At 44.3% G+C, this 144,179-nt stretch overlaps 1 protein-coding gene across 1 annotated transcript; it reads right to left on the bottom strand.

Moving 5' to 3' along the window:
- Positions 1–67,639: 67,639 nt before the first annotated feature.
- Positions 67,640–111,554, bottom strand: LOC144752434 (olfactory protein-like). Its single transcript, XM_078640365.1, has 6 exons — positions 111,456–111,554; positions 106,501–106,640; positions 85,777–85,844; positions 82,924–83,037; positions 79,093–79,161; positions 67,640–67,743 (listed from the first exon to the last, which is right to left on the bottom strand). Exons 1-6 carry the CDS (start codon positions 111,552–111,554, stop codon positions 67,640–67,642), a joined length of 594 nt encoding a protein of 197 aa, XP_078496491.1.
- Between the last annotated feature and the right edge of the window lie 32,625 nt (positions 111,555–144,179).

The following is a 144,179-nucleotide window of genomic DNA, read 5'->3' as shown; positions in this document are numbered from 1 at the left end:
CTCAGAATACCTACCGGAGCTACCGGAGGTAGCTCACTGGAAACAAAAAGGGGAGAAACACCAAGGAGCCATAATTAATTACAGCAGGCTAGAGGAGAGCAGGGATGAAGCTGCCACATATCTCATCCTGCCCACCAGTCACCACTCCTTCCATGGCCCCATGCGCGCAGGCCCCTGTGCCTTGTCTGCCTCCGACTGAAATAGCAGCTCTACCAAAACAAGGCAAGAAAGAAAAAGAATGGAGGTGCTGTTAATTAAATAAATATAAGTGCGTGGCAAGCGCTGCTTGGTACTGTTAGTGAGGTGGGAGGGGTGTTCTTTGCAGGTAAGGTAAGAAATAAAAATCATAAGGGTACTGTTAATAAATAAATAAAGGCGCATGAGTAGCATTGCTGGTTGCTCTGTTGGAAGTGGGAGGGGTGTGCTTTGAGGCAAGACATAAAAAAAGCACACCTGCGCCATATTAAATAAATACAAATAGGCCATGGCTGTATTAAATAAATACATAAAGGCCACGGTGATTGCTGCTCAATGCTGTTTGGGAGGTGGGAGAGGTTCTTTGTAGGCAAGCAAAGAAAAAAGTAAATCATATGGCCATTGTTAATAAATTAAAAAAGATAGATAAGAGCAAGAGTTACAGCTCCGTTCACAACAGAGCTCTGTAAACCACAAGCACTGGTCCAAAGTGCTCCAGCTTAGAGAAGAAAATAGTGCCCACAAACTGAGTAACAATACATGTAGCAAGGGCAGTCCTTGAAACAGCATGTTTTGCAAACACAGCACAAGCACTGCCTAGACGAGACCTAAAAATACAGGACTAGATAAGCTTCAGTTGGTGGAGAGATGCATGTGGTAATAAGGAGTTCTACGAGCAGGCGGGTTATCCAATGAATGTTATTTATCCCTCATTGAAACTTGAAGTGACCTATGAAAGGAGGCAACAGAGAAGGTGCCTCTTTCAAGAAGAGAACTTCTATCTTTGGTGTGAAGAAAGGGTTGCTGAGAATGCGAGCTACCTGCTTTAGGTCCAAGAGTGAATGGATGCCCAGATTAAGGGTTGGGGTAGTGCTCTCTGGGTATCTTGGTGCCCTGCTTACACTTTTCTGAGGAATACCCCTAATTGGATGCACGATGGGATAAAAAAGGTGTGGACCACTCCAGAGTCGGGTATGCTTCCCTCATTTGGTTTTGTATCTACAGAGAACACGACGCGTTTTGACCGGAACGTAAGCATGTAATAGTCATGTAAGCACTCACCCACTCTGTCGAAAACTGGGACATGTATTTACTGAGTCGAAAAGTGCCAGGATGCGGGGCGTGGCTTCGCTGGCGAAGATGGTGGTCGTGGCTTAATCGCGGTCCGACCAGCCTGATAATATCCTGAACATTTATCCTGCCTAGAGATACTAGTTTTGTTGAGCCCTACGCCGGGGAACCCTAGAGCGTCTCAGCGGCTCTCCGACGAGTGCGGGGGAACTGAAGGAGGCGCGGAGGTGGCGGCCGGAGAACTGCGTGCGGCAGTGGCCTAGCGGAGTGACGACCCGGGTGGAGCCATGGGCTCCCGTGTTCTGCCCGCCCAGATAAGAGGCCTGGAGGATGGCGCGGCAGGTGGGAGTGCCATGGGAGGATCGGAGCCCAGATTCCTGCTTTGGCGTTGGATCCCCCAGGGGTTGCAACGCTGAGAGAAGCTGGGGCAGGGCGGCCAGCGGGGGAAGGAGGTGAGCCCCGGACAGTAGCTGCGGAGTCCCCGAGTGTAGGAGGTGAAGGGGAGATGGCTCTGGGGCAGCCGTGGGCGGCCTAGCAGACCCTGGGGCTTTGTCGGAGGCACCGTGGGCACCTGCATAACTTTCCTCACAGCATTCTTGCTTGCCCCTGTGGATATCCTGTGCCCGATGGCCGCGTTGGGCTGTAGCGATTGTGGTGGGGGAAGGGTGGTGCCCCGAGGCCCTTGTTTGCTCTGACGCCCGCTCTGGGATATCGGGAGTCCGGGGGCCGCCTGGTGACAGTGGTGCATACTGCCCCGAACGAGCCGGCCGGGGGAGCCTTTGAAGCAGTTGAGGACGATGTGGCGCGGCCCCAGTTGGAGGTACGCTTGGGCATTACCTGAAAAGTGGCTTTGGCGGTCCTCCGGGGGTTGCGGAGGTCAGTGGTGGCAGTCGGTGGTCGGATCAGGCCATAGCTGAGAAGCCCTCTGTGGTGGGGCATGGGTGAACAGCCGGCCTTCTTGTGTGGCCTCGTGGTGGTCACAACCTGCTGAGATTGTCTTGGAGTCACGATTCCTGGATACCAGGCTGTTTTTCACGATCTGCCCCCGGAGTGGCCGCCCTTGACTGCTTAGGAGAAGCACCTGATCTGCCACCATGAAACGCGATAAGGGCGGAGGGGGCCACACCAAGCAGGGCACCATTGACAAATTCACTGGGGCAGGTGCTGCGACTGGGGCTGTGGGGACCCAGGGCCAGGTACCGGACAATGAGGCACTCTTGGCGGCCATTGCCCAGTCCAGAGATATGCTTGACGCCAAGATCGGGGCAGTGGGCTCGGATGTCATGCTTCTGAGGCAGGACCTGCGGAACGCTGTGGAGCGTATTACATCGTCCGAGACCCGCATATCGGAGGTGGAGGACGCCGTCACGACCTTAAAGAAAAAAGTGGCCGCCATGGAGAAGGTCTAGAAAGGTCTGGCGATGCAGGCTGGGGATGCTGAAGGGCAGGCCCGGCGAAACAACCTTCGCTTCGTGGGATTTCCAGAGGGCTGTGAGGGAGATAGCGTGTAGCGATTTCTGACACGGTGGCTGGAGGGCTGGCTCCCCCCAGATGTCCTCTCACGCTGCTTCGTGGTGGAGCGGGCGCTTAGGGTTCTAATTCAGAAACCTCCGCAGGCCAAGTTCCTAAATTATATGGACCGTGACACTATCCTGAAGCAGGCCAGAGTTAAGGACTCCCTCACCTGTGATAACGCACGCATCCTCATATTCCCGGACTACACGCGTCAGGTGCAGCAGCAGCGACAACCCTTCCTGGCGGCCAAAGCTCGCCTCCGGGTCCTTAAGCTCCAGTAGGCACTGCTGTTTCCTGCCCGCCTGAGAGTAATTTACCAATCCCGCACGCATTTCTTTGACTCTCCAGAGAAAGTCTTTAAATGGACTGACATGACTGTGCGGATGCGAGTTCATACGCCACCAGGCAGGGAATCGGACTCATCGTCGAGCGAAGTGGCCCCAGGGGCCTCCGAGGTCAGAGAAGGGGTAATAGGAGATCGAGGTCCAGGCGTCGTTCGCTGTCCAGCGCCGCCCTCAGACAGAGGGATTTGACAACTGAGAGACAGGCCTCGGCGGACTGATCCGGGGATCTGGCGGGGGCTGAGAATCTGGAGACTGTGGTTTGATGTCCAGTTAGGCACAATGTTTTGGGCGGGGCACCTGGTCACGCAGTGTTGGGCGGGACGGGGTGAGGCCCGAGCGCTAAGGGTGGCTAGTTGGGGCTCCATTGGGAGGTATTGCTCATGTCCCCCGGTTGGGGACTAGGTTCCTATCAGACTCCGACAAGATACTTCCATGTTTGTGAGGTATGGTGGGGAGTTGTTGGAGTGGGGGGTTTGTTTTACTTGTTTGATTGCGCGTCCAGGTTGGCAGCTTACAGCTCATCGCACGCACTGGGGAACACATGCACAGGACACAAGAGTATAAGTCAATTGGAATGTCTGGTGCACAGAAGGGAAGGCAGTTAGTCCCTGGAGGAGTGTGAATGCCGCCGGGGTGGGTGGACCCCCCCACCAAATTACACTCTCTGGTGACGGGGCTAGATTGGGCGGATGCATGGAGACACCTACATGACCTTAGCCGGGCCTACACATACATCTCTACAACACATAATTCCTTCTCGAGGTTAGATTACATATTTGTTCCCAGGGGGCTTTTACACAGTGTGTTATCAGCTGATATTATGCCCAGAGGCCTGTCAGACCACTCGCCTCCTGCCCTTACATTTCAAATTGGCCTGGGGAGGCAGCCACTTAGGTGGCGTATGTCAGGGTGGCAGCTGCAGAAGGAGGACTACAGGGAACATTTGACCAAGGAAATAGATCATTATCTGGTGGCGAATGTGGGATCGGTCGAATCGCCAGCGTTGCTTTGGGAGGCATTGAAACCCATGCTGCGGGGAGAAGATATCTCATGGTGTGTGGCTGCTCAGCGGGAGCGACAGCGGGAACTGGTGCATCGAGAGGCGGAAGTGGAGGTACTGGAACTTAGGGGTAGAGAGGCAGACGGTGGCCCGGCCAGACGGCAACTTGTGTTGGCCCAGCAACAATATGCAGCCCTACTGATGGATGAGGCCTGTCAGGCTTGAATGGCAACGCGTAGTAAGGTTTATCAATGGGGGGATAAATCAAGCAGGATGCTCCACCGCCTCTGTCAGGGCACCCTTCACGCCCAGCCCCTGCCGCGTGTCTGTGATCCTCTGGGAGCGCCGATTCTCGAGCCCTCAGCTATTGTAGAAAGCTTTGCAGCATATTATGAGGCTCTGTACGCGCCAAAAGAATGTCTTGCACCGGCGGTCATTACGAAATTTATAGATGACCTTCCCCCTAAGACCGACGCGGATAAGGTGCGGGACCAACTTGATAGGCCCCTGTCGGAGACGAGTTGGGCACGGCCTTGGGGGAGTTGAATCCCGGGAAGGATCCGGGCCTAGCGGCTTTCCCAGTGAGTTTTTTAAATGTTTTTTTGTTCAGCTGGCCCCACATTTTAGGCCGGTGGTGGAGGAGGCACTGGAGCGCGGCTTGCTTCTCCCAGATTGGAGATACACGGTGGTGTTATTCCTCAAGCCGGGTGTACCTCCGGAGCAGCACACTTCGTACCGCCCGATCTCCCTCCTCAATGTAGAGGCAAAGGTTTTGGCCAAGACATTGCCGAATAGGCTCAAGCCGCATCTCACCGCGCTGGTACACCCGGACCAGGCCCGGTTTATGCCTCAGAGGGCGACTCGTCATAATATTAGGTGCGCACATGTCATGTCATGTCATGTCAAATGTTTTTATAGAGCGCAGCTTATCACTGTGAGGTCTCAAGGCGCTTGCAGCAGAAAAACAGTTGACGACGTCGGGAGCCTTCTCCTGAGACAGCGGAAGTTATTTGGGGAACAGCCAAGTTTTGAGACATTTACGGAAGAGTTTGTGTTGAGTGATGGATAGGAGATGGGGAGGCAGTTTATTCCAAAGCAAAGGGGCAATACAGGAAAAGGTATTTTAGGTATATACCAGTTGAGTTTCTTTAGGAGGTATTTAGGGCCGGTATTATAAATGATATTGTGTGTCATACTCAAAATCTTAAAATGGCTTCTCTGACGAACGGAAAGCCAGTGGAGTTTTTTCAGACAGGAGGCAGAAGGTGCTCTGGGGGGAATATTCAAGATCAGTCTGGCTGCCACATTCTGAAGGGTCTGCAGCTTAGAGAGGAGGTCCACGTTGAGTGCTGCAAACAGGACATTGCCATAATCAAGATGGCTAATGACCAAGCCCTGCACCAGAGGTTTCCTGGCTTCAGTGGGGAGCCACTTAAATATCTTCCGGAGATTGCGCATGATCCCATAACAGACGCCTATTACCTGGTTAACATAATTTTTCATGGACAAGGCACGATCTATTGTTATTCCCAGGTTACATACTGCTAATTTTGGGGAGGGACATGTTCCCAATTCCAGAGGCCACCAATCTTGTGACCAGAATTCCTCTGCCTTGCCGAACAGGATGAAATCAGTTTTACTACCATTCATTTGGAGTTTGTTATTACTCATCCAGTTGCTTATATCAGTCATGCAGTTTTTAAAACGGGAACAGGTAACAGAATAGTCAGTACCGCATGTGATAAGCAATTGGGTGTCATCAGCATATGATACGATTTCAAAGCTGTATGAATTGATAATATTAGCCAACGGGGTTAGTTGCAAATTGAACAGCAAGGGACTTAGGATTGATCCTTGGGGTACCCCCACAGTGACTGGACGACTACTAGAAGCCAAAGTGTCCACTTGAACAGTGGTAAAGCGGCCAGTGAGATAGTTTTCAAGTCAGTCGAGGGCCTTTCCTCTGATACCTATTTCCCACAAACGATGTTTCAAAATGTTGTGGGAGATGGTATCAAATGTTGAGGAAAGGTCCAAAAGGATGAGAATTGCTGATTCACCTCTATCCAACGCGAGCCTGATATTATCTACAATCTCTATGACCACTGTTTCTGTACCATGAGCGGCACGGAAACCGGATTGTGTGACTCTATAAATGCTGTAAGCCACTTATTAACTAAATATTCCAATACTTTCCCAAAATAGGGCAGTAAGGAAATAGGCCGGTAATGGACCGGTAGGGTAGGGTCATTTGAGTTTTTTTTTAAAATAGGCTTAACTTGCACATGTTTCCATTTGGTCGGTACAATGGCTTGCTCTAGTGAGGTGTTGAAAATTTTCATAAGAGAGTTAGCCGGTAGTGGCGTAATTTTGGTGCAGAGACAAGGAGGGAAATGGTCCATAGGGGAGCCTGATTTTATTTTGTTTAGGCCCGCGAGTACTTCAGTGACAGTTATAGGGTCAAATTCGATTAAGCAGGGAGTATCCTTAAGATCAGCCAGAAGAGGTTTCACCAGTAAGTTATTATTTTGCTGGTGTTGACATGGGTCAGTGTTCGGGAAGGAGGAATAAATTGATTTAATTTTATTGTCAAAGAAAACAGACATAGATTCAACCCATTCTTGAGTGGGGATGAAAAGAGACTGTTCGGCCTGAGGCGAAGTGAATTCTTTTAATATTTTATATATTTCTTTACTTGAATGGGCTGCATTGTTTCTCCGCAAAGTTAGATAGGTCTTTGTGGCCATTTTGATATTTTTGACATAAAGTGAATGCAGTAATTTATAATTCTTTTGGTCCTCTTCCTTTTTAGTTTTTTGCCATTGACGTTCGGCTGCTCGACTAGATTGCTAATCAATTTTTAGAGCAGCGGTGTACCATGGAGATGCAGTGGTTTTCACATTACCGTTCGTTTTAGGAATAACCTCATCCAGGGTTTGTAGCATAAAGGTTTCTAAGGTAATTACCATTTGTTCCACTGAAATCACCTGATCTGTTGTGGGTTTAAAATGGGTTAGAAAAACTTCTGAAGTCAGTTTGTGCCATGGTCGTATGAGTACTCTTTTATTGCTTTCTGATTTGACCAAGGCATGTCTAGGGAGACTGAACTTTAAAAGATAATGGTCCGTCCATATCATGGGGAGCGGAGTCTCATTGCTCATTTTAGATGCATTAGTGAAGATTAGATCTAATGTATGACCAGCTCAATGCGTTGAGCCAATTACCCTTTGGGTCAAACCTAATGTTTCCATTGTTCCATTTAAATGGCTTGTTTCGGGGTCAGACAGAAGTTCGGCATGATAGTTGAAATCCCCTAGCAAAATAAAATGTTCAGTTGCTAATACATGAGAAACCATTACTTATAAAAGATGGTTGACAAATTTGGATTTCGGACCAGGTGGTCTGTAAACTAAGGCACCTCGCCATGTTTCATTACTGGAAGTTTTGATATTGCCAAACATGATTTCAGCAATTGAGTTGGAGAAAGATTCCAGCAACTTAATCTCTATGGGGGCTTTGGCCACACTTGCTATGCCTCCGCCTCTGCTCACGTCTCTGTCCAACCTAATTAAATAGTACTCTCGGGGGAAAGCGGTTGCTATGTCCGATGAGGTCTGACAATGGAACCAAGTCTCGGTGAAGAAACAAATGTCAGATTTTTCGGCATCTAAAAAACTCCATAACTCAAGAGCGTGTTTGGGTATGGATCGTGTATTAGGATATACCGCAGTGAATGGTTTGTCATTCTCCTTCCTTTCAACGGCCAGTGTATTGATAGTCTCCAGCTTAGAGGCAGTGATCAAGTTGTCATTAGAAGAGGTTACATGGCAGTGTTTTAAGGACTCATTCTGGGGATCATAAGACGGTGGTCAGAGGACTGAATCATCTGGGCATCCATCCCCATGTAAGGTGTCTTTGAGGTGTTCAAATATTTTAGTTTATCACTGGTGTAACACAGCATTGTTATGAAGGACAACTTACCCTAATATTTTTAGAACATTTTTGCAGGGGTCTGGGAGGCAGGCGGCGTCCAGGCGTGGACGGGTGCAGACGGGCTTGCCTTTGGCGCGCCGCTGCGCGCGTCCGCGCTGAGGGGAGATTTAAATGGGGAAGGAGGCAGGTCAGGTCTAATGACGGTGGCCAATCAGATGGTCGATTGACTTCAACTGGCTTCCTGTCCCTCCGCTCAACCGGCACAGGCCGTGACGGACCGGGGACCAGTACCAGAACGATGAACAGTGTGCAAAATGCAAGTCAACACAGTCACAGTTAAAAACTAGAAAAGCAATAGTTTATAAAAACACACTGACTCTAAAAATTCCTTAGTCAGCTCAGTACAATTCTATTCGGTACCCCAAGCACTAGCGCTGCAGTTTTAAAAGACAATCGTGTTGCAGAGATTCGCTGCGCGTGTCCGCGTTGAGGGGGGATTTAAATGGGGAAGGAGGCGGGTCAGCTCTAATGACGCTGGCCAATCGGATGGTCGATTGACTTCAACTGGCTTCCTGGCACATGTTGCTGTATCGGCCAATGGCCGGCTTGGGGTGCCAGCAGTGTTACTGCTGGCCAACATGGATAGAGCCTTCGATTCCCTGAGCTGGGTGTACTTGTTTGCTCTGTTGAAGAAACTTAATCTCCGCCCGCCCTTTCTGGCCTATTTGCAGCTGCTCTACACTGATCTAACGGCTTCGGTGCGGGTGGAAGGGGCGATTTCTCGCTCGTTCTCCATCCGGCGGGGCACGTGCCAGGGCTGGCCCCTCTCCCCTTATCTTTTTGCATTAGCCATGGAGACGCTGGCGGCCTGGGTGCGCATTGATGCCCAACTTCGGGGGTTTGAGTGGGCGCCGTGCGTCACGGATAAATTAGTACTTTACGCAGATGATGTCTTGTTCTTTTTTACTGCGCTGGACAGGTCGAGGCCGCGGATGCTGCGTATCCTACAGATCTGGATTGTACATGAATCTATGCAAGTCCACGCTGTGGGTTCTGGGGGGTGCATCGAGGGTGGGAGCATGGGCATCATACCTTCAACTGGCGACGGGGGGGTGAGGTATTTTTTCTTTTTTGTCAGACGTACCGGCAGTATCCCGGGAACGCAATCTGGTCCCGGTGTGGGATCGAATGCAGGAAGACCTTAAGGTGTGGTCCCGCATGCCCTTGACTATATACGGTAGGTCGGCCATCTTCAAGATGGTGGCGCTTCTCCATCTCCTATATCAATTACGGAATCATCCCATTCAGATTTCACCTCGATGTTTCCGGCAGGTGAACTCAACACTGGGAGGGTTCTTGTGGGAAGGGGGCGCGGTTCGGGTGGCCCTATGTAGCTGTTTTGTATCTTCCTGCACCGGTGGTCTTGCTACCTCGGATGTTCTCTCCAATTACCAAGCTGCACATTTGTTGGTCCTCAATGAGTGGTGGTACAGGGACAGGGGGGATCCAGCCTACGCGGTTGAACGGCAGCTTATGGGCACCAACTCTCTGCACACGCTATTATATTCGGCACTGCTTCGGAAGCTTCTGCCCCCGGCCACACGAGTGGTGTTCCATATCTGGAGGCAGGTCCAGGGCAGGATGGGGTGGTGGAATGTCTTGACCCAGGAGACTCCTCTTTGGGGAAACGGGCATTAGCCCCAGTTGGCAGCCCTGCAGGGCTTCCGGGGATGGGACTCTATAGATATTTCGGTCCTGGAGGACGTTATGACAGACCTGACACTTAAATCGTTCCAGGAGTTGCAGGACGAATATGGGATGCCACGTTCCCAGTTCTTCCGCTACTTGCAATTCCAACATGCTCTGGCACCCAGTCTGGTGGGTCTGGAGTCTCTCCCTGATTTTAGCTCCATAGAAGCGAAGGTCTTTATGGGGGAACTACCGGACCGCAAGTTATCTCGCATATACCAGACATTGGTAATTCACTGCTCCACGAATCTGCAGAGGCTAAAGACAGCATGGGAGGAGGATGTAGGTGAACTGGAGGAGGAGGACTGGGCAGAGGCTTTAGCAAGCCCGCAGGGGCGGCAATAGCCACGCGCCCGGCGGTTGATACAATTCAAATATCTGCACATAGTGTATTTCACCAGAGTACGGTTGTGGAAGGCAGGAATGATCGGATCACCCGAGTGTCTCCGCTGTCGGCGGGAGGAGGGTGCACTTTTGCATACAGTCTGGAGTTGCCCTTCACTGTCTCGCTTCTGGAGGGGGGTGTTCTCCTGCTTGTCTGAGGTATTGGGCTGGGAGCTTCCCTACACGCCGCACCTGGCCCTGCTACATGTTCAAGAGGGAGTTGGGGGCAATAGGTATAAGCGTCACCTCCTGTTACTAGGTCTCATGTCGGCAAAGAGGGATATTGCCAGGGTTTGGAAGGCGCCCCGGGCCCCGTCACTGGCTCCCTGGAGAAACGGGATTGATTTTTGTATGGGGCTCAAGCAGCCGGTCTTCATTGCTAGGGTGCCCCCGCAAGCACTATAGAATTTGGAAAAGGTGGGCAGACTACCGGGGACTAGATTTAGATCCTTTGCCGGAGGAGGATGTTCACTTGCCAGATTGATGGATGTGTGAACTCTGGACTATGTTGGGTGGCTGATGGGCTTGTTGTATTGCTCCTGAGGTATTCTACTTTTCTCTGGTGACGTGAGCGCAATCGGGGGGGGGTTTGGGGAGGGGGTTTTGTTCTAATGTGGTTCATTCATTCTCAGAAATGTCAATGTCACTCTTTTTTGCATAATTGATGTGTGCAGTATTCTCCGGGATGCGGAGCTATGCAGTTTATGTGAACCATGAAATTAAAACCTGTTTAAAAAAAAACAAATGCCAGGATGCCATTACAAAAGAAAAGTGAGTCAGTGCCTACTAACACATCCCTTCTATACAACTGGGCGTCACATTATCGACCATCCAGTCTAAACAGGAGCATTCTGGGCTGTTAGGGAGCAATGACAATAACAGCCTCGAAGAGCAAAAGGAGGAGTGCCAGGGCCCAAGGAAGGAGCAGGATGGAACAGAGCGAGTCAGGAGCTTCCAAGAAAGGCATAATGGCAGCCTCCATGGGTGGCGAGGATGCTAGATTCAGAATGCACAGCTGTCTAGTGGGCTGACATTATCTGACATACAGTCAACCTGTCTCAATTTTAAGACAATCGCAAACTGCAGTTCCAGACATGCATTTTCGCTTTTATACTTGTAAGCCGGGACTCAAAATATCCCATCATGCAAAGTGCTGGAGACTAAAATGTCAGGAATTGCATTAGGTGCTTGTGAGGTTCAACATGGAGGGTGTGTGCCAGCGAGAGGGGAGACATGTGCTTAAAGTGTCATTTAGCATGAGGACGATGTTTTTACGAAGACCTCCATCTAAAGCAAACAGCAAAAGCATAACATGACTCAACAAAGGTAAAGATGAGGTAAAACATAAGCCGCAAACAAAACAGACTTATCAGGGCAACTACAGAACACAGTCGAGGACTTGTGACACCCAAAAAAACAAGTGAAACGAAACGTACATACATACCAACTAAACCATGCACCGAAACACATGCATTGAACAAGCACAGAAAGGCACACGCACAGAACCATGCCTTTGCTAGAAGAGATAATCACCACACATAGGCACACTAACAAGCAAACAGATAAGCATGTGCACACAACAAATACGCACATGCTTGCATACACACAATGACATGCACTACTCACAGAGAGCCACACATAACAATCAGCACATGTATGTAGACACAGACATGCTTGCTTAGGTATACACGCCCACTGATAGAAAGAACACATACAGATACACACATCAAAAATACCCCACACGGGGGTCGTGGCTAATCGCCAACGGGAATGGCTGCTCGGTAGCTCTGCTCCGGAGTGCCACTCCCAAACTATCAGCATAAGTCAGTGTCTCCCGGCCGGATCCTCGCCCCGAGGGACCCCCAGGGGTGGCCCCATGCTGTATTGAGCATTAATGACCTCTGGCGGTTCGGATAATCTCTATACACCATACCACACACCTTGTAGTTGTTCCCAAACTAGGAGTCACAATTCATTCCTTTTTCTCTGGATATTCTCATCCCCGCAAAATATTATTAACACGTTATACCTGAAGCTAAAATAGAGGGATTTTTCCAAAATAATAATAATCACTTGCGATGTTTGTAAATGCTTGAAGACCTTTAAAATTAACCTTCCATTCTAAATAACATGTGGGAAAGGAAGCCTTCAGAGAGCAATGAAGCGAGGGTAAGTAGGGTTCACACACAGCTCTTAAAGTGATCATGGTTAAAAGGGTGATTTCAATTATTTTTTTACAATGATGCCCACAGCAACTCACTGATGCCCTGTTACACTGGGGCCTTTGTCAACTGACCTGGTCCTACTACACACACACATTTCTTTGAAGTTCATAATAGAGTAGAAAATATGTTACATTTGAGCAGTAATTAATATGCAAAACAATGAGTGAGGGTACCTCCGGTTCAGAGGGTCAGGCTAGGGACCGATTCTTTTTGCCAATTTGCGGCTAAGACATAGAATTCCCTCCCAAAGCACCTGAGAGTCAAACCAGTGGAAAAGACTTTTCATAGAGGACGTAAAACATGTTTGTTTAAGTCAGCTGAAACAGTCTAGTAGTGTGATTCCCCTTTTTTCCCTCCTTTTCTTGTCAGGTTAGGTCTCCAGTGGGGGGAGAAGTCAGATTGGGAAGACGCTCATCTTGGAAGAAGGGGGATATGTCCACCACAGGAAGTCATGCTCTATGAGGTGGAAGGAGGATCAATAGATATTTTTCAGCCTTTGGTAAACAAGACATTAGTGCTAAGAGAATTGGTGGGTGAAATAGGATATGCTAGCTTTTTTGAAATTGCATTGCTAGTCTTAGACTTTGAACGAGTCAGTGAGAGGTCTGATATGGTGTCGTAGTAGCCTCTACAAAAATTGTTACAGTTACATCAATAATAATTTCCTACTTTAATTTTAATGTCCGACACAGCATTCAGAAGGATCAACTTGGAGGAAAGCAAGTAGTTACTATACTATGTCACCAAAAGAATTTCCACCCCAGCAAGTTTCCTAATTGACAAACACAGTGAGGAGGCATTAATGACAACCTACAATCAGAAAAAGAATAGCTTAATTCAAAGTGAAAGAACGCAAGTGGCAGAATGGCAGAAATTCATTGTGCAGCTGAAGGGGAAACCCTGGAGGGAAATCATTGATTGACAGGCAGACATTGTAAGCGTTTATGGTCGTGGTAGACCATCCAGGGAGGAGGCTCTAGGTATTCTTTCATTGGGCTAGCATCCAAGACACAGATGTATAACATATGTAGTGGGGCAATGTCCGGTGTGACAAATGTGAGTGTGACTCATGAGATGCTGATGAGTTAGTTCACCTCTAGTTACAATGCTGTGGGTAAAAAAGGATAGAAAAAGTTAAATGTGCTCATTATCAGCTTCTTGTCGTTCAAGTAGGCAAGAAGAAATAAAGAATATTCTCCTTGCCTTACAATCAATTGCAGTGTCATCTCAGGCAGCTTCTTAATGTTCTGTTGCAGGCTTATTGATGGAAGAGGTGCATACACTCCAAGGTAGTCATGGATGGTTGAACGCACTATGGAGTTGTTGTGAAGGCGCACTGGCAACTTCCATGACAAACCAGTTGGGGCTATAATAAATAAAACTCAATCAAAACATAATCTCTTAGCGGGCTTGTTCCATCCTGTGTGCTTGAGATGGAGTTCCTTTTTGGCAAAGTTGTCCCACAAATTCTTTAACTTCTTTTGACACAATTGTTACACAGTTAAACAATCAGTTGAACTGTGTTTTACCTGTTCTTGAAATGCTTTGCAAAAGTTCTTTTTGGGGTTTTCAAATCCATTTCATCTAAAATTGAAATTTATATCTTCAGTTGGCTTTTCAGGTAAGCCAATAAATAAATAGTTTATTTGTAATTTCCATGAAACATACATTCTAAAACCATTTCTAAACAAATATTTAGCATATGTATAAAAAAAAACAAATCAGTACATTTTTTTATTTTGATCCATACCTCAACTGAGATCAACAAATACAGAATTAAAATTATTAATAATCTTAAAATGATTAAGATGAAAAACTTGCTTTTAAAACACACTATAAGATGGTACAGTAGCAATATTCTATCACCTACCCATACAACATTCAATAAAGATAAGATAAAATCTTCTGATTTTAACATAGAACAGCTTCAGAAAGCTTTTTAAAATCTTAAACAAGTTATAGCAAACACATTCATTAACAGGAGAGTTGCACAACGTAATTAGATATTGGGCCAAGAATGCATTATACTTTAATTGGATTGGAATTATATAACGTTGTCGTGCCGCTACTATACTCACATTGGGACATATTAGTGAAACGTGAAGCAAATCTTGTTGGCCACCTTTGCATAATTCACATAAGCCTTTGGGGTTATTTGTACCTTCCCAGCTAGCTAAAAATATTGCTAAAGGGAGTATACCCAAACGTAAGAGTAGGATACAGCGCCTTACTCCGATGAAAACGCAAATAGGGAGCATAGGTTTTAAATTCTATTTGTTCTGAAAACACTTTAGAATGCTTCAATTGAATGCAATGTTCTTTATTAGATTCATAACTCATTCTAGGGGCCAGATGTTTTAAAAACAATTTCAAGTGTGCTGGGGACCACTCCTATAAAAGTGCAACAGTGCATTGAGAAACCTCAAAGGCTTTTACCATATTCCTTTTAAAAGTATATCCAGACGTTTCCTTTCTAAAAGTCTCCAATTTTAACAGATGTCTTAAGATTTATGGCGCTGCATGTAATAAATTGTACGCCCACCTAATAATATTTGAAATTACTCTGGCTGAGATTCCCGTTACCGATAGCTCAAGACGTAGGGCTTGAACTGATACCGACTGTGACACTTTTAATATTTTTTGGAGTATGGGCCCTTCCTTTGCCTTTATAGATTGTCATGTTTTTTTTGTGTGTATTCCATGGCATATGATAAAATCGGAGGGATTTTCACGCCATAAACCTCCAACATTGCTGTAAAGTGTCTATTTCCCGTGGAGAGGTACAGTCTCTGGAAAGCCCCAACGTAAGATTCTGCCTTCCGACTCAGGTGTTGGAGGTGAGCTGTATCTTGTAGATTAGAAGTAAAAATACAACCCAAATAAACATACTCTCTAACTGTCTCTATCAGTTTGCCTCCTAAAGACCAAATAAAGGCTTCCTTCTGCCACTGAAGGGGAGTGCTTTAGTTTTAGTAATATTTGGCACCAGAAAATTTTCAGTTGCATAAAGATTTAATTAATTCAGGGTTCTTTGCAGGCCTATCAGGTCTGATTGAGTATGACAATATTATTGGCATACGTCAAATAGAGTATATCAACTTGAGCTAATTTAGGAGGGTAATATTTAATTTGAGAAAGACACGACGGGAGATCGCTCATGTAGATGGAGAATAATAGGGGAGCTAATAAGCATCCTTGTTTCCACCAGTTCTGCGAAGGGATAGGTTTGGTTAGGCCTTTTTCTCTCCCCATTTGGACTCTGCACCATGTTGATGTGTTAATAGGAGATTAATATTGTTAAGAGATCTTTGGGAATCCCCATATTAGCCAATTTTCTCCATAGTGTCAATCTGTCTACACTATCGAGCGCCGTTTAAAAATCAGTAAAAAGCACAATATAAAATTTAAGCATATAACTTAACAAACTTATCAAGCACTGTTTGGAACACAGCATTATTGTCCAATGTAGAATGCTTTGGGCAAAACCCAGCCTGATGCATGGGGATCACTTTTCTTGAAAAAGCCCAGTCTTTTAAGTGTTCCAAAACGCAAGCAGCAAAGATCTTAACAGTGGCGTCAACAAGAGCTATTTGTCTATAAATTGCAGGATTCATTCTTGGGCCTTTTTTTAAGAGGGGAACCACCGCACTCCCTCGTCAAGATTCTGGAATTTCCTCGCTTTTCAGGCAATGTTGGAAGAGTGGAAAATGAAAATGGAAAATGAAAAATATACTGAGTTGTAATATTCTGGAGCAAGGTGTTGTTCTACGATTTATATTTTCTAACTTTGTGTCCCTGATTACGGACAGACCTGGAATCCAGTGAAGATAATGTCCTTTATATGAATTCTGAGATGTGTATCCAAAATGCACACATTTATTTGTGTGTCAGATTCTGTTGCCAAATAGAGGGGTCCTCCGAACACTGCAATCGCCACATGAGTATATTTTTAGCTCTGAACATCAGGCAAGAAGTGCCTTACAGCCATCAGCATCAAAAAGGATCGCATTAATCACCAAATTATTAGATACAAGAAACCAACCTTGATCTACTGTGGCCCATTATCCTGACGGAGGCACAGCTCAGTGCCGAAACACACATAAAGTACAAGAGATTATTACAAGTGTGCCACGCTGCCTTTTCCTCATTAAAATTTGAAATTATTATCATTGCAATTATTTGAAATGTAGAAAAGTTGCAAATCTTCATGTACACTAGTTTCATTGTCGTATGCATGAAGATGAATGATTGAGTTTGTATTGGACCCTGTCTTATTAATTAAATGATTTTTCTCATATTATCATCAATAAAAATTATGTCTATTTTGTAAAATATATCCAGTTACAGTTGATTCTCCTTTCATCTATGTTGGTATGTTATCAATTGTTGAAATCATAGTAGTTTATAATTTTGTTGCCTTAATTCTGTACACAAGATTGATAGTCCCTGTCTTAAGGAACAATACCTTTCTAGTAGGTGGGCTTCTCTCTTTACAATATGCAATGTTAGAAAGATTACATGGAATTAGATGTGAAAAGTATTTGACCATTAAGTCATTTGTAATGCGTAACCATCTCTCTGCAATGCATTGCCTAATATGCATCAAATATACACAAATAATCTCTTTAATAGTATCCAGATTCTGACAATACGATTTGCAAAACTAAACAAACTTAGAAAATGTCAGTAAACTGACAATAGTTTAATGTCTTGTCCTCAGTCTAACCTTGCACTTTTCTAGGAAATTCTGAGCCAGTATTCACTTGAGCCAATCAGCTTACTCCAGTGTCCTTGCATATTTTTTTTCTCGCAAAGCAATAATGGCAGGCAGTATTTTCTTGAGCTAAACAACCTACTCCCCTATACCCCTCATGAAATAAGTTTTGTTCCTTTCCACTAGGGGTGTGCGGGGTTGCGTATTTTTTCCTCAGTAAAACCACTTGGAGTAGCGTTTTCTTTGTGCAGGGGTGCATCTACTTGAAAGTTGCCTCTTTTGCAAATAGTTGGAATGGAAGTGTAATTTATCTTGAGTTACTCACTAGGAAAAACTAAGCATGGAACCCACTAGTGTGCAAATACTCTTGAGATACCAACGCAAAATAGTTTCTGAGGAAAAGTATGCTCATTCACATACAAAAAGCCTGTGAGACACTAGTGCCAACAAACACTTGTGAGAGAAAACTATGGGCATAGGTGGAGGACAAGCAGGAGAATGTGGCAGCTTTATTATACATCGAATGAAATGTAGGTGTGTTTCAAACTTCACAAAATTAAAATGTTGCAAGCAACATGTAATCTGTAAAATATTTAGATGGCCAATCACCTTTATTATAGCCTGTGCTTCCTTCAACACCCACATTTTAATTAGGTACTTCTTACATTGAAAACCATTTCTGATTTGTGACTAGCTCAAGGCTGAGCCAGTTTCAATTATGAACTCTGCAGCTTAATTGTAATGCATTGTGATTGGCTACCAGGGTGAGTTGGTTTTCAGCATGTGTGAAACACACAATTTGCTGTGTCCGTAGACCTTCCATTCAGAGTCTTATACATTTCAGGGTGGGTCTGATTCACCTTGTCGTGGTTCATATCCATTCACTGTACTCACCTTGATACACATTTCAAGGAGTGTGCTATTCCCCTTGATTATGCTTTTATAAATGCTTTGTACTTTAAGCAAGTAGAAGGATTTGAGGTATTGCAAAGTGAAGGTAGTGACCACTGGTCCCCACAAATATTAATTAATATCAAACAAGAGTCGGAAAGAGAAAGAGTGGTCTCTTTACAGATAGTAATGAACAAGATTTTTACTTTCTGTGTTGTTCAATTATGGTGTGATTGATCACAACAATATACAATAAACCATTGGAAATCTTGTTATAGAAATACATATGTCTCAACACGTGGAATCAAATCCTTCCATTATTTTATTTTAAAAAACATGATTTGATTTGGATATAGTCCAAAACATTTTACTTGGTGCAATTAAAAACATCAACATGTATATACTATTCCAAAAGTAAACATTTTTACATGAAAATATTTCATATAAGTGAAACACAGCTAGTATCTTCTTTTCCAAAATACATCAAATAATGTTTGTTTCACAAACTCCTTGATAACATAATTATTACATTTCAAATAAATCAAATACAATCACAGCAATATAAAAACTTGGATCTTATGTTGACGCGTTTCGGTGTCTTTTTCTTATGTACAAACACCTTCCTCAGGACAGAACAATAAAAACATCGAATCTTCATGAAATAAATCTAAAAATAAATACATACAATTAATCTCATATAGCTCACGTGTGTTCATATAATTACATATGTATTTAATATTATCCTAGATTCTCTATATTTACTCCAATGGTTGTACCGGACTTTGAATTTATTATTAAAAAAACGGTGTTTAATGGAAATACCTCAAATTATGCAAGCCTATCTACAACATGACACCAGCTTTCTTACTTGGTGTTACACTACCCTTATTTAAAAAAATATATATTCAGTGTCCAGGCAATTCCTCACTATTGTTCCATTAATCTTATGTTTTTACAAAACCCAAAATCGTATATTCTTCTGGGTAGGTGTGTCAATCGCTTACCCTCTTTCAGTAATTCACTAGAGGATCAGAGTATTTACTATTGGATGGTACTTCAAACTTAAATCTATGTGTAGATGAGTCAATTCATTTCGGTTGAAGGATATTAGTGTTAATAATCCATTGCTTCCTCACATTCAGATACCTAAAAGACAACAAAAAGTCATTACAGTGTGAATCACTATCCAGTAGAAGAGATATCGAGTTTTAGAGACTTCGGTAATTATTAAAGAATTGGTTTGTATGATAGTAAAAGGCGCGATAATATCAACAAGATATAAATAATGTGTCTATTCGCATTAAATAGAGACATTTAAAACTCCTAATTTACGAGAGTGGAGTGATATACATAAAGACTACAAGTATGGTGGCCGGTTGCATGTATTTGTTATCACGCACATTGGTAACTGCCCCGAGTTCCGGTAATAAGAAAAATATCGCAAGAGTTCTGTGTACCACTCGCTTTCCTTGCCCGAAATAAGAGAGGGTGGGTTAGTAGAACTACTAATATGGCAATACAGCCGGCCGGAAGTAGTTTCACTTTAGACCTTAATGGTTTTAAATATTCAATTTAGGATGGGGGGAAACAATATAAATAGGCCGATTTGGGAACGTGTTTCCGTATCCCTTCCGACCGAGAAACCCCGAGACGGCAGACGAACGTATACAAGGAGGTAAGGAGAGGCTTAGCACTAGCGGCGGTATTCGAGCAATTCTCTAGTCTGCATAGGTGTGGTACAGTTCTTGTTATTCTAATGCCGCCCGTTTGGTGCATACTGCAAGAAACAGAAAGGGATTTTTGAGAAATGAGGGACGAGTATAATATAATACCGTCATGTGTCATTTTAATCTGAACGTGGAGACACATGTCTGTTAGGACTGTATGAATAGTCCCAGTAGTAATAATGAAGTGCAGGTGGTGATTTGGTGATTAGCCATAACACGAGCATTTGAATGTGCTGAGGTATTTGTTAAACTAGAAATTGCTGCCAGTATGTTGGCAGTGTTAAGAGAACCACGGTGCGACACAGTCGATCAATGTGAAGTACATCTGATAGACCGATAAGAAGTAAGATTAAGGGCTGTGAGTTAGGTTTTCCATTTAAAGCAATGAGGCCAACAGTACTCACGTTCAATATGTATATTTAGACCAGTTTTTCATTTTTCAGGTCCGAATCTCGCCCCACAGCATTTATGAGTGGCGCCAGAAGGGTTACTTGGGCAAATTAAAAAGTACCCTAGCAGTCTCCTTTCAACAAAGCTACTGAAAGGCTTGAACAGTACCCTCATGAAAGGGTAAGTGTTGTATTAGAAACATGCAGGTGGTTTTACAATGGCATGTATTTAGTGGGTTAATACTTGGTCTCTGTAAACCCTTGTTACAGGAATTAGCCAAGTGGCGGTTTTTGAAGAGATAAAAATTGATTTTGAAGATAGCAACCATTCCTAGTGGGCAGCTAAACAAAGGCCCTCCATGTGAGTATGTATAATTAGAATAAGAACATGTGTACTTGAGGAAGTAATGGATTATTAATACTTATATCCTTCAATTGAAATGGATTGACTCATCTACACATAGATGGAAGTTTGAAGTACCATCCAATAGTAAATACTCTGATCTTCTAGTGAATTACTGAAAGAGGGTAACCGATTGACATACATACCCAGAAGAATATACGATTTTGGGTTTTGTAAAAACATAAGAGTAATGGAACAATAGTGAGGAATTGCCTGGACCCTGAATATATGTTTTTTAAAATAAGGGTAGTGTAACACCATATAAGAAAGCTGGTGTCATGTTGTAGATAGGCTTGCCTAATTTGAGGTATTTCCATTAAACACAGTTTTTTAATAATAAATTCAAAGTCCTGTACAACCATTGGAGTAAATATATAGAATCTAGGATAATATTAAATACATATGTAATTATATGAACACACGTGAGCTATATGAGATTAATTGTATGTATTTATTTTTAGATTTATTTTATGAAGATTCAATGTTTTTATTGTAGTGTCCTGAGGAAGGTCTTTGCAAATAAGAAAAAGACCCCGAAACGCGTCGACATAAGGACCAAGTTTTTATATTGCTGTGAATGTATTTGATTTATTTGAACTGTAATAATTATGTTATCTAGGAGTTTGTGAAACGAACATTATTTGATGCATTTTGGAAAAGAAGATACTAGCTGTGTTTCACTTATATGAAATATTTTCATGTAAAAAATGTTACTTTTGGAATAGTATGTACTTGTTGATGTTTTTAATTGCACCAAGTAAAATGTTTTGGACTATATCCAAATCAAATCATGTTTTTTAAAATAAAATAATGGAAGGATATGATTCCACATGTTGAGACATATGTATTTCTATAACTAGATTTCCAATGGTTTATTGTATATTGTTGTGATCAATCACACCATAATTGAACAACACAGAAAGGAAAAATGTTGTTTATTACTTTGCATTACCCGGTCCTTTCTGGTTCACTTGGGAAACTCTCTTTTTTGGAGGCCCTTTACAGATAGAACACACCACAAGCATAACTACCCGTATAAACGATGACAGTCTGAAACTGGTCAATAACCTGATAATTGACTATAATTTGAAGCAAAGAGATAAAATACTAACATGGTACAACCAGGTTATTGAGCAGGTGGTACACTGTTTAAGGATACAGGTAAAATCAGGGCCCGGACCCAAGCAAAATGAGAGAATAAATGGTTGGTTTTATACTGAGTTTAGGAATTTAAAATTGATGGTACGAAAATGGGAAAGACAGTTAAGAAAAAGACAGGATAAGGTTACAATGAATAGCCTTTGTGTGGCAAAACTTGTGTATAAAAATAAGTTGAGATAAAGGAAAATAGAATATATGTCCAAAAATTGGCAAACAATGTGAGAAGTGAAAAACACAAATAATATAAGATTATGCTGGTGATTGATAAAAGAGGAAAATGTACAAGGGGAAATGAAGTGCTTAGTGGGAGAAGACGATTGGGTTAATCAGCTGAGTAACTTGTATAATGGGAAAAGGCTGAAGAAGACCCCAGTAATAAGGTCAAAGGAGGTAGAACAATAAATTCTGTACTTCTCTTTTCAATATATGAAAGAAAACATCGGATCTTTAAAACTAACTAAAGCCGCAGGGTCAGATAACCTACCAGTAATTATATTAAAAAAGAATACTGACTGATGGGCAAGCTTTCTAAATGTGACCTTCCAAAATATTTTATCCTCTGGGATTTTCCAAGAAAGTTGCAAAGGGCCATTGTCTGACCAATATATAAAACGGAGTATGCCAAATTGCCCCAGAACTATCGCCTTATAAGCCTGCTAGATGTGGGGGACAAAGTATTCTGTAAGATATTGTTTGGCGTATTGAAGACCTGGGCAGAACAGCACAATATGATACCAATAGAGCAAGGTGGGTACAAAGAGGGCCACTCAATTATAGACCATTGCCTTAGTTTATGGGCAATAACAAAAAATGCACTGGAAGTGCGAGGAAATTTGTTCTGCTGTTTTGTTGATTCCCGAGCCGCCTTCAACTCAGTAGACCGTAGTCTACTGTGGATTGTACTGGCAAAGCTTGGAATCAACACAACAATACTTTCATTAATTCAGGAAATGCACTCTTGAATTGGGCCAGCGTAATCCTAGATACCCTTGGAACTTTATCTAAGAAAATTCAGGTAAAGAATGGATTGCGTCAGGGCTGTGTTTTGGCTCCACTGTTATTTTCTTTGTTCCTTATTGACTTACCAAATATACTGAGTAAGGAAGGCAGATTAAGCCCTAAGATGGGTGGGACCCATATATCATGTCTGGTATACACTGAGGATAACAGACATGATAGAGCGGGGTTTGCAAAAAACGAAAATAATGGTGCTGGGTAAAAGAAAGAACTCTTTTTACCCGAAGCTGGGTGAGGTTAAAGTTGAAGAAGTGGACACATATAAATATTTGGGTATGTGGTTCAATAGCAAGTTAAATTGGAGGGACCAATACAGTCTTTAAAATCAAAGATTCTGGGGGAGGAGCTTCGGGCGATTCCAAGATGGACGCGTGAGCTAAGGGCTCCCGAGACCCCTTCCGCCTCCCGCGACTATCCTGTGCATGATCCTGACTATGACGACGGGTACTTTTTATTGATGCCCTGCTGATGCCAGCGTTCCTTTCAAAAATCGATTTGGCCGTCGGATACTGGTCTTGCTGTGCCCTGAACTTTTAGGCCTACATCGTATGCCGGCCGGGGGCTTGGGTCCCCGAGGTACCCAGGTGGCAATCGAACAACAACGGCTAATAAGCCACGCCCTCTGCCCCTGGTGTACTTTCGGTTTCGTTTTTGCTCCTTGTTGAGAACGCCCAATTCCCGAACAGAGTTCCGATTCTGCTATTGCTGCCATTTTACTAGCGCTGTGTCCCTGTCTACTCGCAGTTCCGATCCTGCCACGACGAAGGTCGTTTTGACTGGATTCTACAATTCCCGTTGGGGCTCCTTTCACGTCATGACGGGCAGAACAGTTGTTGAGAGATGCGGCGCTAGAGGTTCGTCCCGAGGGGGGGTCACCCAATCCCAGACTATCGATCGATTTACTCGACCAAGGGGCTCCCCGAGCGGATCGAGTGGTGCCCTGGAGGAAGCTGGGGACGGTTTTCCTGATGACGAGGAGCCAACATTGAAAGACATTATGGGCGCTATTGCGAGTGTCCGTTCTACCATGGGCCAGCAATATGAAACTCTGGCGGCTAAGATAGACACGGTGGCGATTGATATCACCCTCATCAGATCAGACCTTGGGAAAACCAACGAGCGTGTCAAATCTCTTGACCTCAAGACTGCTGGTTTGACCACGGATGTCTCGGACCTCCAGACCACGGTCCGCCATCTTAGGACTACTTGTGACCTATTTGCCAATCGGTTGGAAGATTTTGAGGGCCGGGCCGGGCGCAACAACGTCCGCATTGTGGGTGTCCCGGAGAATTCTGCCGGCGTGCCGGTTGATATCCTGGTGGAGGACCTTGTGCTGAAACATCTGGTACCGATAGGCCTAAGTAAATTCTTCACTGTGGAACGGGCCACCGTGTCCCGGGTGGCAAGCCAAAGACGGGAGCCGCTCCGCGGCCCATAATTGCTAGACTCTTCAACTTTCGTGATAGAGACGCTATCCTGCAAGTTTCGCGGACCAATGGGCCTACCAAATTTGAGAACGTTTCAATTCGTTTTTACCCGGACTTCACTCAGGCAGTGCAGAAACAAAGGATGGGCTTTGCGGGTGTGGAAAGGCGCCTCAGGGACCTGGGACTAAAATATGCTATGCTTTTCCCGGCCCGTCTGAGAGTCGAGCATGCTAATCGTGCGCTTTTCTTTGACCGTCCTGAGGTGATTAGTGACTGGTTGGACACTTTACCGTCACGACGTGAGGACCCGGAGGACTCGAGAGGCACTGAGGGAGGCGTGGAGGACCAGGAGCTGTGAGTCTACATCGACGAGCCAGAATCCGTTGCAGTGGTTTAGAGACTATGTTTCAAGCATGATGTGAATGCCCGGGGGTGGGGGGGGGTTCAGGAGATCTTCCTCCTCTGGGGACTTTTCTCTCTTTCTGTAGGTTAGTTTAATGGGGCGACAGGCAAACTGCAAGTTGGGGTGGCTTCTAGGTCTACCGCAGGGGTGCAGGGAGGGGGGTTTGCATTTGATGGGTTCAGTGGGGGTGGTGGGGGGGTTCTTTTCTCTTTGTTTGATTCGAGGCTGTGCTTTGCTTTACTTTTGCTGTCATGTGACTGTTTCGAGATGGGGAGGGCGGTCTGTCTCCTTACGGGATGGGGGGTAGGGGACTCAGGGTTTTGAGCTGGAATGTTAACGGTCTTGGGGACAGGATAAAACGTGGGATTGTGCTACAATACTTGAAGAGATGTTCCCTGGATGTGGTCTTGCTTCAGGAGACCCATTTGGTGGGCAATACATGTCACGCATTGAACAGGAGAGGCTATCTTTTGGTGGCACATTCCGGCTTCACTTCGGGATCGAGAGGGGCTGGTGTCCTGGTCAGGAATTCCCTTCCCCTGGAGATAGATAGCACAGTGTTGGATGACAGAGGCCGCTACGCTGGCATTACGGGGAGATGGGAAGGGAAGTTGATTTCCATACTGTCTATCTATGTTCCGCCTGGGCTGCAATCTACCACATTCGCCGATTTGGGTGAGGTCATTCTGGGTTTGCCTGATGGCTTGCTGGTGTTGGGTGGTGACTTTAACTCTGTGGCGAATGGAGAGAGTGATCGTAGCCCCCCCAGGCTCCTCCCTGCCTCGCAGTTATGGTTGGGGAAATTCTTGGATGCCTTTGGGTTGGCTGACTGTTGGAGACAACTGCACCCTGGCCGGCTTCAATATACTTTCCACTCAGGAGCCCATGGAAGTCTCTCGAGGCTTGACTATATCCTCGTGCCGATGGTGCAGTTGATCTCTGTGCGTGAAATTAAACACCTGGCTAGGGGTATCTCAGACCATTCCCCGATATGGCTCCACTTAGATATCTGTTTGGGGACTGGGGGCCGAATTGCCCCAATCAATCCATGGCACTTTCAGAATCCCAAAATCAGATCTGAGGTGGTCAAATGCATGAATTTCTATTTTGCCGAAAATGAGGGATCGGTGTCTTCCCCGGTCTCCCTCTGGGAGGCTTATAAGACTGTGATCCGTGGACAGACTCTGTCCCTGGTGGCTGATGAGAAGCGGCGTAAACAAGAAGAGGTAGTGAGCTTGGAGTCTGAAATTACTGAATTGGAGGAACGGTTGGAGGCTGGGGTTACGCCTGAGACATTGCATGTTTTGGCTCTTAAGCAATCTGATTACAGGGCTTTGGTGACTGCCTCGGCTGAGGCAATGTATCGTATGCAGCAGGGGCGTCTTTATGATGTGGGTGATAAAGCGGGGAAGTTGATTGCTTGGCTGGATAGGCGAGATAGATTGCATCGTGTTGTGCCTGTGGTTGAGAGAGCTGATGGAGCACGAGTCGTGGACCCGGTTGAGATAGTTGAGGTGTTTGCCCAGCACTTTCGAGTCGTATACGCGCCGATTTCGGGTTTGCCGGAGGAGGACTCGCGCTTGCTACTTCGTGATCTTGAGTTGCCCGGTCTCTCGGAGTCAGACGGGGCGTTAATGGAGACTGATTTCTCCATTGATGAGGTTGCGCTCGCTATTCGCTCTCTTCGCTCGGGGAAGGCTACGGGCCCCAACGGTATACCAGTTGAGCTGTATAAGCTATGCCCAGAAAAAATGGCGTCGTATCTGCTGAGTATGTTTGTGGCGTCGCGAGACCTTGGCTCTCTTCCCAGAGACCAGAGGCTGGCTTCTATTGTAGTCGTTTATAAGGACGGCAAGCCCCGCGAGCGCTGCTCATCATATCATCCGATTTCACTTTTAAACGCTGAACCCAAGATATTGGCGAAAATACTGGCAAACCGATTGGCCACGGTGATTAGCGGACTGGTCCACCCTGATCAGTCCGGTTTTATCCCCCAGCGCAATACTGCACTCAACCTTCGTCGTCTGCATGGCGTCATAGCGAGGGCGGGATCCCTTAGTGAGCCGGCCATCTTGGTTTCTCTTGATGCCTCAATGGCCTTTGATACGATCGAGTGGCCATATTTGTGGGCCACTCTCGCCAAGTTCGGCTTTGGTCCAAAATTCATTTCATGGGTTAAACTCCTGTATGAACAGCCGTTGGCGCAAGTGGTGGTTAATGGTAGAGCTTCGGAGCCCTTCGCTCTGGGGCGTGGCACGAGGCAGGGATGTCCTCTGTCGCCGCTGTTGTTCGCACTTGCGCTCGAGCCGCTGGCCACCTGGCTCCGGTGGGAACCTTCCCTAAAGGGTATTCGGTGGTCCCCTGACTTTGAGGACCGTGTATCATTATATGCTGATGACATCTTGTTGTATTTGACGTCCCCCCGTAAGTCACTGGGAGTTCTCTTTGATGTTCTGCGCTCCTTTGGTCGTAACTCCGGGTTGGTTATTAATTGGTCCAAGTCCTGTATTTTCCCGCTCACCGGTGACCCTCTTTCTTTGCCCCGAGTATGCCCGATCCCGGTTCGTACTGATGGCTTTAAGTATTTGGGGATTTATATTTCACTTGACCCTGTTTTACGATATGACCAGAATTTGTTGCCTCCGCTCACCCGGCTTCGGTCGGATGTCGCGGCCTGGTGTAATTTGCCCTTATCTCCCTTGGGACGGGCAGCCTTGTTTAAAATGATGTCTCTTCCCCGATTCTTGTATGCTGTGCAAAATACACTTGATCTAGTACCGGCTGGCTACTTTCGCGAAATTGAGTGCCTTCAGAGGAAGCTAGTGTGGGCTGGCCGACCCCGTATTGCGTTGGCTAAGCTTACGTTACCTTGGTACGATGGGGGCATTGCGTTGCCTGATATACGACGGTATTACTGGGCATCTCAATTGAGTGCCGTAAACCATGCTATGTATGGTCCAGTTCCGAATCCGGCTTTTGAAATGGACCGGTGGCTTTTACCCGGTGGAGATTATTACAGGGCATTTTATTCTCGAGGTGCTAGGAAGAATTTGACGGGTCCCACTGGAGTGGCGGTGCGGGTGTGGGGCAGCGCGACCGCGGCTACTGGATGGACGGATAGGCTGACCAGAGCGACCCCTCTGTTTGCTGCGGAGAGGCTGGGTGAACTATGGACTTCCAAAGGGTTTGATAGATGGGACCTCATCGGGATCAGTAAGTTGGGTGACCTCTGGGTTAAGGATAGAGTTAAGACCTTTGCTGAACTGCAGCAGGAGTATGGTTTGAATACTTCGGAATTCTTTCGATACCTTCAGGTTCGTCATGCCATTGGATCGGTCTTCCCGGCCGGTTCCGATATCCCGGAGAGCTCCCCCCTGGAAGACAGGGTGCTGGACGGTCATGTTCCGGACAGCACCATCTCACTTATTTATAAGAAACTTATTAATACTCGGTCGGACTTATTTGTTCACCTACGTAGTACCTGGACTAACGATGGGCTGGAACTTGATGATGAGGATTGGCAGGCCGCGATATCCTCTCCTAAAGAGGTTGCGATATCGGCGCGTCTGCGACTCGTTCAGCTGAAAATCCTGCACCGGGTCTATGTCACGGGTCCTCGATTGATGCATATGGGTTTCTCTGAGGATGGACTGTGTCGGCGGGGCTGTGGTATGCTTGCTACTTTCCTCCACATTGTATGGGAATGCCCGGAGGTTGTGTCTTTTTGGAATGGAGTACATGCGGTGATGAGTGAGGTTACGAATGTTCAACTGCTACCTGAAGCCAGGCGCTGTCTATTGAATGTATGGGAGCCGAATGATTGCAATGTTGCTCAGACTCTATGGGTGACTCTGGGGAACATGGTTGCGAAGAGGGACATTGCACAATTGTGGGGATCTCAGAGGGCCCCGTCGGTCTCCAGGTGGGAGGACAATATGGACTGGTGCATGTTCAGGGAGAAGGTTGTTTATATCTCCCGTGGCAGACCCCAAAAATGGGGTAGGGTATGGGACCAGTGGAACTCATTCCGTGGGGATATATGCGATCCCCCTCTCATTGATCCCGCTGACACTCCTTGCTCCCCTTGACTACACGTTTCGGCTCCCTTCTGTACCGTGTTATCGATAGATCACTGGCTCTGGGTCCCCCTTCTCCCCCCCCCTTTTTTGTTCTCCTGAAGGTTCTCCTGTTTCTTTATATTGTTTTTTGGACTGTCTCTCCCCGCAACGTATGGAACGGACGAAATACCTATGGCATAGCCTTGTTTTTTCTCTTTCTTGTGTTTTCTTTGTTTGGTTGTTTAAAAATGAAACCTTTTCATATCCTGTCGTTTTGGAACTGACCGATAATATGCGCCATTGCTGCCGGACCCCTGGTTGTCGGCTGATGAGCTGTGTAACTTTACGTTGTCTTGCTATATTGCACTAGCCGGCCCAGTGGGTTGTAGGCATGTATCTGTATTTTATCTCTTGCTAATAAAGGTTTTAAAAAAAAAATAAAAAAAAAATCAAAGGTTCTCTCTTCAGTATGGGGCCTTAAACAATTTAAGCAGAAGTATGGTGGCCCCTCCAAGCGGCCAATTTTATCAGCTTTTAATGGAATGGTTCACCCATAATTCCAATACAGTGTTGAGGTTTGATCCTTAGATGGAAAATTGGATTGGAATTTGGAGGAGGGTAAATGTGTGAAACAGCTCCTTGCTCTTCCTCCATCAAGCATGATACAGGCTTTGAGAATGGAATGTTATCTCACAGCCTGGATTTTGGGGGGAATGTAAGCATCATTGAATTTCTGGCAGAGATTAAATAGAGAAGGCCCCCCCCAAATAGCAAATCTTTGTAAAAAAGGAAATAGAGGAAAGTGAACTTAACTGGGAGTCCCAAGTTAGACATAAGTTAGATAAGTTATGCATTAAACTAGTAAAATGCAGTGTCCCACATATTTTGCTGGATTGTCTGTGGTTCCGGAAATAACTTTTAAAACCTCTTGTTATTGCCTATAAAACTGATAGTGGGGATCAAGCACTTAGCCTATTGACAAATATGAGATTTCTAAATGTGACATGTGCAATAGGAAGATTTTTAATTGCAATACAGGAATCGCTGAATGAATTGGTAATATAATCTGAATTGGACTCTGGTTGTAATATGATTTTACCGATGACTTTCTGATCGTTGGGAGCCCATATGTGTGTAGGAGTGCATATTTAACTTACAGGTGACCCTTTTTCGGCGATGAAGTTAGAGATTTTTATAGAGTGGCACAGCTTCCTTTGCATATTTTATGAGGATTTTATTTAGTTTTATACAGCTTTTATGGATGTACTGTTTGTACAATTCGTATTTTAACAGTATGTTGGAGTGTGACATCTTTTTTTTATGGCTATATGCCGAATAAAAAATATTATTAACAAAAAATGTGTATGGGGTCATTAGATTATAGCTGATGCAGATGAACCAAATACCACACGTACAGTTTACCCACCCTATTTAGGGCTGGTGAGATTGCAGGGTTTTCAATAGTGCAGTCTCCGCTGTCTCTGCCATGAGAAACCACAGGGCCATCATGTTATAGTGCCTCTCTTGCTACCTCACAAAATATCCTTGCCAGAGATATGGGACCTAGAGCATGACCTGTTTTTCTTCACCAAAACATGACTGAACCCAACCTCTGCCTTACGCATTGTTTCATCCATTCATGCCCGGTGCAAATTCGCCAGACAAGATCATCAGCCTTAGCCCAAAGGCAGAGTCGCCATCTTATTCAAGTATACCTATGCCGCTCCATCTTCACGGACACCACCACTAGTTACATGGAACACCTCACCTTCAAGGTACACATCACAGCCGATTTAACCCTGTGCCGAACCCTGGGCATAGATTTCATTGCACCCCTTGTTATCTACTCCAGCACCTTTATTCTTCTTGGAAACTTCAATTTCCACCCAGAAGAACATGCTAACACAACCTTTCCAGACCTCATAGAGAACATCGGAAACCTAGGCATTACCCAGCACAATATTGGATCCAATCACGCTGTAAAACTCTCTTTGGGCTCAAATTTTAAAATCCTTCAATAATGTCAAAGTCGTTACCAAAACAATGGACACAATAGGAACCCCCTCAATGCGAGAACCACCAAGCAACTTACCAAAAGACTACAAACCATCCAGAACTTAGCAGTTAGACTCACACTCAACCTTCACCACAGGACTCATATCACACCACACCACACCTCAGTGAGCTCCACTGTCTCCCTATACATTATCATACCCAGTTCAAACTCATCAAGCACATATTGAAGGCAGTACACAACATAGGCCCCCCATACCTGAACCTGTGAATCACATTCCTCCAACCACGCTGCCAACTCTGTTCTGCCAGACTACTACTCGCACACCTCCTACGCATACACAGAAACAGATATGAAGGTCAAGCCTTTTTGTACACCTCTCTTAAATCATGGAAATAACTCTATCTTAAATTTCCTCTGTCTCACTTATTAAATTCCGAAAGAAACTGAAGACCTGGCACTTTGATTAACCACCTACACCTGGCACCCTAAGTAGTCTAAGGACGTGCACATGCTCAAAGCTAAGATACCCAATGGCAGTACTGGAAATGGAAATCTATTAAGAGCCCTGGAGAGAGTAAAAAAAAAGAAAACCTGCCTTGTGAAATTGGTTTTTGGAAAAAAAACATTTTACCAAGATGGCAAAGTTAGGAATGGCAGGCACATTGAGGTGTCTAAATTAGGTTGGGTCATCCGCTAGGAGAGTGGAGTTTATTTATTGTCTGGTTGGCGGTACAGCTGCCTGACTTTAACTGACCCCCTGATGTCCAATTCTAAACCCTGTCACCATGTATAGATTTCTTACCTAGTCTCAACCAGTCTCCATTATTGCTTAAGTTAAATCATTAATTTTAACTTTGGTAAGTGCTATTGCTATACATCAGTGGGTGTGTGGTGAGAATTAAAATATTGTTATTGGTCATTATTCCTATTGTCTTTAGTTTTTTTTGGAGAGGGTTGAGTAATTGTTTTCGAGTTATGTTTGGCGGAAACTGCCCTCGTATTAGCCTTCAGTTGCTTTTTATTGGATGAGCTTGTTTGTGCTTTTCTAAAATTCTAGCCTACTATTTTATGATGATGGCTGCCCATGTTTACTGATTTGCAAATGCTTCTGATACATATTATTTTGACAGTTCAATCATATATTGACATATATATCCCTGATCTTTGATACATTGTAAGTATGGCATGTACTCCCAAATCAGCATGATTTAAGACTTTGATTTAGTGAAACCAGTAAAAGTAATTTTCTTAATTTTTGGGTAACTTTTATTCATGCTGACATGACCGTGGACAATTGTATACCCTATTTACTTTTCTTGATGGGACCCAATTTAGTTCAAGAAAATTGGAGATTTTTTTATTTTTGACATCTGAAATTATTTGGATCCATCCAGCTGTAGAGACTGGTGGAGGCAAATGTGTATACATTTTAATATTACCGGATTTGTAGTTCATTGAAAATCACCTTGTCAAAATATAATTGCAACTGCTCCATTACTGTATGTATTGTTTTTGGGGAGGACAACAGTATGAAACATGGCTACAAGCCATTACTCAGGACAACCCAATTCCTCTTCTATGTAAATGGGAGACTCTGGGTGCAAAAGAAATCATTTCCTTTGATTCGACCAGGCTTAGTTTTATTTAATCCGTCTCAGGCAAGTGCCCTAGGTGTATTTTGGCTGTGTTAGAACAGTCAGCCTTAGGTGGTCTTCCCCCAAACCTGTGCTAAAGTTCTTGTGTTCACTCCCCTAAACGTGGTTTGATTGTCATATACATATATGTCATATTTAATTTACTTATAAAACCCATGTAGGATGGTATACAATACACACCAAGTCTTGTAAATTAAATGCTAACTGTGGGCCTGTAGCACCTATTGTACCACCCACTAACGTAGCAATTTAAACATGTCATGTCCCAGGTCTGCTATTGCAGCCTGAATGTAGCATTAAACTGTTATTTCGATTGGCATTAAAACTCCCTTCCCAAGCCTTGAACTCCCCTTTTCTCACATATACGTTGCCCCAAAGGTAGGCACTAGGTAGCTCAAAGGGCTGAGTGCTGTATAATTAAAAGGTTGAAAAAGTACTTTGGAGTTATATAAGTCCTGGTAATGATAAAACCCTACATTTGTTTTTCACTACTGTGAGGCCTACCCCTCCTATAGGAGAGCATTGGGGATTCCTTATTACATTTAATAAGCTGCAAATCCAAATTTGGAGCAGGTAGAAATATTATATTTGGTTTCTATGAAATTGTAATAATAAACCCTGTTTCAATGTACGATTTTGGAAATGCCACTTTTAGAAAGTGGGTATTTTTCTTCCTTTATGCTATTTTATGCCTGCAGCCTGGCTTGGGTCACATGACTGGGTGTTGCTGACAGATGTTATGAATTCCTCTCAGACAGTCACAAAATAGAGGGATTAGGTGTGCCACAATGGGCCATCTGCTGGCAGGATGGGGGGCAGAGGTGAGCACAGCCGACTTGCAATTGAATAGGGTGTGCTCTGCCATCACACAAAGGGCCTAATGTCCCCACATTGTCACTGCAGCTAGGTTGTAGCCAGGGCACGAGAGTCAGGAAATTCTATGCACTTCAAAGAACATTTCTGGAAGCTTCTCGCGCCTTCCAAAAGAAGAGCAGCAGGGTACTAAAAAATAGGTCCATCAGACCTACTCTTCAGTTCAGTAATGGACTCTGTATGACTGCTGCTGCACCTGGAATGACTGCTTTGCTGTCTGGATCATGCCTTGACCCCTCATAGGCCAGCCCTTGCTGTTGAGCCCTGCATCTTCACTTGCAGGCAGGACTACCAGAGCGGCTCCAAGGGCTACTTTTCTGGCCCCCCGTCAAGAGCCACATGGACACAAGAGGCTCCTGCTATCTTTAACCCACACCTGGACCCACTCTGAGTTAGTCCTGAACCCCCAAAAGGTGTGCCACCAGTCCTGGGACCTTGATTGTGGTACTCAATCTGCCCAGATGGCTAACCCCCAAAACTGAAGACTTTGAAATATTTTGCCCAAAAACTGCTCTTAGAACCAGATGGAAACCTTGACCAACCTGCTTGCCTATTTGCAAGAGGTGCATCACTGGTCAGAATGACTTGGCAGCTTCCTCTTCTACGTTATCCGCAGCAACAAATTATTTTCATCGGTCCTTCACCAAAGGGGTATCTGGCCTCATAGAACTGTCTCGGCTACAGCCCTCTGCCTCGTCCAGCTGGAGGCTATCGTCGGAACATAAAGATTTCCACCACGGCTTTGACCCAAGGCTATCTTAGGATGGTACTCACTCCTCGGACACCAGCTACCAACTTGCTACACTGAACTTTACCTTTTTTTGTTTTGTAAATATATTTTTATTGCAGAGTTAGAAACAAGACCGCAAAATAGACCAACCAGTACACTTGCGGCATCCCGACAGTTAACATGATAGAAATACACTACACAGCCAGTCAGCCCACATCCCGGAGGCTGGGCGGCGCGCCAAACTTCCGTTCCCCGTCAGATGCCTCAGTGTGTGCTCTTCTCGGGTGGCAGGTCAGTTATACCGTGTAGTATCTGCTTTTACCCCTCGAAAACCCGCCCCCCTCCTGCACCATCAAGCCCTAGACTGCATCCTTGTTCATGTCCAACAATTCTTGCCCACCACCTTCCTGGCCCATCTGGATCTAACAGACTGCTTTGCGGTGCTGAACCACCTACCCCATGAACACCCCCCCTTCCCTCCCCCCCCACAACTGCTGCTAATGCGGGCACCCATAATCCTTCCAAGCGCTGAGGCACGTCACCCATCAGGATCCACAGTCAAACATTCGATCCACATGGAATGCTATCCTATCGCTACTCTCCCTCTGCATCGTCCGTCATATAATCCCGCAGCGCTTGAACCACTATCTCCCAGGACCTCGCCAGCTCCAGGCATTTCTCATTGCCAGTCCTAGTTGCCTGTCGCATCCTGATCACACTCTCGCATCCCGACCACTTCAACAGCTCATTCCGCCATCTCCTCACTGACGGGCCTTCTTTAGACTTCCAATGCCAAGTTATTTCTCGCTGTGCCAGCATGATCCCCAAATCAATAAATGTACTCGTTATTTTGGTCTTCCTAGTATGCGGGAACCAGAGGAGCAGGCACGCCGCCATATCAAAGTCTACCTCCCTATCCGTGACAGCATTCAGAAGTTCCCCCACTTCCGGCCAGTACTCCCCCAACTTCGGACATCCCCTCAGCAGATGGTCCAGATCCACCTCTGGCGGCAAACATCTCGGGCACACGGCATCAAGCACCTGGAGGTGCCGTCGTAACCTCTCCGGGGTCAGGTACGCCCTATGGACAATGAAAAAATGCACCTGCTGAAATCTTGCGTTCCTCGTTCCCTTCCAAGTCCGACGCAACACCTGGCTCCAGATGGTATCCGGTATGGGTTTGCCTATGCTGACCTCCCATCGTGACTTTAGTGCCAACAAGGGCGCCAGTCCTTCATTCAGCATTCTGGTATGGAGGCAAGTCACTGCTTTGACGGTGCCCGCTGCCATCACCACATATTGGCATGCCATGGTCACCTCCGGCTCCGTCAGCCCACCCCCCCAATATCGCTGCATCGCTGCCCCCACCGCCGCGTGCAGTAGGAAGGTTCCGTCCGGCAAGCCAAATTGCTCCTGTAACGTCTGATACGGGACTAACGTCCCATCAGTATATAAATCTCCCACCACCTGCAAGCCCAGCTCCTCCCACATCAACAATTGGGACCAATCGCCCCATGTGGTAGCGCGGTCAACATTCCCAGCGGTATCTCCGGTGCATACGGCCGGTCCCTTTTTGCTCTCTTTAAGCTCCTATTCCAACACAATTTAAGCGTCCTTTCCTCTATCGTAAGCTCCTTCACATCCAGTTTCTGTTGCATTATGATATAAGACAAAACATATCTCTGGATGCCAATCCCCCGTTCATGGTCAGGACCCCTGAATTCTCTGGCCACATTCTGTGTTAATACCTGGAGTTGTGCCGCCAGATAATATAACTCAAAGACGGGGACGGCCATCCCCCCTTCGGTCTTGGGCCTAGTCAGAGTATTCAGTGCTACCCTGCGCCGTCCGTGGCCCCAGAGGAAGCCGGTCACCAACGTCTTCAACTCTTTAAAGATCCTCTGCGGGATCCGCACCGGTAGTGTTAGAAAATAATAGAGTAGTCGCGGGAGTGCCACCATCTCAACAGCGCCACCCGACCCAACACAGATAGAGGGAGGGAGGCCCAGAAGTCCATGCAACCCTTCAGCGCGCGAATACAGCGCTCCACGCTCCCCTCCAAGAGGTCCACTGCCTCATGATAGATGCGCACCCCTAAGTAGGTGAAACAGGAGGGTTCCCACACCACCTCTCTTGTAAGCTGTGGGCAGAGCGTACTCTTCCGCAATGGGAATATACAGGTCTTAGTCCAGTTCACCCTGAGGCCTGACAGCCGCCCGAATCTGCCCAGCATGTCCACTGCACCCTCTAGTAATCGTCCAGGATCTGCCAGATACAATAACAGATCATCAGCGTACAGTGATATGTAGTGCGACTCAGGCCCTTGCGCTATCCCTTCATACAGGGCACCCGATCGTGCCTGTGCTGCCAACGGCTCCATCGCCAAAGCAAATAGCAGAGGAGACAGCGAACAGCCCTGTCGCGTTCCCCTGCAAACCGGATAGGCCGACGATACTATAGGCCCCAGTCGTACTCGCGCCTTCGCCGACGAATAAAGCACCCTCGTCCAACTCCGAAATCCCTCCCCAACCCCAAACTTCAGCAGCACTCCATCCAGGTATTCCCATTCGAGGCTATCGAACGCCTTTTCGATATCAACTGCCAATACCACGGGATCCAGGGCTGATGCTTCAGCGCCATCTATGACTCGGATCAAACGTCGAATGTTCATCGAAGTGCTCCTGGTCGGGATGAATCCCGCTTGATCTCTATGCACCAGGGTGGTCATGTGCGGCAGGAGCCTGGTAGCCAGGATGCGACTCAAGATCTTATAGTCCACCGTTAGCATAGACAACGGGCGGTAAGAGGTCACGTCTAACGCGTCCCTGCCCGGTTTCAGCAGCGGCACCACTAGTGCCTCCCTCATGGACTCAGGTAAACACCCCACCTGCTTCGCTTCCGTATATACCGCCAATAGTCTGGGCGCCAGTATATCCACGAATTTGGCGTAGAATTCTATCGGTAACCCGTCTACCCCTGGGGTTTTGTTCCGTGCCATGTGTTTAATTGCCCCCCTTATCTCTGCTAAAGCGATGGGCCCCCCCAGTTCCTTTGCTTCATCGTTATCCATCATCGGTAAGGGGATCGGATCCAGGTATTCACCTATCTCCGAGGCCTCGGCCTCCAGGTGGCATTCGTACAGTCCCGTATAGTATGACTGGAAGCGCGCCAGTACTGCCGATTGAGAATATACTACCTCTCCATCCTCGCGTCTTATACTCATGACCGGGCACCCCCTAGGTCCTGGATCAGCTAGCTTGGCAAGGAGCGTGCCCACTTTATCCCGCTCCTCATGCACCTTAACAACATACAACTTGTAATCATAGCACCGCAGTCTTTCCGTTTCAGTCGCCACCACCTCTTTAGCCTGCATCAGTCGGTCCTGTAACTCCGGTCGCTCGGGCCTTCGCTGCTCTAACCCCCGCAACGCCTCTTCCGCTTTCGCAAGGTCACTCAAAACAGTCTTTCTCACATTCGAAAACCTACCCATGCATACCCCTCTCACCACTACTTTCATCGCATCCCATTCAATCGACCTTGTCGTAGCTGAGCCTCCATTTTCTTCAAAGTAGCAGTCAATTCCCTGTCGAATCATGTCACTAACCACCAGATCTTCCAGTGTATCCGGGCGCAGTCGCCATGATGGAACCGCCGATCTCACCTGCAGCCACTGCATTGAGATCAACAGGGGATTATGATCCGAAATGGTCCTAGTCAAATACTCAGAATGAGTCACCACATTCGCCAAGGGGCCACCACACAACACCGAGTCTAGTCTAACATGTAGGTCGTGCAGCGTGGAAAAATAAGAATAATCCCTGATCTCAGGATGCTGTGCCCTCCACACATCCACCAATCCCCACCTCTCCTGCCATTCCCTCCTGTGGGTTGCCAGCCTGCGTACCGGGGAATCTACCAGTGGTGGGTGCGACCTATCCAGCTGCACATCAGAGATCGAATTAAAATCTCCCGCCAATAAGATAGGGCCCGCTAAGAAATAGGCCAGCGAGCGCGATAAACCCTCAAAGAAATGAGCTTGATCGGAGTTGGGGGCATATATATTACACAGCACCACCTCCCTACCACAGAGACGCCCCTCAACCGCTACATATCTACCCTCGGGATCCACCCGCTGACTCGTAACTTGAAATGGCGTACCCGCCCTTATCCATATTAGCACCCCTCTGGCGAATGCTGAGTATGTCGTGCCAAACACCTGACCCCGCCACCTCTTCTGTAAAGCCCCGCAATCTTTCTTGGTCAGGTGAGTTTCCTGAAGCATTGCGATCTGAACGCCCCTCCTCACTAAGTAGGCATGCACCTTATGACGTTTCACCATCGTACGAATACCGCGGACATTCCATGTAACGCATTTCAAGTTAGGTAACGTCCCCATGAAGTACTTTTCTGCACAGTGGCACTAGCCAACAAATGACCCCCGCATTGCAGCAATTGTACACCCCCTTCAAAACATTCCCCACAACTCCCCAAACCCCCCTCCCCAGGACAGGACCTAATAACCCAGCTTCAGCCCTGTTCCAAACCTTCAACACCCCACACATTATTCTAACCTGTGGTCGTCACCACAGAAGGCCTTAAGGGCCTCAAGAGGTCGATGGAGCGCCGAACCAGGGTGGCAGAGCTACCACCCCGCGCCCGCAGTCCCAAACTGCTCATACAGCCCCATACCTGGTAGTCCAATAAAGATCTGGAGAGTCCGTGCTTACAGGCACCCCGGAATTGCTCATTATTCTCAGGCCTCACTCATTAAACAAGCCATCCGCAGTTTGTGGCGTGACTGCCGGCCCCCTCGCACCCCCCACATCCGAGTCGTCCCCTCCGGATTTCTCTCCCTCCTCCTCCGATTCCGATCCTCCAGATGTTTTCTCCTGCTGCGACCCTGTGATGGTCGCCGTAGCAGCCAGCGCACCCCTCTTGTCAGCCGGCATTTGTGCGTCTTGCTCGGCCCTTTTGAGCTTATTCCGGGAGCGGATGCGCTGTGACTTTCTGATCCTGACCGGCTTCTGCCGATCCCTGCCGCCTTTGTGCGCACGATCCGTCCCTGCACGATGCAGTTCAAGCCACGACCATGCCTCGTCAGGAGTTTGAAAGAAGTGGGTCCTGTCATCAAGGATCACTCTCAGTTTGGCAGGAAAAAGCAAGGAATATTGGATCCCCTCCTCTCTTGGTTCCTTCTTCACTGATAAAAAGGATGCTCTGCTTTTCTGAACGTCCTGCGTGTAATCCGTGAAGATAGTGACTCTGCTATTGTCCACCTGGAAGGGACCCTGGGATCGTGCCCTCTGTATCAACAGATCATGGTCCTTATAGTGCAGCAATTTGACCACCATCGGCCGAGGCGGTCGGCCCTCCAGGGGCGGCTTGGCAGGGACCCTATGCGCTCTCTCCAGGGAGAAGAAGGGAGACAGACCCTCCGGCGCCACAACTGTCCTAAACCAGTTCTCCATGTAGGACACCGCATCACCTTTCTCAATTTTCTCTGGAAGCCCCACTACCCTCACGTTGTTCCTCCGGTTACGACTTTCCGCATCTTCCGCTCAACGCTCCAGGATCGCCAGACGGCCGAGGATATCCGTCAGTTTATGTTCTGCGGTGACCACCGCCGGTTTCAGATCTTGAAGCAGTTGTTCGTTCGATTTCACCCTATCAGAGAGCTTGGCGTGGTCTGCCCTCAGTAGGCCTAGCCCCGTCGCCACCTGCGCAATGTCCTGATGCAGCGATTCCTTTGTAGCAGCGATCGCCTCCAGGATAGCGTCAAGGCGCTGGTTCAGCCTCTGTTCTTGCGGCGAGGCCTCCAATGGGGGTGGAGCACCGCCATCTTGGGCCAAGGCAATCGCACCCTCTTGCCCCTGTGGCGCAGTGAAGCCAGCATCCAGAGCGGCCATCTTGATTGTAAAATATGCGCCACTCGGGCTGTTTCCACTGATCACAGTTCACCGCGGGTACCCCTCTGTCTCCTCGGTTCCAGGCACCTCCCGGCGTTGCTCAGTGGTGGATTACAATAGGGTCAGCAAGCACTGCCACGGATCCAGTCTGCCCTTATAATACCCTCAGGCCTCCTCCTGTACACAGCCGCCTACCTCCGACCCACGGCCGCGCGCTGCACAATGCCACCATCACTCCCACAGCCCCCCTAGGAGCCGCAAGGTCCAAGGCAGCAAGCCCACTGCACACCTCCAAAAAGGGCAGGCAGATGTAGTCCAGGGCCAATCGCTCCCACTGCTCAAACCAGCACCACGCAGTGTATGTAGCAGCCTGTCCTGCTCTCTATCATCTATTCTACCAGCTCAATGCCTCACGATCTCCAGTTGGGCCGCCCCCACCGCTGTTTGCGAGGCACACCGAGCAATCCCAGCTCCAATTGCTCCCCGGGGCATGTAGGATCCGGGGGGGGGATCGGGCCCGAGTCTAATTCCGCGGCTGCCTCGCAGTCCGTTGCCTTCCCTCAGCGCTCCCCATCTGGGCGATCGAGCCCCTCTGTTACCGCTGGCCCCGCCAGCAAAGCCGCAGCAGCTCCGCCGGCGAGCGGTCACCGCAGACTATCAGCGCTTCCGCCCGGGGGCAGTCAGTCATACACCAGGCCCTCTCGCCGGGGATCGGGGAACCGGGAGGGGGAAGGGCGCCGCTCTCACCGGACCGCAGTTGTGCAGTGCCACCGCTGCTCCAGACCGGCTCCAATGGTCTCCGCCTCGGGTCTCCGCCCCACTCGCTCTGCCCAGCAGCCTCCAGTACGCCCGTTTTGTCCGGGTGCGCAGCCTCTAGAGCTTCCGAGCTGCAAGCGCCGCCATATTCCCTTTGTTCGCCGACCGGCTCCTTCCAGGCTCCAAGGTTCGGCAATGTGCGTCTCCCGGGGTCCTGACGGGATCCAGACTCTCCCCTCCGGGTCAGCGACCCCTCATGCAGCCGATTCGCACCTCCAGGGGCACCGAGGGCAAGATTTGCAGGATGATAGCGGGACTCGGCGCGGAGCTACACGCTCACACAGCCATCCCGGTCGGCGCCTAAGCCACGCCTCTCCTACACTGAACTTTACCTTCTCAGAACATTTTTCTCAGAAGGTAAAAGCTAACTGGGCTCAAGACACCTCTCATATCCGAATGGCACTCCATCGCGGCCGGCGTTATTTTTTTACTGTGCCTGGTTTCGCCTGGCTTGATGTCCATGGTTGGAACTTTGATCTTTTAGGTGCTAGTTTTCCCTAAAAACTGTAAAATAAACCATCCAGTTCTACTAATTGGATATTTTTTGTTTTGGTGTCAAATCATTTATCAAAATGAACACATTGCCTCTAAGTTAAATGTGTCTGATTTTGTGTCGAGCTATCCAGGGGTAGCATAGGTTAATTTAGTTACTTTTTGTGGTTAACCCTGCAAGGGATTGTGGTTGTCGTTTGACCAGAGTTAACCTCCTAGTCAACCAACAACACAGTTTCTCACCGTCACCATTTGCAGACTTTATGCAATCTTTGTACTGCTCTGCAATAGTTGTCAGCAAACAATCCCATTAAATATAAAACCCTAAATATTATCTCCGTATTTTCTGCCTATGTATCACTCACTGCATTTCATATATTCATTTATTTGAGTGTACATTTCTTAATTATAAATAACTGCTGTATTTAGAATTCTTTGGCTAAGTATAACATATCCTTTCTTCTAGCTTTATAATGTATCAGTTATTCATATATATCTTTACATGATTTATAATGTTTTATGTTAATGAGTGAAGGTGCAACAAGATTAATATGTTAATTGCGGCTTTTCACATCACTCAATGTGAGCCCGGCTTTTTTCAAAATAATTAGAAAAGTGAATTTAAGCTGGGTAGAGACCAGTGTAATGCAGTGAGGAAATCTACAACTACCTGGGGGACTCAGTTTAAACAAACAGAGAATGCAAACATCCTTCATGAAGCCCAGAGACAGGCAACTCAGAGCAATACCATTCTGAACACAGCTACACAGTTCGACCATATGAATACAAAACAAAGATACCTGTTTTTCTGTTAAGGTGTGCAGGTGGGAGACCACCTTCGAAGCTGGTACAGGCTCTTTTGTTGCGAAGACAGATTAGCAAGAGGCAAGAATGGGGGAGTTTGAAACTCGGGACTGGTTCAATATTCCCATACAAAGAAATCCAGAAGTACTGTTAAAATATTACAATTTGTTTACTAATCTGTTTATTAACCCTTTCGTTATAATGATATACGTCATATGCACTAGGATAAGACATTGATCTTTAAAAAAGTAAAACAATATGTATCTAGAGTGTATTCTTGACTGTGCCTAATCATATTGAAAAGAGATTTGGAACTTAATAATAGCAAACACATCTATGAGTCTCACAGGATTGATCATTACCCAGAACGCACCATTCTCATATAATATGCAAGTGGTTTGTGGGAGGCAGTAAACCAGGTTAACTGACTCAAGAAGGTAACCTGGTATTGAGCTTAAATTTTTGCCAGAGGGTCTAGAAAAATTTATCTCGGGCCACATTTTGTATGAAAATTTGCAAAAATATTTATCACTGGCTTGGTGACTTTGGGATTCCATTGTTATGTTTCCATTAAATGGCAGAGTCCTAAAGTTATTTATAATAGCTCTGTTAGGTACCCACTCACAAATGGTGACTAACTGGATGTCAGCCAGCTGGGTGTTGAAGATGAAATAGAATATTGGACATTAGAATACCACTACGTAAAACACTGATTTTTGCTTAGGTATAGCGAAACCAAGATTTTGAAGATCATTTGGTAGTCGACACATAGGAAATCATCTGTAAAACGATTAATTGAATTGAATCATAGGTAATCATTGATAGATAAATTGTGTTTATGTTTAGATTCCTTAAGAAACGCATTTCAAATTTGGCAAAATTATTGACATATGTTGTACTTTCTTTATGTACATATCCTTACATCATTTTGTTTCTACAGTTCTGATTGAAGATTATGAAAATCAAACATTTGCCATGGTTATGCTTAGAAAACAGTTCAGAAAAACTGAACTACATGCCCTTCCTTGTTCAAATGAACATTGCAATATAGATAAAACAATTGTATTGACAAGAAGCTGGACGTCTACACCCAAGATGCATTGCCTTCCATTCTCTGGAAACAGACAACAAAGCAGTCAGAACTATTTTCGATGTTGCTAACCACGTATCCAGAAAGTGCTTCCACTCATGATCAGACTGTTACCAAAGAAAGCATTCTAATTCATAGTTGGAAATGCTTGAACATACCATCTATATGAGGTGGCTTGGAAAATCTGACAATTTACAAAAACTAATTTACAGACAATTATCAAGGTCTTGACATCAATTGTCTTCTTGGCAGAAGCAGTTCATCCAAAATATACCATTTCACAGTAAAAACATATCTTTGTTGCTTTCTTCTATGAAACATAAGCCCACCCCCACATCTCTTAATACTAACCTCTCGCCACTCTTGACATGGTGGAGTCTGACACCATAACTGTGCTTTGTGGCTGATCCAGAGCCACCACGTGTATCTAATGAAACATTGACAATTTTACCTGCACCAGATGACAATTCCCCTTCTCCATATTGATCATCCAGTAGAGCAATAAAGCACAACCCCCCCCCCCCCTCAGTCATAAATCGTTCTGAGGGGTCCCATTACGGTTGGAGCACAAACAGTTAAGAGTAGTCTGACTTGGGTTACAAATGCTTACCCCTGATAATGGGGAAGGATGATCGGTCAATGTAACCTACTACATATACCATAAAAGCATAACTAGACCAAAGACCTTCAATCAACTACCTCCTTTTTGGTGTCGTCCTCTCTCGGTTCCTTCTTCACTGATAAAAAGGATGCTCTGCTTTTCTGAACGTCCTGCGTGTAATCCGGGAAGATCGTGACTCTGCTATTGTCCACCTGGAAGGGACCCTGGGATCGTGCCCTCTGTATCAACAGATCATGGTCCTTATAGTGCAGCAATTTGACCACCATCGGCCGAGGCGGTCGGCCCTCCAGGGGCGGCTTGGCAGGGACCCTATGCGCTCTCTCCAGGGAGAAGAAGGGAGACAGACCCTCCGGCGCCACAACTGTCCTAAACCAGTTCTCCATGTAGGACACCGCATCACCTTTCTCAATTTTCTCTGGAAGCCCCACTACCCTCACGTTGTTCCTCCGGTTACGACTTTCCGCATCTTCCGCTCAACGCTCCAGGATCACCAGACGGCCGAGGATATCCGTCAGTTTATGTTCTGCGATGACCACCGCCGGTTTCAGATCTTGAAGCAGTTGTTCGTTCGATTTCACCCTATCAGAGAGCTTGGCGTGGTCTGCCCTCAGTAGGCCTAGCCCCGTCGCCACCTGCGCAATGTCCTGATGCAGCGATTCCTTTGTAGCAGTGATCGCCTCCAGGATAGCGTCAAGGCGCTGGTTCAGCCTCTGTTCTTGCGGCGAGGCCTCCAATGGGGGTGGAGCACCGCCATCTTGGGCCAAGGCAATCGCACCCTCTTGCCCCTGTGGCGCAGTGAAGCCAGCATCCAGAGCGGCCATCTTGATTGTAACATATGCGCCACTCGGGCTGTTTCCACTGATCACAGTTCACCGCGGGTACCCCTCTGTCTCCTCGGTTCCAGGCACCTCCCGGCGTTGCTCAGTGGTGGATTACAATAGGGTCAGCAAGCACTGCCACGGATCCAGTCTGCCCTTATAATACCCTCAGGCCTCCTCCTGTACACAGCCGCCTACCTCCGACCCACGGCCGCGCGCTGCACAATGCCACCATCACTCCCACAGCCCCCCTAGGAGCCGCAAGGTCCAAGGCAGCAAGCCCACTGCACACCTCCAAAAAGGGCAGGCAGATGTAGTCCAGGGCCAATCGCTCCCACTGCTCAAACCAGCACCACGCAGTGTATGTAGCAGCCTGTCCTGCTCTCTATCATCTATTCCACCAGCTCAATGCCTCACGATCTCCAGTTGGGCCGCCCCCACCGCTGTTTGCGAGGCACACCGAGCAATCCCAGCTCCAATTGCTCCCCGGGGCATGTAGGATCCGGGGGGGGTCGGGTCCGAGTCTAATTCCGCGGCTGCCTCGCAGTCCGTTGCCTTCCCTCAGCGCTCCCCATCTGGGCGATCGAGCCCCTCTGTTACCGCTGGCCCCGCCAGCAAAGCCGCAGCAGCTCCGCCGGCGAGCGGTCACCGCAGACTATCAGCGCTTCCGCCCGGGGGCAGTCAGTCATACACCAGGCCCTCTCGCCGGGGATCGGGGAACCGGGAGGGGGAAGGGCGCCGCTCTCACCGGACCGCAGTTGTGCAGTGCCACCGCTGCTCCAGACCGGCTCCAATGGTCTCCGCCTCGGGTCTCCGCCCCACTCGCTCTGCCCAGCAGCCTCCAGTACGCCCGTTTTGTCCGGGTGCGCAGCCTCTAGAGCTCCCGAGCTGCAAGCGCCGCCATATTCCCTTTGTTCGCCGACCGGCTCCTTCCAGGCTCCAAGGTTCGGCAATGTGCGTCTCCCGGGGTCCTGACGGGATCCAGACTCTCCCCTCCGGGTCAGCGACCCCTCATGCAGCCGATTCGCACCTCCAGGGGCACCGAGGGCAAGATTTGCAGGATGATAGCGGGACTCGGCGCGGAGCTACACGCTCACACAGCCATCCCGGTCGGCGCCTAAGCCACGCCTCTCCTACACTGAACTTTACCATGTCCGTACATTTTTCTTAGAAGGTAAAAGCTAACTTGGCTCAAGACACCTCTCATATCCGAATGGCACTCCATCGCGGCCGGCGTTATTTTTTTTACTGTGCCTGGTTTCGCCTGGCTTGATGTCCATGGTTGGAACTTTGATCTTTTAGGTGCTAGTTTTCCCTAAAAACTGTAAAATAAACCATCCAGTTCTACTAATTGGATATTTTTTGTTTTGGTGTCAAATCATTTATCAAAATGAACACATTGCCTCTAAGTTAAATGTGTCTGATTTTGTGTCGAGCTATCCAGGGGTAGCATAGGTTAATTTAGTTACTTTTTGTGGTTAACCCTGCAAGGGATTGTGGTTGTCGTTTGACCAGAGTTAACCTCCTAGTCAACCAACAACACAGTTTCTCACCGTCACCATTTGCAGACTTTATGCAATCTTTGTACTGCTCTGCAATAGTTGTCAGCAAACAATCCCATTAAATATAAAACCCTAAATATTATCTCCGTATTTTCTGCCTATGTATCACTCACTGCATTTCATATATTCATTTATTTGAGTGTACATTTCTTAATTATAAATAACTGCTGTATTTAGAATTCTTTGGCTAAGTATAACATATCCTTTCTTCTAGCTTTATAATGTATCAGTTATTCATATATATCTTTACATGATTTATAATGTTTTATGTTAATGAGTGAAGGTGCAACAAGATTAATATGTTAATTGCGGCTTTTCACATCACTCAATGTGAGCCCGGCTTTTTTCAAAATAATTAGAAAAGTGAATTTAAGCTGGGTAGAGACCAGTGTAATGCAGTGAGGAAATCTACAACTACCTGGGGGACTCAGTTTAAACAAACAGAGAATGCAAACATCCTTCATGAAGCCCAGAGACAGGCAACTCAGAGCAATACCATTCTGAACACAGCTACACAGTTCGACCATATGAATACAAAACAAAGATACCTGTTTTGTTGTTAAGGTGTGCAGGTGGGAGACCACCTTCGAAGCTGGTACAGGCTCTTTTGTTGCGAAGACAGATTAGCAAGAGGCAAGAATGGGGGAGTTTGAAACTCGGGACTGGTTCAATATTCCCATACAAAGAAATCCAGAAGTACTGTTAAAATATTACAATTTGTTTACTAATCTGTTTATTAACCCTTTCGTTATAATGATATACGTCATATGCACTAGGATAAGACATTGATCTTTAAAAAAGTAAAACAATATGTATCTAGAGTGTATTCTTGACTGTGCCTAATCATATTGAAAAGAGATTTGGAACTTAATAATAGCAAACACATCTATGAGTCTCACAGGATTGATCATTACCCAGAACGCACCATTCTCATATAATATGCAAGTGGTTTGTGGGAGGCAGTAAACCAGGTTAACTGACTCAAGAAGGTAACCTGGTATTGAGCTTAAATTTTTGCCAGAGGGTCTAGAAAAATTTATCTCGGGCCACATTTTGTATGAAAATTTGCAAAAATATTTATCACTGGCTTGGTGACTTTGGGATTCCATTGTTATGTTTCCATTAAATGGCAGAGTCCTAAAGTTATTTATAATAGCTCTGTTAGGTACCCACTCACAAATGGTGACTAACTGGATGTCAGCCAGCTGGGTGTTGAAGATGAAATAGAATATTGGACATTAGAATACCACTACGTAAAACACTGATTTTTGCTTAGGTATAGCGAAACCAAGATTTTGAAGATCATTTGGTAGTCGACACATAGGAAATCATCTGTAAAACGATTAATTGAATTGAATCATAGGTAATCATTGATAGATAAATTGTGTTTATGTTTAGATTCCTTAAGAAACGCATTTCAAATTTGGCAAAATTATTGACATATGTTGTACTTTTTTTATGTACATATCCTTACTTCATTTTGTTTCTACAGTTCTGATTGAAGATTATGAAAATCAAACATTTGCCATGGTTATGCTTAGAAAACAGTTCAGAAAAACTGAACTACATGCCCTTCCTTGTTCAAATGAACATTGCAATATAGATAAAACAATTGTATTGACAAGAAGCTGGACGTCTACACCCAAGATGCATTGCCTTCCATTCTCTGGAAACAGACAACAAAGCAGTCAGAACTATTTTCGATGTTGCTAACCACGTATCCAGAAAGTGCTTCCACTCATGATCAGACTGTTACCAAAGAAAGCATTCTAATTCATAGTTGGAAATGCTTGAACATACCATCTATATGAGGTGGCTTGGAAAATCTGACAATTTACAAAAACTAATTTACAGACAATTATCAAGGTCTTGACATCAATTGTCTTCTTGGCAGAAGCAGTTCATCCAAAATATACCATTTCACAGTAAAAACATATCTTTGTTGCTTTCTTCTATGAAACATAAGCCCACCCCCACATCTCTTAATACTAACCTCTCGCCACTCTTGACATGGTGGAGTCTGACACCATAACTGTGCTTTGTGGCTGATCCAGAGCCACCACGTGTATCTAATGAAACATTGACAATTTTACCTGCACCAGATGACAATTCCCCTTCTCCATATTGATCATCCAGTAGAGCAATAAAGCACAACCCCCCCCCCCCCATCAGTCATAAATCGTTCTGAGGGGTCCCATTACGGTTGGAGCACAAACAGTTAAGAGTAGTCTGACTTGGGTTACAAATGCTTACCCCTGATAATGGGGAAGGATGATCGGTCAATGTAACCTACTACATATACCATAAAAGCATAACTAGACCAAAGACCTTCAATCAACTACCTCCTTTTTGGTGTCGTCCTCTCTCGGTTCCTTCTTCACTGATAAAAAGGATGCTCTGCTTTTCTGAACGTCCTGCGTGTAATCCGGGAAGATCGTGACTCTGCTATTGTCCACCTGGAAGGGACCCTGGGATCGTGCCCTCTGTATCAACAGATCATGGTCCTTATAGTGCAGCAATTTGACCACCATCGGCCGAGGCGGTCGGCCCTCCAGGGGCGGCTTGGCAGGGACCCTATGCGCTCTCTCCAGGGAGAAGAAGGGAGACAGACCCTCCGGCGCCACAACTGTCCTAAACCAGTTCTCCATGTAGGACACCGCATCACCTTTCTCAATTTTCTCTGGAAGCCCCACTACCCTCACGTTGTTCCTCCGGTTACGACTTTCCGCATCTTCCGCTCAACGCTCCAGGATCGCCAGACGGCCGAGGATATCCGTCAGTTTATGTTCTGCGATGACCACCGCCGGTTTCAGATCTTGAAGCAGTTGTTCGTTCGATTTCACCCTATCAGAGAGCTTGGCGTGGTCTGCCCTCAGTAGGCCTAGCCCCGTCGCCACCTGCGCAATGTCCTGATGCAGCGATTCCTTTGTAGCAGCGATCGCCTCCAGGATAGCGTCAAGGCGCTGGTTCAGCCTCTGTTCTTGCGGCGAGGCCTCCAATGGGGGTGGAGCACCGCCATCTTGGGCCAAGGCAATCGCACCCTCTTGCCCCTGTGGCGCAGTGAAGCCAGCATCCAGAGCGGCCATCTTGATTGTAAAATATGCGCCACTCGGGCTGTTTCCACTGATCACAGTTCACCGCGGGTACCCCTCTGTCTCCTCGGTTCCAGGCACCTCCCGGCGTTGCTCAGTGGTGGATTACAATAGGGTCAGCAAGCACTGCCACGGATCCAGTCTGCCCTTATAATACCCTCAGGCCTCCTCCTGTACACAGCCGCCTACCTCCGACCCACGGCCGCGCGCTGCACAATGCCACCATCACTCCCACAGCCCCCCTAGGAGCCGCAAGGTCCAAGGCAGCAAGCCCACTGCACACCTCCAAAAAGGGCAGGCAGATGTAGTCCAGGGCCAATCGCTCCCACTGCTCAAACCAGCACCACGCAGTGTATGTAGCAGCCTGTCCTGCTCTCTATCATCTATTCCACCAGCTCAATGCCTCACGATCTCCAGTTGGGCCGCCCCCACCGCTGTTTGCGAGGCACACCGAGCAATCCCAGCTCCAATTGCTCCCCGGGGCATGTAGGATCCGGGGGGGGTCGGGTCCGAGTCTAATTCCGCGGCTGCCTCGCAGTCCGTTGCCTTCCCTCAGCGCTCCCCATCTGGGCGATCGAGCCCCTCTGTTACCGCTGGCCCCGCCAGCAAAGCCGCAGCAGCTCCGCCGGCGAGCGGTCACCGCAGACTATCAGCGCTTCCGCCCGGGGGCAGTCAGTCATACACCAGGCCCTCTCGCCGGGGATCGGGGAACCGGGAGGGGGAAGGGCGCCGCTCTCACCGGACCGCAGTTGTGCAGTGCCACCGCTGCTCCAGACCGGCTCCAATGGTCTCCGCCTCGGGTCTCCGCCCCACTCGCTCTGCCCAGCAGCCTCCAGTACGCCCGTTTTGTCCGGGTGCGCAGCCTCTAGAGCTCCCGAGCTGCAAGCGCCGCCATATTCCCTTTGTTCGCCGACCGGCTCCTTCCAGGCTCCAAGGTTCGGCAATGTGCGTCTCCCGGGGTCCTGACGGGATCCAGACTCTCCCCTCCGGGTCAGCGACCCCTCATGCAGCCGATTCGCACCTCCAGGGGCACCGAGGGCAAGATTTGCAGGATGATAGCGGGACTCGGCGCGGAGCTACACGCTCACACAGCCATCCCGGTCGGCGCCTAAGCCACGCCTCTCCTACACTGAACTTTACCTTCTCAGAACATTTTTCTCAGAAGGTAAAAGCTAACTGGGCTCAAGACACCTCTCATATCCGAATGGCACTCCATCGCGGCCGGCGTTATTTTTTTTACTGTGCCTGGTTTCGCCTGGCTTGATGTCCATGGTTGGAACTTTGATCTTTTAGGTGCTAGTTTTCCCTAAAAACTGTAAAATAAACCATCCAGTTCTACTAATTGGATATTTTTTGTTTTGGTGTCAAATCATTTATCAAAATGAACACATTGCCTCTAAGTTAAATGTGTCTGATTTTGTGTCGAGTTATCCAGGGGTAGCATAGGTTAATTTAGTTACTTTTTGTGGTTAACCCTGCAAGGGATTGTGGTTGTCGTTTGACCAGAGTTAACCTCCTAGTCAACCAACAACACAGTTTCTCACCGTCACCATTTGCAGACTTTATGCAATCTTTGTACTGCTCTGCAATAGTTGTCAGCAAACAATCCCATTAAATATAAAACCCTAAATATTATCTCCGTATTTTCTGCCTATGTATCACTCACTGCATTTCATATATTCATTTATTTGAGTGTACATTTCTTAATTATAAATAACTGCTGTATTTAGAATTCTTTGGCTAAGTATAACATATCCTTTCTTCTAGCTTTATAATGTATCAGTTATTCATATATATCTTTACATGATTTATAATGTTTTATGTTAATGAGTGAAGGTGCAACAAGATTAATATGTTAATTGCGGCTTTTCACATCACTCAATGTGAGCCCGGCTTTTTTCAAAATAATTAGAAAAGTGAATTTAAGCTGGGTAGAGACCAGTGTAATGCAGTGAGGAAATCTACAACTACCTGGGGGACTCAGTTTAAACAAACAGAGAATGCAAACATCCTTCATGAAGCCCAGAGACAGGCAACTCAGAGCAATACCATTCTGAACACAGCTACACAGTTCGACCATATGAATACAAAACAAAGATACCTGTTTTTCTGTTAAGGTGTGCAGGTGGGAGACCACCTTCGAAGCTGGTACAGGCTCTTTTGTTGCGAAGACAGATTAGCAAGAGGCAAGAATGGGGGAGTTTGAAACTCGGGACTGGTTCAATATTCCCATACAAAGAAATCCAGAAGTACTGTTAAAATATTACACTTTGTTTACTAATCTGTTTATTAACCCTTTCGTTATAATGATATACGTCATATGCACTAGGATAAGACATTGATCTTTAAAAAAGTAAAACAATATGTATCTAGAGTGTATTCTTGACTGTGCCTAATCATATTGAAAAGAGATTTGGAACTTAATAATAGCAAACACATCTATGAGTCTCACAGGATTGATCATTACCCAGAACGCACCATTCTCATATAATATGCAAGTGGTTTGTGGGAGGCAGTAAACCAGGTTAACTGACTCAAGAAGGTAACCTGGTATTGAGCTTAAATTTTTGCCAGAGGGTCTAGAAAAATTTATCTCGGGCCACATTTTGTATGAAAATTTGCAAAAATATTTATCACTGGCTTGGTGACTTTGGGATTCCATTGTTATGTTTCCATTAAATGGCAGAGTCCTAAAGTTATTTATAATAGCTCTGTTAGGTACCCACTCACAAATGGTGACTAACTGGATGTCAGCCAGCTGGGTGTTGAAGATGAAATAGAATATTGGACATTAGAATACCACTACGTAAAACACTGATTTTTGCTTAGGTATAGCGAAACCAAGATTTTGAAGATCATTTGGTAGTCGACACATAGGAAATCATCTGTAAAACGATTAATTGAATTGAATCATAGGTAATCATTGATAGATAAATTGTGTTTATGTTTAGATTCCTTAAGAAACGCATTTCAAATTTGGCAAAATTATTGACATATGTTGTACTTTTTTTATGTACATATCCTTACTTCATTTTGTTTCTACAGTTCTGATTGAAGATTATGAAAATCAAACATTTGCCATGGTTATGCTTAGAAAACAGTTCAGAAAAACTGAACTACATGCCCTTCCTTGTTCAAATGAACATTGCAATATAGATAAAACAATTGTATTGACAAGAAGCTGGACGTCTACACCCAAGATGCATTGCCTTCCATTCTCTGGAAACAGACAACAAAGCAGTCAGAACTATTTTCGATGTTGCTAACCACGTATCCAGAAAGTGCTTCCACTCATGATCAGACTGTTACCAAAGAAAGCATTCTAATTCATAGTTGGAAATGCTTGAACATACCATCTATATGAGGTGGCTTGGAAAATCTGACAATTTACAAAAACTAATTTACAGACAATTATCAAGGTCTTGACATCAATTGTCTTCTTGGCAGAAGCAGTTCATCCAAAATATACCATTTCACAGTAAAAACATATCTTTGTTGCTTTCTTCTATGAAACATAAGCCCACCCCCACATCTCTTAATACTAACCTCTCGCCACTCTTGACATGGTGGAGTCTGACACCATAACTGTGCTTTGTGGCTGATCCAGAGCCACCACGTGTATCTAATGAAACATTGACAATTTTACCTGCACCAGATGACAATTCCCCTTCTCCATATTGATCATCCAGTAGAGCAATAAAGCACAACCCCCCCCCCCCCATCAGTCATAAATCGTTCTGAGGGGTCCCATTACGGTTGGAGCACAAACAGTTAAGAGTAGTCTGACTTGGGTTACAAATGCTTACCCCTGATAATGGGGAAGGATGATCGGTCAATGTAACCTACTACATATACCATAAAAGCATAACTAGACCAAAGACCTTCAATCAACTACCTCCTTTTTGGTGTCGTCCTCTCTCGGTTCCTTCTTCACTGATAAAAAGGATGCTCTGCTTTTCTGAACGTCCTGCGTGTAATCCGGGAAGATCGTGACTCTGCTATTGTCCACCTGGAAGGGACCCTGGGATCGTGCCCTCTGTATCAACAGATCATGGTCCTTATAGTGCAGCAATTTGACCACCATCGGCCGAGGCGGTCGGCCCTCCAGGGGCGGCTTGGCAGGGACCCTATGCGCTCTCTCCAGGGAGAAGAAGGGAGACAGACCCTCCGGCGCCACAACTGTCCTAAACCAGTTCTCCATGTAGGACACCGCATCACCTTTCTCAATTTTCTCTGGAAGCCCCACTACCCTCACGTTGTTCCTCCGGTTACGACTTTCCGCATCTTCCGCTCAACGCTCCAGGATCGCCAGACGGCCGAGGATATCCGTCAGTTTATGTTCTGCGATGACCACCGCCGGTTTCAGATCTTGAAGCAGTTGTTCGTTCGATTTCACCCTATCAGAGAGCTTGGCGTGGTCTGCCCTCAGTAGGCCTAGCCCCGTCGCCACCTGCGCAATGTCCTGATGCAGCGATTCCTTTGTAGCAGCGATCGCCTCCAGGATAGCGTCAAGGCGCTGGTTCAGCCTCTGTTCTTGCGGCGAGGCCTCCAATGGGGGTGGAGCACCGCCATCTTGGGCCAAGGCAATCGCACCCTCTTGCCCCTGTGGCGCAGTGAAGCCAGCATCCAGAGCGGCCATCTTGATTGTAAAATATGCGCCACTCGGGCTGTTTCCACTGATCACAGTTCACCGCGGGTACCCCTCTGTCTCCTCGGTTCCAGGCACCTCCCGGCGTTGCTCAGTGGTGGATTACAATAGGGTCAGCAAGCACTGCCACGGATCCAGTCTGCCCTTATAATACCCTCAGGCCTCCTCCTGTACACAGCCGCCTACCTCCGACCCACGGCCGCGCGCTGCACAATGCCACCATCACTCCCACAGCCCCCCTAGGAGCCGCAAGGTCCAAGGCAGCAAGCCCACTGCACACCTCCAAAAAGGGCAGGCAGATGTAGTCCAGGGCCAATCGCTCCCACTGCTCAAACCAGCACCACGCAGTGTATGTAGCAGCCTGTCCTGCTCTCTATCATCTATTCCACCAGCTCAATGCCTCACGATCTCCAGTTGGGCCGCCCCCACCGCTGTTTGCGAGGCACACCGAGCAATCCCAGCTCCAATTGCTCCCCGGGGCATGTAGGATCCGGGGGGGGTCGGGTCCGAGTCTAATTCCGCGGCTGCCTCGCAGTCCGTTGCCTTCCCTCAGCGCTCCCCATCTGGGCGATCGAGCCCCTCTGTTACCGCTGGCCCCGCCAGCAAAGCCGCAGCAGCTCCGCCGGCGAGCGGTCACCGCAGACTATCAGCGCTTCCGCCCGGGGGCAGTCAGTCATACACCAGGCCCTCTCGCCGGGGATCGGGGAACCGGGAGGGGGAAGGGCGCCGCTCTCACCGGACCGCAGTTGTGCAGTGCCACCGCTGCTCCAGACCGGCTCCAATGGTCTCCGCCTCGGGTCTCCACCCCACTCGCTCTGCCCAGCAGCCTCCAGTACGCCCGTTTTGTCCGGGTGCGCAGCCTCTAGAGCTCCCGAGCTGCAAGCGCCGCCATATTCCCTTTGTTCGCCGACCGGCTCCTTCCAGGCTCCAAGATTCGGCAATGTGCGTCTCCAGGGGTCCTGACGGGATCCAGACTCTCCCCTCCGGGTCAGCGACCCCTCATGCAGCCGATTCGCACCTCCAGGGGCACCGAGGGCAAGATTTGCAGGATGATAGCGGGACTCGGCGCGGAGCTACACGCTCACACAGCCATCCCGGTCGGCGCCTAAGCCACGCCTCTCCTACACTGAACTTTACCTTCTCAGAACATTTTTCTCAGAAGGTAAAAGCTAACTGGGCTCAAGACACCTCTCATATCCGAATGGCACTCCATCGCGGCCGGCGTTATTTTTTTTACTGTGCCTGGTTTCGCCTGGCTTGATGTCCATGGTTGGAACTTTGATCTTTTAGGTGCTAGTTTTCCCTAAAAACTGTAAAATAAACCATCCAGTTCTACTAATTGGATATTTTTTGTTTTGGTGTCAAATCATTTATCAAAATGAACACATTGCCTCTAAGTTAAATGTGTCTGATTTTGTGTCGAGCTATCCAGGGGTAGCATAGGTTAATTTAGTTACTTTTTGTGGTTAACCCTGCAAGGGATTGTGGTTGTCGTTTGACCAGAGTTAACCTCCTAGTCAACCAACAACACAGTTTCTCACCGTCACCATTTGCAGACTTTATGCAATCTTTGTACTGCTCTGCAATAGTTGTCAGCAAACAATCCCATTAAATATAAAACCCTAAATATTATCTCCGTATTTTCTGCCTATGTATCACTCACTGCATTTCATATATTCATTTATTTGAGTGTACATTTCTTAATTATAAATAACTGCTGTATTTAGAATTCTTTGGCTAAGTATAACATATCCTTTCTTCTAGCTTTATAATGTATCAGTTATTCATATATATCTTTACATGATTTATAATGTTTTATGTTAATGAGTGAAGGTGCAACAAGATTAATATGTTAATTGCGGCTTTTCACATCACTCAATGTGAGCCCGGCTTTTTTCAAAATAATTAGAAAAGTGAATTTAAGCTGGGTAGAGACCAGTGTAATGCAGTGAGGAAATCTACAACTACCTGGGGGACTCAGTTTAAACAAACAGAGAATGCAAACATCCTTCATGAAGCCCAGAGACAGGCAACTCAGAGCAATACCATTCTGAACACAGCTACACAGTTCGACCATATGAATACAAAACAAAGATACCTGTTTTTCTGTTAAGGTGTGCAGGTGGGAGACCACCTTCGAAGCTGGTACAGGCTCTTTTGTTGCGAAGACAGATTAGCAAGAGGCAAGAATGGGGGAGTTTGAAACTCGGGACTGGTTCAATATTCCCATACAAAGAAATCCAGAAGTACTGTTAAAATATTACAATTTGTTTACTAATCTGTTTATTAACCCTTTCGTTATAATGATATACGTCTTATGCACTAGGATAAGACATTGATCTTTAAAAAAGTAAAACAATATGTATCTAGAGTGTATTCTTGACTGTGCCTAATCATATTGAAAAGAGATTTGGAACTTAATAATAGCAAACACATCTATGAGTCTCACAGGATTGATCATTACCCAGAACGCACCATTCTCATATAATATGCAAGTGGTTTGTGGGAGGCAGTAAACCAGGTTAACTGACTCAAGAAGGTAACCTGGTATTGAGCTTAAATTTTTGCCAGAGGGTCTAGAAAATCTTATCTCGGGCCACATTTTGTATGAAAATTTGCAAAAATATTTATCACTGGCTTGGTGACTTTGGGATTCCATTGTTATGTTTCCATTAAATGGCAGAGTCCTAAAGTTATTTATAATAGCTCTGTTAGGTACCCACTCACAAATGGTGACTAACTGGATGTCAGCCAGCTGGGTGTTGAAGATGAAATAGAATATTGGACATTAGAATACCACTACGTAAAACACTGATTTTTGCTTAGGTATAGCGAAACCAAGATTTTGAAGATCATTTGGTAGTCGACACATAGGAAATCATCTGTAAAACGATTAATTGAATTGAATCATAGGTAATCATTGATAGATAAATTGTGTTTATGTTTAGATTCCTTAAGAAACGCATTTCAAATTTGGCAAAATTATTGACATATGTTGTACTTTTTTTATGTACATATCCTTACATCATTTTGTTTCTACAGTTCTGATTGAAGATTATGAAAATCAAACATTTGCCATGGTTATGCTTAGAAAACAGTTCAGAAAAACTGAACTACATGCCCTTCCTTGTTCAAATGAACATTGCAATATAGATAAAACAATTGTATTGACAAGAAGCTGGACGTCTACACCCAAGATGCATTGCCTTCCATTCTCTGGAAACAGACAACAAAGCCGTCAGAACTATTTTCGATGTTGCTAACCACGTATCCAGAAAGTGCTTCCACTCATGATCAGACTGTTACCAAAGAAAGCATTCTAATTCATAGTTGGAAATGCTTGAACATACCATCTATATGAGGTGGCTTGGAAAATCTGACAATTTACAAAAACTAATTTACAGACAATTATCAAGGTCTTGACATCAATTGTCTTCTTGGCAGAAGCAGTTCATCCAAAATATACCATTTCACAGTAAAAACATATCTTTGTTGCTTTCTTCTATGAAACATAAGCCCACCCCCACATCTCTTAATACTAACCTCTCGCCACTCTTGACATGGTGGAGTCTGACACCATAACTGTGCTTTGTGGCTGATCCAGAGCCACCACGTGTATCTAATGAAACATTGACAATTTTACCTGCACCAGATGACAATTCCCCTTCTCCATATTGATCATCCAGTAGAGCAATAAAGCACAACCCCCCCCCCCCTCAGTCATAAATCGTTCTGAGGGGTCCCATTACGGTTGGAGCACAAACAGTTAAGAGTAGTCTGACTTGGGTTACAAATGCTTACCCCTGATAATGGGGAAGGATGATCGGTCAATGTAACCTACTACATATACCATAAAAGCATAACTAGACCAAAGACCTTCAATCAACTACCTCCTTTTTGGTGTCGTCCTCTCTCGGTTCCTTCTTCACTGATAAAAAGGATGCTCTGCTTTTCTGAACGTCCTGCGTGTAATCCGGGAAGATCGTGACTCTGCTATTGTCCACCTGGAAGGGACCCTGGGATCGTGCCCTCTGTATCAACAGATCATGGTCCTTATAGTGCAGCAATTTGACCACCATCGGCCGAGGCGGTCGGCCCTCCAGGGGCGGCTTGGCAGGGACCCTATGCGCTCTCTCCAGGGAGAAGAAGGGAGACAGACCCTCCGGCGCCACAACTGTCCTAAACCAGTTCTCCATGTAGGACACCGCATCACCTTTCTCAATTTTCTCTGGAAGCCCCACTACCCTCACGTTGTTCCTCCGGGTACGACTTTCCGTATCTTCCGCTCAACGCTCCAGGATCGCCAGACGGCCGAGGATATCCGTCAGTTTATGTTCTGCGATGACCACCGCCGGTTTCAGATCTTAAAGCAGTTGTTCGTTCGATTTCACCCTATCAGAGAGCTTGGCGTGGTCTGCCCTCAGTAGGCCTAGCCCCGTCGCCACCTGCGCAATGTCCTGATGCAGCGATTCCTTTGTAGCAGCGATCGCCTCCAGGATAGCGTCAAGGCGCTGGTTCAGCCTCTGTTCTTGCGGCGAGGCCTCCAATGGGGGTGGAGCACCGCCATCTTGGGCCAAGGCAATCGCACCCTCTTGCCCCTGTGGCGCAGTGAAGCCAGCATCCAGAGCGGCCATCTTGATTGTAAAATATGCGCCACTCGGGCTGTTTCCACTGATCACAGTTCACCGCGGGTACCCCTCTGTCTCCTCGGTTCCAGGCACCTCCCGGCGTTGCTCAGTGGTGGATTACAATAGGGTCAGCAAGCACTGCCACGGATCCAGTCTGCCCTTATAATACCCTCAGGCCTCCTCCTGTACACAGCCGCCTACCTCCGACCCACGGCCGCGCGCTGCACAATGCCACCATCACTCCCACAGCCCCCCTAGGAGCCGCAAGGTCCAAGGCAGCAAGCCCACTGCACACCTCCAAAAAGGGCAGGCAGATGTAGTCCAGGGCCAATCGCTCCCACTGCTCAAACCAGCACCACGCAGTGTATGTAGCAGCCTGTCCTGCTCTCTATCATCTATTCCACCAGCTCAATGCCTCACGATCTCCAGTTGGGCCGCCCCCACCGCTGTTTGCGAGGCACACCGAGCAATCCCAGCTCCAATTGCTCCCCGGGGCATGTAGGATCCGGGGGGGGTCGGGTCCGAGTCTAATTCCGCGGCTGCCTCGCAGTCCGTTGCCTTCCCTCAGCGCTCCCCATCTGGGCGATCGAGCCCCTCTGTTACCGCTGGCCCCGCCAGCAAAGCCGCAGCAGCTCCGCCGGCGAGCGGTCACCGCAGACTATCAGCGCTTCCGCCCGGGGGCAGTCAGTCATACACCAGGCCCTCTCGCCGGGGATCGGGGAACCGGGAGGGGGAAGGGCGCCGCTCTCACCGGACCGCAGTTGTGCAGTGCCACCGCTGCTCCAGACCGGCTCCAATGGTCTCCGCCTCGGGTCTCCGCCCCACTCGCTCTGCCCAGCAGCCTCCAGTACGCCCGTTTTGTCCGGGTGCGCAGCCTCTAGAGCTCCCGAGCTGCAAGCGCCGCCATATTCCCTTTGTTCGCCGACCGGCTCCTTCCAGGCTCCAAGGTTCGGCAATGTGCGTCTCCCGGGGTCCTGACGGGATCCAGACTCTCCCCTCCGGGTCAGCGACCCCTCATGCAGCCGATTCGCACCTCCAGGGGCACCGAGGGCAAGATTTGCAGGATGATAGCGGGACTCGGCGCGGAGCTACACGCTCACACAGCCATCCCGGTCGGCGCCTAAGCCACGCCTCTCCTACACTGAACTTTACCTTCTCAGAACATTTTTCTCAGAAGGTAAAAGCTAACTGGGCTCAAGACACCTCTCATATCCGAATGGCACTCCATCGCGGCCGGCGTTATTTTTTTTACTGTGCCTGGTTTCGCCTGGCTTGATGTCCATGGTTGGAACTTTGATCTTTTAGGTGCTAGTTTTCCCTAAAAACTGTAAAATAAACCATCCAGTTCTACTAATTGGATATTTTTTGTTTTGGTGTCAAATCATTTATCAAAATGAACACATTGCCTCTAAGTTAAATGTGTCTGATTTTGTGTCGAGCTATCCAGGGGTAGCATAGGTTAATTTAGTTACTTTTTGTGGTTAACCCTGCAAGGGATTGTGGTTGTCGTTTGACCAGAGTTAACCTCCTAGTCAACGAACAACACAGTTTCTCACCGTCACCATTTGCAGACTTTATGCAATCTTTGTACTGCTCTGCAATAGTTGTCAGCAAACAATCCCATTAAATATAAAACCCTAAATATTATCTCCGTATTTTCTGCCTATGTATCACTCACTGCATTTCATATATTCATTTATTTGAGTGTACATTTCTTAATTATAAATAACTGCTGTATTTAGAATTCTTTGGCTAAGTATAACATATCCTTTCTTCTAGCTTTATAATGTATCAGTTATTCATATATATCTTTACATGATTTATAATGTTTTATGTTCATGAGTGAAGGTGCAACAAGATTAATATGTTAATTGCGGCTTTTCACATCACTCAATGTGAGCCCGGCTTTTTTCAAAATAATTAGAAAAGTGAATTTAAGCTGGGTAGAGACCAGTGTAATGCAGTGAGGAAATCTACAACTACCTGGGGGACTCAGTTTAAACAAACAGAGAATGCAAACATCCTTCATGAAGCCCAGAGACAGGCAACTCAGAGCAATACCATTCTGAACACAGCTACACAGTTCGACCATATGAATACAAAACAAAGATACCTGTTTTTCTGTTAAGGTGTGCAGGTGGGAGACCACCTTAGAAGCTGGTACAGGCTCTTTTGTTGCGAAGACAGATTAGCAAGAGGCAAGAATGGGGGAGTTTGAAACTCGGGACTGGTTCAATATTCCCATACAAAGAAATCCAGAAGTACTGTTAAAATATTACAATTTGTTTACTAATCTGTTTATTAACCCTTTCGTTATAATGATATACGTCATATGCACTAGGATAAGATATTGATCTTTAAAAAAGTAAAACAATATGTATCTAGAGTGTATTCTTGACTGTGCCTAATCATATTGAAAAGAGATTTGGAACTTAATAATAGCAAACACATCTATGAGTCTCACAGGATTGATCATTACCCAGAACGCACCATTCTCATATAATATGCAAGTGGTTTGTGGGAGGCAGTAAACCAGGTTAACTGACTCAAGAAGGTAACCTGGTATTGAGCTTAAATTTTTGCCAGAGGGTCTAGAAAAATTTATCTCGGGCCACATTTTGTATGAAAATTTGCAAAAATATTTATCACTGGCTTGGTGACTTTGGTATTCCATTGTTATGTTTCCATTAAATGGCAGAGTCCTAAAGTTATTTATAATAGCTCTGTTAGGTACCCACTCACAAATGGTGACTAACTGGATGTCAGCCAGCTGGGTGTTGAAGATGAAATAGAATATTGGACATTAGAATACCACTACGTAAAACACTGATTTTTGCTTAGGTATAGCGAAACCAAGATTTTGAAGATCATTTGGTAGTCGACACATAGGAAATCATCTGTAAAACGATTAATTGAATTGAATCATAGGTAATCATTGATAGATAAATTGTGTTTATGTTTAGATTCCTTAAGAAACGCATTTCAAATTTGGCAAAATTATTGACATATGTTGTACTTTTTTTATGTACATATCCTTACATCATTTTGTTTCTACAGTTCTGATTGAAGATTATGAAAATCAAACATTTGCCATGGTTATGCTTAGAAAACAGTTCAGAAAAACTGAACTACATGCCCTTCCTTGTTCAAATGAACATTGCAATATAGATAAAACAATTGTATTGACAAGAAGCTGGACGTCTACACCCAAGATGCATTGCCTTCCATTCTCTGGAAACAGACAACAAAGCAGTCAGAACTATTTTCGATGTTGCTAACCACGTATCCAGAAAGTGCTTCCACTCATGATCAGACTGTTACCAAGGAAAGCATTCTAATTCATAGTTGGAAATGCTTGAACATACCATCTATATGAGGTGGCTTGGAAAATCTGACAATTTACAAAAACTAATTTACAGACAATTATCAAGGTCTTGACATCAATTGTCTTCTTGGCAGAAGCAGTTCATCCAAAATATACCATTTCACAGTAAAAACATATCTTTGTTGCTTTCTTCTATGAAACATAAGCCCACCCCCACATCTCTTAATACTAACCTCTCGCCACTCTTGACATGGTGGAGTCTGACACCATAACTGTGCTTTGTGGCTGATCCAGAGCCACCACGCGTATCTAATGAAACATTGACAATTTTACCTGCACCAGATGACAATTCCCCTTCTCCATATTGATCATCCAGTAGAGCAATAAAGCACAACCCACCCCCCCCCCCCCCCCCTCAGTCATAAATCGTTCTGAGGGGTCCCATTACGGTTGGAGCACAAACAGTTAAGAGTAGTCTGACTTGGGTTACAAATGCTTACCCCTGATAATGGGGAAGGATGATCGGTCAATGTAACCTACTACATATACCATAAAAGCATAACTAGACCAAAGACCTTCAATCAACTAGCTCCTTTTTGGTGTCGTCACAAAAGAGAATCACATGAATTTCAGGGATAAGAGTGTGGAAAACATTTAGGTTTACTGAAATAAGGGTACATCCCATTTGTGGTGTTGATTCAACCATACGGTGATTGTGGGTGCAATTGGATGCATAACTTGAAATCACTGTACATCTGAGGATAATTTTTATCAGATAAATGTGATCCCATTAACCTAATACGTTTCTTCTTATTTATGTGTAAATCATACTACATACATACATTAAGTGAACTTGTTGTGTTCGATTTTAGATTCCAGTTGAATTTCCCGATTCATGCCCTTATATAGGTACAATTCGTGTTGCCCTTATGTAGGCATAGAAATCCAGTCCTTATTTAGGCTTAGCCCATGCAGCCCAAATACAGGCATGGCTACTTCCATCCGTTCATCTACGTCACAACGATTTCTTGGAAAACCAGACTCTTAATCCTTTAGGGACTTCCCCATGATTGAATATTGATTTCTCCAAGAACTCAGTTATTTTACAATGAACATCTATTCCTTACGGGTTCATTCATGACGTTCATATGCCCAACTTTACGCCAAAGCTGGCATTCCTAAAACAACTTCAAGGAATAAATATACCTTCACTTGCTAAGGCAAAGCAAGGTGTGGTTCGGTGCAGTTCGACTACCTACTTGCCCAACGCAGCTCGCTACAGCAAGTGCCGAAGGAAGCCAACTCTCCAGCTGACGCACTGATCAGAAGCTGTCCTCCTCTGTCGAGATTCGAGCTCCAGTGTTTCAGACTCGCCTTGAAGGGTGTTGGGAAATCGAGTCCGTAAATGAGGTACCGACACCTCTCATTCTAAGGTATGGAGCTGATTAGAACCTAGAGAAACCTTTGGCAATTCTTGGCAAAACTAAACCTATGCTAAAGACCTCACTTACTTCTTCCCTCGTACTATACCTAGGTTAGGTACATTGGGGTAGGCGTATCTTAGAAGCACCAGTTGAGTATTTTAACTTGTGTTATTGATGTATGTATTTTTAAATGTCTTAGCACCAGACAATGCTATTACAGTAATATTTTATATTACTGTTTACGCTGTACGCATTATACTTTGCATTCTGTCTAACGATTGAAGCAGTTCACCTCTCTTGCATGAGAAAGAAGACTGTTCAATAAACCCCTTTTTTATTGAAACACCTGTCTCTCTCTTTCCCCTGCAACTCTGTAGAAACAAAGCATGCACGATTGACTGAGTAAAATAGTTATCCATTGTTTCCACAACTCTTAACATACGTTTTTATTCTTGGGGAAACAAAGTTGTCATGTTTATGCGGTTGTCAGAAACCAATCCCATCTTGTGTAATAGAGAAAGTTTCCAGTGACCTCTGAGCTAGCTGGCACTCACAATTAAGTTTAGTATACTCGACAGGGACATACTGACCTCAGTCCTATATCAAATCTATAGTGTATATTATTCCAATGCATTGAGCCTATTGGGAATATAGGACCTAGACTACAAACTAGTGTATTGGGTATTATAGTATTTATAAAATTAATATTTGCCGTAGGAGCCAAGATGCTCTCCTATGTGGATGCATCCTCCCGTTGCTATGATCACACATTTATTAAAGACCCCTCATCACATTATCTCGCCCCACCGGCAACATGGTGGAGCAGGGAGGTGTCTGTAGTGGAACTGATGCTGACCTGCCATTCCTGGCAGTGATGCACACTAACCAATTCCGAGCAAAGCTGGGGAACTGGACAACTGCAGCCATGAAAAGATCTGCACTGCTCTTGGCAATTGTGGTGAAGGAGTGGACTGTAAGGACCTCCTGAGAATTGTGCCCCACAGTGAGGAGCTGTCCAGTGAGTGCATCTTGAAGGAGCCCAGCTGAGGGTGAACCTGGAAACCTGCAGTGACACACAGAGTGGGCTGCTGCTTTTCTGGTTCTGCCGGATGGGGAGCCCCTTCCGCTACCTGCACAGTGATGTGCTACTGAATAAAAGACATATTGATGTAATCTACAATTCCTAACTCAGGGGCAGAGATAAGCAATGGCACCATAAGCATACCTAGAGGTCTGAGGGGTTCTGGAGACTACTCCAAATGCCACTGAAGTCCAAGAGTGATTTAGGGACGAACTCAAAATCTCAAAACACAATTGAGGAGGAACTTGCAAAGATGGCACAAAGTGCGGCACCAAATGAAAATTCCCAACCCAGAGACACCGAGCCGCCCTCCACACTGGAATTGAAACAGCAAATCTTAGTAGGCAATAGGGAAATTATGGACAAAATGAATGGTGCATAAATTACTGTAAATATACAAAACAGTGATGGATAGAATATTTGAATTAATCTCATCCACTGGTAATAACTTGCACCGCATTACAATCCATTGGTATTTTGCACACCATGCCAGCTCAGTTTAGACCCAGCTATATGCAAATCAGTCTTGACCATGCTCCAATAGGAATAGATCAGCCCTAACTGTCAATCCAGGACCTCCCCGTTTCAGAACACAAGCAACCTAGGACCAATTTCTCTCTAATTATAAGCTCCTCTGCCGTGTACAGGTTGGTCTCAGTAACACAGTGTGTACAGGCCCACATATGGGCATACCCAGCTCCCTTAGTGCAATGCATCAAAGAATACAAAAAGTTATAGTTGGAATGCTTAAATTAATCTCAGCCACTAATAATGAATCGAGCCACATCCAAATTCATTGTTATTTTGCACACCATACAAACGTATTGACCATTAGGAATTGCTCTATGGTGTGGCGCAAAATAGATGGCATGATTCAGGAGATTGGGCGTCACTTTCGCTTCAGACGGAAAGCAAATTAATCAGTCCTATACCCCATAAATGCAGAATATAAACATGAGGAGGAACCTCTCAATATATAACTTCTGCTGACCCCACTCTAATACTTGGGTATTTATCTGAGCACTAAACCAGCGTAAGTCTATGAATGAAATATGGGGACATTATTGACTGACCTGCAACATATTATACTCAAATGGTTAAGATTCCGGATGTCACTAATGGGGCGCATAGCTCTGGGTAAGATGATTGTACTCCCTAGTACCCTATACATTCTCTAACATATGCTATGCATATACTGGACAATTGCTTTTGTAGATTGGACAACCTGATGTGACTATTATAATGGGGCACAGGAAAATCTAAGATAAGTCTTCATGTACTAAATGTCCTGTGGGAAGGGGGCATACAGGCCACACATTTTTAAATTTACCAAGAAACAGCTACAATATTTAGTCCCCTGGTTTGAGGAAGAAGGAATGGACCCAGTAGATCAAACCGTTAAGCAACTGATATGGCTGGTGGGACTGTTAGCACTGGAGAAGTGTGGCTCAATGGTTAGAGCGGCAGACCCTGATGCAGAGGTCTAGCCCGGGGCCAGGGTTCAATTCCCTGCCTCGGCGGGTCTTGGGCTCAAAATTCCACGGACCTGATAATTCTCGCCTTGGTGCCTATTCCAATCATGGAGTCCCACTCTGCAACTTTGGTCAATAGCTTGCTTAATCTCCACAACGGCCCCCACAACGCTAAGGATGCCTGGCCTCCACCTTGGGGGTGCCCAGGAGTGGACACCTCACAGGGAAAGCCAGGATGGGTTCCACAGTGGTATTCGTACAAGCACCTTGAGACCCTTGCGGGTGAGTAGTGCGCTATACAAGTATCAATTTACAATTTACACTCCCCTCAATCTCACATAAGAAACTAGTTTGATTACCAATTTCAATTTGAACAACCATATAGATATGGGACAAAGCCTCCAGGGAGGAAGGGGACGAGTATATAAATGCGCAACAATTCAACCCTGGTGAACAGGATTATCTACCCTTCTCCCAGCCTTCCCGCGAAACATAAACATGGAAGCTATGCATAACTGCATGGGAGATTGACATGTGGATGGCAGGTTGTTCAGTTATGCATCCTTCTGCGATTGATGGGGCATCAATAGTAAATATTTTTCTAATGTTTGCTGGGTTGACAGTGGCCATCCGGAAAGCCTGGCACACAGGCCTGATACACATCTACTAAATCAGACGCTACTTGACATGCATGGGGCAGCAAACTATTCACACTACATTATGGGCTACTGATCCCAGGAACTGACAGAAGAATGCTTCTACTAAATTACCTATGGGAAAGAGATATAGGGGAGGATTAGGGGACCGAAAGAAGGGGAAGTATCCTCAGTAATTGCAGAAAAGTCACTTGCAATGCCAGATTGAAACATATCTATTATAAAAGTATACACAGGCAATACGGAAGCGATGCTACATTTATTGCACAAAATGGAGCCCAACAAATTGGATTAGTGGTGCAAACGTATGATTGCAATAGGCACAATATGTACATGTGGTTGGATGGCCAGGGGGTATGGAACTTTGGGGGAGATGTGATAACCACACTGAGTGCTTTAACAATGGATCTCGCTGCAGCCAACTATACAGTTATGCTTGCTGGGCTGCATACTCTGCAGTAAACACACAAGAGTGATGAGTAAAGTAGTAGACTGAGATTAATAGATGTGTTGCACCTAAGATGGATTATCAGCCATCTACTAACTAAAGGGTGGTGGAATAAGGAGTTTACCCGATGGGGCCAGGCAGAATGTGGAGTGAGGCAGAAGTTAAGATACACCGGGAGCGGAGTGGGGAGCTATGGAATGGAATATGCTAGAAATGGAAATGCAACAAGAAGATGTAGATACAGCCCAAGAGGAAGCTCTGCAAAATGATACAGAGCTGACCAAGTGGGTGATGCATGGTACTTGATAGTACTTGTGATACTGCAATGTTGTGCCACGTAAAACCAGTGATCCCATGTCATGTATATGTGTCCAGTGATAAAAGTTGTTTCATGGGAAAAGAGAGGGTTGGTCATTAAGGAAATGTTGCTGTTATTGGAAATAAATAAAGACATGAAAAAATAAAAGAATTTGCTTTTGTCAAAAGGGTTTGATTTCTGTGATCAGTAGGAGCAAATCTCTGACCTGTCATGGTATAGTTTCCATTTAAGTCCATAGAGGCATAGACAGAAAAGAAAGACTTCCTCTGTCTTGCTCAGCCCTTGGAGTTATCCATTTTGTTACAAGAAAATAGATCTTCGGAGAACCAGTTGCTTTCAGGTCTAGTCTCATAGTTTAGTCAGAGACATTGTTTGTCTTGGGTTTCTGATGGCATTAGAAGTAGAAGCTGAGGACAGGACAGACAAACACAGACTGTATTTTTGTACTCATACACAGACAACCATATTTGATTTTAATGCATTTAATGTGAATACAGAGCAAATCTATCCCCTCAGGAAGTCAGAGATATACTAAAATAAAGCATGTATAGTGAATCACAACAGGTAAAGCAAGCCAGGTTTTATTTCGAAAGGGGCTTTTGTGGCCACCAGGCCACTCTTTTCAGCTCTCAAAGGAGGTATTGGCTCTTGTATATCCCCTGCAAGAGAAATACATTGATATTAGCAGGATCAGGAGTGCTGAGCACCACTTCTCATTATATCCCTGTCACTCTGCTAGAGAAATTCCAGTAGACTGGTTTGAAATGGTTTCTAGTGAATCTAATTGCAGCATGCTGGTTGTTAGATCTCGCTTGACAGTGCTGCTGTCTGCTGACCTATTGTTCCCAATTCTTTAACATATACCTAGCGAAGGCTTAGACTGCCCCCAGAGGAGTATTTCTGTCTCATGTTCATACTAGGGGCTGATTGGTGTATCATTGCACTATTTTCCATTAAAAAAATTATACTTAATTGTCACACATTAAATTCATTTTCTAATGTATGAATTTTACATGGAAAGCAATATTTGTTTGTGTTGTTTTACACTGTAGAAGTGTATTTTAATGTTTCAATCTGGTCTCAAAATGCAAGCCAGAACAATTGGCTTTACCAATGCTTGTTTGGCATTATCTTACAAATGACAAAAGTCGAAAAGGGCCTTCTACTGTTTAAACAGACTAAAAGAGTCCACAGCCACCAACATCCAGTTCTGAGAAGAGAATTGAACTATTCTCCACAACATTCCATCAGGAGTCTACTCTAAAATCCAGTAGACAGGCAAATGGACCCAGCTCGAAGAAGTCGCAAGGTAGTCCCTCTTGGGCTGGTGCATCCGGATCTCATAATAGCAATGGAGGGGATGGGGGAGCTGCAGGGTAGGACTGAGGTGCATGAGAGGTGCTGTGGGGCTGCAGCTCCAAGCGTGCACTATACAACTCACATTGATCCATTCCACTACCCTTGCAGGGGGCCATGAATGCTTGTGCTCATGTCTAGGTACAATCCATAACAGAAATGTCTGCCTTTATTCAGAGGAAAAGCTGCATGGCCCCATGTTATGTTAGCACTGAGTCCTACAAATGAAAAGTCTTTCACCTATGCCACAGATGCCCGTGTCCTTCTTGCCAATTCTGCCTACCTGTGGGAATGCCCCTGCCAGCTCTTCCTACCCATGCCAGGCTTTTTACTGATTCCAGGTCTGCATATGGATGCCAGTTCTACCAGTGGCAGTTCTGCCCACCTGTACGATTTCTACCTGATCATAGCAGCTGTGCCCACCCATGCTGGATCTGTGTATTCTTGCTTGTAGTTCATATCTATAAGTTGACAGATCGGGCATTGCTTGTGCCAGCTGCGTCTACCAGTGCCAGATGTGCCTAATCCTGTCAGATCTGTCTTAAGATGCCAGTTCTTTCTTTTCAGTGCCTATTTTAGTTTTTAATGTCAGTTACATGCACCACTCATAGTTTGTTAAGAAGCAGAGCATGTGTATGAGCTTTTTACGCTGCTTCTCATCCACTTGTGCTTCATGGGGGCAGTCGAGTCTAGTGCCATCTGCCATATGACATGAACTTACCTAAAACTCTCCAGGGACACAGTCCACTGAAAGTAAAAAGACAAGTAGTGTTAGGAGTGTTCAGTCTCGATCACCCTCGTCACAGTTCAAACAAACATTTAATACATTAGATATTTCCACCAAGAGGATGGCTCTGTGTGTGGAGAGCAGGGCTGGGAAGTCTGATAACCATGGGTGGGGTGAGGCCGAGTGTGAGGCACATGCAGTCATGTGTTGCACATTAAGCATATAATGTGAGTCAAATAGTGCTCCACTACTACGTCAGTATTACTACATCATGGGTTCATGGGACACTGCATCATCGGACGTTATATGGTTAAAAGCAAGTAAAATACATAAGGGGTAAATAATAATGAAATAAGGGAAGACCATCTCCAGTAAATTCACTTGCTTTTTTAAAGGGGGCGTGGTGTTGGTCTACCCCCCAAAAAAGACGTAATGTCTCACAATGTTAAAGTGACAATATGGTTTGCTACAATGTAGGGGAACCCAATATACTGACATGCAACCCGCCCCCCTCTGGGGTGCACATTAGGAGTACGGATTCGAAGAGGCAATCCTTAGGAACCTGCCTTCAGAACTGCAGAAAGTGAGTCAGATGAAGCGCCCACGGTAAGGGGCCAGCCTCCCTGGGGAATAGAGGATGTGATCCATGGGTACCAGCATGCAGAATGTAGGTTGGCAGAGTGTGGGCTGGAGCAGGCACTCGTGAAGGGCCTTCCACACACTATGGTATGGCGTGTGTATCTGCGATCTACAATTATCTGGCAAAGAAATCACTAATGGTGCCTGTGTCATAATGACAGCTACGCCTACAGGTAAACAAACTTTTTGAGCACAGACTCATTTCCATTTTAATGAAATATAGCACTGCATGAAACACCACAACTTGCATAAGGAGCTGCTCTTCAGTGTCCTTGGCCCAATTTGAAGTTGTTTTGTGCATTCCAATAAAAATACATAGCTTTAATTGGGAAAGGGCTGAAATATATATAGAGGGGAGCTCCTGTCAGAAAATAGTCCATTGAATAATGGGCCAAGACAATGCTGTGAACCAGCCCTTACCCTACTTGCCTTCTTCATAGCGGATGTACCTCAGACTCTCTTGTAGACCGGATTGTTCTCTCTGAAAACAAGTGCTGTATACTCTACGCATGTTGATTTGGGGATAATGGACCATACACAAACCAACTTGCAGAGGAATATGCTTGGGGGTGCATATTACGACCAAGTGGTGGAGCACGGTGTTAGCCTCCTTGGCTTAACGCTCCACTCCGCCACTTCTGAAACGCAGGGCTGCACCATATTTACAAGGATACGGTGCAGCCCTGTGTTTTCCCCAGTGCTGACAGTAATTAAGCTGCCTAGTGCCAAATAAAACATGCTTGCACCATAGTACAAGGGTGCCCTAATTTGAGGGAAGGTTGTTTATGTGCAGGAAGGTGTCTCTTGTGGTGGGGATAGGGGCTTCCAAATATGCCCCTAGATGTGTTTAATAACTACTGTGAGTCCAATCAATAAATAATAAATATGTAAATAAAACTGAAATCTTAGCATTTGGGTCCAAATATAAGCCCTTTTAGTGGCACATCCGGAAATTAAAAGTCCATGAAGTGGCCAAATGCAAATAATTGGGTATGAGATTTCAGACAACTTTCAAATGGAATACTTAGGTTGAAAAGGCTTGGCCCTGTTCTGTTTTCACAGTGGCCACACTTCAGATGTTTAATGGAAATGTCGCTCGACTTTCTTTAGCACATCTTTTAAAGGTTTATGAATCGAACGTTCAATCTCAGATTTTATATAGTCAGAGGTCTCCTGTCTAAACGGCAAAAATCCTTGAAAACAAATAAAGGAATGCTACCTTAAATCTATATTGTCTCTTCTGAAATTCTCTATTGGACAAGCTGTAATTATGGAATTAAAATTAAGTTACTGGTAACACAGAGCCATGCTTCTACTATTGAGATATAGGAAAAATGCTAATAATTGCAAAAATGAGGATTTAAATTGCAAACTAAAAAGGATCAGGGTAGAAGAAAACAGATTATGGGAGTAAGGGCCAGATGTATGAAGCGTTTTTCCCATTCACAAATAGGCCGATTCACAGAAATGGCCCGTTTGGAAACAGGAAAAAGCCTGTTGCGATGTATCATCCCAAAAGGCCATCGCAAAATAAGTAATTGCAAAATTTGCGATTCCCTATTTTGAGAATGCATTAAGGAATCGCACATTGCGATTCCTTAAATGCAATTTTTGAAGCACCCAAAAATTTGAGATTTGGCCTTAAATAATCGCAAATCCAAATTACCAAATTACCACCAACTTCAAGGCCCATAGAAATGAATGGGATGTCATTCCTTATTTGCGACTCACAATTTGCGTGTCGCAAATAAGAAACCTACATATATAGCATTTTGCGAGTCCTTAATAGCAAATTGGTAAAATTTGCCATTAAGGACTCGCAAAAGACAATGTTGATACATCTGCCCCTAAGAGTTCATGTGGAGACCACTCAATATTTAGCAGGGCTGTGCAAAATTCACCTATTTTGCTTTTGCGTAATTATGTAAAAATTACAGAAAAATTACAGTTATATAAATGAAATGCAAATCCATTGCTATGGGCTATATTTTTTTGTGAAATGCATTCTCACATCATTTTTTGGCATCAGTGTGCATTTAAGCAAGAGCACTGCAAACAAGCACCTTTCATGCTCTGTTGTTCATGTGCGTACGCAGTAGGTTTTTAACGGAGAATTGCACCATTTGCAGTCATTTTTCACTTCCACTGGCATGTAATTATGTGAAACAGTGTAATGCCATAGTACTGGGAATGCCACGTTACTAGCATAATACAAAATACCCCAAAATCTGCCATTTGTGATCGCAAAATGGTCTTTTGCAATGCATGAAAGTTTTTGAGAATCACAATTTAGGTAATCGCAATTTCTTGTGATTACCTAAATTGTGAATGAAAACTGGGAATCGCAATTTGCGATTCCCTAATGCATATGCAAGACGCCTTTCCTAAAGGCAAACTGTGCATTTAGTAAACACTAATTAGCATCAACTTCAAGTTGATGCTGATATAATATGTGCATACTTTGAAAACTGCAGAAAACTGCATGGAGACTAAGATCATGGAGGTATTGTTGCACCCAGATCCCCGATAATTTCCAGATTAGGACTCCTGCCATTGTCACATATGAGGACTAAAAAAAGAAGGATGTGCACCAGTGTTTTGTTAGGGGCGCCTCAGGGGGGCCTTAGGGCCCCGGGCTCACTTGCCTTTGCATAACCTAAATTGTGATTATCAATTTGGTAATTGCAATTTAGGCAATGCAAGACGATTCCCACCTATGGGCCTTGAGGCACATAGGAAAGAATTGATTCACAATAGCAAATAGCGATTCCCTAATTGCATTTCGATTCTTTTAGAATCGCAATTAGAGATTGGCTATTTGATCTCTTTTTTGTTACATTGCATTTTGCGAATACCAAATAGCGATTTCTATAAAAATAATTTTTGGGTAATCGCAAAATTAAACTTTGATGCATGTGCCCCTTTATCCTTGTCTTAAAAGGATCTGTGAGCTTTAGCTATTGATGAATCTCAACGAGACTTGACCTATATTGATCGGAAGAAATCGTCAATTCTAATGTTTCATGGGAAATGAAGCATATCGCTAAAACCTCCTATTTACCTAAGAGTTGAGGAATAAAATGCTAATATTCTGGAATGGGGGTTTCCAGTTTATTTGCAATTCTAGAAACAGCAAAATGTTTCAGAACATATTATATTGCATAATTTATTTTTATGGGTTGTAACATTGATTTTTTTTAATGTATTTATTTGCATTTTCATAATCACATTGTAAAATCACATCAGGTATCTTGTTTCTGTGTTCATTACAGATACAGCAAGGTCAGAGAATACTAGTACATAAACAATCAACAACGGATAGTGGTTCCCTCTTCATCTCTGACCCAACCTGACCTCGTCAGTGCCGGTCGCTCAACCCGCCGCGTGGCTCCTCCTGAGGTCACCCGGTCCCCCTGTTGCCGCCGCCTGCTTGCCGCTGCCCCTGCAGACGAGGTTCTCCTCTTCCCCCTGGTCTCTTCCCTGGTAGTACCAGTATTTGTCTGCTGTGCCCCTGATTTTTGTACTTCTGTATCTCAGCTGTGCCACTGATTTATTGTATTTCTCTATCTCTCGCTTCTGCCGCCTTTTCCCGCTGTGCCCCTGATTTTTGTCTTTCTGTAATTCTGCTGTGCCCCTGATTCTGTATTTCTGTATTTCGCGCTTCTGCCGCCTTTTCCCACTGTTCCACCCCTTTCCCTGCCGCTGCTCCACCCCGGCCCCGCCCCCTTTCCTTCTGTTCCCTCTCCCCTCTCCCATTCGCCACCCCACTCCCACCTCCCAGCTGCTCCTCCCTCCATCCTCCCCCCAACTCTCCATTTATGGCAGAGTCCGCACGTACGCGCAGCGGTACGCCGATTGTGCAAGCCCGTCTGCGCCCGTCCGCGCCTGGCCCGCGCCCAGCGCCAGGACCCCTGGCCCCCGACGATGCCAGCCCACATGATAGACCTACGACGCCGCAACCCTCAACGCACTCAAACCCGACAGGAACCCCACCTGCTACCGAGCCTCCCCGAAACGCACCACGGACCCTTCACCTGCCAAGCCTGCAAGTTCACCTGCCTCCAGACCTACACCGCACCCGCCAAGCCAGACACCAGTAACAACCACCTCAAGTGCATCCTGCTCAACACCCGCTCCGTCCACAGACACGCCGTCAAACTCTGGAACCTGCTCGACACAACATCACCAGACGTCGCCTTCCTCACAGAAACATGGATGAACGCCTCCCAGCCCCCGACATTGCCATAGCCATCCCGGAAGGCTACAAGATCAACCGGAGGGACCGCGTCAACCAGACCGGAGGAGGCATCGCCATTGTCCACAGGAACACCATCCGCGTCAAGACCAACTCCGACGACACCTTCACCGCCGCCGAACACCTGCACTTCCAGATACACACCGACCCCACGACCACCCTCAGAGGCACCCTCATCTACAGAGCCCTGGGACCACGTACACCATTCAGCGAAGACATCGCAGACTTCATCTGCCCGCACGCCCTCCCCTCCGCTGACTACATCCTCCTAGGGGACCTCAACTTCCACCTGGAGAACAACAACGACAGCAACACCACCACCCTCCTGGACAACCTCGCCAACCTCGGACTCAAGCACTTGGTGAACACCCCCACCCACTACGCCGGCCACACGCTTGACCCCGTCTTCTCCTCAAGCAAGCACATCTCCTTCAGCCACTCCACCGGACTACACTGGACTGATCACAGCTGCGTCCACTTCAGCTTCAGAAGAACCACGACCCACCACCACCCGCAACAGGCTCCCCGAAGGAGCTGGAGCAAGATCACCGCCGACCAGCTCACCACGTCCCTCAGCCAGAACTCTCCCACCAGCGCAACGGATCCCAACGAAGCAGCCCGCATCTTCACACAGTGGCTCACCAACTGCGCAGATGACCTCGTACCACTGAAGAACCCCCCCCCCCCCCCCAGCAGACCCGGCAGCAAGAAAGCCTCTTGGTTCACCGACGAACTCAAAAACTTAAAGAGAACTGCCGCACCCATAGAGAAAGCCTGGCGCAACGATCAGACCCCAGAAAACATGACTGCCCTCAAGAACGCCACCCGCAAACACCACCAGCTGTCCGCACCACCAAAAGAACAACACTCAAAGAACGACTGGACAACAACACCCACAACAGCAAGAAACTCTTCAGCATCGTCAAAGAGTTCTCCAACCCCAGCGCCGGAAACAACGACATCACCCCCTCGCAAGACCTCTGTGACTCACTCGCCTCCTTCTTCCACCGCAAGATCGCCGACATACACAACAGCTTCGGTGCACCTACCACGCACCCAACTACCGAACCAACGCCCCCCACCCTGGACCCCGGTCAGCACCGAAGACACTACCCGCACGATGAACACCATCCACTCCGGATCCCCAACCGACCCCTGCCCCCACCACGTCTTCAACAAGGCCGACTCCATCATCGCACCCCAACTCCGGGACATCATCAACATCTCCTTCAACACTGCCACCTTCCCGGAGAGCTGGAAGCATGCCGAGCTCAGCGCCCTCCTGAAGAAACCGACAGCGGACCCCACAGACCTCAAGAACTTCCGCCCCATCTCGCTCCTGCCTTTTCCTGCCAAAGTCATTGAGAAGACCGTCAACAGACAGCTCACCGCCTTCCTCGAGACGAACGGATCCCTCGACCCCTCGCAGTCCAGTTTCCGAGCCAACCACAGCACTGAGACCGCCCTGATCGCAGCCACCGATGACATCAGATCCCTGCTCGACAACGGGGAAACAGCGGCCCTCATCCTCCTGGACCTCTCTGCAGCGTTCGACACTGTCTGCCACCGCACCCTAGTACAGCGCCTCAGCAACATCGGAATCCAAGAGAAGGCACTGGAGTGGATCATCTCGTTCCTCGCCGGAAGAACCCAGAGAGTCCGCCTCCCCCCGTTCAGATCCGAGGCCACCGAAGTCATCTGCGGCGTACCTCAAGGATCATCACTCAGCCCAACCCTCTTCAACGTCTACATGAGCCCTCTCGCAACCATCGCACGCCAACACAACCTCAACATCATCTCCTACGCCGACGACACCCAGCTGATCCTCTCCCTCACCAACGACCCCGCCACCGCCAGAGCCAGCCATCACGAAGGGATGAAAGACGTCGCCGAGTGGATGAAGAACAGCCGCCTGAAACTGAACTCAGACAAGACGGAAGTCCTCATCCTGGGATCATCGCCCTCTGCCTGGGACGACTCCTGGTGGCCCCCTGCCCTGGGCACCACTCCCAAGCCAACGGACCACGCACGTAACCTAGGCTTCATCCTGGACTCCTCCCTCTTGATGACCAGACAAGTCAACACCGTTTCATCATCGTGCTTCAACACCCTTGCGCATTCGCCGCAAGATCTTCCAATGGATCCCCACCGAAACCAGGAAGCCGGTCACCCAGGCACTTGTCACCAGCCGACTGGACTACGGGAACACCCTCTACGCGGGAAACACAGCCAAACTACAGAAAAGACTCCAGCGCATACAGAAGGCCTCCGCACGACTCATCCTGGACATCCCCCGACACAACCACATCTCCGTCTACCTGAGAGACCTGCACTGGCTCCCCGTCAGCAAGAGGATCACTTTCAGACTCCTCACCCACGCACACAAGGCTCTCCATGACCTGGGCCCCAAGTACCTCAACAACCGCCTGACTTTCTACACGGCCACCCACCAGCTACGATCGACCAGCCTCGCCCTCGCCGCTGCACCACGCATCAGCAGAGCCACCGCTGGAGGAAGATCCTTCTCCTACCTGGCGGCCAAGACATGGAACTCCCTCCCCATCCACCTACGGATGACCCAGGACCATCTCTCCTTCAGGAAGCAACTCAAGACCTGGCTTTTCGAGCAGTGACGGACCCCTCCCCCCCGCCCCCCAGCACCTTGAGACCCCTCCGGGTGAGCAGTGCGCTATACAAATTATGTGATTGATTGATTGATTGATCTCTCCCCTTCTCCCTGGTATTTCTCCCTCCCCTGATCTACTACGAATCCGTGAGTGTCAGGCCATAGTAGGTCAGCCATGGCTTCCATATTTTCCAAAGATTTTAGGGCACCCCCTTGCTTTGTATGTGTTCTTCCCCCCAACATATACATGTCCATCCCTCTCCGCCATTCCTCCAGTGTTGGATTAGTATCTGCCCCCCAAATCCTCGCCATGTCTCTTTTGGCTACTACCAGACCCAGCTGGAGCAGCACCAGCTTTACTAACATTGAATTTTTAAGAGCAGATTTAATCAAACATGGAAATAGAGCATGGGAGGCAGCTAACGTATGTTATCGAATTCGTGTTTTTCAAATGTGCAGTGGTGCGAGTTTTAAAGCGTAGAAAATCGTCAACATTATATTGTAATATAGTCCTTTACTCAACAAATACTTCATGTATGTATTGATTTTTAACCACATTGAATAGTTGAGTTGTGTGTTTTATCTATGTGTTGTACTATGTTGTAGAGACCTATGGCATAAATAAACTATTTTCTGAATGTTAATCTGTAAAGCCTGATTGGTATCACAGAAGCAAACTTTGGCTATGTATGTCCATTTTTTATCTCAGAGACTTTCAATGAGTAAACTTGGTATCTAGCCTCTGCAGAAAACAACTCTGGGCTTCTACCGTTCTCACACCAATTTATTGCATGTATGTAACTATCGATTGGCCCAGTTAATGTAAGGAAGGGTCTGCAGAGTTATGTACATGAAATCAATTCCAAACACTTGATCTTGGGTCAGACTTTATTCATGGCACTGTCCATGAGCACGGCACAGGTACCACTCAGCTCTGCCTGAAATACAGGTACCTGTCCTTTATGGCTACCTGGAGAACGGGATCTATGCCTTAAGGTTGCACCTAACTGTGGTTTAAGGAAGACTGGCAATAAGCTGGCTGCACCTTGGGGCTGCATAGAGGACAGCTAGCTGTGCCATAAGGCTGCCTAGAGGTCAGCTTGCTGTGCCTTAGGGCTGAGGGTGCTTGGAGGGCAGCTATCTGTCTCTTAAGGATGAGGGTGCTTGCAGGACAGCTAACTGTGGTTTAAGGCTGGTAGAACTGACGTTCTCTTTCCTGTTCTATTCTTTCCATTGGCTGTTCCATTCTACATATTGCCTGCAAAGGGCCATAACCCACCCTTTTTTCCATTGCAGAATCTGGGGACGATCTTTGATACAAATTTCTTACTTTTTTATACTCTGCACAGATAACACATGGGGTAAAACTAATTTGTGGCGAATGGAAGCTTTCTAATTGTTTGCTGAGGATACTTTGTGATCTATGATCTCCCTGCACAGCAGAAATCTGCTCACCTGGCATCTATTGGTTTATAATGCATGTGTAAGATAACGTGCATTTGTGGTCACTTTAGCTGCATTATCTCTATCATGGGTGATTTTGTTTTATTTAAAACTGCTGCCCGGTCTTCTTGCTATGTTCGCCTACCCCAAGATCTTTTTGTTGTATAACACAGTAGTTTCAGTGCCTTAAACCTGTATTTTAATACAATGTTTTGTAGCGTTGCTATGTCTAAGCATATGAAATAGTAAGTTACTATTAATCAATTTAATAGTACTCAATTCACAGCCTTCAAACGAATGAAGGGTGCTGCTGGCCCTCAAAGAGCCATCTTTCCTGATTGTACGGCATTTTGTTACCTAACTAGTAAATGTGGTTGCATCTGCATAGTGAGGCTGCCATTGGCTTCCTATGAATCATGCAATGGCTGTATAAAACGAGTTGTTTTCAGTTGCGGGGTGGACACTGTGGAGTCATGGGTCGACACATTTCAGTTGACATCTATGGTTTTTGTCACTTATTTGTCAATGTCACGTTATTTTACTTCTGGTCACTTTAATATATTGGTCAGCTAAGATGATTTTTCCATCTTGTTACAGAAACCCCTGATGAAGAGCCGGGAAGGCTCGAAATGCATTGGGTTTGTTTACTTCATTATTGATGCATCTGTAAGAGACGAACCGGTGTACAAAGCCTGATAAAGCATACATTCGGAGAAGAAAAGTTGAATAAAAAATACAGATGTAATTTTACTGTCTCCGGTGTGATGAATTAACTCGAAAAAGGAAAAGTTAAAAATGATGAGCAGAATTTAGGTTTCAATGGATTACTTGAGTAGTACTTAGATCAATTGGATACACTCGGGTGATGATTCCCATTTCTGGCAGTGCATCAGCGAGGAGCGCGAGACACGTGCCCAGGCTTTGTTCTATGTATAGAAATGACCAGCATGCATTATGCTTACTGTCTCTTGGCAGGTGTATGACGTCATCCATTTTGAGCCCAATTACCGGTACCAGCATCTTGAAGTGTGCTATGGTTAAAGCAGGATTTCATCGATTTCTGGCTTTCTGCCTGCAAACAGAAATCAGGAAGACAAAAATAAAATAAACTTTTTAATGGGTTCAGTCACGATTTCTCATGTCACGTGTCATGTTAGTGTAACTTACCTGCACAAAGAAAGTCATGAAGTTTTAGATTTCACATTCTTATTACCAGTTAGAATTAGAATGTTTGTATCTAAAAGTGTAGAAAATGTGCAAATATTTAGGGTTTTTCTATACTCTTATATTTAGGGTTTTGGACAGTAATGGGACAGCATTCTGGGGAGGAGAGTGAATAATAGATAAACCTAATTGTGGGTAGTTTCCCATGTTATTAAGCGCACAAAACTACTACTGTCAAATGCAGCACTAAGTGCATTTTCAGGTCGAGCGAAGATATTATAAACCTTATCTATGCGCATTTCGGATATGCATAGTCAAAGTGGATTCCTTCCAAATGGAAAATCCACTTGAATATACCTAGGAGGGGAGGTTACAGGATTATGTTTCATTAGATTTCACGAATGCCTGATAATTCTGAAACTATGAAAGAAGCAGCTGTGAGAAGACAATATGCAAGAACCCAAAAAAGTAATTTTGTTAAAAAAATAAGGCATGATAAACATGGCTGTCGAGTGCAGTTGATTGTTTTCATATATTTGGAGAGCTTACACCTTTACAAGGAATTTAAATATGAAACCTAGAATTAATTTAGCTGGGCCTTAATATTGTTAAAGAGAGGACATTGTTTAAACCTCTTCGGTAATAGGAGCTACTGTTAATCAAGGACAATCATTCTCAGCTACTAACAAATATAGTATCGCTCTCTCTTGCTCTGAGACTGACAGTGCCAGGGCCTGTTTGAGCAGGTGGTTTTACAGGAAGGCAACTGGTTATATTGCAGGCTTCATGCTGTCAGTCGTACTGTGTGTTATTGGACAGAGGGCTTTGCCATTGGTTGGGCTGCCACTCTCCAATGTTACTTCCTGTGCCGTGCAGGAGGCTGCACTGCTAAGTACCAGATCTTTATATCATTTACTAGGTATTGCCTCATTTACAAGAGATACTTAGTAGCAGCTGGCAAGCTTCTGAGAGCTCCTGTGGTACCTGGTGGAAATAACTTATTTAAAGCCTTGTGCAATAAAAAATATTCCTTTGTATGCTTTTAGAAGCCAAAATACATCATTAGGATTGCCTCCTTCTTTAGATTGTTTCAAGCGAAATTAAGAAATGCTGTGATTTTATATAAAGTATTTATTTGAAATGTTTGTAATATTAGGGTGATGAATTATAGGGTGGTAGTAAATATGTGATCATAGCAGTGAAAGCATATGGGGTAAGATGAAAGGTAGTTCTGAGTAGGAGTGGTGTGTATTTTATGCCTCTGAAATGAATATCTAAAATGCTTTCACCAAAGTGATGACAAAGGCTGAATACTGGATCACTCAACAAAGAGGTAGGGATAGAACAGAATTAGCAATATGATTGTGGAAAATGGTGACGACCAGATTAGCGAGAGGTCCTTAAAAACATAGCGGTCAGAATAAAGAATCTGTATGAAGGAATATAGAGAGAAAGCGCATTCCTAAACTAAGGATTTAGGAATAGTCTAAAAGAACAGAAAAAGGATGAGGTCATGGAATAACTAAGCTGAGATATGATTCCTAGATGGTGTGCAAATTTGAACAAAATAGGAGAAGTACCAAAGAGCAAGTTGCAAAGTGTTTTCCTTGGGGCCATCTCATATTAATCACAAAAACTGCAAAAATACTCAAAGGTCATGAAATTCAGCATGATTTAACTTATGCTTGAAAATGACTACTATGTTTATGATGCTGTTAAGATTTCCAGCATCACATTTTCCCCATAGTGTATGCAAATGTAATTTGACAGATCGGCCCCTGGTTAATTGTGAGGAGAATCTATTGCTGCTCTTCTTATACTTGAAAGTATCAGCATAAAGTTCTATGCTATGGTACTGATGAAAGTAAAGTGGAAAACTCCATGAACTGTGTGAAGGATAATAATCAGGAACTGCACCCTACTTTACTGAGGCAAAGTATGGATGCATGTACTCCAGCAGAGAAAAAAATAGAATTAGAGTTCTGTTTAAGTAATATATGGGCATAATGTATTGATATGAAAACTTTTGAAGCAAGATGTGCATAAGGACAACCTTCAATGATCAAAAGTGATCTTCTAGATGCTAGTGGGTTAGGAAAAAGAAAGCAAACCCGGATGAAAAAAGAAAGTGGGTTGGGTTGAAGCAACTGGTCTTTTGAGCATAATAAGAGGAAAGCAAAGTGGGGAATCAGCATTCCATGTAAGGGACATGGTAATAGCAAAGAATACAGATTGGGTTGAGTCTAGAGGATAAAAGGAAGATTCAGTGAAAAGAGAGGAGAATAGGAGTCAATGTAATGATCAGGCTTATTGTGAGCTTCTTATTTGGAGATACAGCAAAACCATGTTAAGAAGAGACAATGAATGACAGTTAGGAGAAGAAACGTCTAGAGAAAATTTCATCAGTACAGTAGTAAGATGGCACACTTGTAATATTGCAGGAAAGATACCAGACAAGAGTAATAGGTGTTGTGAAACAGGCAATTAGCAAGAGAGAGACTGAGAGATTAGGATGGGAGTGAAGAAGACCGTTGAAGCTGCTGCAGGGTTTTCATGACAGAGGAGATTGAGCTTAAGAGTAATATATTTAGCAAATAAAGAAAAGTGGACCTGCCTCTTGACTACATAGACATACCATGACACATGCAGTGTTTTCTCTTTCCCCAGGAAACACGTTTTCCTAATTTCTAGGTATTCCTACAATTACAAGTCATCCCTGGCCTAACATATTCTTCTGACTGGCCTAGAGTTGAAATAGGACTGTTGATTGTAATGGACCCTCAGTGCGGGAGGACACAGAGATGCTATCAGTTGGTGTAGATGCATGCTGGACAGAAAACTGAGGGGCAGATTTACTGACACTTTACACCAAGTTCACTTAACAAATGTTACTCAAACCAATGCAAAGTGTTGTACTGGAATTTACTTTCCAATACAAATCCTGATTTGTGTTGGAAAGTATCCCTTAAGTAATGCAAAGCAGTTCTTTGTGCTACTTTGCATCAATGGGTAATTCTGTGGAAGGTATATTGGCTTGCCCATGCAACCCCCCATGGATTTTGACTTAAAGCCCTATCTACAAAACAGGACTTTGTGGCAAAAACGACTGCCTCTTGGAGGCAGGCGTATTATTAGAGAAAAATCGACTTTTCTCAATCGTTATCCAATTGTGCACCTGTGATGCACAGTAGAGCACAAATGCAAGATTTTAAAAGTATTCATCTATGACTAACTAAGCATGGTATTTATTACTGGAAGGAGATCAGTCTAGTACAAAATCTAGGCTTGACATCAAGCACACACCCTTGCACTATGGTGCATGGGTGTGTGCATTGGTACAAGGCAGCCAACAGTGTGCCACCACTAGGAGACTAGCCACGGTGTTGTTCTGGTCTTTCTTTTTAATGCAACACAGTGCCACAATTTAGTAAATCTCCCCCTGAATTTCACAACAAACTGTAGGAAGGCAAAAGCATGTCCTGCACCATAAACATGCCTGTAGGGTGTATTGACTTTGACATTTGTTTGAATATCATGGCTGGTCATCATCATGTGTGCATTTAGAGCTGTCTGATTGCTCTGTGAATGTTCAAGGATGCTCTCCTGAGATGCTTCAAATAGATACATACCTAACAGTTTCACCATCTTGCAGGCATCACCGCTTTCTGAGACATTTTGGGTGTACTCCAGGACACTAAGTTCAGGGTCCCCATCAACAAAGCGGATGTCACTGTTAGCGAGATCTGAAAAAAAACAGAAGCTGCTTACTCACACTGTAGGAAATGTGGAGGAAAGGGGTACATATTACATGAAATTTATTAAGCAAAATGTAAATGTGCTCTAAAAAACATGAAACTAGGTTAGCAAAAATAATCACTATATCGGAATTAAAATTGCTAATTTGCTAAACAAGCTCAAAACAGTGCCATTCGTCTTCCACTAAATAAAGATAATCAAGACACTTGACAGCACATGTGCGTAGTCTAAAAATTATGTTCCTCGTGGAAACCGCTGTGGTTTAACAATATCATCAAATAAGTCTTTACTCATAACTTATTTTACTGTTTTATTAATCTGCATATATCTTAATTATAAAGTGGAAAATATATTAACTACGGCACCAAAATAGGATCTTCCAATTTCTTATAATTGTATCAAAGTTTGTGTTGGAAGGACACTGCTAGGGTTTATTACGGAAATGTATTAGCCTTTTGGCTCTGACTAACAATGACTGAGCATAAACAAGGCAGTGCTGGCTGAATGCTTGGTTGGCAATTGATTTTGATGTTGGCATGGAGTATGTTTAAGTGCGGTAGTAATGGGCAGGAAAGTGTATATCAACCTTCATTTTTGAACTGTTCTTAGTGCAATTTACAAATGTAATGGGAAAAACAATCTGAAAAATACATTTAAGATCAATTTATAAAATTGGGAGGCCAAACATTAAACCATGTGATTTTCACAATATATTAGGTAAGACAATGTGCCTCGACCCATTAGTTCTTGTTTTTCACTTTTTAAGATGGAATCTGCAGCTCTTTCCCCACCATAGTGCTTTTTGCTCACCGCATACACAGGCAAAGTTGCAGGGGTACTGGGGGAGGCAGTATGCAGCAACCCCTAAATGATGTCCACAATAGAATTGTGGAAAGATAGTGGTATTGTTATTATCCACTTTACGAATCCAGCAGAGCCTGTCATAGGCTTCTTCACTTTACTTCATGTTTCAGATCAGGGCTGACACAACAATTGAGTAGCTGAATGTGTCGGCTCTTCCATTAGGGCAGAGGAGCATCGCCCCACTGCTGGCAGCAGAGAAAACATGAAAAATAAAATGGTAATATAACAATTTTATTATAATTGTATTTCTTGTTCTGCAAGCAGAGCCGAGCCTATCAGCGGGCGGTGACATTACTGGTGATGGACAGCAGCAGGCAGGAGGAGTGGTGGGCACTGCCCATGTGCATGCCGGTTTGGCTGACTGTCTTGCAACGTGTTGCACATCCAGGAGGGGAACAGGCACAGGGTCCATGTCATGAGGGTGTGCCAAGGAAGCCCTCTGCAACCAATCAAGGCACTTGTCTCATGCTGATTGATAGTATTGCCAGCATGAGAGCAGTGTCTGGACTGGTTAGGGGAGTTCATTAGACTCTGGGAACCTGTGCTGGAGCCATGGACTGCAGGAACCGGACCAGAGGACCAAGTTAGCTGGTAAGTAATCTTTTAAATGTGTTTGTTTTCATTAAATGTTTCTTTTGACTCACTGACAGGCACTGTGGGAAACTCGCAACTCCAGAACTCTCAATCGTGGCCCGTTATAAACACTGGTTGGAATGAACCACAATTGAAAGCATTGGTGTTGAGCCCACGAGTATTGAGGGTTTTTGGCAGTGCCTTCTACTGGGTCAAAATATTCTGCCTGTGCTGCACCTCCACTTTAATTTGACAGCAGCTGCCTCAGCATCTAAGGCTGTTTTACCTTCACCTGCTCTTTTCAAGGCTCTCCATGGTCATTGCTCAAGATATGTACCACATAAGCATACCCAGCCTGCTTTTGTGATATATGCTTGATGACGCAGGCAAAGTTAGCTACCATTAGATGGCCCTATTTCATCAGTGATATGCTACCAGTAAACCAGTGCCCTGAATGTTTATGACTGAGGCTACACAAAAGCTTTTGACAAGCCTGCATGAGGTTATTGGCAAAGGAACCACAGAAGCTAGGCATGTTGCTCAGTCTCTAGTTTAAAATGCTTTAACGAAGGGCCTCAATTAGACCTCGGCGGCCAGGTTACCCAGTCACAACGGTGACAAATATCCCGTCTGCAAAAATAGAAATCCCATTATATTTCCTAGGAGATTTATATTTCATCAGATGGGTTATCTGTCACAATGAACCCTTCTGTGAGATATAAATCAGGCCCTGCACGCACTAGCTCACTCATGCAGGGAACAGGGAATCACAGGATCCCACAGTTATGTTTGAGTTTCCGTTAATATTTGTGCCGCAGCTGTTTGACCTCCACATGATAACAGGTCATTCAGGTGGGTAAAAAAGTGTAAGAGTATGGAGTAGGCCTGGGTGAAATTTAAATTAGGATGGCATAATTTGCATAACATTTTGAATTTTGCCAAATGCTTTATGTACATTTGGCAAAATTATGCCATTTCACAATTTCGCAAAATGATGCTGCTACTTGTGGCAAAATTATAGTGCGGGAACAACTTGAGAAACCAGAATGTGAGTGGTTGTTGTTTGTTGCTGTTCTGTTTGTTGCACTTTTTAGTCCAAAAGGGATCCTCATGTCAAAAAATCATGCACAAATGCATTTTTTGCTACAATATCGTGCTAAATGACGGATTTCCATTTTGCATATTTATGTGCAATTTTTCCAATTTTACCCCTCATTATGCAAAAGCAAATTACACACATTTCTCACACCATTATTGTGGAATAGACACCCCCTATGGCTGATACTCACCACTTAGAGTGAATTGACCGATTTTGACGAAATGGTATACCATATCCATCTTCATGCATCCTGAAGGTCTGGAAAAGAACACAAATAAGCGTGCATATTATTTAATATTCCATTGTGCTGTAGACAAAGAACAAATATGTACCTTGTTATTTGTTTTAGCAGATAAGAGTTCACCAGATCAATAGACTTCACAAATATGATACTGTAGCTACCAGTCAATGTTTTCAATAGTCATGGTGGAGATGGATCAGCCTACCAATTAGGCCCGGTACTTATTCAGTCTTCCTGAAAGGTGTTAGTGTACTCGTTAGAGGTGGCCAGAGATCGTGGAGTTGTACCACGTGGAATTTTGCAGAGTTACATTAAAACTCTGTGGAATTCTGCGTAGTTCTGCTCTGCCCCACCCAAACTCAGAATAAAGACTGGAGGCCATCCGTTGCCCCTCAAACATAAGCCAGCGGCCTGTCATACCCTCATAGACCTCGGCGAGATACACGGGGCAGTACGATATTATCCTAGCCCCCCAAGAAAATGAGGCTATGAAGCCTTGGCCCACCCCAACACATCTCTGGTGATAGTGCTAAAACATGTGCTTCAAAATCCAGCCCCTGCCCTCTTGGCTTGTTGTTGTTGCTGCCGCTGCTCACAACTCTTGCGAACCCACCACGAGTACATAGACGATGATCAGTCAGACTACACTACGGAGAAACACAATCCCAGAGGATGTGCGGTTACTTTTAGAGGAGATCAAGCAGTAGTGAAATGAAAGGTGAGATATGTTAGAATAACAGGTCTGCCAAAGCAGTTTTTTAGGCACAGACCATTTTGGGCACTTGGAATATGGGGATCAGATGATATAATGTAGGAGAAGTGAGGATGAAATATATATGTGGAACACTCTCTATCTTTCTATATATGTGGGCCTTCAGAGCACAGTGCAATGCCTGACTGGGTCACAGAACACTGCAGAAGACACAAACCCTTCTGAGCTTATCACATAACACCATCAGAAATTGCATTAGTTGGTAATCAGCCCTTTTGCTTTTTCTTTCTTCCTTTCATCAATGGGGGGTTACCTGATTAGCGCTGTGACGTTTCAATGCTTGGACAAAGTGGGCAATAGGGCAGGGCTCCCACCTGCCAAGAGGTCCTTTTGGAAATTAACTTTATCTCTAGCTCACTTCTGTGTAGTCCTGTATCTCAGCCTTCAACATATTATTCAATATTGCTAGGCAATGTAGAGCTTGAATTAGCAGAAATCATAAAAAAACTCAAAGTTGTTCCAACAGGGGTCCCGAAAATATTTCTTGCCCATGGCCACAAAATCTTTAGGATTAAACTTGATTAGCACTGACACTGAGAAGGGCCTTCTAAATGGTACTACTGTCAGCACAAAACTCTTCCAGATACTCATAACCTGAGACCATTTAAAATTACCTTTAATCCTATCTCATGTTGTCTTTTATGTTGAGAAAATCTCCAACTTGCCTTTTACATTGTTATTATTTCTTATTTTGCTTAGCACATTATTCTTTTAGTTTGTATTATTCATGTTAGTTTATATTTTTTGCTGTTCATTTAACTTGTTTTTCTCACCTAGTATTTTTCACAGAATTGGATGATTCACCTGGTCTGCCATCTTGTCCCCACACCTCAGTCACATTACTTTGTCTTTCTTACTTATACCGGAGACGGATCAACTGACTCGTACCATTACTTACAGGCTGCTTAATATTCCTACCAGAATGGCTGCACAGCAGATGCGAACCATGGCTGAACTGGCAATGTGCCAAAGGCCAGCCCGTCCGCACTCATCCACACCAGGATAACTTGTTCCACGGGCCATGCTGCCAGTTCTTGTGGTCTTGACTGTTGCCTAAGGCAGCGCACTATTCTAAGTGAATCCCTCTGCATTCTCACGAACAGGTGGTAAGTCCATGTATAGACATTACTGCATCTTGTCTTTCTATGAAGGGAACCTAACAGACTCCCCCACTGACAAAGCATTAGCCACTGTGATGGTTTTGAATTAAGACATAGCAACCATTCTTCAGCCTTGGGAGGTGGCATTTCTCTTCTTGTGCACGACTCATTTAAAGTATCTAGTACAACACTCTCTGCATTTACTATGATTAATTTGCCAGCTTTTTCTATGCAACCCTCATCTCACTGCAGTATCCTGTGAGTCTTGCTTCATCAGTCCTAAAATTAAACTTTGGAGAAAATGAGTCCAATGTATTGGTTCCTTATAAGCTGTTTCATCCCAGGTGATGTTATTAGGAGAAGGAGATTGTAATATTTGAGTGTTGGTCAATGGCCTCAGATCAATACAATGTAAGGGTTTAAAAATCGCTCAGTGTGAGCAGTTGGGCTGTTGATCGAGTGGGGTGTTATTCCTGCTCAAGCAAAAGCCACAATCCCTGTCAGGGTGAACCACAAAAGTCACTGAATTAACTCGTGTTTAACCCTCTGGTAACTTGGCACAAATGCAGTGTGGCTTAGCTTAGAGGCAATGAGTAAAGTATTTCTGCTGCACACAAACAGTACGAACATGAAACCTCAGATCAAGAAAAATCTCATCACAATTTAGAAACATAGAGGAGGTTTTAATAAATTAATCAAGACAACAAAGATCCAATCAGTAGAACCGGAGTTATGAATTTTTAAAGTTTAAGTTAAGAAGTAGCATGCCAAAGATTAAAGGGATAACCGCTGACAGCAAGCCGCGCAAGACAGGATCAAAGAAAAAAATATGTCCGACCGCGATGGAGCGCAAGTCACATAAAGTCAGCGCTCACCTTTGGACTTAGAAGAAATTGAAAGAAATGTTCTGAGATGGTAAAGTTAAGAGGGGCAAGGCTGCAGGCTGTGTCCAAGATGGAGGAGTCTTCATTGGGGAGCCGCTGGACAAAGTTGTGGTGAAGATTTCGATGTGCAGACTTGGGGGTCCATTAGGATGGCGGGCGGACTTTGTCCGCCCGCCACCCTAACGGAGATCGGGACCGCCCGCCATAAGGGCGGGGGTCCCGTTGTGGGTATTAGGATGTGCCCGCCACAGTGGCGGGCACATCCTATATGTTTTGCATTGTGGCGGGCGGTGCTCTCTGCACCGCCCGCCACAATGCAAAACATATGTTGACGCATTTCAAGATGCAAAGCGGCAGGCACCGCGCGGTGCCTGCCGCTTTGCATATGTACATGTGGGGGGGTACCATAGGTACCCCCCATGTGCCCCCCAACAGTGGTGGCAACCTGGGGGCCCTGCAGGGGGCCCCCGCAGCAATCTCCGCCTGCCTTTCCGTGGCAGCATTGCCGCCACGGAAAGGCCCCTACTTTGTGCCATGGTAATATGGCTGGCGGTGTCCATTGGACACCGCCACCATATTAATCTTGCAACCGCGGCGGTAAAGCGGCAGACGGTCTTTCCGTCCGCCGCTGTCCCCTCCGCCATCCTAATCTGGCAGAGGGGAAAACGAGAGTGCTTGTCGGGCGGATTGCCTCCGCCAGGGTGGCGGTGGCTACCGCCACCCTGGCGGAGGCAATCCGCCCGACATACTAATGGACCCCTTAGTAGCTGTTTTGGAAGTCAAAAATCTCCAGTGGGATGCGGCAGGAGGCACCAGCCGAGGAGAGTTCCAGGAGGCTGGATACTCTTTTGGCCAAAAACCGTTGAACAGAAGTTGCTGCTGCTGAGAAGGTAGCAGGACCTACTGCGAAGTCAGGCCAAGCGGCTATGCACAGAGGCACATAGAGATGCAGGTTGGCCCTTCCTACCCTCAGTTTGTGATGTATTCCTATAGGTTCTGTATCGATCCCCCTATTCCTGACCCTGTTCTGGTTAACAAGTTAACTAGCATCCATCCCATGATGCAGAAACCGTTATCTGATTAAGCCACACCACGGCACAGGAACGTGTTATCTGATTAGGTCATAACGCTTGCCATCTAATTAGACAAGCAATATTCCTCCAGCCCCTGATAAGGCATACGGAGTTCTCAAAACAAATCAAACCTATGACAACCTGGGAAAAACCCTGCGGCCATTGTTTTGATTTCACCGAGAACTTCAGCAAAAGAATGTGCTAACGACCAAGTCGTATGACATCCTTATTGACGTATCTATGTCCATCCTTACGTCAATCTCGGCACCTTACAGGTATAAATATTACCGGTATTGCCTTAAGCAAACACACGCGGTGGTGACGAGATCGGAGCAGCCAGACTTGCCGAAGCCCAGAGCAGAGCAGACCCCGCTGGCGCAGCCCCGCCTTCCTGACGCGCTGAGAACGAGACGCTGCTTTCTCCTGCCGAGAAATCCAGGTCCGGCGCTTCCAAGCAGCCCTTGCAGGCAGCCTGGAATATCGAGACCAAAGACGAGAGATACCATCCCTCAACCATCCTAGATTCCAGGTACAGAACTGAATAACCCCTTGCAGAGAATTCTTGAGTCAGTCACTTGGCAAAACAAACTTAACTTAAACTGCTACTTTCTATTCCCGCCCACGTATTAGGCTTAGGTCAGGTACACTGGGGTAGGCGTAGTTAGAAACACCAGTTGAGTACGATTAGTCAAATGTATATGTGTATGTATCTATTTTATCCATTTTAAACCACTATATGGCTTAGAAACCATATAAATGTTTTTACAGTATTATTTTATACTTCTGCTTTTATTGTATGCACTTTACTTAACCATAAGTATTGCGATAATATCGATCCATTTCTCTTGTATGAGAAAAGAGACTGATCAATAAATACCATCTTTTATTGAACACGCCCGTCTCTTCCTTTTCTCTACAATCTGGTGAGACTAAGAATGCACGTACTGACTGAGTAAAATAAGTTGTCTTTTGTTTTCACACGACTCTAGAGATACACTCTTGATTAGGGGAGAGCAAAGTTGTCATGTTCTATGGTTGTCAGAAACTAAATCCCTTCTTGTCTATCCAGGGAGGTTCAACTCCTCCTTGCCTATTCGAGAAAGTTTCTAGTGAACTCTGAGCTAGCTGGCAAACCCAAAACTTTAAGTCTAATATCGACAATAGAAGACCTAGTTAACGTCTGGTCTAGGCCTATACTATTGAAGGTATTATTCCAATGCGCAGAGCCTATTGGGATAATAGGAACTACACTACATGGCGCCCAAACGTTTGGAAAGGCGATAAAACTAACGCAAGACATTAGAGTAACTCAGTCGTGCTTTTTCACTCAGACCCCTTTTTCCCATAATACTCCAAAGACGTCTGGAGTGGGTGAAAGGTAATATCCGCCAAACCTCGCAGGAGGAAACTCCTATGTATGGTTCTTGGTTCAATCAACGTTGAAGGATACACTGTTCCAAAATATTGTGCATCTAATCTTTGTTTCCATAAGAAACCTGATCTGCAAACAAACTGAATAACCTTCTGGACAGTACAATGTCAGACAGCGAAGGAGAAAGAGAGGCAGCTAGAATAGCAGCTGAACTCGTAGCAGCTGATATTACTATGCAAGCAGCAGACCCGGATATAATACTCATCCCGGTCAACATAAGAAAATCTATAACTTTAAAACTTATAGAAAATGGACTGACACCTAGAGGTGGCACAGTCATATTCGTAATAGAGGCACACGAATATCGTCAGACAGAGGTATTCTATTCATGGATACACTTTCCAGCAGCAAACGCTGTAACAAAGTACTTCCACTATTACAAAACAGAGGAACCTCCTAATGAATACACTCCTTTCGAGGAGGTGGAAGTACCACTTAAATTTCAAGAGCACCTGCTCTTGTTTAATGGCGCCCTAAAACATAATAATCACATCACCAGGCTCGGTCCATTAGGTAGACCAGGAGCAACGTGGCCGGTCCTAGCCGGATACGCACCACATCCAGACATCGAAAGAATGTCTGCAGCAGATCTTTTAATACAACTAAAACAATTAATAAAAGTACATAGACAATTAGTCCAATATGTAATGCGGACTTCAACAATCCAACCAGCAATTAAAATTCCACAGCTGACCCCTCATCAGGGGAACAATAATAAAATTACACCACAGAACATACAGTCCTGCCTAGGTAAAGTACCAGCTAAACGGGAACAAATACCATTCTGGTTAGCACAAAAAATCACCCAAATAGAGGCGGTGTTTCCAGACACCACTCCTGTGGATAAACACAGGATTCTGACTATCTGTCTTCCAATGGGAATCGCACCATACGTGGAGGACTGTGACACTTGGGGTACAGTCTTTGCTTCCATTTACACAAAAACGCATGGTGTTCCATCCATCTCGGTAATACCAGATGTGCTAAAACAAATTCAAGATGAATACGGTCCAGAACCCGCTTTAACTCTTGGTATGAAATTACTGAAAGACTTCAAGCAGGTCTCGGCTATATTACTAGCCAACATAAAGGGAGAAGCAACAAACGTGGCGATCCGCCAAAGGTTAAAAGAAACAGATATAGCAGACCAACCAGCTGAAATTGCCAGAATTATAGAAAAGTCCTATGAGGAACTAGGTAGAGATAGTTTAGGTGGAATACCAGTAAAACCCCGACTGATTGAAAGTCCTGAAAAAGTATTTTTTAATAATAATTTAACATCACAAAAAAAGAGCTGGGATGGAAACAAACAATCCAATCCTAAAGAAAAAAGATTCCAGACCAGAAGAAAGTCTCCTCGGCGGAGAGAAAGATCTCCAAACCAAGGACACAGGTCTCCCCAAAGTGAGCCCTCTGGGAAAAAATACAACCTTAGAAATAGGGATAATATAAAGAAGCGTGATAGATATCAAGAAATTGATACACGCCCCTCTCAATCTTTTCAGACTTCCTCGCAGAAATCGGAAAGAAGAGGACGATCAGAACAAAGAGAAGAGCACGTCAAGTCCAAAGACAAGGAACCTGCTCATCTAAAAAAGAAAGTACAATTTCCAAAAAAGAAGGTAGCCAGTATTAAAGTAATTAACAATGCCAAGAATACTGAGGACACAACTGAAAAACGGAGAATGGGCTCAGACAATGCTAGACAGCGCAGCAGAAGTGAGCATAGCTCGCAAAGTCCTTATGAATCATCTGGAGACAGTGGACACGAATGAATACCTTCAAGTGGAAACTGCAGACACCAGAGTTAGCAAACCTCACAAAATATATGAAATAACTTTACGTATAGAAGGGGATAAGACTAGAAAAATAAGGGGACTATTTTGGGATAATCTCTCCAAGGGCTATGACATCCTTCTAGCTGAAAAAGACTGGCCACCGGAGTTTGTCAGGGACTGCCCTCATGGCGAAGAAATAATTATGCCTGCCTTCTCAAATCATATCCCAATTCATAAAAAATACACACTTGCTAGAAAGTGGGCAGTAGCTCAAGCTCCTGCTTTATATAAAAATCATGTAGGATGGGATGAGGACTCTTCTCCTCACAAAAATCCAGTTAAAATCACAACCTACTGCACAAAGACAGTACCCAATTAAGCAAGAAGCTAAAAAACAGGTAAAAGAAATCCTAGACCAATTAGAATACCAGGGGGTGATTGAAACTTGCACCTCACAAATGAACAACCCTTTGTTTCCGGTCTCCAAACCAGACAATTCATATCGTCTAGTTTTAGATTACAGACACCTTAACTCATGTTGCAAAACTTTTGCAGTACAAAACTCGCATAGTGCTGCACTAATGAATAACATAGTGCGCAAAAAATACAAAACAACATTAGACATCTCTAATGGATTCTTTTGTCAAAATATAGCACCAGAGAGCAGATACTTGTCCGCGTTCTCAATAAATGGCGCTCAAAAACAATTCTGTCAGTTACCCCAGGGGTACAAGAACAGCCCGGGATTATTCTCAGCGAGAGTAACAGAGTTACTACAAACATATGATGACGAAGCATTATCTTATGTCGACGACATATACCTAACAGATGATGACTTGGATACTCACTTGAAGAGGGTGAACACCATAATACTTGGGTTCGCAGCAGAGGGTTACAAATTCAACTTTAAAAAATCTAGAATTGCCCATCTAACAGTCCTGTTCTTAGGATATGAATTATCAAGTGAAGGCAAAAGCCTGGCTGACAATTTCCTAGAGAAATGTGCCGTACTCCAAGCACCTAGAACACTAAAAAACCTACAGTCAATTCTAGGCTTCCTAAATTTCGGAAGAACATACATTGCAAATTACGCAGAAAAGGTCAAACCCCTTTATGATCTAATACAACCAGATTTTAAAAGAACCAATTGGACTCAAATACACACAGAAATTCTGAGATCCTTACAAACAGACATGTTAATTAAAACAAAATTAGAAACACGTGATAACACACGCAATCTTGTGATTCGAGTCATCCCAGGAAGATGCGGATTCACATATCTGACCTCTAATGAGGGAGAAAAGGTTCCGATTGCATTCAAATCACACTTGTACACAGAAGCTGAAAAGAAGTTCAGCATTAAAGAAAACATTGTTCATGCAGTTCAAACCGCAATAGCTAGAGAAAAAGATAAAGCTGACGGTAGACGTATCACAGTCAGAACAGCAGAATCAGCCTTTGAGGCATTAACAACACCGTGTAATTTACCAACAACAGCATTGAATCCGGAATGGATACAATGGGTAAATTCAATTACAACGGACAGAGTAAAATACTACTTTGATCCAGAATTAAAAGAATTGAAAAATCTAGAATATGAAAGAACATTCCCTCTGCCAATCGACATTCTGCCATTACGACAATACGCTTTTGTAATCTATACAGACGGACATGCTCAACCCTCCGTTTGGGGAGAACAAGCATACAACCCCACATGTGAGATTACAAAAGAAGTGTGGCGCGGAGGTAAACTAAGACCTCTATTAACAAAAACACACTCAGTAGAAACTTATTCAGAACAACAGACTGAAATAATAGCATTGAAAATGGCGCTAGATAATGCAGATCGCGAATTCCCGACACTTATAGTGTCCGATTCATATTACTGCGTCAAATCATATAACAACGATTTGCAGAAATGGATTCAAAACGGTTACAAAGATGACACAGGTGCAACAATAAAGCAAAAACTGCTTTGGGAACAAATAGTTCTGTTACAGAAAGAACTACCAAAGACTCACGTGATACATACACTGAGTCATCAACGTGATGGCGTTCACGTTGCAGGGAATTCATTGGCTGAGACAGCCACAGCGGTAGCAACTAAATCGGCTTCCGTAGCTAGAAAAAAGCGTACAGTGAAATACATTGACGGTGAAACAGTGCTGGCGGTGAAAACGTCATCAAAAGGCGACTGCTCAGCGCTACCGATCAACTATCCACTCAATTATACATACATAATCGATGCAAACTCCGTCCCTTTTGCTCGAATCCCTGGAGTGGGGGATAGAGTAATTCCAAACAAGGACAGGAGAACTTTGTTAATAGCAGACGCACATATTGGCGAGGGTCTCAGACACCTCAAACTAAAAGATTCTCTGGAAGAACTACAATCAGTGTACTGGTGGCCAGGCATGAGCCTGCATCATCACATTTTTGTAAAAAAATGCCCGGACTGCAACAGAGATCGCAGCGGCGAGAGGAACGGGGTAATACCATGGCGGTTCACTCAATAAGGGCTAAACAATAATCAGTAATTCCAGTGTTAATAATGCGTCCGATTAACAAATAAAGACTAGTTTCCACTTATAATGTAGACCCCCAGCACTCGGCTGACGTCGGGACTGTTATACAAGGATTTGCGAGTCTTAATGGCATATACGCTAGGAGCATGCTACGTTTGACCAATGTTTTCACTTTAGCCCTCAAGCCTGTGGGGAAGCATGGCCAAATGAGCATAGCACAGCGGGATTCTTCTCACTTCCTTCCTGAGGGATACGGGATGGTGTAAAGAAAAAACCAAGGCATAAAGCTATCTATAACGGAAAGGATATTAGGTTCGGGAGCTGGGTGGGTCAAACATCTAATAAGTGTCCAACGTAGTCTAAACAACCTGCCAAGAAATTCTCTGAAGGGATTCAGTCCGTACAAATTATTGTTTGGAACTAGGATGTTGGTCTTAGATCTTGACAGTCAGACTTCAGTGGTGAAGGAAAAAAGCTTTGATATCAAAGATCGTTTGGCTATTTTGCAGGACTTAAACGAAACAAGAAAAGACCTGAGCAACATAAAGTTGAAACAGCAGCCAACAACCACTGAAGAACCACCACCTGTCCCAGCAAGACCTGTCTGGATTCCAAAAGTCGGGGATCTAGTCAGAGAAAAGATCGCGGTAAAGAAGGAATTTGGGCCTTCTTACAGAAAAGCAGTTCCTGTCTTGTCTATCAACGGGACAAGATCAGTTGTACTACCGCCGCTTGCTGGTAAAAAGGAGAACCGAGTTGTATCCATCGACCTGGTAAAACCACAATCATGTGGCCGATAACAAACAGTAGGCCAAGTGGACTCCCGATAAGTAGCAGAACACCAAGATTTGCTACCAATACAGAGGTCCTAACTAAGAGGCTAATCACATTCGAAACGCCTACAGAACAACAACAAGGACTATGCAACAATGCATTGGAACTCAGACCTCTAAAAACCCAAATAAAAACATTTAGTAGAGACACACCAACCTACAATGAAGTAACAAATGAATATGCTGAAGCTGCAAGAAACAGTAATCCTGAAGCAATTGGAACAATTGATAGAACGGCATCCGGCTACTTCATCAACTTTGATGATTCTTCTGAAGACCTAAGTGAATCAAAGACACAGCCATCAACAAAAACTTTTAAAGATAAAGCTACGGAACTTTTGAAACAGCTGAAAGAAACCTATCTGATTTCTCCATGGATTGAATTTTGGGTGTCCTTTGGTGCATTTATCCTCATACTCTGGCTCATCATGGTACTATGCTTGGGACGCTTCATTGAGGGAAAATATGCTAAAATGGACACAGCAAGCCAGAAAATCAACTTGATCCTCAAGCCACACACGTCTTCACACGTCGAGAAAAGAGAACTTTCTTCAGTCAACTTCACAGCCAATCCTATACCGGGTGGGGTAGCATGGGACAACACTGACTATGAAATTTATGGTCCGGTCGAAATCCTGAAATATCCACACCAAATCAAGATCTCATTGAGTGACTTTGTAGAACCAAGCTCATTTGCTGATGATTGGGACTTTTTAAGTATTAATAATATGATGTCTGACCTAGTGATGTCTGCTAAATTTACCAAACATGATTATTTGCAGGGTTCGTCTAATTATGATAGTATGTACTGTTACAACCACTGTGGTAACCATTTTCTACATAAATCTGCACAACCTAGAAATGTTTTAAATTATAATCAATGGGAACATTGTGCAACCCCTCCAAAAGGAAGCTCAAGAACCGTTTATGACAAATATTCATACTTTTCAGGGTTCAACACAAGTAATGCTGAAACATTTTATTTCAAATTGTCAAATAAGACAGGAACAAAAACTATGATTACAAACACAAAATTGATATATTCGGACTCATTTTTTGCACAAATGAATACATTTGGTTTTGATTATTGGGACAAAAATGTTGAAGTAAAAAGTGTTTGGGGTACAAAAGAATGGCAAGTACAAGGTATAGAATCATTGTTTAGAGCCTGCATGATCCCAGAACAAATTATATTTTTGAATGACACTGTTCAACAAACTACCTGTCTTGGCCTAGCCAAAATCAAAGACTTAAATAAACTGTCTATTCCAAAGCCAACTATGAACAGCAATAGCTCTACAGATGAAGAGATAGACGTAAACTATGTATTAAACCAAAACAGAACACATCCTGATTGGAAACAATGGTTGATCTGGCCCACAGATACTAATAACTGTCAAGAGAGATTCCTGAACAAAATACAGGGGTTCACATTGACCAGGCCAGAGCCTAGATATTCCCAAAGACAACATCCAGGGATAATCACCACCTACAGTGTGGGCAAACTCTGCCTTCAATGGCTACAAACTTCCACACTGACAGAAATTAAGCAACACCTAACTTTACTTACTGATGGTGCTGACTTGCGTGATTTCATTATGGGACCACGCAAACAGCGTCAAAAACGCTTCATAGCAGCCTCTATATATGCAGCTTACAATGAGGCCTGGAAGGTAACTCAGATTGAGACAGCAGAAAGTATACGGGAAATTGACCGTATTAATTTGGAAAAATCACTTTCTGTAGTGGACAATGGGTTAATGACTCTGTCCTCCAGAATTTTTTCTTTGGACAGCATTGTGTCTTCAGCAATCGACATATTATCGCAAGACTTACTGTTGTTACAACACGGTCAGTCTCAATTGCGTTCTATTGTACAGCTTGGCTGGACGTTACAAAATCTGCGTTCAGGCTTTGTGCCTTGGCGTTTAATGAACACAACGTCACTATTCAATATCTTTAACCTTACTGATAAACAAGTCAGTATGGCACAGAAGGGTGCTGATTATACAATCCTGAGCATTGAGAAACTCGAGAGATTACCAGTGACAATGTCAGAACGACCTGTCAGTGAATGGATAATACATGGGATAATTAATATTCCAATATCAACCTTCAGGTTTCAATACTGCCAAAAATATATACAGGCTGGCATGTACGAAAAATTGGGAAAAGGGTACATTAAGACAACATGGAACTTGCCCTATTCACATGCATGTGTCAGTAATAAAGGACAGAAAGTGTTTCTTAGTGGCAATAATTGTGCGATGTCACTAAGCGGTACACTTCTGTGTAATGGAATTAGTTTGCATGGAGCCTGTGAAGGGAACTCAAATAACCTTTCATGTCACCAGCTAGGCGCACCTGCAACAGAGATAGAACCATTCTTTAAAAGACTCTATAACGGGAGTTACATTCTAATTGTGGATCGCAGATGTTGTAGTCTTCTGCCCGGGATTCCTTATCTCATAACTACGACTGCGAAGGTCATGTGCTGTGGACGCTTATTGTTTCCCAGCTCCTTTCCAGACAGGGAGGCAAGGGCATGGCCTAACTTGAAAATTACTTCTATTCGAATTGATACTTTAAACAGAATGAAAACAGTGCTTCTTCAGACGCCGACCAGGCTCACGTCATCAAAAGAAACGTATGATCTCCTAGTCGCAAGGACGACTGCAGAGATTCACTCATTGCTATCAACTAATTCCCCCATACATTTCGCAGAAATCCTGAATGAAATCTTAAATATTTCTGATACCAGTGGAGTCTCAAAAGTATTTAAGACAGTATTTTCGATGGCATTAACACCATTCAAAGCCATACTGGGTATTTTTCCAGACTTCGTCCATTCGATTTTTGGCGGACTTCCCCTCATTTTGGGACTAATTGCAGGAATCCTATTCCTGGTCCTTATATTTCGTTATGGCAAACCATGTCACAGACAAAACACCTGCGACAAGGGAAGAAACAATCCGAGCCATTGGATACCGGGACCGGATATCAAAAATCCTGGGACTATCCCGGCTTAGAGACCTGAACATGACTTGGTTTCTTTCATTCCGACCAATGTGGCATCGATGTGTTTTACCTGTATTAAGGTGCTTGCTGTGCGGGGAAGAATGCGTGTTGGACACCTGTCTGACGCTACAATCGGATGCGCCTATGGATGCAGAAACATTGTTGGGTCCGGTAACGGCTCATGCTTTGTGCTGCCCTCAACGGCTGCCAATCCTGATGACGGCATTCGTGGAAACTTCACCACTACGATTAAGGGGTAGTGAAGTTCAAGATGAAAGCAGCATCGATCAGGTACGACCTTCTGTCAGCAATACTAATCAAAACGTCAATGGAGACAATCATGCACATGAATGCATGGTTACACCTTTTTCCGAGTTAGTGGAACTTTCACAGGAAGCTGTTGACAGCTTTTTCGACAGTCTCAATGATATGATGTTCTCACCAGAGCAGAAATAACGACTTTTGAGCAAGCTAGCACACGGCGTTCCCAACACCCTGAATTTGGCCTTCAACTTTAATAATAAAGTAGCATGAACAATTTTCCCTCCAGTTCACGGACAGCAATTTTTTCAGCAGCCCCAAAATATTTTTACGATTTTTCGGGACACTTATCTTTTGCTTAAAGTAAGAACTATTCTTGGAGAACTAAATTTCTATTTTTGGAAACTTTATAGACATTAGCTGCCCGCTGGTATGTTCATAATTATTTTATTCTGTGATGGAATGGTCTCAAACTTTTTTTCTTCTGTATTAAGAGCCATTTCATGTGTAATTCTCATATTCAAATAGTAATAATGTATACATATGCGTGATTACTTTAGCATTATTCTACAGCTTGAGTACATATAGTATATATGACTGTTTTTCCGTATATTACATTATTTCGAAATGCATTATATGTATTTTGGGGTGGTAAGGTATACACGATACTCTACAGTATGTTTTACTATGCCTAGATTCGTAAATACGGCCATAGTTAGCGTGGAGTGGGTGTGATGTATTCCTATAGGTTCTGTATCAATCCCCCTATTCCTGACCCTGTTCTGGTTAACAAGTTAACTAGCAGCCATCCCATGATGCAGAAACCGTTATCTGATTAAGCCACACCACGGCACAGGAACGTGTTATCTGATTAGGTCATAACGCTTGCCATCTAATTAGACAAGCAATATTCCTCCAGCCCCTGATAAGGCATACGGAGTTCTCAAAACAAATCAAACCTATGACAACCTGGGAAAAACCCTGCGGCCATTGTTTTGATTTCACCGAGAACTTCAGCAAAAGAATGTGCTAACGACCAAGTCGTATGACATCCTTATTGACGTATCTATGTCCATCCTTACGTCAATCTCGGCACCTTACAGGTATAAATATTACCGGTATTGCCTTAAGCAAACACACGCAGTGGTGACGAGATCGGAGCAGCCAGACTTGCCGAAGCCCAGAGCAGAGCAGACCCCGCTGGCGCAGCCCCGCCTTCCTGACGCGCTGAGAACGAGACGCTGCTTTCTCCTGCCGAGAAATCCAGCTCCGGCGCTTCCAAGCAGCCCTTGCAGGCAGCCTGGAATATCGAGACCAAAGACGAGAGATACCATCCCTCACCATCCTAGATTCCAGGTACAGAACTGAATAACCCCTTGCAGAGAATTCTTGAGTCAGTCACTTGGCAAAACAAACTTAACTTAAACTGCTACTTTCTATTCCCGCCCACGTATTAGGCTTAGGTCAGGTACACTGGGGTAGGCGTAGTTAGAAACACCAGTTGAGTACGATTAGTCAAATGTATATGTGTATGTATCTATTTTATCCATTTTAAACCACTATATGGCTTAGAAACCATATAAATGTTTTTACAGTATTATTTTATACTTCTGCTTTTATTGTATGCACTTTACTTAACCATAAGTATTGCGATGATATCGATCCATTTCTCTTGTATGAGAAAAGAGACTGATCAATAAATACCATCTTTTATTGAACACGCCCGTCTCTTCCTTTTCTCTACAATCTGGTGAGACTAAGAATGCACGTACTGACTGAGTAAAATAAGTTGTCTTTTGTTTTCACACGACTCTAGAGATACACTCTTGATTAGGGGAGAGCAAAGTTGTCATGTTCTATGGTTGTCAGAAACTAAATCCCTTCTTGTCTATCCAGGGAGGTTCAACTCCTCCTTGCCTATTCGAGAAAGTTTCTAGTGAACTCTGAGGTAGCTGGCAAACCCAAAACTTTAAGTTTAATATCGACAATAGAAGACCTAGTTAACGTCTGGTCTAGGCCTATACTATTGAAGGTATTATTCCAATGCGCAGAGCCTATTGGGATAATAGGAACTACACTACAAGTTGTCAGAGCAGTTTTAGCCAAATATATTCCAAATCCCAAGCTTTAGATGTTGGCAATCTGGGCACCTTTAGCACCGGAACCGTGGGGCAGGGATTGGAAGGGCCTGGAGGGGCACCACTTGGGGGCTTAGGACACACTCAGGATGGGTCCAGGTACATGTTCCATATGGTAGGAGCCTTTGCTGTCCCTGAGGCTTTGATTAGGAGACTAGCCCCCTAGGCCTTGAAGTGACTCTGGTAGTCCTTGCTTCAAGTGATGAGGAAGGGCTCAAGCAGTGGAGCTGGACTATGAGGGCTGAAGGCAGAGTACATTGCAGCACACAGTCCTCTGAGAGTGGTTCTGAGGGTCCCATCTTCATACCTGGTGTCTTCTTTCAAGTAGAACAAGTTTCTAGAGAAATCCTTCTGAAGTGCTTGAAGTTTCCTGCCTCTTCTGCCCTGGCTCCAAGCTGGCTGCATGAACAATGCAAGGATGACAAGTCCTTTGTGTGAGCACAGTCTATTTAGTTGTAAGTGGGGCTGTGCCATTAAAGAGGAATTTTTTATTACAATCTCTCAGACACCAAACATGAAATGCTTACTTTTTCTCAATCAAAAGTTAGCATCTATTACATTTAATAAGTCAACCCAATGTTATTCTACAGGAGAGGTAGGCCTCACAGTAGTAAAGAATGCATTTAGGAGTTTTTCATTAGCAGAACATGTAAATCTTAAAAGTGCATGTCCAGCCTCTTAATTATAGTACACCCTGCCCTGTGGGCTACATAGGGCTTACCTTAGGGATGACTTATATGTAATAAAAGGGGAGTCTAAGGCTAGGCAAATGGGTTATATTGCCAGGTCCATTTGACAGTTTAAAACTGCATTCAGACTGCAATGTCAGGTTTTAAGGGGCTACTTAAGTGGGTGGCACAATAGCTGCTGCATTCCCACTAGTAGCATTTAATATACAGGCACTGGTTATATAGCGTCCCACTCTACATGGGATATATATGTAAAGTAAATAAGCTAATAATGTATAAGACATATTTCACCAGGTTTAAAGGAGAGAGCACAAGCACTTTAGACAGGTTAGCTGTGATAAAGTACACAGAGTCATAAGACAAACAAAAATGTATTCAGTGAAAATAAGAGGGGTGAATGTAAAAGGTTTAGGGGAAGGTCACCCTAAGGCTGACAGGTCTAACACTTTGGTGAAAAATGTAGCAAGTCTAAACAACAAAGGCTAATCCCTTCAGCAGGTGGGTGTGGAGAAAGTGCTTCTCCTTAAGACTAGCGGTGGGTGGAATTTGGAATACCGCCTGTGGAATTGGAGGATTTTAGTAATTCCACATTACTCCGTTACTCTTGTAATGAGGAATTACTAATACATTTCACAGCTTATTCTAGCGGGTGAATTAATTAGCATCAGCACCATTTCCAACTTAAGCAATGGCTTATTGCCTGACTCTGCCAAGGACGCTATGATTGCAGGCATTCTTGCATATGTCTCCAAACCATGCACAGTGCGTTGTTGTGCTAAGCAACCACAAAGCCAGCTCGGTTATTTGAGAGGGTACAGCTATCAACAGATGGCATCAACAGCAAGGCTAGGATTAAAATTGGTGTTAGCAATCTGAAGCTAGATACATTAATACTGGAAGCACTACAGCAGCCAATCAAGTGTCTAGATTCTTTCTTCCCTAGTCAGCCTATCGGGTGATTTCCAAAGTCTGCCGCACGTGCACTGCAGCCAATCGGCGGCTGTTGGTGCGGCTGTTGGTTTAGTTGGCGCGCAGATTTTGTGTAAGTGAATTTGGCACTAGAGAAATAGGGCAGACTGTGGCACCAGGTTAGAGGAAAAGAGTAATCTCAGCTGTGGAGACAAGACAGCTGATCCAAGTTTGCAGCAACATTGAGGTGGCGTTGGCCCTTGAACCTCCCCACAGATTCCAATAAAATCCAGTGTTGCGGTGTAGGAATGAAACCTCGACATGCCACACCAAAGTACATAAAATGGATCAACTCGTTTGACTCTGTCAAACAGGAGCTTCTGTTCTTGAAAGAATTGAACAAAGGGCTGTTTTTGAAATCTCTAAATGTGCCTTGTGTGCAACAGTGTCCCAAAACAATACATTGTCATGGAAATGTTATGCCTTTAAAGGACAGATTTGCATGAAATGAGGACTTACATGCAGGATAGTGCCATGAAGGAAAACAAACCCATCCATGGTGATATTTTTTTTTTTCTGTTCAAATCATTTTCATTAGACAAGAAAGAAAAGAAAGTAAATACAAAACAATAATACACATAATCATGGATCTTACATTGTTGAGTCAAATAAAGTAAAAATAAGTCAGTGCAGATTTAGATCCAGAACCACACAGCTCGTGGAAGGCAAGCGGCCAGTTATTGGAATGATATTTTCATGCGATTTGGTATCATACAACAGTACATACAGTAGGAATGGGTCTTAGACCAAAAACAGAATTCTCTAAGACAATGTCAGCATATAGGACCGTAATACGAGCTGATGTGGTCCAAATCGATAAGCGGTAATAAAATATACAATGAATATGCTGTGTTTCCATTTATTGTGTTCTTATGTTACAGCGTGTGAAACCACGAGGTTGCTCAACACCTATTGTCTAGCACCTTGACAGTAGGTTAGTGTAATAGTAGCGTTCTCATTGGTGTTTTACCACTGGGTAGCTTTGTGACAGGAATTCTATAGTGGTTTAATGAACATTGGATAATCTACAGTGGATCAAAAGAAAAGGAGGAAGCATCAAGAGCGGACCAGAGTTTTTTGTTAGTGACGTGCCATGGGCAAGAGTGTAGAGCAGGGTTATCTATCGTATCAGAAACAAAAAAGCCTCTCTCTAAAAACTCTGTAATGTGTCATAGCGTTGATGCTTGTTAATTTTGACAGCAAAGGTAAATTCAGCTGTGCTTAAATTTGGCCTCTTATCATCTGCAGTTGATGCTTCCCTTTCATGGTGCATGTACTCGTGTGACAAATGCTAATGTCATGAAATTGCAAAAGGGCGAAAACTTCCTGTCGTTTGTTCTCCCTGCCTGCTTAAAAACACCAAAGCGTACCTGCGAACGAAACACGGTAGCATGCAAAGAAATCTCTTAGTTTCCAATGTAGTGTACAGGATATTTCACCTTTTGTCCTCTCTACAGAAGCAAACCAGGGTGGCATCAGACATTTTTCTAAAAGCAGGACCCCGCAATAGCTCGCTAATAGAGTAAGATCTGTACTACTGGATCTGTAAACTAAAAGTAAATACACCACTTCATTTTCATATTTGTAGCTTAAAACTGTGTCTAGAATAGTAAGCCCTGTCTTTCTGGTCAACCATGTGTACCAAGGTCCTCCAGGGATTGTATCACTGCAACACGTTTTTTACGTGTGAGGAGCCATTGCTGTGCATAGCCTCGTCCACTATACTTAGGACCTTAAAGGAAATGCGCTTCCTGATAGGGAGCCAGTGCAAGGCTTGAAGTACTTCCTTGGCTGACTGATACATCGAGATGTTGAGAATCAGCCTTGCCGCTGCGTTCTGTACCACCTGAAGCTTGTTCAGGGACTCTGTGGTGATGTTAAGGTATAGAATGTTGCAGTAGTTTAGCCGGGATGTAACCAGTGCGATGATAGTAGGCCGATGTACTTCATGTGGTATACACAGCAGGACTTTCTGCAGGGTTTTTAAGATGTAGTAACAGGTGCCAATGTCCGGCTGACCTGGGCATCAAAGGTAAGACCCTAGTCTGACCAGATGGAGTTCTGTGATCCAAAGACTAGCACCTCGGTTTTGTCCGCATTGATCTTTAATAAATTGTCCCGCATCCAGTATATAATGCTGGACATACATTGATTAAACCTTTGGGCAACTGATTGCAAATCATTTGTTATGGAAACGATCATTTGTGTGTTGTCCGGGTAGGAGAGCACCTGGCAACCGAACAATCTCGCCAACTCTGCATGAGGCGTCACAAAGATGTTAAAAAGAGTGGGGCTAAGGGAAGATCATGGGTAACCCAATAGGGAAGGCGGAAAGCCTTTGCTCTAAAGCCACCATAGCTAACAATGTGAGTTCTGCCGGTCATGAAAGAGTGGAGAAGCTGCAGGGCCCTACCAGTAACTCCTGCTTCATGCAGTCACTGAATCATGAGCACTGGGGTGATTCTATTGAATGCCACTGAAAAGTCAAGCAAAATCAGCACTGCTGATCTGCCTTGGTCAAACTGCATGGGGATACAGTCGGTGGCTGCTACCAGGCAGTTTTGGTGCTGTGACAGGCACGAAAACCATTCTGGGAGTTGTCAAGGATTTCCTGGGATCCAATGTGTTTCATCAGCTCAACTTGATGAATTAAATGTAACAAGGCATTTGTCTGTAAACACCAGCTAGGCTATTGATTTTGTCTAAGAACACTTTCTAATGGCCCTTCATCGTTTCCCATGAGGCAAATAAGATTACAGCTCAGATGTCTACAACAGACTACTTCGCTTTTGTGTCACAAGAACTATGCATCGTTCCAATAAAGTGATAATGTTACTTACCATTAGGGTAGAGGGGAGTAGCAGTATACTACTAAGAGTAAACAGAGATTGGATATGGCCTGATGGAATAAGTTCAAAAACTAACAATTTCTGAAGCTGTGCGCAGGGCATAAGGTTGAATTATTAGTCAAGGAATGGGGTAAAAAGGGTGTCCAAAAATGTGTAAAAACTGACTCTAAAGTGAGAAATGTTCACCAAAGTATGTCGAGTGAAATAATTTTGGAATTGTATGCACATACGTTAACAAAACAAATAAGCTCTAATACAAATCATTGCCGTATTCTCTATATATTTCATGCTCATCGAATACTGCCTAGCCAATAGGCTACTATCTCTGTTGAGTGCTTTGTCTAACACTTACCCTGGGACGCCTGTGGCAGCATACAAGTCTCCGTCTTCAAGTGAGCTGAATTTGGTGATTGGCATCTTCATCATTGACTTCATCTGAACAAATTCCGGACAGTCTGATGCCACTGCCACAGCATACCACAGTCCTAGAATCTGGAAGAGAAGGGACAATCAAAAGACTCCAGAATGCAGACACGCTAGAGCTGGCAGATGAGAACCACCTCTACCGGTGGCCGTAGTACAGGAGAAAACTACTGCTCGATCAGGATTCTGAAGTGGCATTACTCAAAACACTGGCCCAATAGTTTAGTACAAGAAGAACGTGCATTGTTTTCAGAGTTCCTGTAAATGCTCCCCCATTGATGAGCATAGCTTTTCTAGAGTTTAATGCAGGTTTGTCAAGCTGCCATCAAAGGTGTTGAAAGTTAGACTTAACAATAACTACAGAGGGTCCACTGTTTTGTCTATATAGAGAGTGAAAGGGAGAGAAAGAGAGAGTGGGTGAGAAATAGAGAAAGGATACATATTGGGTAATTATTTAATATGGTCCAATATTCCCATTGTGGGGTTCTGGTGACATCATATGAGTTACTCTTACACTTTGAGTAACTTTAATACTTCTGACTATTCACCGAATCCAACTGTAAAGTTACTCAAATGTGTAAGAGTAAACAACACATGTAAATTACTCAAAAGTGTTAGTTACCTTTGTGACTAAACCCTGCAGTTCATGAATAGACTCCAGGCCCTTCAGTTTGGTGGAGACATGTACGTTACAATTTTGAAGTAAATATAAACTCAGATTTTGTGAATACCCAAAAAAGTATTAAACCTACACAAATGTGTAAATTACTCAAAAGTGTAAGGAACCTTTTTGAATCTGGCCCTAGGTTTCCAACTAAAACTGATGAAAGTAATACTGGAAGAGATTGTATCACATAAACTGCATTTTTGACACATTTTAAATGACTTTGTCACATAATATGATTATTCATGATGCACATCATACTAGCCATGACAATGATAACGCTCTGCAGAGTGGCTTGTGACTGGCATTATGATGATGAGGTCCATTTTTCTCTGCGAGTGGTAGCATGTGTTCCATATTTCATGGTTCTTTGTCAGATATGGTTGTTGATACCACAGCATTTTGTGGAATAAAAACACTCAAACACGCAGTGCATAGTGTTTATGGAGATGCAATGAATACATTATTGTATTTATTAACACATCTGAGTATGGGAAGGAGGAAACTCATGAGAGGCAGCTTTGAATAAACCATGATTCCTGACCTTCCCTCAAAAATGGCAATAATCAGCACGTTACGCTCTGTGCATCTGCATGTACAGTTTATTCCAAGCTATTTTTAATGTATATGCGAAACTAACAGATGTAATAGCTTTCCCAACCAAAAATATTTATTAGTACTCCTAGGTGAAAGTGATATCCTGCCACAGTAAATTGGGCATGTCAGCTATGCCATGGATCCATTGTTAATCCCCATTATCTTATTAAAGACTGTGGGGGGAGGGAGGGTGGGGGGGGGGGTGGGGAATAATGGCCCAGCTGATTTTCTCTGCTGCATTGTATCCATGAGAGTCAGAAGAGTCTCTATTATTTCATTCGCCTTCTGCTTTGAGCACTTTGGGGCAGATCTACAAGCCCCTTGCGACACATTTACGCCGCTGTTGTATCACTTCTGTGACGCAGCATCGGCATAAACCACGCGCCATGTTGTGCCATATTTACAACGTGATGCATCTAGGGCGATGCGTCACGTTGTAGCCCCTGTGTCAGGTTTCATCTGGGCGTTCTAGCGCAGGGTGGGCGTCCTAGCAGGTACGCTTCGTAAAAGTGGAGCCGCGTCGCGCTTGCGACACGACTCCAGCAATGCGCCGCATTTCCGCCGGGGAATGCGACACGCATCTGCCCATCGTTGCGCCACAGCACGCCGCATTGTAAATGCGGCGCATCAGTGGTGGCGCACGGGTGGTTTTGCGTGTCGCAAGTGTTCTGGAGCATCCCTGCTGATTTGCAGAGATGCGCTAGCCTTGTAAATCTGCCTCTTTTTGTTTAGATGTTAAAACCTCTCTTATTCTCAGAAACTGAAAGTCGTTAGACAGTTGGGTGGAATATTCTTTTGATTTAGGGTGATTTTTATACTTCGAAACAAATCACCTGAGTGTTAGGAGTTCGTATGATTCTGCATCCACATAACAGATGATAACTGCCTAGCAGCTGTGGTTGTAGTGTAAGGAGCTCTCCTAGGCTGAGCCTTCAGAAAAATGCAGCAGTATGGACATCCTGTTTTGTTTCAAGAACTGTCTTTCGGTTTCTATTTTACCTTGCTGCCTTGGAGAAGTGAAATGAACTCTTCATTAGGCTCTGAACTGTGTTCTGTTTAGCTTTTTCTTTCACATGTATTTCCACTTCTGATGTCATGACACTGGTATCCACTTCAGATAATTCTAGAAAGGCTTGTATTTCTCTTGTCAGTATATCATTTTTTTCTGAAGCCGTTAAATTGTCTGAAATCTGCCATTGCCAGAGCTATTGAAGGATTAGTACGTGTATTTTTATTGTTGCCTATTTTGCTTGGGATTAAGCACAGCAGGGTAGATCTCAAGTTATTTAGGCCTGATTCAGAGTTTGGTGGACAATATACTCTCTCATTAATGCAACAGAGTTCCATGCCCGCCAATCCTGTGGTCCATCCGCCTCATTTAGAGACAGGAGGGCTAAAAACTTTCCGTCGACATAGTCGGTAATGGAAGTCAATTAGGGATCACCAAAGGTCGCAGCTGCCACCCCTGGCTTGTCCCTTGTGACCCCAGGCACTGCCTTTGCAATCTCTGGCCTTAGAGGTGGCAAGAACAGTGCCTGGAACACAGGAGTGGCTTGGCCCAATAGATGTTGGTTGAGGCTCCAGTTTCCTGTGTCAATTCTTTTTTTGCACAAATAGTGAATAATTGCATTTACGATTTGTTTAATGAAAATGAAATACAATTAACTGGTGTGCAGTCTTTTTGTTCTGTTCAAGGAGCAACCGGGCACAGAGGGACGGAAAAAAGTAAAGCCCCGCCAATGCTGGGAGAACATTTCCTAGTTGAGGGTTTTTTTTATTTTTTTTTCTTAAACAAACTCCTGCTTTAGGAAATGAAAGACAGGAGGGTGAGGGGGGTGTTCTTTTTTTATTTTTCTGAAACAATCTCTTGCTTTGGAAGGTTGGTTCTGAAAATAAAATGTAAAAACCTTGTGAATGACTGTCAAAACCACCGGCGGCCAACCACTATACTTTTTGGGCATTGAAAGGCATCATCCGTGTCTTTTAGTATACAAAAGTGAATAATGGTGACCAATGGGCAAGCAGCAGTCATCTCAAAATTTGGCATACTGTGTCCGTCAGGATGGGGAGGCAATATTCTTTGCCACCCGTTTAGAGGGTGTATCATCCGACAAATGGTAAATCAGCCCTCCTGCCTTTTTTTTTTTTACCTGTGGATTTAAAATGGGATATGTAGATCCAGGGCAAGCTTACCTGCCCTGTTGCCTTTCACCTCTGAAAGCTTCCCTGGATCATGTCAGATCTGAGGATTCTCTAGAGATCCTCGATTGATCCTCAAATCTGAAGAGGGTCCTTAAATCCACACAGGAGTGCCTTGCTCTGATTCGAGAATCCATAGATCCCACAAGAAAATGTATATTTTATTTTTATTTTAAACGCTTGGGTGGTTCCCTTTGGAATTACCACAAATTGGCTTGGTGGTCAATATGTGTTCACACTGCCCCCTTATGAGTCTTTTCAAATGTCCAAGAGTCCTGTATTGGCTGCCACAATACCTTCATGCCCAACCTGAGCCCCTCTCAAAAATTACTAACCAGATTTATACCTGATTTATATCACAACAAAAGAGGCACTTCCTTGAGTACATTTCTAACTCCATGCAACGATTTGCATCATTCCATTCAACTGCTTTTTCTGTGTCAAAAAGCAAAACTAAAAATAAAATGGTGAATTACTGATTATCCTTGGGCCTAAATTGACGGATCTGCATGAAACATCCCAAGACATATTTTATTTTTAAAGTTTCATGCAGATTTGTCTGACGGTGCCAACGTTACAAGGAAACCAAAAATGACTGACTCACCAAAACTACCCATGTGCTATTACTAATAGCAGAATCTGAATCTCAGAAGTGGTGCAGGCAGAAGGGAAGTATTGCCAACTAAATACAGTATTTGAAATAGTGCATGTCTGGAACAGAGTTCTTGAGAAGTGCTGTGTCAGATCCCTTTGTGAGCATAACTGAAATGGTCAGGTGAAGATTGAGGTGCACTTGAAGGGGTGTGTTACACTCATACCCCAATATCCAAGGTCAATAATTATTCAATATAGGTCCATTGGGAGGAGTGTGTTACAATGCCATATCAGAATACCTGGGGTGATTAAGGATTCAATTGAGTTGCATTGGATGGAATGTGTATGTGTATGTAATGCTGGGAAAACATTTGAGATGCATTGAAAGGAATGGGTATTTAATAACAGACTATTTAGGATATAGCGTGATTGAGGATTGAAATTAGATGTATTTGGAAGGAGTGTGTTATAATGCAATAGGGTAATATCTGAAGTAATTCAGGACTGAATTGAGGTGCATTGGAAGAGGTGTGTTTCCTGTCATACTAGATTGTCTGGAACAACTGAAGAGTGAACTGAAAACATTGGAAAATATGTGTTAGGCCCCAAAGTAGAATATTATTGGTGACTAAAAGCAGGGTTGTAGTGCATGGCAAATAAAGATCTAATTTGCTGCACTGGAAGATCAAAGTTATTCAGTTTAAAATGAACATGCTTTGGAGATGATGCATTAAGTGGTGTGTCCTGTGCACCTCTTTTATTCCTCACAGACCTGATAATTTTCCAAGTTTGAGATATGTGCAGCAGATGAACACAATTATGATAGTTACCTTCTCAGGGTCAAAGTTGCTCATGACTGGAATCTCCATAGCCTGCATTTGAAGCAGGCCTGAGAAGAGCAGACCAAGGGTTACCCACATTGCAGACATGATGATCTTCAAGATTTAAAGCTGTCTGTGACTCTGGATCTCTTATGGCTAGTGGACTCTGTCTCCTGAGGCTCAGATGACTGCTGCTCTGCATGCTGTACATTTATACATCTCACTACAGGAAGTAAAGCAGGAAGATTATTTGCTGCCAAGACTTTGTTATGCAACACATTGCACCACTGGAGATACAAGAGATATCCTGATAATCTAATGTCACTTTTATGCTGTCAAATTTCTTGATAAAACTGGCTTAGTATCTGGTTGCATGCGCTGATTAACAAAATATCTTAATTTATGGTTACGTAAATTCCTATATTGGTTTCCTGACATAGCCATTATAGCTTACCTGCTCCAAATGTGGGAAGCAGATAAAGTGCAAGCCAACTGTAGGTCATTAGGTGATCCCTAAATCTTAATCGTAGGACATCCATGTGAAAAACCGAAACACAGGAGAACAATGCGTGATGGTTTTCACATAATGAGATGTTGCATGACTATAAAGTGATCACCGGGCATGACAAGGCAGTAGGGAAAATCATCATAATATTGAGGTGAAAAGGTGAACTTTACTGAGTAGAAGGAAGCAACTGGAGAGTATGCCATTCATGTTATGGCTAAAACTCATGTGTATTCACATGGGATGAGATGATATGCAGTCAAAATGATTTATTGCTCTCTAAATGGGCAGACTCAATCTAAGAAAGATTCCGAAAACAGTTTCCTGATCCATAGTGGACAAAGCAAGTCATACTGTCTTTCTCCTTTGTCTTGAAATTGAACAGATGCAAGTTTGGGTCTTGTCTTCACCCCTTCCAATCCTCTGAACCGCAAGAAATTAGGGAATTTATTGGTAATGTTGTTGTCTGTTCCTTTAGTGTGTATTCCAGACCACTGCTACACCCATCTTAAAAATGAGAGCCAAAGCATTAAGATTACTTGCTACTTTGCCTGAAATGGACATGTCATGAATGCAAGCAAAGTATGCCACAATATCCATAATGATATATTAACATGTTCCTCACATTCAATGTGTGGTTCAATTGTCTTTCGCTGTGTATTAGATGTTCTTCTTCCACTGAGTGTCTTAAGGCGTAAATCCACCTGCAAGTCCAGAAGTGCCCAACCTCTATTATTGTGTCTTTTGTCATTTTTTAGAGTGGTGCGATACCAGAATATCGCTGTTAGATTATTCTTTAACAAAATAGTGCTAATCGCAGTTAATAATGGAAAATCAACACCCAGTTTGATGATTTGTTTGAAAATACTATTTAGAACACAATATATATGTACATATAAATTGCTGAAAAACGAATGGTTAAACTGGTGTTATAGTTAGGTTTGGTAATAAGTTCTTACTTAGCTTTAAAAATAACCTTAGAAATTCCCTGAAAAAATAATTTAAAGGGACTCTATAGTTAGCTGAAAATGTTACCGTTTTAAACTTACAAAACACCTGAAATTCGGCAGTTATAGTTATCTCAAGTAACTATAACTCGTGCCCTAAAGTCACTATGACCCACGCCTCCACCGTGCACAGTTTTGTCATCATTTATGTCATTTCAAATGTTTCAGTGATGTTATCTACTATATCATGGACCATGTCAACAGGGATGTAATATTGGGGGTAGTTAGTAGTTCATGGTAAGGGCATGAGTTATAGTTACTTTCGGGCATGAATTCAATACATTTAAAAATATATTTGTTTTTAGACCTGTGAGGTTTCCTCTGCGACCACCCCCACGAGGCAAGTGCCCAAAAAATGAGCTCACTTAATGACCAAAGATAAACATATTTCTAACATCATACCACATATTGAACCCCATTAGGCATATTTCGAAACATTATGAAAATTCAAATGAAACAAAACAAAATTATAGCTACCTTAGTTTTTCCTCGTTCCTTACAGCTCCCCAACTGCTCAGTGTAAATTATTTTCAATTCCAACCTATCAAAGAAAAAATATAACATATAAAATAACAGTCAGTGCCGTAATGTACGTGTATGCTCAAAACATGTAGCAATTAAATATTCAAAATCTCAATAAAAATATGTAGGCACAAAATGTATATTTACACATATAAAAATGTGTACATTTCCTCATCAATGTTCAACCCAAGGAGTTCCTTAGTTCCTATCCTTGAGATGTATTAACAAAGAAAGTTGTCAAAGCTTTAAAGGTCCAGCACCAAATTTCACTACTTGTAAGGCCTATTAAATCTCCACATTACCTCGTGCATTGGGTCTAGGATGTGACCCGTATACATTCCAAAAAAAGTGGTTGCAAACCACCACTATCCAAGTCTACAGATTGACCCTGCACCCGAGAAAGACACATACTCTTATATATAGATACCCTAGTGCAACATATTTAAACAGTATATTGATAAATAGCTTCCCAGATGAAAATAAGAGATGGTCATGTTTCTTGATTGTAGTCAGTATGAATCTTTTTTTGAAAAACACTTTATTCTTTTAAAAGCACAGTACAATTGCTTGCTAACACGTTTCATCCCTCATGGGACTTCTTCAGGGCTAAAAGCAATTACAAAACACAAATTTACAATATGAACACAATAATAACATACAATACACAAAAGCTTTACAGTTCATTATAATTCATTATTAAACTAGCACCATACTGCTATTAGTCACCATCATGGTTGGACATAAATCTCAGCCTATTACTTGTAGATCAACGGGAAGCTACTCAGAATAACACATGATATTTATAACACAATCATTTTAGCCAAGGGAGGAAACAAAACAAACAAGTACACAGTCTATTGCTGTGAATCTTGCATCAAGTCTATGATCTGTTTGAAGGTACAATATTACCCTGTCTTTTGTAACAAAGAAACAGTGTCAAGGGGGATATCATCTTCGAAATGAACATGCTGTTCTATTGTTTCAGTATGATGCAATAGGATATCTATATATGAGTATATATCTTTCTCGGGTGCAGGGTCAATCTTTAGTCTATCCTCAAGATGTACCTGCTTTCTAGCTGTCTCAATTTGGCTTCTCTATTTCCTCCCCTCATGGACTGTTGTATTTGGGCTAGCACGCTGTATGTCACAAGATCAGAGTTGATCTCTAAAGTGCCTAGCAACTGGATAAGTATCATCAATGTTTTTACCGCCTGTATGTGCTGCAAAATATGTATGTTAACCTGGATCCACGTCTTCCACACACAACAGCTACTGGATTTTTTTGTTGACGTGCCTCCCCCCCATCCATTATCAGGAATACCGGTATTCACAGATAAGCACGCTGCAAGGGGAACCGAAGGGCTTTCCAGCAACGTGTCTTACCAGTATTTTCCGGGGTTACCATTTTAGCTGGAGCCAGTGTGTGGGAAAATCCGTCTTTTGAGTCCAAACAGCATCTCTTTCCATGACAAAATGCTATAAGTAATTGTTTATTGAACGTCACAGTGCTCTAAATTGTCATGGAGAGAATATTTATTTGTATTCATTGAGTGGATTCATAGTCTCAATATCACTTTATTGAGCACTTGCACAGATTGCTTTGGAGTGGAGAAGTGTGGCTCAGGGGTTAGAGGCGCATCAAATTGAGGATCCCGCAGACCCGGAAGCTGAGATCGGTCCTGGACCAGGGTTCAATTCCCCGCCTCAGCGGGTCTTGGGCTAAAAATTCCACGGACTCGATAATTCTCGCCCCGGTGCCTCCTCGACTCACGGGTTCACACTCTGCGACTCTGGGCAATAGCTTGCTTAATCTCCACAACGGCCCCTCGCTGCGGGATGCCTGACTTTCACCTTGTGGATACCCTGCTATCTCACAGGGGAATACCAGGACGGGTTCCCTAAGCAAGCGCCGGGAAACCCACTGCGGGTAGCTGTGCGCTATATAAGCTCAACTACATTTACATTTACACAATAGGGCCACAATGCCCCAAAACTGGCTCATTGTTTGAATATAACTTTATTTAGTACTTGAAGGATTTAGGTTTAACCAATGGAGCTGAAATGTACAAATTATTGTGAGCCCAGCGTCCGTTTGATTGTTTCTGATTTATTGTTTATTTAAAGTTTTGAAACATTGCTTAGCCAGGAGCATAAGTTGAAAAAAAGTGTTTAATCAATACACTAATATATTCTACATGTATGTTCCAAAATGGCTGCCATTGCTGCTTCAGTGGTTTGTCTGCCTTCAGTGTCGGATTTCTGTGTTAATGGGAAGCTCAAATGTGCACAGGCATCAAGAAAAAGGCCTTTGTAGCTGTTACAGAAGCTGTTATTTATCTGTTTATATATTCACTGAAACAACAAAGGATACAGAGATGTTATACTTAGGCTCCAGTTTCACCCTTACAAAACCAGAGAAATTCAGCAGTTAGCTAACTATAACAAGTGCCCTCAATGCACTGCTTATGACCTCACATATTACATGGCCAGTGATACCACTGATGACATCATCCACAGAATCTCTCACACACCCACTCACACTCCAATATAACCTTTCATACACCCACTCCAACTTTCAAACTACCATTCTCAAAACCATTGACACACCCACACCAGTACTTACACACCCACTAAATGATTCATAGGTGTACACACACATCCTCTCAGTCACCCATACAGCCACTCATACACCATCTCACTCACTAATACAACCACTGATATATTCACTCATATACCCATACAGGCACTCACACACTGTCAGTCACCCATAGACCTACTCAAAGCAGAGCACACTGCTTGGTCCAGCCATGTCATAGCAAACTTTAATTTCCTTGGGGTGGGCACCCTGGGACATTACTGAAGCCAGCCCTGGGGGGTGGTGGTCCCCAGGGCCTTGAAGGGCTCCTGGAGGGGGGGCCACGCAGCCCCCATCCTTTGTTCACATTTGTTCCGGGAAGGTGGTGGCCCCAGGGGTCCACAATGGACCACCTTAGTTATTGGGTTTGTGACCCAGGGAGGTGGCGGTATCGGGGCTGCAGGGAAGGGCATAGGTCCTCCCCTTACTTTTTTTAATTAAAGTATGTGGCTCAGCGAGGTGGCAGTCCCCGGGGCAGTGGGGGAGGCCCTACCCCCATTACATCAAAGAGAAAACTGTGCAAGGTCCTACAGTATTATTGAAAGTAGCCCCAGGGAAGTGGCGATCCCCGGGACAGAGTGGGCCCGCGAGGGCCCCTGTTAATATTGAAAGTAGCTCTGGGGAGGTGCTGGTCCCCAGGGCAAGGCGGTCTATGAGGCTCCCCCTATTTTTTGAAAGTAGCTTCAGGAAGGGGGCGGTCCCCATGGCAAGGAGGTTCTGCTAGCCCCCCCCCATAATTCAAAATAGCCCTGGGGAGGTGGTGGTTCCTGGGGCTGCAGGCGGGTCCAGTGGGTACGCCTGTGTTGATAATCAAAAGTGCATAAGGGAGGTGGTGGTCCCCTGGGGCTTTGATAAACCCTAGGAGGAGGACCTCATATGCTCCTGGGACCTGGCCTGGGGATTATTTTAAAGCAAGCGTGGGAACCCGGGCGTGCTTCTTTTTTTAATTTTGCTGCAGATTCGCGGATACGTGGCAAAATGTACAAAAAACAATTACCCCTGGCAGGATTCCTTAGGGACCCCCAACATATCTGGGGAGCCAGGGTATTCCTACCCTGCCCCCGTTTCTTTTTTTTAACTTGTTTTCGGGACTCTGGTTCAACTTGAGTCCCAAGATGGCTGCCAACACTTCCTGGTTGAAGTTTTGACTGCCAATCAAATTTTATAGGATTTGAGTACCAGACATCTAGATTCTTTAAAGATAGATATCTCAAAAACTGCCGAACAGATTTACACCAAATCATTAGAAGCACGCTATCTGGACCACCATCTAGCTTTTTGCCAAATTTGGTGTAAATCCATTCAGCAGTTCGGCTGTAGTCGTGTTCAAAAAGTGAAAATCCACACAGACTTAAAATGGGGAAAACACGTTTTTCTCCCCCCCCCCCCGCTTGATGGATCACCCCGAAATTTTCAACACAGCAGCTGCACCATAAAGGGGAAGTTTTGTGAAAAGTTTGGGGAGATTCGTCAAGTGGCACCAAAGTTATTGGCAAAACAAAAAACACTTTTGCTACAGAGACTTTGGTCCTAACTATAACTACCCACTTGCGACTGCAAGTAGATAGTGTGTGTATATATATACAACAATAAATGCATAGGAAAGCAACAGCTGGGAATACGGTGTTACAAGCTCACAGTCATCACTCCAGGCATTTAATAAACAGCATTCCCTTCGGGAAAATGTTGCATATTCGCAGAATATGTAGCTCCGATATTGACTGTACATTGGCCCAACAGCAAAGCAAGGACAGGTTCTTGGACAGGGGCTATTCTAAGGAGGTGTTAAGCAGAGCTATAAACAGGACTACTGGTATCAATAGGTTGGAAGCACTCACCTACAAGACTGACAACAGAAATAAGAATTTGCATCAGAATCATTCTGAGGCACCAACCAGATTGATCTTAGGCTACAACCTCTAACATAAAGCCATACGCAAAATCATTGACAAAAACTGGGCCCTGGTGCAGAGTGATCCCGTACTGAGCAGACATATCACTAGATCTCCCAACATCACCTTTAGAAAGTCACGCTCTATGACCAATTCTTTGGTAAAAAGTAGCCCAGAGGTGAAACCAACAAAGACATGGTTGAGTTCTAGGAGGGGTTTTAAGAGATGCACCAGCTGCATGGCATGTAAATATGGGGCCGACAAAAGCACTTATTGTACACCTTTTTCTCCCAATCCAATACCGATCACCAAAAGCCTTAACTGTAAAACTGATCATGCTGTTTACGTGCTGGAGTGTTCATGCGGCCTGCATTATGTGGGTAGCACCAAGCCGCAGGTTCATTAACGAATACTTCAGCACTTAAGGGCCATTACTAATAAAGATGTCACTTACCCGGTTGCCAGACATTTTAAGGATCACCTTGGTAGCAAACTGGATGATCTCAAATATTTTGTCGTGGATACGACCCCCCCCCCCCCCGCCTCAGATGGGGTGGCAACCATGAACTATTATTAAGGAGACTTGAGACCGAATATATTCTTGAATTAGACAGTAAAATGCCTCAAGGTCTTAATTCAAGTGAGGATTTCCACACCTGGTTTGACTGTTCTGTATGTTTTTCTTAACATTTTCATGAATTCATTGAACCGCTACCTCCAATGATCAATTTTTAGCTTTCACATTTATCTTATTTATTTTTTATACACATTAGCACTTTAGTAAGTCACAGACGTGATTTCTAAGGCTGACCACTTGCACTATTTGCACTTACACATTAGGTAGTATCTGTCATAGACCATGTGCCAAGGCCCACTGGGGCAGGACTTTGCTTAGCTCACTGTACATGAACCCTTTAAGCACATTGATGATACATGGCCTGACTCTGTATTTATACGAAGGTCTGTTCACACATGCATTAGAGCTTTAATGAACTGTCTTTTGACTTGATTTGAGGATTGAACACTAATGGTTTTACCTATTTCATGTCATAAATCTAGTGTTGTTTTTTAGCTCAGTTATTAGCATCCTTTTATGAAATTTTAAAGTATGCTTTGCCTGTTGTGTTTTAACCCGTTGGCTGCTGCCGTCGGCCAACGGTCGTCTCGTGCACTACCTTGGTAGTGCTGCGCACGTCCGTTGGCCGATGCTGTCCCACCCATTTTTCGAACGTTCAGCACTGGAGCTGAACATTCGACGCAGCCAACGGGTTAAATATTTATTATTATATAAATATTTTATCACTATGTGCTTCCTTATATACAATATGATATTTTACACAAGTATTTACCTATTTATATTTTGGGTCATTATAGTGTTTCTAAGCCATTCAATAAATGTTTCTTTTATGTCTATGCTAAATTTTTTTTAAACCTAGTCACGTGTAAACACAATCACTTTAAATTGGTGAAAGCACTCCACATGCGCGTCATGTGATCAAGAGCACTGTGTTGCCTGAAAAGCGTCATGACGGTGGTGAGGGCATTTACAAATAAACAAAAAATGCACCAGCAACGGGGCTAAATTTGTCTTTTTTGACTTAATGGTCTTCACGGCGAAGAAAGCAGTATATATATATATATATATATATATATATATATATAGATATAGATATATATATATATATATATATATATATATATATATATATATATATATATATATATATATATATATATATTCACACACATACATATATATATATATATATATATATATATATATATATATCTATATATATATATATATTTCAATATTCCTTCTTGTAGCCTTTAATTCTCAGACTCCCAAAAAGTGAAACGAACTCCAAATTTTTTCGGGCAATTTTATTTTCAGTGCTTGAATGCCGCCATGATGCGTTTCGGGCTTAAAAGCCCTTGATCACATACATATATATTTGTTCAGTTTGTACAAAGCATTTTTATTTTGCATGATTTTATATGGCATAGTTGTATTACGGATACGGATATATATATATATATATATATATATATATATATATATATATATATATATATATATATATATATATATATATATATATATATATATATATATATATATATATATATATATATACACTTGCATAGCTATACATATACATATATGTCAGAAGATATTAAAATCTATAATTACCTTTATATATGTTAGCCTTCACGATATTGTGATAGGCCAATTTTTCTGAATCCGTGGACACCTCCTAGAATTGTACAATTCCACAGAGATCTTCTCTTAGTCTGACAATATTTAAGCATCCTTGAGATGTCTGTTCAGCTTTGACATTGTATTTAAAAAACATCCACATTCAGATCATGCTTTCCATTACAGATAAACCTGATAGCACCCAAAGTAAATTTTGTTCCTCCATGAAAGGAGTGGCTTCCTGGATGAAAACTATTTGCCTAAAACTTAAAGTTGACAAAGATGAGTGTAGGAATTGACCATCATTTGAGTGGTGTACTCCCAGATTTGACAGTTTTTGCTGGCTGTAGAACTCTGTGTATGTTACACCTGCTAACCAATGGTAAAGGGCCTATGTTCCTCCTTTAAAGTTAATGAAATCTGTAAACACTTGATTGGCATATTTATCTTACTTTTTTTTAAACCATCTTTATTGTTTTCATCATGACATACAATATTAAGACAATTGGCAATGGAAAGCACTGTCATGTACAGAGCAGTTCGTCTGAATACAATATTACGGAAAGGAGATAATGGTTCAACATATGGTAGTGATAACAATCAAACTACCGACCACAACAAAGAGGTAATTCCTCATGTTCAAGAATGTTAATATTCACAAATATTTATGGCTCCTTGTAGTTCCTGCTGAATGAAAAATCGAATCCACATCATTTTGCTTGTCCGACGGTAGGAGAGAAATAGTACAGGGAAAGAAACCAAAGGCTCTCTAGTCATCCACCCATGAGAGAGGACCTGTTTGTAAAAGGTCTAAGCAGCGGGGGTGGGTATCAGGGATGCAACAAGGCTGTTATTTTTATTTTTATTGGGTACAAAGGGCAACCAGGGCCTGTAAAATAAATGTCACTGATGGACTGTAGCTCCCATGCTGCCGTTCTCTACAGTGGCAGTGCAAACATGATTGCAGGCCTAACATTTGTAGCCTGGCCCATCAAAATAACTTCTGTTGACAGATCAAAACCTTCCTTTAAAATATGTATAAGTCATCCATAAGGCAGAGTGCATAGTGTGTAAAAGTAGGACATGGAGGAAATGTAATGTTCAATATATCGTTACAGGGGAAAAGCCCTAAATACTGTTTTTACTGCAGTAAGACTGGTTGTTCCACAGGAAAACAATGTGTCACATTATAACATTTAATCATGTTAATTTCAGTTAGGGAACAGCTAGAGCAATACATATTAAAAGTCTTATTAAAATGTGAAGTAAAATTGTTTATAAATATCAAGGAATAGGTACTATTAGAAAGTTACCTTTTCCCTGTGTAAAGCCTCTGTAGCTACGTTTGTATTTGTTCTGTCATTTGTCTGTAATTAGCATTTAAATAGGTGAGAATGGGTGTGTAATCGCTCACAGGAGCAAACAATTGCCTAACCTGAATGGGCAAAGATGGCACAACTGAACCTAGTAGAATATGCAGAGTGGGGCTGGAGTGCTGCTTGAATGTAAAATTCTACTGTGCAGGTCTGCTCAGGTTTTACATATAACAATTGAAGCAAATTTCAACCAGGCCTCTCTAATCACAGTCAAATGTTGCTTGACACCGGTGCACGACCCTGCCTTTCCCCCCTCCCACTCGCTCTCCTAGGCTCCAATCACAGTGGACTCTGTTTGACATTACAGTGTCAAATGCTGCTTGAGTGAAATTTTTAAATATGACACTTGGAGTGTATTTTAAGGTGTGAGAACAAGATGCCAAAACAATTATTGTCTATCCATTGTCTGGTTGCTGGAAAACCTGCTTTGTCTACCAGACTCTATCACGGGGTTTACGGAGGGTACATTGACTGTTTTAAACAGGATTTTAGTGTTAGATGTGGGAGGATTCACAGATTACCATAGTACACTCCCCACACACACCACCAGCCCTTGGAGCCCATGTATACAGTGGTGGAGACTTTTTCCATCTTGAAAATGCGCAAAGTGGGTGAAGTTCTCCCAAGGAAGATTTACCCCTTTGGTTAGGGTGTGCCCAATAGTCATTCCTACCTACTAATTTGTGCCAGGCATAATTATGGCATCTCCATGCACCCACTCCAGAACAAACCTGGACCAATAACATATCAGAAGAAGACTGAATGGGCTGCCTTAGACCAATGTAGAGCCGAGAATACTGGACCTGATCTCCCTCTTGTACCCAGGACATAGAAGTGGACTTCACTGGTCATAAGGCTGACCTCCTGTTAAAACTACAGGGACAGAAGCAGCTAAAAGAGACAGTTTCCTGCAACTGCACCGCTGACCAATGGCAACTTGAACTGAACTGGACCCTACTATTGGCTTCTATCTGGCAACCTGTAAGTATCTAAGTGCCTTCCCTGGTGTTCTGGAAAGCTTTAGAAGTGCACTACTGTGGTGGATTGCTGCATGATGGACAAAAGTCAGAAGGTAAAATCTTTGAAAATGAGGAACCTGGTTTATGTACCCAATCCACGTTCCATCGTGGCCAGATTAAAAGTTTGCCTAGGTTCCAGTCTATGTAACCAATGACAATCATTGGTACTTTGTTCTTATTGATGCTTTATCGACTTAAAGCTTTAAAAAATCATATTTTATTGGATTTTTGTATTTTGGTGACATTTGATTACATTTTAATCTAGTTTTCTAATTTGTTTTGAGATTTTTATTAATTAGCAATTTAATTTTATTACTATTTTGGTGCTACAATTGAGCCTGATTACAATGTCAGGCGGACCGTCCCGGTCCTGGCCCGCTTATAACAATGCGACCGAACACTGTTCTGTCACATGCTCCCTTTTCTCAATGGGAACTCATGGTAAGGCTGTAAACCGGCTGTAACACAAGCTCCTGTTGAGAAAAGGGAGGTGCATTTCATTCCTGAACCCCATGGCAGGCACCTCAATGTGCCTGCCACAGGGTGCAGGGATCAACAGTGGGGCACGGGAAACAACCTTTACAATGCAACTTTTACAACGCACTAGCATTACAACGCAGTCATTACAACGCAACATCCCTTACAACGCATGCAATTACAACGCAACCATTACCATGCATGACACTACAACGCATACAATTACAACTCATGTCATTACAACGCAGTCATTACAACGCATACCATTACAACGCGTACCATTACACTATCCAACACTTACCCTATTGTTGCACCCCCTGCAGTTAGAATAGTAATTTTTACCCCTACACTATCCAACACTTACTCTACTGTTGCACCCCCTGGAGTTAGAATAGTAATTTTTACCCCTACACTATCCAACACTTACCCTACTCTGCACCCCCTGAAGTTAGAATAGTAATTTGTACCCTACACTATCCAATACTAACCATACATGCAATGTAATGGTATGCGTTGTAATGGTATGCGTTGTAAAGGTAGTATGCGTTGTAATGGAATGCGTTGTAAAGGTAGTTTTCAGAAAATTCATTGTAATGGCATGCGTTGTAATGGAATGCGTTGTAAAGGACGTTGCGTTGTAAAAAATGCGCTGTAAAGGTATGCGTTGTAAAAGTATGCGTTGTAACGTCATACATCCGTGGGGCACCATAGATGCCCCCTCTGCCCCAACCGGAGGCCGCAAGTACCACGCTGTCAGACATGGTTTCCATGTCAAACCATGCCAGAAAACATGCATCCTAATCTCAAGGGCAGAAAGGCACTCCCTTGAGATTAAGGGCCAGTTTCCAACTGGCAGATGGACTCCTAGAGCCCATCGGAAGCCAGCCAGAATGACCTGCGAGTTTACTTTCCAACCCCCTAAATCATAATTAGGCAGTTGGAAAGTAAACCGTGGGCAGCATCGTAATAAAAGCAGACACAAGGAGATGATGGACGGCATGCTGGAAATTTTCAAACACTCACCCCCAGTCACAGATCTGGGTTGAATGCATCGTCATTCTTTAGCTCACCAGCCCCCAGTTCAGACACAGCTCTATGCAAATCAGTCTTAACCCTGTGCCTCACGTGAACAGCCCAGTCCAAGCCATGTCTTCCATGGACCGGACCAGCATTGTAATCAGCCACATTTCTTTTTTAGTTAAGCCTGTCTTCTCTATGCCAAAGCTAGTAAGGGGTTGAGTTCAGGTTTATTTAGTGACTTTAAGGGTTCATCCTGACAAGGGTTGTGATTATTCCTTGAGGTGGTTACTCACCCGCTCTAATTAATAACCCAGTTTCCTACCCCTGGGACTTACATATTTATGTTCCACCTAGACCAGACGTTTCTGCCAAAAACCTAGGTTTGTCAGACAACGGAAACTTCTCTTTGCTAACCAAGTCAACCAGATAGTTAAGCATTGTTTTTCTTTTCTAATGATGCCTACAAAAAATCATCCATTCTCTACCCAAAGCCTCAAGGAAAATGACTGTTCATGCTCTTAGTATGTAGCAATTCTCTGTATATGTGAATCCAGGCATATCTTCTCTCTCATCTCCAGACAGTCCAGAATGCAGCTGGCAGGTTAGTTCTCAGTTTACTCACTAAACCCTCTGTGACTTCTTGTGTGAGTGATCTTTACTACCTCTCAATCAGAAAGGGATTTGCTATTCACATGGTCCACAGAGCCCTCAGTCACTCAGGTCCTGCTAACTGAGGTAGAAATTCAGAGATATTGCCACTACCAGACTCTCCACTCTTCTTCCTCTTTTCTAGTCTGCATCCACCCAAATCAAGAGGAGTGAAATGTGAGGATGCTCCATTTCTTATCTTGCAGCTTAGCAATGGAACGTCTTGCTCTTTTACTCTGAAGTATGCTTTACCATATTACTTTCAAAAGAAAACAAAAAACGTGGTTGTTTCAGTGGTTTGTTTGACCAGCAGTTGTCTCCTTTTTATCACTAGGACACCCTTCTGGCATTTGCTATGCAAAACATATTGGGGCCGATTCCGATGAGTGTCGGAAAGTCTCCAACCTCAGGTCGAGGGCTTTCCGACACTCTTCGTTGGTTTCAATTTCGACTGGGCTAATAATACAGCTGGTCAGAACTGAAACCGGCCAGTCATTCTGGCTGACTTACGACGGGTTCGAGCCTGTCGCCCAGTCGGAACCTGCCCGTACTCCAAATGGACGGCAGTTTACACCATCAGGATTATGATGCATGGTTTCTGCCAGGGTTTCAATGTTGGCCTTTCCAACATGAATACCCTGTTGGAAAGTGTGTTTGTGGGCCCATTGCTGGGTCCACTTTACCTTGCGGTCTCTGGTGGGGGGCCGAGGGGGCACCTATGACTCATAATTAGGCGTCAGGACCGCCAACCGAAGGTCCGTCAGTCCACTTTCTGTGATGGTGTCGGGCGGATGTAAGTCCGCCTTACATCGTCATAGGCCCAAAATGTAACATAATATAACAATAACCCATGCTTACCTACTTTGACCTTTCATGCCACTTTCCGCTAACCACCACTCAGACTGTCTTATCTTATATGCTGGACATCCGCTCTAAATTAATTTCAACACCAAGATCTCAGAGCTCACCAAAACGAACAACATCTTCCTTAACAAATTTAACCTCTCACTTTGCATGCTTTCCTCGACCTACCTCCAAGGAATGACAACACCACTCGTGCACCCAACCCATGACAAAGAGGACACCATGGACAGTGTCTGCACAACTGTGACCTGCCATCTTCTTCTGCACTACAAACCTGGAAACAATCACACTGCCATCAACCTATCATAACCTCATCTGCTCATTGTGGCCAACAAAATATGACCAAAACAATGTGCATGTCCTTCAATTAATTTCCTCAAAATACCCCTCCACAAATACTTAATAGGCCTAGCTAACTCATCAACCCCATCACAGATGTCCAGACCCACCGCCAGGACCTCAACACCATCCTCCAGTGAACAGCTAACTACAATGCCCCATCAAAACCCAAGACTCCTTGGTGTTGCCAGATGCTCAACAACAGCAGACAAGCCACCAGATACCAGGAAGAGAACTGGAAATGGTCACAACGGGTACAGTCCCTTGCACCCAGAAACAACTCTAACCTCCTACAATTTCCATACTTGCACACCTTCCCTAAACTCAGCCCTTCTGTCCTTTTATTCACATCAACCTTTCTCAGTAGCATTCGTACTCCATTCCCTCTAGCCATCAATCTGACACTTTATCCAACAATCACCCTGCACCTTAGCAATTCTCCCTGCAGAAGTTGGCAGGTCTAGGCACCTTTCCTCACTGTCAGTAGTCACTTCTTCCCTAAGAGAGCTCTTGCATTCACCTCAAAGGTAGTGCATTTACACTATGCTTCATCAGTCCGTTTTATTAAACTGTATCCAACAAACTATATTCCAATAGTGCTCCTCTACAAAAACTGCAATGAAATCATCCCTTCAGAATCAACACAATTTTACCCAACAGTCAGCAATCCCACAGCACTGACCATGAACGTATGGTGCCCATCCTTGGCTCTTATGATCCTTTCAGCAGAATAGGGGGCCCCATTGACAGTCTGCCTACTATTCACAGATTCTCATCATGATGTGATCCTACATAACTTTCCTCTCATTAGGAGATCCTACATAGCCTTCTACTCTGCAGTTGTTAATTCACTGAGCATGTATGCCGCTTGAGTAGGGCAGGGATGTTCATCACAGGGTTACAATGACCTGAACAAAGCTCGATTTTCAAATACACCACAAACTATTTAAAGAATTGCTCTTTAAATACACTGTCAGGAAATTTATATATTTTTTGATTTCCTACAATTCTGCCCTGGCTTGAGACTTTGAGAACCAACATTACATATCCCTGGTCTAACTATCATTGCCGTATGGACTTATTGCAAAACTGTAAGGGTTGTAAGCAGGAGTCCTAAAAGGCAGGGCAGAGTTTTTATGATAGTTCAAATTAGGGGCAGAAATTCAAAGCCAATTTCTCCATAACAAAAAGGCTCTTTGGTATGTTTCAGTAAAAACTTTCAAAATGATTTTACCAACTAATTTTGAAACAAAATTAGGCAAGGACATGAAAGGATTCCTCCCTTATAATTGGGATTTTGGGATGCAATGCACAATGGCATGCAACTTGTGGTCGCAAACCATTCAACAGTTATTGACACCTCAAAGGAGGGTCTAGCATATTTGCAAACGGAACCTGTTGCCGCTGGACTGCTTCAACTTTGTTTTCATGTTGGGCCATTTTTTCCCAAACAGAATTATATCCTTTTTTTTTTAAAGCAGTTCTGGTTCCTTTAAGGAACAGCAGCAGCTTTGAAAAAAAGATATCCCATTTGCGAATGCAAATACAGAGATGGTGTCAGCTATTCCTTGCAGGCCACTATCTCAGTGTTTGTAGCCAATCACAGAGTTTGCAAATAGTGACCTTTGCAAATTTAAAGATTCTTCACAAAAAGTTGGCTTATAATTTGCTACCACATTTTGCAACCAGTCTTTTATTACATCTGGTCCTAAGTGGTTAGAGGTTGGGCCAAAATGTTTCCTAAACATATTTTCTGCCCTTGAGGGAGCACTGCCTTTATTTTCCTATTTTTAGGAGGGTCATGCATAGTTCAGTAGAAGTAAAACACAAAATGCTGCAAAGTCGCAAAAGAATTTGGTGGATGGGGGTATGCCTTTAGGGACTTTAGTAGGTATCTTTGTACAGCTGAGCATCAAAAAAGTCCGGGCCACATTTTGTTTTATGAATGTCAAAAAAATTAACTTAAAACATTATTGAGTAGAAGTGTCTTGCTCAAATCTACTGGAAGCAACCTGACCCTTGTTATAAGATACCTTTAAAAGCACTAATGGATGGGCCAGAAACAAGGAAGAAGTGGCTATCTCCTGTCTTGGTGTCTCCTTTGTGATCCAGCTCTTCTTAGCAATATCTGATAACTGCCAGCTACTGGCAGGGGAACAGACCTTCCCTTGTTCAAGTCTGGTTCAGGGCATGGCTCTTGGCCTTTAAAGACTTAATTTCAGGTATTGCCACACAGACCTTACTGTGATGTCTGGTAGACACATGAGGTTCTATGGCAGCTATTCTCTACTGATAATCCATTTCTAATGTAATACGTATAATTTGTGTAGCTATCTGTTTCTGGATATCTGTACCTGGCTCATCTACCAGATAGCAAAACTGTCAGATGAGATGAGGTGTTAGCAGAGCATACATTTCAAAACAAAAGTACAGAAGACTTCATTGCTGGTTGTAGGTTACTTCTTGGTTCTGGCGCAGGAGGCTTCACCTGATGCAATTTGTGTTCAGACCTAATGAGCTGAAGTGTGAACCCCATCTGAGCTCAAGATTGTATTGGAGCTTCACTATGCCTTATCTGTCCTGCATCTTGTATTAACAAGTACTTCTCCTTAGGTGGTGCGGGGGGTTTTCGTAGGTGCTGAAAGCTAGTGCTCTTAGCAGAGTGCCTTTGGTCCTAATTGAAACAAGGAAAATGAGACCACAGCTGCCTGTTTGATAGTAAAGAACGGCCTTACTTTGAGTGCAGTGACCAGATTAGACTTCTTGCCACCATGCCACTGCACTTGCTGCATATTGTTAGCTACACACCTGCAATAAGAACATGAGACAAAGAAGCCAAATGATTTTTTAACCTTGACTTTTCCCGCATTTGGTGTGCTGTTGAATGGTGGTGCTATTATGTTAACCTAAACCTAACAGTGATAAATTGTTCTTCTGTTTTAGCCACTGATCCCCTTTTACAACCCAAACCCTGCCATATAAAGTACCTCCAATATTATTAAATCATTAAACTTTGATGACTAATCTACACAAATCAGACATGAATAGAATGTCGAACACCAGCATGCTATACCCAGAATACATACATACCAACATGTCTGAAGAGCAACTAAAATCAAAGGATTCGCTTTCATGAGAATAGCAACATGGATCACCTTGTGTTTATGAAATATCTTAGTAAAAAAAATATCTGTAACCCTGGATACACATGCAATTGCCAACTTTCCAATTTGAATAGTTTGTGACTCCACCAACTTCATGAATCAATCACTGAAAGTGTTTTACACAGAGCAACACACTCTGGAAAAGTAAATCAGCAGTTCTCATGCCCAAATAAACAGGTGGTTTCCCTGCTCCATTTAGAGCATGGGAACCACTGATTGACTACTGACAGTGCCACTGCCAGTCAAAGTTCAAAAGGTCACCGCTTTTAAGGTATCAGGTTATCTGCTCCATTTAAGGCGGCCCTTCAAATGCACATTTGCTGTGCATGCTAGGGTTTGCCATTCCCTTTTAGCATATAGATTCCCAACTGGCAGGCACAGATCTCTAAAGGTGGTGAGTAGTCTTCCAAAAGGGGACAAAGGCCAGTGGGTGTGCAGGCCACATTCCAAAACTTAAATTACCCCTCAGATTCCTACTGCTTCATTCTTGTCACCTATGAGGTATATGCAATGTAATGGCAGTAGTGGGAGTTACGGGTAACTTGCTATCTTTGTTTTGAGGCTTTGTCTTCTAAACATCAATTAACTCCTGTCAAGCATACTTAAACCTACATTTTTTCCAGTAAATGTTGTAGGTTTTTTGCAGCTGAAAAAACAGAATCCCATACAGTCAATTAACTGTGGCCTTTGCAAGAATGAACATGCCAATAGGAATGAGTCATAATATCTGCATGCATAAATAAGCATGAATGATCATGAATGTGACCTGTCAGCTTTAGAATACAAAGCAGTTTGGTAAGCGGCTGCCTGAAACCTGGTGGTTGTTCATCAAACTTTGTTTCTCTGAAAATATAGATAGGCATAATTACAAGGATTGTTCGCGAAATCCTAACGGCATGTTGACGACATATTTACAATACGGCACTATGTGGCGTTAGGATCAGCTAGCAACCTTGAAAAATGTTGCGAACACTAGTGTCAAGGCGTAAGAAAATGACATGTTAGCGTGAAAAAAGTGATGGCGGGCCAGTTAGCAGCAGGAAAGATCAGGCTAGTTGGCCTAATGTCACTTTTCAGCGTCTAGCGGGTAAAAAACATACAAATATGCCAATAATGGGAGAAAAAAAAACACAAATCTGAATGCAGATTTGAGCATCCTGGACCAAGTACAGTACAGGATAATAACACCCCCTAATCCCACCAACAGCCAGGATGACACCAGCCAGAGTCCAAGGGGAAGAGGAAATGAAAATTCAGTCAGGAAGAAAATGAGATGCTGATTGCGGAGGTGACGAAGAATCAAACACCAGCTCTTCCTCATCTCCAAGGTGTCATTGGGGACCAAAAACGCCATATGGCAGTCCATAGTCAACAAGGTGAACTCTGTCACAGAAGTCAAGAGGGCAGTGACGGACTGCAAGAAGCACTGGCATGATGCCAAATGTAAAACTAAGCAGAAACTTGCAAGCAATCTACAGGCAGCATTGCCGGCTGGAGGTGGGCGTCCAGCGCCCCAGGAGGAACTCGAACCCTTGGAGTAGCAAGTGTCGGCAGTCATTTGTGAGGAATCAGTGGTTGGATTAGAGTGCTGACTATGACCAACTACATCAACAACAGGGCAAGTACCAATAAGGGACAAGGGGGAAATATGTTATGTTGTATAGTCCAGGCATATATGCCTCAGCGCTCCCCCACGCTGTAGGGCTTATTTACAAGCCCTTTGCGCTGCATGTGCCTCACTTTTAACATGGAAAAAGGTGATGCACCGGCAGCATAAGGAGCTTCTAAATCAGCCCCTGTGTGCAGGTCAAACAGTAACCACCCAGGTACTCATCGGCTTATTCACAAGCCCTTTGCACTGTCAGTACCTCACTTTTTCCCTTGTTAAAAGTGACATACCGGCGGCACAAGGAACTTGCAAATAAGTCCTTCATGCATAGAAACAATGACAAGTGAACAGTCATTTGTCTTTAGCACAAATGTTTGCATTAGGCAGTGTTGCAAGTCTCACAGTCAGCCTATATTAACAGACATTGTAATAGCAGCCATGTGCATAGTTGCCAAGATATGGTGCTTTCCTGCACTAAATACTGGGCATAGGACCATAATCCAGCGGAGGTCAGTGCTACAACAAAATTGGTAACGCGTTGCTCCGACAGTAAACAAATCCAGGAATGAGCTCTATGCACAAAAATATGATGCAACCCTGCATGTCCCTTAGTGCTGTTGCTTAAACAATTGACTTGCACCAGCTCAGACACCCTTGTGCCATGTTGCTAGGGAGTCTGCACTACAGTGGCAAATGTTGATTTGCAGGAAGGGACACCTTCCTGCACATAAACAATCCTTACATGTGTTTTGCTGTTTCTATGACTGCAGGAGAATTCAGCTTACATAGAAAGAGCAATAATTGAAGAGAAATGTTGTTTTTCACATTTCGCTATCCTAAGAACAGGGCCCTAATTTACACGCCCTTTGTGCTGCAGGTGCGTTATTTTTACTACGGTAAAAAGTGACATACTAGCAGCAGAAGGGGCTTGGAAATATGGCCCCAGTGTTTACCTGTCCTTAGTTATTGGTGCTGGCCCAGTCTTGTAGATATGGGACATTTTAAAAAAATCAATGGCTCTCGTGGTAGAATGCTCACTAAAACACCCTTGCATGTCCCTTTCATTCCAAGGGAAGCCGGGGAAGGGGCTTCATTTACAAGGTGGCGCCAATCAACGATCAGTGGCTTCACACTGCATTGCAAATAAGGAGAATTGGATTTAGCCACCAGAAAGTTGCTAAAAGTGATCTTCTGGTGGCAATATCACCTTGTATTTATGCTCCTGGCTGTAAGGGTGAATGCTACCTAAGTACATATGTGGTATATAAGCCATAGGTAAAGTCAAACGTGGCACAATGCAAAGACTGTTTTGTGTCCAAATGCATACTGTAACAAATGTTTGGAAGGGACATATACAATGGAGTATGTTTAATCCCTGTGCACACCCCTGTGCTGCTGTAAAAAGGTCAGCTGTGCTGCAATGCAGGCATTCCTTAACCTAGCCTCAAAGTTGTCTGTGTTGCTATTTGCCTGTTGTCATCAATGCCTGTGCAGGTTAAACCACTAGGTGAGGACACGCTTATTCTTAGGTTGGGGTTGTCCTGTGTATGTGCAAATATGCTGAGTTGCACAGATAAAGAATCTGCAGGAACATGTCTAATCAAAATCTTGTCAAAAGGACCCTCTGTAGTTACATCTCACCATCCCAATAAAAAACATCTCCTGGGGTGCTGCATGACATATGTCACCTCGTAACAGCTTGCAATATCAGTCTCTTGGGGGTAGCCACACATGAAGCAAGTGTAATAGGTACAGGATAAACCACTCTTGATCTTGGTCACATAACTGTGTGACAGTAAGTTTGTTGTTTGGATCTTTGTCTTGAACACACAGAGGGATCAATGCACACATACAAGTATGTGGAAGAAATAGATAAGATGTCTCACACCCTGCAGATGACCATCTCTGCACATGATGAAATAGAATGTATGTCAATGATTCCAATATGAGGACTGAAATAGGCCTTATCTCCTTAGTGTTGGCAGACAGGGGTAATCTCATAAACATGAACTCCTGACATGTATGGACAGTGTAAACTGCAATTCACAGCAAAGTGTAACAGGTGTACCATGTATCACAGGAGAATGGAAAGTTGATGCACTTTGAATGTCAAATGCTTAACAACATGTCCACATGTAACAGAAATCCACAATAGTATTTGCCCCCATTACAAATGTTCAGACCTTACCTCCTAGTCAGCACCCTATCCCAGACATCACCAAGGATGGTGATGAAGATGTAAACCTTCCAACCATCGCCCACGACATCCTCCAAGAGCTATTGGTCTCAATTGCTGAACCTGGGGAGGGTCAGCAGCATTGTGACATCTCCACATTCCCTGCCAAATAACCAGGCACCACCGATCACCACAGCCATACCCCTGGTCTCCTAGGACCCACAGGTCACCTTCCAACTGCTTGCGGTAGGAGCGCAGTGCGATTTGGCATATCAGGTGCGGGTGGGGTTGGATACCCTGGCAGACACAGTCGAGGGGGTCTGTGGGTACCTCAGTCCCATTAGGGACACCTTGGGTGCTCCAGAAGTCCCTGGCTGCCATCACTGGTGTCATGAGGAAGAGGCACCATCAACTGCCCTGCCAAAGTGACACCAGCAAGGCGGTCAATGAGCTGCGGGCCATCCAAAACATCTTGGACGCGTTTCAGAGCACAAAGAGAAGAAAGTAGAAACACCCTCTTGGTGTTTATAGAAAGCCCTCACTCGCCGACCTGGTCGGTGACATGCTTCATCATCGGGCCCCACTGGGAGTGGCCGAGTGCCACCCCGGTGTGCTTCAATGCCAGATTTACTGCGGAGCGGTAATGTGAAGTCGTGAGTGGCTAAGTGGTTGTGTAAGTGACTAGAGAAAGTGTAGGTGGTGAGATTAAAAATGCCTTACTTGTATCAAAAAATTCTTCATTGCCTGATCAATAAGACATATTAAAAATATGTGTGGGAAAACTCAGCCAGATAAATTGAGTGGCTTGTTTCCTCTAGATTTATGTGCTGGTCAACATGTTTCTGCCAATGTCGGTGTTAATTTACCTGGCATTCGTCAGGACCTATAGTGTAATAAACCCCGGCGGTATGGACGCGCTAAGGCCCACCCTACCAAGGGACGTGAAAGTAAAAATAAAAATACTGTCAAAAGGAAGTGCATCAAAATGGTAGGTTCTCTCAGTTTTGGAGACCACACAAAAATTAAAATGCACTTGACAGGTGTGAAGCTATCACACCATAGACCTCGGGAGGGGGGTGGTGATGCAATTGGCACACCGCCCTCAGCATCTAGCACCCGCTTGGTACCTGCGTCTGACGAGACCCGGTTACCGAGGGCAGACGCAGGTACTAGTCACTTACACAACCACTTAGCCACTCACAACTTCACATTACCTGCTCCGCAGTAAATCTGGCGTTGAAGCACACTGGGTTGGCACTCGGCCACTCGCAGTGGGGCCCGATGATGAAGCATGTCACCGACCAGGTCGGCGAGTGAGGGCTTTCTATAAACATCAAGAGGGTGTTTCTACTTTCTTCTCTTTGTGCTCTGAAACCCGTCCTTCCCGACGAGTTCTGAACACTCTTTTGTTGTTGTTAATGATGATCAGTGGGAAATAAGAGTGTTCTCTTCTCCCTTCCTCTCTCCTTGTTGATACGACCATGGAGTGGAAGCAGGACTCTCACATGGCTGCCATGGTGTTTTCCCACTGCCGCGTTGCTGCTGTGTTGCAAAATTAGCAGATCCTCTCGCTGCAGTGATGTCTCATGTGCTGGCACAGATGAATGCGGCTGCAGCCACGGCATCCTTATCTTTCATCCCCTGATGTGCTCTTGTCTCTCTCACCTGCAGCATGTACAACAGCACCCTCAAGGGAGACACTGCACACATCAGAGGAGGAAGATGTGGATGGTACATCTTTCCAGGGGGAAATTCTGCCAATGCATCTATCTGTGCCAAATGTCCAGTTTCTGCTTCGCCCTGTGGTCACGAACATGCCAGGAAATATCATCTGTCACTGTCTTCACCATGACTTTGCCATGTTCATCTAGGACATTTGTGGACTGCCAATGTGCCCCATTGTCACTGCGATCATCCTCCTGACTGATAATTTCCTATTTCTTAACATGTCCGACAACATATTAACCACAAGGACTCTGTCTGGAAATCCACTGGCTTGAAATATCCTTTGGGGTTGTTATCCTGTTAGCTGTTCATGTGTGAACCAATTTAATTTGCTCTTGTACATAAATGCACATTTCATTTTCAGATGTGTGTTGTCTGTCGTCATAAAACAGGGCAAGAGTCAACAATGGCTAATCTATGTAGCCACTACCTCAAATACAGAGTATATTTGAAACTTTGGTGTCTGCAGACTTTGGAACCTTGATAGGCAGTGAGAATACAGAACATGTGTCTTAGATTTGGGGGTCTCCAGTTGGCATAGGTAGGTACCTGGACCAATAGGGACCCTTGCGTCTAGTCAGGGTAAGGGGGTACACTCCTAAAATAACCCCTGCTCACCCACTTGGTAGCTTGGCCCGAGCAGACAGGCTTATCTCAGAGGCAGTGTGTAAAGCATTTGTGAACACATACAGCAATCAAGCGACAACAGTACAGATGGACACCACACACGCTGTATATTAAAAATAAGTATTCTTTATATAGATTTAACACAAGGCAAAAATGACAAAAATCCACACTACTGTACTTAAAATGGTAGGATTAGCTTAGTTCTCTTTAGATCTTAAAATGCGACAGTTTGAGTCAATGTACCTTAAGATGCGTAACGCTTCCACAACGAAAGTGTTGCAGGGATGGTGATGCGGTAGTTCCTTACACGCAAAGATGGTTATGCGTTGAAGATCCGGTGCAAATAAACAAAGATGTCGTCTTCTTCTTGGTGCGATAAGATGCGGACCACGACATGCCCTGCGACACGCTTTCCGGTGATCAGGCGGTGTCTGCTGCGACGTGGATCCTCTTCTCCGTCGATGCACGGTACTTCGAAAGCGATGTGTGCCGCGACAGGCCATGAGGCACGCTGGATTCCACCTCCAACTCAGCAAAGCTCACTTCCTGAGCTACACACATTTCTTGTTGCTGGGCTGAGACACTCATGGCTCAAGCCTCTCGAACTCTAAATCAAGCTCTCTCATTCTCAACTCATGCTTCCACTGTATTTTGTTTTCTTCTCGGGCGAATCTCCTATTTTCTAAATCCAGTTGCCCACCCAACTTGAGCTTGGCAAGCTCCATTTCGTGGATCCTGCACTTTTCCCTGTCCTCCAGCTCTTCTGGAGACAGACCTTTGGCAGAGACACTGCTACCTGCTGGGGAGGGTGTTCTCCTCTCCTCTGGACCCAATGGCCCCTCCAGCTGCCCATCTGGTTTCTCAGCCCCTTCCTCAGGGGAATTCCTTGCTTCAACCCAGGCCCTCAGCACCTTTCGGAACTCATCCTTCTTGGTGAGACCGGTCATTGAAACTTTAAATTTTCTGCAGAAATGCTTAAGCTGGTTTACGTTGTAGCATTCTAGTCTCTCCTCTTCCCAATCACAATCTACAGATGCTATGGATCCTGCTTTACTCATGGTGGTTAAACTTGGCAGTTCTTGGCAAAAATAGAAAATCCCAGGAAAACAGTCTACCAAAAAGTATGTGATCGCGTTTTGGTCTTCACTCATTAGTAGTGTTCACCAATCACTGTATATAAGTCACAAATGCAAGTCCAGAATCCTCACCCCTGACCACCAATGTTACATCTGAGGGTCTCTAGTTGGCATAGGTAGGTACCTTTGACAAATAGGGACCCTTGCGTCTAGTCAGGGTAAGGGGGTGCACTCCTAAAATAACCCATGCTCACCCCCTTGGTAGCTTGGCACAAGCAGACAGGCTTATCTCAGAGGCAGTGTGTAAAGCATTTGTGAGCACATACAGTAATAAAGTGACAACACTACAGATGGACACCACACAAGATGTATATTAAAAATAAGTATTCTTTATATAGATTTAACACAAGACCAAAAACCACGAATCCACAAGTCTGTACTTAAATGGTAGGATTAGCTTAGCTCTCTTTAGTTCTTAAAATGCAACACTTTGAGTCAATGTATCTTAAGACACGTAATGCTTCCACAACGAAAGTGTTGCAGGGATGGTGATGCAGTAGTTCCTTACACGCAAAGACGGTGATGTGTTGAAGATCCAGGGCAAAGAAAGAAAGATGTTGTCTTCTTCTTGGTGCGATACGATGCGGACTACGACAGGCCCTGCGACACTCTTCCTGGTGATGTGGCTTCTTCTGCTGCAACGTCGATCCTCTTCTCTGGTGATGTGCAATGCTTCGACAGCGATGCGAGCCGCGACAGGCCCTGCGACACGCTTCCCAGTGATGCGGCGGTGTCTGCTGCAACGTTGATCCTCTTCTCCGGCGATGCGAGGCGCTTCGGGGGCCCTGCGATGGCTCAGCGGTTCTTGGGGGCCGTGACAGGCCCTGCGACATGCTTCCCGGTGATGCGGCGGCGTCTGCGGCAACGTCGATCCTCCTCTCCTGCAATGCGAGGTGCTCTCGTGTTGTGAAGCGACAGCGGCAGTTCGGCGTCACGATTCTTACTCGTGAGTCGCACTTTCAGCTCCTTGCGATGCGTAGTTCCTCAAAAAGCGCAGTACAACTGCAGGCACTTCCAAAGAACTCTTGGGGAGCTGGTGGGTGAAGTCTGTTGTCCCTGAGACTTCAGCAGGAGGCAAGCTCTTTTTTCAAGCCTTTGGAGATCCTTACAAGTTGATGAAAGTACACACAAAGCTCCTGTCTCCTTTCTTTTCCAGTCAGGCAACCATTGCAGGCCAATCCCCCAAGCAGCACTTCAGCTTACAGATAGTCTCTCCCCAGTCTCTCTGGTTCCACTCCTCAGCAAAGGTTTCTTCTTGTTGTCCAAAGTGATCTAAAGTCCTGGGGTTTGGGTCCCCTCTTTTATACACAGTTTATCTTTGTTCTCTGAAGGCAGAGGGGCCTTTGCCTAGTCCAAACCAGTTCCGGTCAGTCCTGGAGCACTCTGTTTACATGACTCCTTCTTTCCTTTGACAGTGTGGGCAAGGGACATCAGACACACCACGGGGGGTGGAACCGGCATTGTGGAAGGCAGGCACAGCCCTATTCAGGACCCAGGTGCAACTCCTCCCACCCATCTACATGCAGATCTCTCTATTCAGCCCTGTGCTGAGTCACCATGTCTCCTGGAATCCCCCAGCCCCTGTCACTCAAACTCCAGACAAGGTATACACAACCTAGCAGAGGCAGGCTTGGATAGTCAGACAAGAAAATACCTACTTTATAAAAGTGGTATTTTCAAACACAGAATGTTAAAACCAACTTCACTAAAAGATGTAGTTTATCATTCTGAGTTCAGGCATACTAAACTCGAATTTCTACATAGTTCCCTGAGTCAGTTAGGATTATAAAATGTAATAATTAAACTGCCTATTCTGGCCTATGGGGAATAGGTAGCCTTGCAATAGGGAAAAACGAAAATGGCTGTAATTCACTATTAGGACATGCCACCACATCAGGGCTTATCCTACCTTATGCTTGCAATGCACCCTGCCCTTCGGCCTACCATAGGGGTGCCTGATATGAAGAAAAGGGAATGTTTAGAGACTGGCAAGTGGGTGCACTTGCCCAGTCAAAATGTCAGTGCCAGACTACACACAGGCTCTGCAATGGCAGACCTGAGACATACTTTTCAAGGCTGCCTCTGAAGGTGGCACAACCTGTGCTGCAAGCCCACCAGCAGCATTTTGATTTACAAGCCATGGGTAACCTTAGTGCACTGTACTAGGGTCTCACAAGTAAACCAAATCAGCCAATCATGGAGTCACTAACCCATATATCAATTGACAATAGGGAGAGCATATGCACTTTAGCGCTGATCAGCAGTGGTAAAGTGCCCAGAGTCATAAAACCAACAACAACAGGTCAGACAAAATACAGGAGGAAGGCAAGAAGTTCAGGAATGACCCTGTAAAAAGGGCCAAGTCCTACAATGTGTGAAGTACAAAATGTCAGCTATAAATTGAGGGCTTTATGAGTTGGCCACAATAATGTTTAGTTCATAACGTGCCCTCAAAGTGTATGGAAAAAATAGTCTATCTACAAGTGTCATGTCGAAACATGGTAACCAGTGAAAATACCTAATTGGGGTAACAGGCAAATTTAGTAATTACCCAAGGTATCAAGGCAGCAAACAGAGAACCACCCAACATAACAACATTACATACAGAAGTCAGAGGGTGCACCATTCCTCATGACCTAATGCTTTTGTAACACAGAATATTCTCTTGTATAGGACACCTTATTTAGCATCCTATCCCCATGCAATGAGAAAAGGCACACATGCATTGTATGCATGTCTGAGTATGTCAATCAATTGGCTGTCCATTAGCTTTCTGTCCCTAGATAATGAAGCCACTCACTCATGTTGTGCAATTATTCAAGCTAGGATAACAGATTAGAAGTAGATACATTCTAGCTCAGTACATCTCTGATACACATTAAACATTACTGACACTACAAATTAGAAAAAGGTAAACATTTATTTAAAAAAAGAAACTAACTAAATCTAAGCCCAACTACCCTATGCTAAAGTCCTATCCTATACTATACTATAGTGCTACTACTTAGCACTATCCTAACAAACCTTCTTTTAGCCTTCACACTTAGCCTTCACACTTAGCAACATATATTAAACATAAACCTCCCCAAACCCTTTAAGGCACATGTGAAGACAGAACAAAGACAACTATACAATCACCTCTGTAACCTGGCTTCGCCTATCGTTACGGCATTATGCCGGGGTCTTTTCTCCTTAGGATACCCACCCGGCACTTCCGAACAAACCCCCCAGGTGTTGAGACTGCTTCCTTAGCCTAATGTATCTCTTTGTTCCTACCCCAAAATGTATCCGGATATTATGATTGTTTGTTCCGCCATATGCTGTATCTACCTGTCCCTATCCCTTCGATTCTCTTCCCCCCTATGTCCTTGTATCCCACCTGTTACTACTGTAAAGCGCTCTGAAACCCTCACGGGTCTGGTTCGCGCTCTATAAAACACTAAATAAATAAATGAATATACCTAAACAAAGACTACCTACACATGTATCCTAAACAAATATATGTTTTTTGTTTGATTTCTTTAAAGTTATTTAATTTTTAATTTTTATCCTTAATGAGTACTAAAACATCAACCCCTCCCCACGCAAACAAAAAGAAAACTTAACTCATATCACTAACAAAAATATAGCCTACATTAAAACACTATCTACACCTAACACTAATCTAAGCCTTACATGAAAAACAATGTCCAAATATAAAGTTTTTAAAAACAGGATTTGGGGGTCTGCTTAACGGCTTATTTCAATTGAAACCTTTAGAATAGGAGGTACAATGCTCCCTTTATGTCTTCCAAATGTCAGAGCACCTATTCTATCTGCTGCTCCAATGTTGCCATCCTCTGAACATGGTGATATCTGTTCATATGGAGTTTGAAGGGTTTGGCAGCATCAGGTGTCATGTCTGTAAAAAAAACCTTGATGATGTTATAAACTGGAGAATCTGGAGAAACGACAGTGGGTAACTAGTTGTTCACATCTCAAGTTTATACCAACAGGAAAGTAAGAGTCTATTACAACTTTTTACAACTTGAAGCTAGGTGGGCCACTCATATGTGTAGTCTATGGAAACTCACAAACCTTTAGGGTAATGAGAGGAGTAACATAGAGCAACAGCAGAGCTCAACAGGATCAGTGTATGGCCTCATAAGTAAAACACTGAAATTGTCATGTACTCAGGCGGAGTCTGCCAGGGAAACGTACACAAGGAGACTGATTTACAGGCCCATTACACGCTCAGGGCATAACATTTAACCATACTTATAGGACACACTGGGTGTTGTAGGGGCATATACAACCAAGCGCCAAAGTGTTTAAACTGTACAAAAGTCACTTAACTGCCAACTAATTTGCACTGGATAGTCTGATGTGTCTCCACAGCTATATATCCAGGGTTCATCCTATATTCAACTTCTTGAAGCATATGAGTACTTGTATGTCACAAGGCAGCTTGCCGTGCCACATTGCTCAAAGAAAAGAGCACATGGGAAGTAAGACAGGGCACAGTGGTGGAAAGGGGTGTTTAGACACATCACATTGTTCAACAATACAAATCTAAATTCCAGCCTGTTTTAGGTCTGGGGTGGACCAGTCACCCAACCTTCAGATATACAACAGGTCCCAACATGTATATGAGACATGATCTTTGTATGAATCACTGTCATTGACAAGTGTAGCAGTAATGCTCAGATCCTCAGTGATCGCCATTTCATGACAGTGTACATGGCACACCAGTCCCATAATAGACTTCACAAACATCACTTTTTTATATTGGTGCCTGTATCTACACTGTGAAACACAGAGGCAGAGGCAGATGTGAGATAGATGTGTGGCACATATGTACAAGGTGATAGTGCTACAGGAACTTCACAAGGTTACCATATGCCCTGAGTCATAATCAATGTTCCCTCTAATTTCTTTCTTCTGTGTGCAGCAGTGTAAGCTCTGAGTGCGCTGCAGACACGTCTATGTACACCAAGGAACTGATCATGCATGTGAGCCCTGTGCTAAGTTAAATAAATCTGTGGCAAACACCACTACAAACATTTGTTTAAAAAAAACAGAGAAAACAGGTGCATTTCACACATACAGCTACATTTAATGGGGACCTACGACAGTTTTGCAATGTAGATACACTCCATCATTACATGAATTGTTTATTCTACTGGCACATAAACTCCAGATTTAAACAAGCCTTGGTAATGCATTGGTTTCGCCTATGTAATAAATAAGGAGCTGTTTTCATCAATCATCATGCAGGAGAAGTAAAGAGCTCCCTGACAGATAACATGGGAGTGGAGAGGATGTGGCACAGAGGCCAAAGCTGCTGACTCGAGAGCTGGGAATCCTGGTTAGAGTCTCAGCAGCGCCGTGCACCATCCTGTGATTCTTTGCAAATCACTTAAACTCTCTGGGTGAAAAATTGTTATGTAAATATGCTGAAAGAGTAAAACACACAATTGTATGAAAATGTGGTTCCCCCAAAGCGGATGTTAATAGTATTTAGGTGGCAGGACACTGATAAGAGAAGCAGATGAGGATCAAGTATTGGTAAATGCAGGAAAATATGCTACAGCCAATAGCAATGGAGGAAAGGTGAGTGGCACCCACATGAACCAATAAGAAGCCCAGAAAGAGAGAAGGCAGAATGTAAGGCACTTTTAAGTTTAGATTAAAAACAATAGATTTCTCAAGCACAGTGCTGCAGATAAACCTAAAAATGACAGGACTCAAAAGATTGTAACTATGAAGGTAAAGTGATGACCTGGTGACAATGACCTGGAAGGTTAAGAGCTGGTTAATGCAGCCTGTATGGCCTCAGAAAAGGGGGTTGGGGTGGTGGCATTCACTTCATAGCATACAGTAAGAAAGCATCATCAAAGCGATCCAAATGGTGAACAAGTCGTAAGACACTAATGGAGAGGGAAGTGGTCATCTTAAATGGAGGAGCATGAACATCTTCTCTGAGAAGTTCTGGATCATCAGGGTGATCATGACCAGGAAGGAGTATGGGGTCTTGGAATGGTGGCTGTGTTTTATTTCTTTCACTTCCCTTTCTCTTTCTGACCTTGCTCCCACGAGTCTTGTCTCCTTCCACCCCTGAGTCCCTCTTCCCAGGCTCTCCTCTTCCATGGAATCCGGGACCTCCAAGGGTGCTAAGTCTATGAATCTTTAACCCCACAGTATCTACTTTCTTTTTAAATATGTCCAGTAACACCATCAGTATCCCGTCACTCCTGGACAGACACACTATACCAGTCTCCTCAGCTGCATTGCTATCTGCTGATCCTCCAGGAAGCTGGGACTGCAGGTGAAAGTATTTTTCGCATCATACTGGTGAGTCTCAAATTGGGAAATACATGTCTGTGATTGCTGAGGAATTTAAAACCTGCTTGACTAAAGGGTGTAAAAAGTCGAGTTTAGCCAGGCACTGGCCTCAGACTGTGGCATTATTGAGAGCTTTTGAAATAATTGAAGCTAAAAATTGTGTGTCCCTAATATACAATGTGTATTAGGCACAGCCTCTACTTGTGATTTGATTATGAGGTGGAATCCTACAAGAAGACAGAAAGGTGTGAAAAATGGGCTAGCCTGTGAGTAAATAACTATTTTTAGTCTTTTTTTTTATACCCAACATTACAATGGATCAACTTTTTGTGTTTGGGTACTCACCATTTTATTGGGGTCGATTGGTAAATACGAATGTAAGGAATTAAGGATGCTAGCACCCAACTACAAATATACAGTGTTAATTATGTGACTTTTAACTCAGTCTGCCGTATCTCATAAACATGATTTATTCTTGAACTTGTTACATACACGCACATGGAGTGCCCCCTTATGGAAAGTAGACGACATAAGAAAATTGCAATAATATGGACCAGCCTAGTGATTGTATGTCAGTTGTAGCACATTAAACCGTAATTTTTATGCTTTGATATCTTTTATATGCTAGGTTTTTTGCACCTGTGGAAGCTCAGCTTGGAGGTGAGCCCTTATAGAGGGCCACAATGCAGAGCTTGGCAGTTGAGACTGATGGAAGAACGAGATTCACACAATACATGTCAGTGGGTCCAAAAGTGTTTCAGAATACTGTGCATCCAATGGTTGGCCCCTCTGCAGAGGGCACAGATCAATGGTACAATTCTGTTTGTCGTGTCAAGATTCTAGCAAGTATATCCTTTTTAACAAGGAGAAGTGTTTTACTTTAGCAAATCAGATTATTTAAAATGTATTTATTAAAAATGATGATTGCGATTTTTTTAACATGAACTCAGAAACATTAATACTCCAGCCCTGATGACAATGTGATAAGTGAACAGAAGCACGTCACTGTTTCACAGTGTAGATACAGGCACTAATATGAACAAATTGACCAAGCAGAGGTTTTCTAGTTTCATGCTGTACAATTCAGCCTCTAGATTAGTATTGATTTCTGTTATCAAAGCTGCTTTGGGTCTACTTAAAAGATGTGATTGGATTTTGGTGACACACATTTTATTTTGTGCAATTTTACATACCGCAAACTTTGGGTAGATTTTTCCATCACTTAAGGACAGATTCATATATTAAGTTCAGTCAGTGCCACTGACAATACATCTGTTCCTGAATCGTCTCCCAGACGTTGCTGCAAAATCCTGGCAGGACACCTACCCGGCACAAAGAGTGAAAGCAGCATGTGTAACAACTGCCTGCTCTGAGTTTTATTCATCCACAGTGACACGTGCCTACAAGAGGAAGACTCTGCCTTTCACACGCATTCGGCTTCTCCACCTGCCAATGAAAATGTGCTA

Source organism: Lissotriton helveticus, chromosome 5_1 (genome assembly GCF_964261635.1).
Source record: "Lissotriton helveticus chromosome 5_1, aLisHel1.1, whole genome shotgun sequence".
Taxonomy (NCBI): Eukaryota; Metazoa; Chordata; class Amphibia; order Caudata; family Salamandridae; genus Lissotriton; species Lissotriton helveticus.
This window is presented reverse-complemented; position numbering and strand designations above follow the sequence as displayed.

Excerpts from the sequence above, each read along its gene's own strand:
- LOC144752434 (XM_078640365.1), bottom strand. The coding sequence starts at position 111,554 with ATGTCTGCAATGTGGGTAACCCTTGGTCTGCTCTTCTCAGGCCTGCTT. Across the intron at positions 85,845-106,500 it reads GCTGCCACAGGCGTCCCAGG|ACCTTCAGGATGCATGAAGA; the intron begins GTAAGTGTTAGA and ends GTTCTTTTCCAG. Across the intron at positions 83,038-85,776 it reads CGGTCAATTCACTCTAAGTG|ATCTCGCTAACAGTGACATC; the intron begins GTGAGTATCAGC and ends GTTTTTTTTCAG.